Genomic DNA, 144,179 nt, shown 5'->3' with positions numbered 1-144,179 from the left:
TCCGGCCCAGATCCCCCAAGTGAAAGGCGACCGGACCCAGGCTGGTGGCGGCGCAGTGGGGGCGCATGGGGAGACGGCAGTAGCCGGACCGAGGAACTGCAGGAGGGCGACCGCGAGGAGGGGTCGGGGGGGACGACAAGTCCCGGCCTCCGCTCCGCTCGGGCGGCTAGCACCTACCTGATCCCCGGGAACCGGAGTCCGGAGGCGGCAGGTGAGCCGTAGACGCTGCTGTGCATCAGTATCCCGTAAACGAGCAGGGCCAGCCTCGCTCCGCTACACATGGTCATTCTGCGCAGGACGGGAAAGAGATCACGCAGCAGTCCCAACGCCCCTGGCCTTCCACCACCCCCACCCCGGACCCCCTAGAAACTCCTCGAACTGGGGGAGGCCCGGAGCTCCCCTCCGACTCCCAGGGTTGAATCCTGCTTAACAACAAGCCGGCTCGCCCCGCCACTTCCTTCTCGTTATAGTTAGAAAATACGCCTGTATCTATCCAGTGCCCAGTAACTCGCCAGAGCTGGCGCCCAGAAAAGCTAACTCGTACCCCGAAGCCAGCAAAAGAATTAGCAACCAGGTGAGTTGTTTGGTAAGATTTTTTTCCCTCCTTGCCATCCAACTCTTACCGCTGCCAGGAGAGGGTTTGCTGCCAAGTAGGACGGCGGGCAAAGGGCTTCTCCAAGTTTGTGCGCTGCAGTCACAACCCAAGAGTCATCGCCGTTTGGCGTTAGCGTCTGAGCAGGAGCCGCAGGAACGAGCCGGAGCCGCGGGAGGAGCTGGAGGACTTGTTTGCTGAGTCCTGTTATTCTGTTCAAAAGTTTGACGACGCTCGGAACTAGGACGGAGCGTGACACCGAGAGAAGGGGGGCGAGGGGAGAGATGGAGAAGGAAGACGGAGGAGGCGACGAGCTGAGTGTGGGTGGGAGACAAAGTGGCCTGAAGTCCACCGAGAAGAAAGAAGTGATAAGGAAAGAAGCAAAGAGAGAGAGAGAGAAAGAGAGAGGGCCTCAGCGAAGTCGGCGTCTGGGTCAGCCGCCCGGCCAGGCAGCTCGAGCAGGCAGCGCCTTCGCTGCTCAGAAGTCTCTCTGGCTGCGTCTGAAGCTGCGGTTTCTTCTACTGCTGCCGGTGGTTATTACAGAGGTGACCAGCCCTCTGCTCCTATTTATCTGGGCAGTTAGCAGAAATCTATCCGAACGTGGTTTCAAAAGAGACTTTCTTGTCAACATCTGTCTGCCTGTGGCCTTTTAAGTACAGAATATTTTGTTGCACTGTTGCGCTCCGATTTTTATACGTGGAATGACTTCCTTTTTTTTTTTTTTTTTTCAGTCACGTAATGATCGGGTATCAGAAAAAGACGTCAGCATCCTAGTCCCTCAAGGAACATATTAACTATCCTCTGCTGTCCTCCTGGATAAGATCCGGAGTCATCGACTTCTCATAAACACCTTTCACTCATACTGTACAATTTAAAGGAGTTTAATTACCTCGATGGTTTTCAGTTTTACCCACTTCTCAAGGATGGGTAAAGAATTCATAGAATCTTGAGAATGGTAAAAAAAAAAAAAAAAAAAGTTTTTAACTACGTCTCTCTTGTTTTCTTTTTGCTTTTTCATCAAGCCCCAGCAATCAGAGCTCTGGGCTCTGGAATTAAAGCACCATCAAGCTCTCCTATTAATAAATTTAATTTAGATCTCCTAATTTCTTGCCTATGTTCTTTTAGATAGACAATTAAATGTGGAAGTCGTTTTGTTTCTAAAGGGAAGTCTTGGAGGATTTTCAGTAAATCGCTAATGAGTCTGGCTGTGGTTGACAGTCTGGCTCTGAGTGGAATTGATTAGAGTTATAGATTAGAAAGAAAGAGTCCTAAACCCGGCCTGTGGTGCTGTCCAGGCTTGGAGTGCTGAACTATTTGGTTGCAGATGCTGCAAGCGTTGAAAATTGCTACTAGTTTAATTTTTCACCAGAGCCTCTAAATCGGAAGATTTGGTAGTGGCACCCTTACAATGTGGCAATTCATTGTCCAGGTACCCCCACTGTTCAGATATGTCCCTCCCTTGCAGTGTCCATGGATGCCCTTAATGATGACAACTGTCTGACCCCTGCCTTTACTGTGGGAAGAAAGAGCATTCTATGTCTGCCCTTTAGTTCTGGTTTGGGGATCTCTACATGGCCTATTTGGATACCTTCACACATTCTGTGGCTCTTATTAATGTTAACAATGAAATGGCAAAATTGTATTTTACAGAAAAACTGAAATTTTAAGAATTGGGGGGTGAGAGATATGTTTCCCCATTTATTTACAACTTGAGTTCTGTGTGAGGAAAGGCAGACAGACTGGGGAAACATGATAATACCCAGTACAAGTTCACTCCCTGAGGGTTTCCAACAGGAATCCCTTCCATGGGGGTGGCTAAAAATGTTTAACTGAAAATGAGGTGGAAAGAGGAAAGCCCAAAGGGAACACCACATCCACCCAGAGGCTTCCAAGGCCTGGAGTTATTTAAGAAGATCTGTAAATTTCTACTCCAGTAAGAGAACTCAGGTCTATTTCTTTTAAAAGGGAAGCAGAGCCATCAATAACCATTAGTGTGCATTTTAATTATTTGGATCTTAAAAATTAGAGGAAATGGCAATTTCGTGGGAGTGCTTCCTGTTACTATGATTTAGATCTAACATTTAAACAAGCTATATTAGTTCTGCATGCTTCTTCTAAGACAAAATTATAATGCTTCTCATTCTCAATGCCTTTCCTGCTTATTGGAGATTTAATATTTTCTCCAAGATGACAAACTTTAGATTGCTTCGTTCTCGCCACGAATGGCCAGAAACGGTCACTTCTTAGTTTATTCCTGGGAATACTCAGATTGCCCATTTGCAGTAAAGATTAAAACCACATCTACACAGGAATGGATCGCTTTTTCTCCATCGCCTGTGTTCGCTGATCTGGGCTGCAGTGTTTACGTGCGTGTGCTCCGTGTCCACCTCTGCCTCTGGGTAAGCTCGCACACAAGGAGCCGGCGGTGAAGACACGACCGAATAATCCAGCGGAAATAATCCAGCTCTCACTAAAGCGCCCGCAGCTATTACCGACTGTGGCTTTCCTGTCTTCCGCCTCGCTTCACGTCAAAGGTGAACCCGATTAAAATCCTTCCTCTTCCCTCCCACGCGAATTCTGAAATGAGTTCAATCTGTAGAAACATCTGAAAATTTCCAAGACTCCTGGTACTGGTTCGCGACTCAACTTGAGTCAAGGGAGCCCCCGTGTGGGGAGTTTGTTGACTTCACGGCCTATTAAAGGGAGAAAACCACAAATACTATTAACTTCTTGAGGAGGATGGCGGAACCACCCCCCTCCCCCGCCACCGCCCCTCCCCCCCACACACAAGAACCTGACCTGCGCCTCTGGTTCACAAAGCCTGTGCCACCGGACTGTTCTCGGCGTGGACCCAGTGAGCGCAGACCTCGGGATCCCGCGCCCCAGGATTACCAGCTTCCAGGCCCGAACCCGTCCCCTCAAGTGAAAGAGAATTTGAGATTCTGGGTCACTGAATTTCAAAACAACAAAGCTTCCGAGACCCACGCATTGCTCAACACCATCCAAAGACCCGCTCAGCCTCGATCCACAGCTGTCTGGGGCAGTCGAACCCGAGATGACAGGGTCGTCCTGCAGAACTTTCCTCCCACTGAGCATCTCCAATTAGGCGAGTTTGATGTCCCACGGACAAAGATGTTATCGTGTTCTCGAAAGTTCCTGGGCCGCTGGGAGGGGAGATGCTGGGAAGGCTGAAGAAGAGAGGTATCTGGAAGCTTTGGACCCGGCTCCAGAACTTCATGGGTCTGGGGCTGCTCCGCTGCTTCGGCAGACCCTGGGCGCGAGCGCAGGCCCTTCCTGCTCCCTATTCATGGAGAGGAATAGGAGGCGACCGACGTCTCAAAGACCAAAACTACCCCCGGTGCCCGAAAGTGGTCGCTTACTTCGAACCTCGGGAGTGATCTAATTAGAGCATCGATGTTGCTTTCGGCGGGGGTGGGGAGGGGACCTTGTGTCTGGGGGTTTAGGGATGCAGAGAGGAGGAGGCGCGCATCACGCCCGGGATGGAGACACCCAGAGTCACCCCGCGCGAGGTGACAGGGGTTCCCGGCCAGGGCCGCGCAGGAGACCGCGGCGGCAGACATGGGCTCGTTCACTCACTACATAAGCAAAGAAGAGAGAAACCATCAGATTGCCCAGGTGTAATTGACAATGACACAGGGAGAAGGGAAGGGTCCGAAGAGGGGACTCGGGAGTCAGAACTTACTGTTTATAAATAACGCAAAGCAACACCAATCTTCTCTCCAATCGCCCCACCCCTTACCCTCAATGTTCACCAGACCAGGTAGAAGGATTCCAAGGGGGCAAAGTTACTTTCCCAATTGTGGAAACGAAGAATGGCCCGCAACTGGAATCATGTTCGGTTAGAAGAACTGGTGGTACCGCGGAAATCTTCCACCCGAAAAGTCTCACGGAGGTCTCTCCGGAGGATCAGAGGGCAGGCAGTTTCCGGCTAAGCCGGGACCTACTCAGAAGAAACTGTTTGGAAGTATTTGTTGGAATATATGTTGGTGTTTGACCAAAGACCTTGAATTTCAAATCCGTAATGTATCAACTCCTTTGTGTCCCATTCATCCTTAAGATATGGAAGCATTCAAACTTCTGGTCTGAAATAGTGGATGCTAGCTAGCTACAAATCAGACTAACACTTCCCTAACTTGTTTTCCCTGGCCACAGACATATCAGTCTCCTTGAAGTGTCAAGCCTTGAATCCTTAAACAGCTCTCGACTTTAAAGAACCCTTGAGCCCTTGAAAAAGTGTGATTTGTATTCCAATAGGAGGAATATGTCTAGTCTATGACCGAGAGTTTGAATTTGCAGATGGCTTCATAGCATTGGCAAATTCCTGGCGTAAACAAGACTCAGTTTCCTAGGGTAAGACTTCCACTACTTTCCTTCTGGCCTAGCTACTCATCCTGCACAATTACGATGCGTTCGTTTTTCCTTTCTTGGCTGTGTAGCTCTCCCCATTGCTCTGTACCACCACCATCCGCATCCCCTACCCCATGGATTTTTTTTTTTTAACCACATGAAAGGACATGTTTGCACACATTATCTTCATACACTCCTATTATAAATAACATTAAACCAGATTGGGAAAGTCTTATACTTTCATTCCACTCATTTCTATTCAGTACCTAGCTAGAAACCAGGCTACAGTAAGCTTTTTCAGTGAGCAAGCTCCTTGCAAAACTTCCTCTCCTATGAGTGACAAGAGTAAATTTCAACACTGTATTCAATTTCACTGGAAACTTTTTCTCTTCTGACTCTTCAGTAAATGTGATGACTCATGACTCACTTCATACTGATTATACCTGTAGGGAACCCCAAATGTTCTGCAGTGGAACATCATGACCATCATTTACTGGACTGCCTGCATCATGCTCCTCTGAACTCACGATGTAGAAAGGAGCTGATGAGCTTAGCCAGAATGTGTCATGGCTTCTCTGACCTTCAGAACTCAGTGCTTCACCCACTCTGAAAACAGTCAGCCAAGGGAAACCTTTCCAAACCACATGAACAAAAGTATTCCTCTCAATTCAAGAATAGAATTGCATGTTCACAAAGCCAGGAAATTTTGCTAGTTTTTTCTTCTTTCTTTCTTTTTTTTTTTTTATTAAACTTTTTATTTTCTATTGGAGTATAGCCAATTAACTATGGTGTGATAGTTTCAGGCAGACCGCAAGGGGACTCAGTCATACATATATGCCAGTTGTTTTAAGACGAAGCAGATGCTCAAGAAGCAAAAACTGGGCCTGAACCTTTGCTTCAGGTTTGGGTGATTTCAACCACCTCATGTATATGGTTCTTCTAAGGTCTGGTTCTCTGACCATAGTTTACTGGTGATGGGGTTCAGGGCATGCTGCCCCAAATATGCCACTTTGGCATATTGATTATTTTGAATTAAAGCTACTTAAGAAACAACTGGTGCAAGAAAAACACTCTGAGCCTCCTTTGTCACCCTGAAAGCAGGAAATAAATCTGCAATGTGAAAGGTACCCTCCCTGTCCCAAGAAGTAGAAGGGGCATGTTTATCATCAGAGATAGAGAATTGAGGGCCAAGAAGGCTATCTAAGCAAACCTTGTTGCTTCTACGCTAATTTACTACCCAAGTCCAAACTTCTCTGTCTTGTCAATTCCTCACTAATTTATTTATTTTCTTTATCCGGAAGGTATAAAGCTTCCTGCTTTGGTTTTATGTTGCTGTTGTCGTTGAATTACTAACTCCTGTTCGACTCTGTGACCCCCATGGACTGTAGCACATCAACCTTCCCTGTCCTTCACTATCTCCCGGAGTTTGCACAGATTCATATCTATTGAGTCGATGATGCTATCTGAACTCGTAGTCTTGTACTCTTGTAGTACTGTTCTTGTCATCCCATATTTCTATGTGCTTCCATACACATGAATTAAATTTGGATTTTTTTCCTTTTGTTAATGTGTTGTACATCAATTTAATTAGCTCAGCCAAAGAACCTAGAAGGGAAGAAGAGAAGGGCTTTCCTCCCCTGTCCTGGGTACCAAAAATATATACCCCATACTTCACTGTGCAGCATCTTCCAGATTCTCCTGAGATTTCCAGAACATATCCTCTTAAAAACCAAGGAGAAGGAAGTCTTCTCTATACTTCAGCCTGAATATTCTGCTCATATAAGTCTTAAATGCAGGAAGAAAAGCTTGGATAGGATCCAGGAAACCCAATATCTTAAATTAGTTTTTATGACAGCCTCTGAAGAAGTTTGAAGGAAGATCTGTGTGCAAAATAAAACAAGACTTTTTTGCATAAATCAAAAAGGGATATGGCAGTATGAGTTCATAGCATCCCAAACCTCTGTTCTTTAGATTCAAACTCAGCCTTATCTATCTGTGAATATAGGCCTGTTTATAATAATTTTGGAGCTTTTGTTTTTCATTAACCTTATTACTAGCACCTTGTGTTAATAATACTATCTCTGCAAGTACTTTTTAACCAATTCTTCTCTCCACCTAAACATACACAGGGATGATTTAATTTTTTAAAAAACTATCATCTGCTTGAAATACAACTATATTTGCCATGAGTTTACTATTTTAAAGCTTCAATTATTGTTTCTTTAAATTATTTTAAGTCCTTCCTTCCAACAGGGCTGCATGATTTTGCTCCTTCCCAGTCAATATCAGCAATAACAGTACAATAGCAAAAATAATTATCTATTGAACACTTACTATGATAAGTGTTTAATTAGAGTTATTTCCTTTACCCTCAAATAATCTCCTTTCTAGATACTACTATTAATACATTTTACAGATGAGAAACTAAGACTCCAAGTGCTTAAGAAACTTACCCAAAGTCACACAACTACTACATTGTTGTTAGGGAACTTAAAATGGAGGTAGTCCTGTTCAGGAACAGAACAGAGCAGGCCTCTGACCTGCCTGGACACTGCCTGGATTTATGTGCCCAAGAGCTCACTACTGCTACTAGTGAGTCACGCTGTGCTTTTGATAAGAGAGAAAGTGAGGCTTGGAATTTTCTCAACCCCCTGGAGCCCTGGCCAGTCCCCAGGGTCTGGAAAATCTCCTAACTCACAAAATGAAACAAAGAGCATTGTAAAGAAAAAGGTAAAGTAAACCCAGTGCGAACTGATTGATATCAGTTTTCATCCTGGGATTATAATCGAGAGTCCCCGAAAACTCCAATTTGAAGTCTTACCCATGGGATGCATGCACCACCAGAGACCTTCTCCCAGCTGGGACTCCAGATTGCTGTTAACCAGGGTTTTCTCAGCAGTTTTCAAGTCTGGATATTTGTTGGTCAGCCCAGTTTGGTGATGTATGTACTGTTACTTTTGTCTACTGTTTCTATTTCTCTTCTTTTAATGATTGTACATTGACATTAAGTCAAATAATCCTCTACCAAATATTCAAATTGTTTATTGTGTGCAGCAAGTGGTTTCTTTTGTAACAAATCCTTCGAACCTAAAACAAAAGTTAAACTTTGGGCAAAGTAAAGATTCAAAGTCTCAATGACTTCAGATAGTACTAAATGTGAAGTCAAGTGGGCCTTAGAAAACATCACTACGAACAAAGCTAGTGGAGGTGATAGAATTCCAGTGGACCTATTCCAAATCCTGAAGGATGATGCTGTGAAAGTGCTGCACTCAATATGCCAGCAAATTTGGAAAACTCAGCAGTGGCCACAGGACTGGAAAAGGTCAGTTTTCATTCCAATCCCAAAGAAAGGCAATGCCAAAGAATGCTCAAACTACCACACAATTGCACTCTTCTCACACGCTAGTAAAGTAATGCTCAAAATTCTCCAAGCCAGGCTTCAGCAATATGTGAACCGTGAACTTCCAGATGTTCAAGCTGGTTTTAGAAAAGGCAGAAGAACCAGAGACCAAATTGCCAACATCTGCTGGATCATGGAAAAAGCAAGAGAGTTCCAGAAAAACATCTATTTCTGCTTTATTGACTATGCCAAAGCCTTTGACTGTGTGGATCACAAGAAACTGTGGAAAATTCTGAAAGAGATGGGAATACCAGACCACCTGATCTGCCTCTTGAGAAATTTGTATGCAGGTCAGGAAGCAACAGTTAGAACTGGACATGGAACAACAGACTGGTTCCAAATAGGAAAAGGAGTATGTCAAGGCTGTATATTGTCACCCTGCTTATTTAACTTATATGCAGAGTACATCATGAGAAACACTGGACTGGAAGAAACACAAGCTGGAATCAAGATTGCCAGGAGAAATATCAATGACCTCAGATATGCAGATGACACCACCCTTATGGCATAAAGTGAAGAGGAACTCAAAAACCTCTTGATGAAAGTGAAAGTGGAGAGTGAAAAAGTTGGCTTAAAGCTCAACATTCAGAAAACGAAGATCATGGCATCTGGTCCCATCACTTAATGGCAAATAGATGGGGAAACAGTGGAAACAGTGTCAGACTTTATTTTTCTGGGCTCCGAAATCACTGCAGATGGTGACTGCAGCCATGAAATTAAAAGACGCTTGCTCCTTGGAAGGAAAGTTATGACCAACCTAGATAGCATATTAAAAAGCAGAGACATTACTTTGCCAACAAAGGTTCGTCTAGTCAAGGCTATGGTTTTTCCAGTGTCATGTATGGATGTGAGAGTTGTACTGTAAAGAAGGCTGAGTGCCGAAGAATTGATGTTTTTGAACTGTGGTGTTGGAGAAGACTCTTGAGAGTCCCTTGGACTGCAAGGAGATCCAACCAGTCCATTCTGAAGGAGATCAGCCCTGGGTGTTCTTTGGAAGGAATGATGCTAAAGCTGAAACTCCAGTACTTTGGCCACCTCATGTGAAGAGTTGACTCATTGGAAAAGACTCTGAGGCTGGGAGGGATTGGGGACAAGAGGAGAAGGGGACGACAGAGGATGAGATGGCTTGATGGCATCACTGACTCAATGGACGTGAGTCTCAGTGAACTCCGGGAGTTGGTGATGGACAGGGAGGCCTGGGGTGCTGAGATTCATGGGGTTGCAAAGAGTCAGACACAACTGAGCGATTGATCTGATCTGATCTGATACTAATATATATTGACAGTATATATCATACTAGTTTACATGTTCATTTGACTTCAGACAGTAGTATAACATATTAGCTTACATATTTATTTATTCCAGAGTTGTTATACAAATTACTAATTTAATATGAGATGTAACTTGTGATTTGTCTTAACTGAAAATACGTTTCTTTTCTTATTAATTTTTAAATAAAAATTGTGTTTAATAGGAATCAAATGCTACTAACACAACAGAAATTGGTTTTGTTAGACTACAAACATCACATACTTATGAACTTTGCTTTATGGCATAAATATGTTTCTAAAAATATGTGCATTAATGTGCACACATCTTACTTATGTCATCAAATTGTTGAAAGGTTAAAAACATTGCCATCCTGAGTCATTATTTAAAATGATTTCATATCTAAAAGTGTAGCAGAAGTTTCAGTGATGTGTTTAAAAAAAAAAGAATTATTCTATAAGATCACCATTTAATACCCATCATATCATTCATCATCATATCTTATTAAATCATTGTGTAATTTAATACCACAGAAATCATATGATTGCCAGTGAGTCAAGACTTTTGTGAGTCAAATGAGATGATATATATAAAAATGTTTTACAAAGAATAGATCCTAGACCAGCATAAGAGAAGGAAAATTACATTTTCTGGGCTGCTTCTTTAACAGCAGTGACTTGCTCTGTGTTCGCAATGTCCCATTTAATCCTCTGATTGTCCTGGGAGGTAGATTTGGTACTTTTTTTTTTTTTTTTTTTAACCAGTGGATAAACTGAGACTTTTGAAAGTGAGCTAACTTCACCGAAACACACAGCTAATAAATGACAAAGTGAAATTTCCTACTCAGGACTGGCTGTTTCCAAAGTTACTGTGCTTCCTCCTACCATTTGGTCTTCTCATTATTACTATACAATTACCATTATTTTTAATTACTTTATTATTTTAATTGTTATTTATTTATTTATTTGGCCATGTCGCTGGGCATGTGAGGTCTTAGTTTCCAGAACTTAGTTTCCAGACCAGGGATTGACCCCACACCCCTGCACTGGAAGAGCAGAGTCTTAACCCAACCAACAAGGAAGTCCAACCATTATTACAGAGGGGAAAAAGCATCAGCTTTCATAAAAAGCACATGATTATTTAACAAAACATGAGTTTTAAGCCAGTAGTTTGAACAACTCTTCTTGCTTTTTCTGAACATTTTAAATAAATGAAGAGATTATGTGTATGTATCATTTTAAAGACATTTTAAAGAGTATCATTTTTAGTGTCATTTTAAGTATCATTTTAAAGACATTTTAAAAAGTATCATTTTAAAGACATTTTAATGGTTGTACTGACAGGTATTAAAAAATGTGGTAAAGTTGCAATAACTAAAACAATGTTGTGCTGATGAATAATACGTAAGAGGAATAAATATCAAGTATATAAACACAAAGAAATAAACACTGCTGGGACTTCCCTGGTGATCTAGCAGTTAAGAATCTGCCTGCCAATGCAGGGGACATGGGTTCAATCCCTGATCCTGGATGATTCCACATGCCTTGGAGCAATGAAGCCCCTGCACTGCAACTCCTGAGCCTGTGCTCGAGCACCCAGTGCTGCAATTACCGAAGCCACCTCTCCCTTGAGCACGTGCTCCACGACAAGAGGGGCCACTGCAATGAGAAACTTGTACTCCACTAGAGAGTAGCCCCCCTCACCACAACCAGAGAAAGCCTACACACAGCAGTGAAGACCCGCTGCAGCCAAAAAGAAATAATTAAAAACAAAAACAAAAACCACACTTCTATGTAATTTTTAATGGAAAGAATAGAATACTGGGACATGGAGTGTCTGGGACTTCCAGAAGCTGGAAGAGGCAAGGAGAGTTCCTTCCCCAATAGCTTTCACCAAGCAGATGGTCCTGTCAACTTGACTTGGACTTATAACCCCTGGACCTGTGAGACAATGAATTTCTGTGGTTCTGAGCCACCTGGTTTGTGCTACATTGTTACAGCAGCTCCAGGAAACTAATATATATGGTATAATTCCTTCTCCCACAAAAGGCGTAGGTAATTCCCAGAAAGAAAGTGAAAGTCACTCGGTCATGTCTGACTGTTTGCAACCCCATGGACTATACAGTCCATGGAATTCTCCCAGCCAGAGTACTGGAGTAGATAGCTGTTGCCTTCTCCAAGGGATCTTTCCAACCTAGGGATCAAACCGAGGTCCCCTGCATTGCAGGCGGATTCTTTGCCAGCTGAGCTACCAGGAAAGAATCCACTCCAGTATTCTTGCCAAGAGAATCCCCATGGACAGAGGAGCCTGATGGGCTACAATCCATTCCCAGAGGATGCTGGGAAATACTGACAACTACCCTGATGCACCACCATAAAGCAATTCATAGAGAATTGAGGAGCTACTCCTACTTGCAAGACCTACCAGACCTTTTAGAACTAACACACACAAAAGATGTCCTTTCATTATAGGGGACTGGAATGCAAAAGTAGGAAGTCAAGAAACACCTGGAGTAACATGCAAATTTGGCCTTGTAGTACGGAATGAAGCAGGGCAAAGGCTAATAGAGTTTTGCCAGGAGAACACACTGGTCATAGCAAACACCCTCTTCCAACGACACAAGAGAAGACGCTACACATGGATATCACCAGATGGTCAACACAGAAATCAGATTGATTATATTCTTTGCAGCCAAAGATGGAGAAGCTCTATACAATCAGCAAAAACAAGACTGGGAGATGACTTGCCAAGAGAAATATCAATAACCTCAGATATGCAGATGACACCACTTTAATGGCAGAAAGTGAAGAGAATCTAAAAAGCCTCTTGTTGAAAGTGAAAGAGGAGAGTGAAAAAGTTGGCTTAAAACTCAACATTCAGAAAACTAAGATCATGGCATCTGGTCCCATCACTTTATGGGAAATAGATGAGGAAACAGTGGAAACAGTGGCTGATTTAATTTTGGGGGGCTCCAAAATCACTGCAGATGGTGACTGCAGCCATGAAATTAAAAGACACTTACTCCTTGGAGCTGGTTTTAGAAAAGGCAGAGGAACCAGAGATCAAATTGCCAACATCCGCTGGATCATGGAAGAAGCAAGAGAGTTCCAGAAGAGCATCTATTTGTGCTTTATTGACTATGCCAAAGCCTTTGACTGTGTGGATCACAAGAAACTGTGGAAAATTCTGAAAGAGATGGGAATACCAGACCACCTGATCTGCCTCTTGAGAAATTTGTATGCAGGTCAGGAAGCAACAGTTAGAATTGGACATGGAACAACAGACTGGTTCCAAATAGGAAAAGGAGTACGTCAAGCCTGTATATTGTCACCCTATTTATTTAATTTCTATGCAGAGTACATCATGAGAAACGCTGGACTGGAAGAAACACAAGCTGGAATCAAGATTGCCAGGAGAAATATCAATGACCTCAGATATGCAGATGACACCACCCTTATGGCAGAAAGTGAAGAGGAACTCAAAAGCCTCTTGATGAAAGTGAAAGTGGAAAGTGAAAAAGTTGGCTTAAAGCTCAACATTCAGAAAACGAGGATCATGGCATCTGGTCCCATCACTTCATGGGAAATAGATGGGGAAACAGTGGAAACAGTGTCAGACTTTATTTTTCTGGGCTCCAAAATCACTGCAGATGGTGACTGCAGCCATGAAATTAAAAGACACTTACTCCTTGGAAGGAAAGTTATGACCAACCTAGATAGCATATTAAAAAGCAGAGACATTACTTTGCCAACAAAGGTTCGTCTAGTCAAGGCTATGGTTTTTCCTATGGTCATGTATGGATGTGAGAGTTGGACTGTGAAGAAGGCTGAGTGCCGAAGAATTGATGCTTTTGAATTGTGGTGTTGGAGAAGACTCTTGAGAGTCCCTTGGACTGCAAGGAGATCCAACCAGTCCATTCTGAAGGAGATCAGCCCTGGGTGTTCTTTGGAAGGAATGATGCTAAAGCTGAAACTCCAGTACTTTGGCCACCTCATGTGAAGAGTTGACTCATTGGAAAAGACTCTGAGGCTGGGAGGGATTGGGGACAAGAGGAGAAGGGGATGACAGAGGATGAGATGGCTTGATGGCATCACTGACTCGATGGACGGGAGTCTCAGTGAACTCCGGGAGTTGGTGATGGACAGGGAGGCCTGGCGTGATGCGATTCATGGGGTCACAAAGAGTCAGACACGACTGAGCGACTGATCTGATCTGATCTGATCTGATACTCCTTGGAAGGAAAGTTATGACCAAACTAGATAGCATATTCAAAAGCAGAGATATTACTTTGTAAAAAGGTCCATGTAGTCAAGGCTATGGGTTTTCCAGTGGTCACGTATGGATGTGAGAGTTGGACTGTGAAGAAAGCTGAGCACTGAAGAATTGATGATTTTTCTTGAGAGTCCCTTGGACTGCAAGGAGATCCAACCAGTCCATTCTAAAGGGAATCAGTCCTGAATGTTCATTGGAAGGACTGATGCTAAAGCTGAAACTCCAATACTTTGGCTACCTCATACAAAGAGTTGACTCATTGGAAAAGACCCTGATGCTGGGAGGGAGGCAGGAGGATAAGGGAACAACAGATGAGATGGCTGGATGGCATCACCGACTCGATGGACATGAGTTTGGGTAATCTCCAGGAGTTGATGATGGACAGGGAGGCCTGTCGTGCTGCGATTCATGGGGTCACAAAGAGTCAGACATGACTGAGCAACTGAACTGAACTGAACTAAATTCCTGCTTGCAAGCGCAGGCAACATCTCTATCTGTTTTATACATATACCCTCAGCTTCCATTTTGCTATTGCTTTTCATCTTTAAATTGGTATATAAGTCTGGTCGCCCTCAAAGGATTTCTGCATAGAATTAATATCTTGTGGGGAAGCACCTTGAAAAGAAGGGAAGGGACTTTCCTGGAAGTAAAGTGGCTAAGACACTGCACTCCAGCTGCAGGGGGCCTGGCTTCAATCCCTGGTTAGATCCCACATGCCCAACTAAGAGTTCACGTGCGGCAACTAAAAAGATCCAACATGCTGCAACTAAGACCTGGTGTAGACAAATAAATAACTAAAAGACTTTAAAAAATAAAAGGAGGCACATAAATACAATAAAACCAGGTAAAAAAAGTGATAACCTTAGTAAACATGCTGAAAGTAAGTGACTAAAAGGCTATATTTTGTTGTTAAGTTGCTAAGTCCTGTCCAACTCTTGGAGCCCTCCATGGACTGTAGTCTGCCAGGCTCCTCTGTCCCCAGAATTCTCCAGGCAAGAATACTAGAGTGGGCTGCCATTTTCCTCCTCCAGGGGATCTTCCCAACCCAGGGGTCAAACCGGTATCTCCTGCATTGCAATTTAAGGTAATTGTCAGCTAGGTCTAATGCTTTTGAAATGGCTTGCAATCTCATGATGCAACACTAGCGTGTTAGAACAAGGAGCTACTGGGCCAACTCAATGCATGGTGTAGAGAGACCACTCTGGATAAAGCTGTCTGTGTGGTTTACATGCACTAGAGCAATAGGATGTGATGGCCATTCCCTGGAGGGGCACACAACAGCCTTCTTACATAAGGCTGTCACTGGAAGGGAAAGGTGTTGCTAAATTAATACAATCTCAAGACTTCCCTGACCATTCAGTGGTTAAGTCTCTGAGCTTCCAATGCATGGGCTGCAGTTTCAGTCTCTGGTCAGGGAATTAAAATCCCACATGCCACAGGGCACAGCCAAAAAAGAAAAAAAAAAGATAAGAGTGTAGCAGATGAGGCATTGCCACTCGCGATGATAGCTCACTAACCTAAGATAGCAGACTTGAATGTGAGATGTGACTGCTTTGCAAACTGTTTTTTTAAATTGAGTACAGTTTATTTGGGCTTCCCTGGTGGCTCACACAGTAAAGAAGCTGTCTGCATTGCAGGAGACCTGGGTTTGATCCCTGGGTCAGGAAGATACCCTGAAGAAGGGAATGGCAACCCACTCCAGTATTCTTGCTCAGAGAATTTCATGGACAGAGGAGTCTGGTGGGCTACAGTCCATGGGGTTGCAAAGAGTCTGTTTTGACTGAATATTGTTTCAGTTGTACAGCAAAGTAATTCAGTTATACATATACATATTAAACTGCTTTTGAAAATCACTGTGCTTATCATAAAAATTTAAAAAGGGGAGAAGAATGTTGAGAACCATTGGTCTAAGGCATTGATTTCATATCAGTTATTCCTGACAAAGTGCAGAGAAGTCTGTGGGGAGAGTTTAAACTCCGTTTGTTTTCAGTCATGGTATGTGCAGCCTCAATCTCAAAGTCATTGGAATAAAGAGTTGTTTTTAGCTGACGGTTTTGAAGTTCTAGAAATGGGCATATCTGAATGGAAGTTAAGTAGGGTGGACAGCCGTCTAGTCCATCCTGTGGCTGAGAGCCTTAACCCAAGGAGGCCCTACTGTGTGTCCTTTTCACCAGAGGCAATCACTGGGAGTGTCTCCATGTGACCTAAACCAAAGTGGTTTTAAATAGTGTTAGAGTGTTCTTTGAAAATATTGAAGCTGGAGCTTCCTTGGTAGTCCAGTGGTTGAGAATCTGCTTGCCAGTGCAGGGGACGTAGGTTTGATTCCAGGGCTGGGAGGATCCCACATGGGCCTGGGAGCGGCAACTCCTGACGCCCACATGCCCTAGAGCTACAGCAGGAGAACCATCACAAGGAGAAGCCCCTGCTTGCCACAACTAGAGAAAGCCCACAGGCAGCAACGAAGACCCAGGGCAGCCTTAAATAAATAAACAAATACCTTTTCTTTTTAAAAAAATGTTAAAGTTGGACTTTCCCCAGTGACTTAGCATGCACATCAGTGGTTAAGACTCCACACTTCCAATTCAGGGGGGTGTGGGGTTGATCCTGGTTGGGAAATTAAGATCACATGCCACATGGCCCCCCAAAATAAAACAAAATAATCAGATTTTTTTTAATTGGATATGTTAATCACATTTACAAAATACCTTTACAATGAGACTTAGTGTTTGGATAACTAGCTGCCATAGCCTAGCCAAGTTGACATATAAAACTAACCAGCACAATTTCTAATAGTGACTTCTGGCCACCATATCACAAGGAGACATTTCAAGTTTGGTCTAAATTGGATTCTTTGTTCCTGTTTCTTCCAAAATCACAAAGAAACGATCATGTAAATTTAATTTACATTGATAGTATTTATTCACGGTTAAACACTACTTACAGAGTCAACAACTTAATATATAACAGCTCTACCACCATAAAAAAAAAAAATCCCTTAGACATTTGTGGAAAAGGTTTTGAAAACATTTATTTATAGCCAAGAATTGCCAGAAATAACAACCAAATTAATAATTAAATAGCAAGTTTTTATTGCAAAAGAAACAAAGCTAAAATAAATAGGCACCATCTAAAATTTTTCAATATACAAATTCATAGAGCTTTTATTTAACCAAACAGTTATTACAATAATAACTAACAACCTGACATCTTCCACGTTCCCTGGCATGCCTGGTCTCTAAATTCGAGAAAGCTGACAGGGGCAGCCTAGCAATTCATTCTACATGGGAGGAAGTCAGAGAGAAATCAATGAAAAATTATGGGAAAACATGGGGGCAGGTGGGAAACACTCTAATTTGGTTTGTATTATTTAACTTCTATGCAGACACATCATGAGAAACGCTGGGCTGGAAGAAGCACAAGCTGGAATAAGGATTGCTGGGAGAAATATCAATAACCTCAGATATGCAGATGATACCACCCTTATGGCAGAAAGTGAAGAGGAACTAAAGAGCCTCTTGATGAAAGTGAAAGAGGAGAGTGAAAAAGTTGGCTTAAAGCTCAACATTCAGAAAACTAAGATCATGGCACCTGGATCTGTCACTTAATGGCAAATAGATGGGGAAACAGTGGAAACAGTGGCTGACTTTATTTTGGGGGGCTCCAAAATCACTGCAGATGGTGATTGCAGCCATGAAATTAAAAGATGCTTACTCCTTGGAAGGAAAGTTATGACCAACCTAGATAGCATATTGAAAAGCAGAGATATTACTTTGCCAACAAAGATCCGTCTAGTCAAGGCTATGGTTTTTCCAGTGATCATGTATGGATGTGAGAGTTGGATTGTGAAGAAAGCTGAGCGCCTAAGAATTGATGCTTTTGAACTGTGGTGCTGGAGAAGACTCTTGAGAGTCCCTTGGACTGCAAGGAGATCCAACTAGTCCATCCTAAAGGAAATCAGTCCTGAATATTCATTGGAAGGACTGATGCTGAAGCTGAAACTCCAATACTTTGGCCACCTGATGCAAAGAGTTGACTCAATGGAAAAGACCCTGATGCTGGGAGGGATTGGGAGCAGGAGGAGAAGGGGACCACAGAGGATGAGATGGCTGGATGGCATCACTGGACATGGGTTTGGGTAGACTCCGGGATTTGGTGATGGACAGGGAGGCCTGGTGTGCTGTGGTCACGGGGTCGCAAAGAGTTGGACACGACTGAGCAACTGAACTAAACTCACCTAGTCCTAACCTCCCTGGTATATAATGTCATCACACATTGTCAGACACACACACAGCACCAGGGCAGGAGGCAGGGCTCTGGGACCCTTTTCACCAATGGTCAATTCTAGCCTCAGCTATCATTGAAATTCTAGTTTTTCCAGCTCATCCCCTCAGATGGGGCAGTGGTGCATGCATAGACCCTCGCCTCAGTATGCGGGGACTTTTCTCGCTAATCTATTGTTTCTGTAAAAGAAACTTTTAAGGTTATTTTTTACCAAGATTTTTATTTTGGCTGTATTACCCTTTGCCAAAATAACAATGTTCCATTGATATAATGAGTTAAAAGTTTGGGCAGACTTCCCTGGTGGCACAGTGGATAAGAATCCACCTATCAGTGCAGGAGACACGTGTTCTATCCCTGGTTCCAGGAAGATTCCACATGCCCCTGAGCAACTAAGCCCTTGAGCCACAACGATTGGGCCCACCTGGTGCAGCTACTAAAGCCCGAATGCCTAGAGCCAATGCTCCACAAGGAGAGAAGCCACCGCAATGAGAAGCTCACACACCACAACTAGAGAGTCGCCCCTCCGCTCGTCACAGCTAGAGAAAGCCTGTGCGCAGCAATTTCATGGCTGCAGTCACCATCTGCCGTGATTCCGCAGCCCAGGAAAAGAAAATCTGCCACTGTTTTCATTTTTTCTCCATCTATTTGCCATGAAGTGATGGAACTGGATACCATGAACTTAGTTTTTTGAATGTTGAGTTTTAAGCCAACTTTTTCACTCTCCTCTTTCACCTTCATCAAGAGTCTCTTTAGTTTCAGCTTGGAGCCATTTACAAACGTCTAACCACCTCCTCAAAGGAAGCTCTACTTAACGTCCACCGAGACATCCTTGCGCAATGCGGTTTAGAGGATAACTACCCAACTCCCCAGGCTTCCTCTGTGGCTCAAAGTAATAAAGAACCCATTTGCCAATGCAGGAGATGCGGGTTATTCAATCCCTGGGTCGGGAAGATCCCCTGGAGAAGGAAATGGCAACTCACTCCAGTATTCTTGCCTGGGAAATCCCATGAACACAGGAGCCTGGTGAAGTACAGAGGGCAAACCTCCACAGGAACCCCTTCACTTGAAATACAAGATCTGGCATTCCTAGACTTCTGTCCAACTGGCTAAAAATTCAGAATTTCCTGCTCCTCCCTTCTAGTTTGATAATTTAATAAAAAGACTCATAAGACTGAGGAAAGTGCTATATTTATGACTGTGTTTTATTATAAAGGATGAACTCAAGACCAGACAAAAAAAGAAATCTTTAGAGTGAGGTCTAGGAAGTTCATAAATATAAAACTTCCACATCCTCTCCCTGTGCAATTAGGGCACATGACCCTCTTGGCACTGCAGTATGGTCACCAACTGGGAAACTGACCGAACTTGTTGTCTAGAATTCTTACTGTTGTTGTTCAGTCGCTCAGTCGTGTCTGATTCTTTGCAACACCATGGACCGCAGCACCCCAGGCTTCCCTGTCCTTCACCGTCTCCCGGAGTTTGCTCAAACTCATGTCCATCAAGTCGGTGATGCCATCCAACCATTTTATCCTCTGTCACCCCCTTTTCTTCCTGCCTTCAATCTTTCCCATCTTCAAGGTCTTTTCCAGTGAGTTGGCTCTTTCTGTCAGGTGGCCAAAGTATTGGAGCTTCAGCTTCAGACTCAGTCCTTCCAGTGAATATTCAGGGTTGATTTCTTTAGGATTGACTGGTTCTTATTAGGGTTTCATTAAGTAGGTATGATCACTTGAGTCATTGATCATGTGACTGAATTCAGTCTCCAGCTATTCTCCCCTCTGCCAGAGGTCAGGCTGCTATCACTTGGCTCAAAGCTGCACCCCTCTCATCACATGGCTGGTCTTTCCAGAACAGCCAGCCCCAACCCTAAAGCTATTAAAGGGGCCCACTGGACTCATCTCATTAGCATAAATGTGGGTGTGGTTTGAGGGATCCTCCTTGAATAAGAGTCATTTCTCTCCCAGGGGAAATTCCAAGGGCTTAAAAATCTCCACCTCAGGACTTCCCTAGAAGGTCCAGTGATTAAGAATCTGCCTGCCCCTGGGTGGGAGGGGAGTTTGGAGAGAATGGATACATGTATATGTATGGCTGAGTCCCTTCACTGTTCACTCCAAACTATCACAACATTGTTAATGGACTATACCCCAATACAAAATAAAAAGTTAAAAAAAAAAGAATCCAGCTGCCAATGCAGGGGACACAGGTTTAATCCCTGGTCTGGGAAGATTCCACATGCTGCCGGGCAACCTAGCCCATGTGTCATAGCTACTGAAGCCCATGTGCCTAGAACCCATGCTCTGAAACATGAGAAGACGTAGCAATGAGCAGCCCACACACTGCAACTAGAGAGTAGCCTGTGCGCAGCAAGGAAGACCTAGTGCAGCCAAAAATAAAATAAAATAAATACATAAATACAAATTGCCACCCCAGGAGCCTCCAGCAAAGATCAGACAAATTCTTTATTATCCAACACCTTCTTACTGCACTTAAGATAGGTAAGTAGATAAATGGAGACTCCTGAAATAGGTCTTATGAAAGCCTAATAGATGGCTTTGTTTTATTCCCTCTAGGTATCATTTTACCAGTGAAATTACTTCTAATTCACGGTCCCAAGACAAGTATTAACCAGCAATTAGTTATCAAATTACCTCTCATTAAAATTTTAAGAAAAATGTCAAGCAGGCTTTCATTATGTCATTGTGTGATCTTTATTTCTCCTTTGAACTATTCAGGAAACTTTGAATAATTTGAAGATAAAAATCTTCCCTTCGATACCCATATTTCTTCCCTTCTACTCAGAGCCAAAAAGAATTAGATTTTCTGATGTGACCCATATTTTAGATAGAAATAAGGGTATGAGAGACTTTCCTGGTGGTCCAGTGGCTAAGACTCTGAGCTTCTGCTGCAAGGGAGCACGGATTCGATCCCTGGTCAGGAAACTAAGGTCCTGCAGGCCTCGCAGGGCACCCAAAAATGTAAAATGATAATCATAATACTTGGAAACGTTTTCAATGGTTAAAAATACTTACTGCCATTGTTTACTGTTACTATGGCAGGGAATCAGTGAAGAAACAAAGATCTCATGTTTCACTGAAGGGAATATAAATTGATAGAAACTCATGAAAAATGAGAATTTGGCAATATGTATCAAAAGCCCTTAATCTAGCAATTCTATCAGATTTTAATACAGAAATCTATCAGAAGGAAGGGCTTCCCAGGTGGCACTAGTGGTAAAGAACCCACCTGCCAATGCAGGAGATATAAGAGAAGCTGGTTCCATCCCTGGGTGGGGAAGATCCTCTGGAGAAGGAAATGGCAACCCACTCCAATATTCTTGCCTGGAGAATCCCATGGACAGAGGAGCCTGGCAGGCTACAGTCCATGGGGTCACAAAGAGTCAGACACAACTGAAGCAACTGAACACACACACATCAGAAAGAAATTTATAGAAAACAGCACAAAGTTTAACATGCAAGAATGTTCATTTCAGGGATTCCCTGGTGGTCCAGTGGCCCAGGCTCCAAAAGCAGGGGCCCTGGGCTCAATCCTTGCTGAGGGAACTAGACCCTACATGCTGCAGTTAAGAGTTCGAATGCCTCAACTAAAAGAAAGAACATGCTGCAATGCAGATTGAAGATCCCAAGTGCCACAACGAGGACCTGGGGAGACAAATAAATAAATTAAAATTTTTAAAAAAGAATGTTCTTTGCAGCAACATTCATGAGGATGAAGAAATTCCAAACGGTCCCCAACAAAAATAAATAAACTGTAGCTCATCCTTACAATGAACAGGATGCCATGTAGTCGTTGAAATTACTTTGAAGAGCTTTATTAACTGGAACTTAAAATGTTAATGATACATTGCTAAGAGGGAAAAGGACCACAGAAATGTTTAAAGGGCATAATTTGTTTTCACAAAATAATAAGTATATGCACACATTTGCAAGGAAATGTATCTAGAAAGACATCGCCAAAAAAAAAAAAGAGTTTGTTGCACAGACTTTATCATGACAACAGTGAAAGTAAAAATTACAACACTCATTCAAGATTCCACATTTTGTCCAAACAAAGTCATTTCATTCCCCATGTTCACTTTGATTTGTCTCAGAAGCAAATAAAATTTGACAGAGTTAACATAACCAACAACAAAAACTTCCTTAGGAGGCAATTATGTCAGGAAGAGGGAAAAGCCCCTAAGAAAATTAGTAAAAGGATGGAAAGATGGATGGGTGGATGGATGGATGGATGGATGGACAGATAGACATTCACCCATATATAAGCAAGCCAACTTACCATTTTAGGATTATGGTTCATAGTAAGGAGAAGTCACTGTTAATGTCGCGGTTTCCATGGACTTCTACCAAGATTCAGAAGTGTGGGCTGGAAGAGAAAGCAAGTTGTCACTCTCTCAAGCACCGTTTCACAATTGTCTACATTTTTTTTTTTCCAAGAAAAATATGTTGACAGACCTGTTGTTCCAATTATGACAAGAAAATCACCAGAGGAAGCAAGAGCAGGAGGCCCCAGAGAAATTGGTCAAAGGGCAGGATGTTGTCCCTTTGTCCTCCCACCAAGCCATCCGGCCTCACCCCCAGCTGCCCTCCTGGAAGCCAGCACCAGGCCGGCCAAGCCTCTTCAAGGACCATCCCCATGGGAAGAGACTCTGCAACGTTCACGTCAGATGCAGCACAAATGACCCACCCTGTCCTTCACAGCTCGTCAGGGTAATCACACATCTTTTCGTGCAGCTGTCTAAATGGTATCTGTCTCTGCAGCCAAGCCATAAGTAACTTAAGAGTCCACCTCTGTTTGCACACTTTCGAGTCCCCAGCCCAGCACCTGGCACACATCAGCTCTCGATATTTTTAAATGAATGAGTGAAAAGCCAGCTAACATGGATTTGGACTACCATCCCTTACTTTTCTAGTCTTAACCTCTTTGAAAATAAGGATTTTCCAGGAGTTCCCTGGTGGTCCAATGGTTAGGATTCGATGCTTTCACTGCCATGGCTGTGAAAGCTGTTCAGACTCTGGTCGGGGAACTAAGATCCTGTAAGCCCTGTGTGTGTGTGCCTGCTAAGTTGTTTCAGCCCTGTCTGACTCTTTGAGACCCTATTGACTGTAGCCCACCAGGCTCCTCTGTCTGTGGGATTTTCCAGGCAAGAATACTGGAGTGGGTTGCCATGTCCTCCTCCAGGGGGTCTTCCCAACCCAAGGACCGAACGTGAGTCTTATATGCCTCCTGCATAGGCAGACTGGTTCTTTACCGCCAGGGCCACCTGGGAAGCCCCCTGTAAGCCACACACTCTGGCTAAAAGAAAAAAAAAAAAGGATTGTCTGATGACATAAGATTACTATATGGACAAAATTAAGTTATGAGTCCACATCTATCACAGTAGATTCTTTATACAAACAAAGTCTATTCTGGTTTCTCTGCTCTGAGTTCTAGCTGGAGTTCCATAGCCTATCAGATATGTAACTAAACTCCTCAAGATTTAATTTTTCATCTGTAAAATACGGGATTAGATAGATGATCTTTAAAGCCATGGCCCATCCCTAACATTTTTCGGATTCAAGAGGATCACCCTGAAAATTGTCCCTGGGAGAAGACGGTCACAATTCATTCTGGTTTTAAGAACTGGGTGTGACACTTAGAAGGAGGCCAGGGCTTTCCAGGTGGTGCTAGTGATAGAAAATCTGCCTGTCAGTGCTGGAGATGCAGGTTCGACCCCTGGGCCAGGAAGATCCCCTGGAGAAGAAATTGACAACCCACTCCAGTATTCTTGCCTGGAAAATTCCATGGGCAGAGGAGCCTGGCGGGCTACAGTCCATGGGTCCACAAAGAGCCAGACACGACTGAGTGACTAAGCACACACAAGCTGCAGAAATGATACCAAAACTATTAGTATTAAGAAAGAATGAGAGCAAACTTCAAATGTTCTATTTGGGGGAGGTGAAAAGAGGGGTTAGTTGTCAGAATATATGTATCTCAAAGGGTCGTCCTCAGAATCACAGTACTTACCATCAAGGAGTGGCATATTATAAATGTAATATTTCAATTGCATCAAAACCGTCCTTGTAAAAAATACTTTTTTCCTCCTCCATTCAGTTACGAGTGTAGCCTGTAGCATCCAGTGCACCATGACTTTTGTTCATTGAACCATTTTCCTTCTCAAGAGATGGTTTTTCACCCCAACAAAAATAGCTATGAATCACTGTGCTTAGTCACTCAGTCATGTCAGACTCCTTTGCAACCCCATGAACTATAGCCCACCAGGCTCCTCTGTCCATGGGATTCTCCAGGCAAGAATATTGGAATGGGTTGTCATTTCCTTCTCCTATGAGTCACTGGTTCTCTAAATATTTTCTTCCTTGTTTTGTTCAGAGTATAAATGAGAGATTTCAGTGTATTTCTTGAATAAGCAAAAGTTGCCATTAACCTGAAATGATTTAGATTGCAAATACAAACTGTTGCCTTCTAATTTCAAATCCAGGGTAACTATGCAGTTCTAATTAGGAGTTCATAATTCTCCTAAAGGAGGGATATGAATAACAAGAGGAAAAAAGAAGTTTGACAAAGAATAGAAAGCTGACTTATATTTAACGTTTTTGTTTCCCCAGATTCAACTATGTGACTTAAAAACTAAGTGAAAAATATTTCCTTAATATTTAGTATTAGTTAGTATTTAGAATTAGCTTTTCTATGGCATCTATGATCAAAATGGTCAAAGCATTTTCTATGCTTCCAGGCTTCCATAAAGAAAAGAACCACTTAACACAGACACGCAATGCTTTTTACTGTTTCCTCTGTTAAAGGATTTTTTTTCTACAAACATCCCTGAATAATCTAATCTAACATTCAGTTTTTTATAGATAGTAATTTTCAATCTTAAAGTTTTGTTCTCTCAGAAAATCTTGTATTTCCCCACTTAGCTCACTTACCACACATTCTTTGAATTGCTTGCCCAGTTTTCTGTCTGTCCAGAAAAATGTAATTCCCTTGAAAGCAATATCCCAATGTTCATTGGAAGGACTGATACTGAAGCTGAAGCTCCAATACTTTGGCCACCTAGTGTGAAGAGCCGACTTAATGGAAAAGACCCTGATGCTGGGAAAGATTGAAGGCAGGAGGAGAAGCGGGGCACAGAGGATGAGATGGTTGGGTGGCATTACTGACTTAACAGACATGAGTTTGAGGAAACTCCAGGAGTTAGTGAAGGACAGGGAAGCAACAATTTGAAGTCAGAGCCCATTACTGGTTCCCTCAGTAAGTAAACAAATTATTAAAAGAAAATTAATAAGTTCATTTATAGGAAATAGATATGTAAAATATATCATGTCCCTAGACAAGAAATGTATATAATGTATGTAATTCTTTAATGTAAGATATACGATTCAAAAATAATAATGTGATTTGTTTTTTTTTCAGCTTTATTGAGATACTATTGACATATAATGTATGTGAGCTTAAGGTGTACAATGTGATGATTCTGATACATGTACATATTGTGAAATGACCACAATAAGATTAGTTAACAGCTCCACACTCTCACATGTATGTGTAAGATAAGATCTACTCTCTTAACAACTTTCAATAATAAAATACAACATTGTAATTATAGTCACTGGGCTTCCCAGGTGGCACTAGTGGTAAAGAATCCACCTGCCAATGCAGGAGATGCAAGAAACCCAAATTTGATCCCTAGGTCAGGAGGATCCCCTGGAGGAAGACATGGCAACCCACTCCAGTATCCTTGCCTGGAGAATCCCATGGACAGAGGAGCCTGGCGAGCTACAGTCCACGGGGTTGCGAAGAGTCGGATACGACTGAGTGACTGAGCACGCACACAATTGTAGTCACATGCTGCACATCCCAGAACTCATTCATCTTACAGTTGGAATTATGTACGCTTCGACCAGCATCTCCCTGTTTCCCCCACACACCCAGCCCCTGGCAACAATCATTCCAACTCTCCTTCGAGCTTGGCTTTTTTAGATTCCATGTGTGGGTGAAAACACAGTCTTTGTCTTTCTCTGTCTGACTTCTTAATGTAATTTTAAATATAGCAAATAGAAGGCCGGCAGTTTTCAAAACATTTAGAGCAAAGATAAAGCACTCAGATAATACCATTACGGACAATTCCATTAACTGCTCAACTAAAACTTCAAAGTTTTCCTCCATCTTGGAATTCTAGGAAGGATCATCACTTCTGATACTGAACAAGAGTAGTATTCACATAGCTACCATATTACAAACATTCACATGCCTTTACAGTAAACTGGAATAAAATTAAGTGGCTTTTGAGAGCTCTTATACTTTGAAACTGCTGAAAATTAGCTCATCACAGACTGTTAGAACCTGAAGGGACCTTTGGGGTCTCCAGTTCTGATGTCTCCTGCTGCAGCTGAGAACATGTGGACGAGTACCTGCTTCACCACCCAATCGCTCCTCCTTCAGAACCCACGATGTCACTCTCACACCAGCTGGTTACTTCTCCAGTCTCAGGAAAATGTTACTCATCCAATGGAAAACATGAACTAATGTAAAGTGTAGGGGGTAGGGAGACATAAATTAGGAGTTTAGAATTAAAATACACACACTGCTATATATCCTGGAGAAGGGAAAGGCTACCCACTCCAGTATTCTGGCCTGGAGAATTCCGTGGACTATATAGTCCATGGGGTCGGAAAGAGTCAGATTTGACTGAGTGAATTTCACTTCACTGCTATATAAAAATAGGCAAACAAGAAGGACCTCCTGTATGGCATAGGGTATATATGTATATAAGTATGTATACTGAGTATACATACTCCGTATCTTGTAGTAATCTATAAGGAAAAAGAATCTGAAAAAGAATATATATGTGTGTGTGTATAATACATATATGATATATATATATATCAGGGTCTTTTGCTTGATATATATACATATAAATGCTGGGAAAGATTGAAGGCAAAAGGAGAAAGGGGCAGCAATGGATGAGATGGTTAGATAGCATCACTGACTCTAAGGACATGAATTTGAGCAAACTCCAGGAGACAGTGAAGGACAGGGGAGCCTGGCGTGCTGCAGTCCATAGGATCCCAAAGAGTCAGACACAAGTTAGCAACTGAACAACAATAAAAAATATATACATGTGAAGAGGAACTAAAAAGCCTCTTGATGAAAGTCAAAGAGGAGAGTGAAAAAGTTGGCTTAAAGCTCAACATTCAGAAAATGAAGATCATGGCATCTGGCCCCATCACTTCATGGGAAATAGATGGGGAAACAGTGGAAACAGTGTCAGACTATTTTTCTGGGCTCCAAAATCACTGCAGATGGTGATTGCAGCCATGAAATTAAAAGCTTACTCCTTGGAAGGAAAGTTATGACCAACCTGGATAGCATATTCAAAAGCAGAGACATTACTTTGCCAACAAAGGTTCGTCTAGTCAAGGCTATGGTTTTTCCAGTGGTCATGTATGGATGTGAGAGTTGGACTGTGAAGAAAGCTGAGCACCAAAGAATTGATGCTTTTGAACTGTGGTGTTGGAGAAGACTCTTGAGAGTCCCTTGGACTGCAAGGAGATCCAACCAGTCCATTCTAAAGGAGACCAGCCCTGGGTGTTCTTTGGAAGGAATGATGCTAAAGCTGAAACTCCAATACTTTGGCCACTTCATGTGAAGAGTTGACTCATTGGAAAAGACTCTGATGCTGGGAGGGATTGGGGGCAGGAGGAGAAGGGGACGAAAAAGGATGAGATGGCTGGATGGCATCACTGACTCGATGGATGTGAGTCTGAATGAACTCCAGGAGTTGGTGATGGACAGGGAGGCCTGGGGTGCTGCGATTCATGGGGTCGCAAAGAGTCGGACACGACTGAGCGACTAAACTGAACTGAACTGAATAAATATATATAAATATATATCTGAATCACTTTTCTCTACACTTGTAACTAACACAACGTTACAAATTACTTACTTAATTAATCACTATGAAAAATAAATTAAAAATGTAAAATGTTATTTATAATCTTGACAAACTCTGAATTTTGCCTTTATATTTCCTTTCCAATTAAAAAAAAAAACCACCCCAGCCTATAGACTTATATAATAAATCACAGCCTTAACAAAAACTTAACAGAAAATATCTTTCTATAACGACCACCTCTGCTTTGGTTAACTCGATCGCTTTGGTTCACATACATCAGGGATCAGGGTTCTGTCCACAAAGCCTCGCGGCCCTGAAGTCCAGGGGCTTCACCCGGCTAGCACTCACGGCGCAGCACCGCCACCTCGTGGTCATTTTGAGGAACTTGCTCGCTGCCAAAACCACCGCCCTTTCTAGCTTGGCCATTTTTTTAGGAGCATAGGGCCAATGACGGGGTCCTGAAACCAATTCTACATCATTACAGGAAATCCTCTGACTCACAAATCACAATCCATCAAGGAAATAGAAACCATCTATCATAAGGCCAATGGAGACCAGCAGCAATTCAGAGCAGGATCTTCAGTCTTCATATCTTTCAGTTTAAATAAAGATCTCAGTTATTTAAATTGCACTTTTTCCTCCCAACTGCTGCCTGAGTAAAAGCAGGCAAAACTGGACTTGACAGCAGCGATTCCAAGTGCACTATTTCACGGAAACCCTCAATGAGACAGAAAGAAGAATGCAAAAGTGAAACAGAAAAATACAACGTGTTTACTGAAGTTAGTGTCTGAGCCAAGGGAGCTATTATCTAACTATTATCTGTGAATATAGTTAGGAAAAAGAGAAAATATTTTTTTCAGGTCTCCTTGGATGTTAATGGAATCCTAACTTTGAGCTTGAATGTGCTTGTTCTTCTGCTGTGTGTTCACTTGGGCTCAGGTTCTTGGGGTGTAAGGCAAAATAACATGTTTTAAAAGCAAATACCCTTCCCCTTAAGGATCGATTGATTCTTCTTTTCTTTTTCTTTTTAGGACTGATTGATTATTGAGGGATCAAGCCTTCACTGGATGGCCGGTCCCATGGCCACAGCCAACCATCTTTACTTTGGACACCTTATCTTCTGGGTAGTGAAAGTGAGAGTCACTCGGTCGTGTCCAGCTCTTTGCGATCCCATGGACAATACAGTCCACGGAATTCTCCAGGCCAGAATACTGAAGTGTATAGCCTTTCCCTTCTCCAGGGGATCTTCCAAACCCAGGGATAGAGCCCAGGTCTCCCATATTGCAATCGAATTCTTTACCAGCTGAGCCACCATCTGGGTAATACATGCATTCTATTTCATAGAAACAGTTTGCTGTTCTCTAAGGCGGTGGTCCTTAATCTTTTTGGCATCAGGGACCGGTTTTGTGGAAGATAATTTTTCCACAGATGGGGCAGGAGTATGGTTTGGGGACGATTGAGGCACATTATATTTACTGTGAACCTTATATCTATTATTATTACGTCAGCTTCACCTCAGACCATTAGGTACTAGATCCCGGAGGTCTGGGACCCCTACTAAGGGCTGATTGCCCTGAAGAAAGACTGTAAGAGTGAATGTGGTCAATTCAGACAGAAAAATAATAGAACTGCTTGCATTAGTAACTTAGTGAAGTGAAAGTGTTCAGTTAAGTTCAGTTCAGTTGCTCAGTCGTGTCCGACTCTTTGTGACCCCATGAATCGCAGCACGCCAGGCCTCCCTGTCCATCACCAACTCCCAGAGTTCACCCAGACTCATGTCCATCGAGTAGGTGATGCCATCCAGCCATCTCATCCTCTGTCGTCCCCTTTTCCTCCTGCCCCCAATCCCTCCCAGCATCAGGGTCTTTTCCAATGAGTCAACTCTTCACATGAGGTGGCCAAAGTATTGCAGTTTCAGCTTCAGCATCAGTCCTTCCAATGAGCACCCAGGACAGATCTCCTTTAGAATAGACTGGTTGGATCTCCTTGAAGTCCAAGGGACTCTCAAGAGTCTTCTCCAACACCACAGTTCAAAAGCATCAATTCTTTGGTGCTCAGCTTTCTTCACAGTCTAACTCTCACATCCATACATGACCACTGGAAAAACCACAGCCTTGACTAGACTGACCTTCGTTGCTAGTCGTGTCCAACTCTGCGACTCCGTGGGCGATAACTCACCAGGCTCCTCTGTCCATGGAATTCTCCAGGCAAGAATACTGAAGCGGGTTGCCGTGCCCTTTTCCAGGGATCTTCCCCAACCCTGGATTCAAACCCGAGTCACCTGCATTGCAGGCAGATTCTTTACCGTCTGAGCCACCACAGAAGCCCTAGTATCTTAAGGGGGACTCATTAATAAGAAGGAAACCCAGTTAGTCGTGTCTGGGCTTAAATGAAAACAGCACTGCCGGAATCAGAGGGTCTCTTGCTTTCCCAGTGTGTGTGACTCCTCAGATAACTGTCAGCAGTTATTCAATTACGTCCAGATGCCTCATGTTGAAAGCACTTTGGGTTTTCAGAAACTAGAAGGTTATGTGTCAGGGAACGTTTAATTTTAGGATTCCTGTCTGTTGTTTTCTGTTTCTCATGAACCCTCTGTTCCTTATCAGTTCCTGGTAGACAGGAACGAGTGGAGCAGCACGCTGTTCCCAGAACTGAGGTCATGGGATGGAACGCATGCATGGATTTCCTTCAGTAACCTTTTACCCTAAGGTAAAACTGTTTAGTCACGACCCTCTTACTCAAGTTATGGACTGTCTTCTGGCCTTGTGACAATTGTTATTTCTTGTTATTCCCTTGGTAACGGTTGTTATACATCTGGTTTTTTGTTCTTTGCCTAACTTTATTTTTTACCTAAAGCCTCCTTGTATAACAATATATAAGCTCACGCAAACATGAATTAAGCACCCTTGTTCCACTAGAGACTTGGGTCCCCCGTGTCCTTCTTTCCCTCTCTGGCTAGTTCTTTGGAGCGTGGAGGCCTGCCGAGCTCACTTTCCTGCCCTGGCTTTCAAGACCTCCTCAAGAGGACGCCCTGTGCCTTTGTGAGCAGTACAAGCCTTATTCTAGGGCTTTATTGGTTTTCCACGTAACCCAGGGAATATCAATCTCTCTCTCTTTTGCTTTCTTTTCGTCGACTCTGATCCACAAGGTCCTGGTCTGTAAAAAAAAGACCACAACAGTTATGAAACCAGATATGAATTCCACCAGAGGAGACGGTCTGAGAAACTCCTTTGCATAACCCGGGGTAATTCTTTATTCTGCATTTCATGAAGGAACAGTGTCCCCCATGGGCCTGGGGAGCCTTATTCAGAGTGAGATTTCCAAAGCTGCTTGCCCTTATTCCACTTGGAAACACAACACGTTGTCTGAACTATAAATGTCACTTAATGGTCAGACAGCCAAGGAAAGGTGAAAAAAATCTCCAGTTTGGGGGGTGTCAGTGCAGAGGGTTCTCCTATAAGTGTGAACAGCCAATTCTAGGAAATTTTTCCACAGTTAGGCAGGTGTTAAAAAGATGCAGAGACCAAAAATGTCTACCAAAATAGGCAAGCCGAGAAAGGAGGGGTTTTGTTTTTCTCACAATCTCCCTCTCCCACTTTTCTTATTCACAAAAATTTGCAGGTAGCTCTGACCTATTGAAAATTAAGTAGCATCAAAGCTGCCTCTAGTCAGGAAGACCCTTCTTCTTTCATGGCCTCAAACTGGGACATTCCCTTCAGGAGAAAAAGGGAGGGACTTGTAGGGTTTCCAAGGAATACTTTGGCCACCTGATGCGAAAAGCCAACTCACTGGAGCAGACCCTGATGCTGAGAGAGATTGAGGGCAGGAGGAGAAGGGGGTGACAGAGGATGAGATGTTTGCATGGCACCACTGACTTGATGGACATGAGTTTGAGCAAACTTCAGGAGATAGTGGAGGACAGAGGGGCCTCGCGTGCTACAGTCAATGGGGTTGAGAAGAGTCAGACATGAGTTAGCGACTAAACAAAAACAGCAAGGAATTTTAAAGGCAATATACTTTCTGAACATTTTTCCCAACCAAGTTTGAACTGCCATAGAAGCAGGGGAAATCCCTTTGATTGGATAAACCACCAATTTCAGAATAAAATTAGAAAAGCGTCTCCCTGTTATTATTTCTCAAGTGCACCCGAACATGCCTATCTTGGGGGCTCATCATTCCTTTTTCTCACTGTTGTTCTTTTTTCCCCCCACGATGACAATTTGTAAGAATACACTTTTGCTTTCAGGTGGAACTCTATTTTCATTTTGAATTTTTGTAATTAAAAAACCTTTTTTGTATTCCTTCCAGTATTCCGATTTGCACTTGGGGACCAGTCAAGCCCCATTTTGAATTTTTTTAAATGCTCCGTGAACTTTTTAATTTTCCCTTTGTTTTCCCTGGGGTTATAATGAAATGCCAGGCTTCCTTTGTTGGGCAGCTTTGCAAGAAGAGGCTCTGATGAAAGATAGGAAGAGGGGGCTGAGAAGGGGAGGCCACCAGGCACATGGGCACGTGGCCTAAAGCATGTCCCACTTCTTATTCAAATGCTGTGGCCCGGGCGCTTTTGCTATCAGGACTCGCCATCTGGGTGCTTATTATCATTGGGAAGGAAAAGCAAATCCAGGGTCGGGCAGCTGAATCTATAGAAGGATGGTCTGGGGTCTGTTTTATATAACTAGACAATGATCTGGTTGCCAAGGATACCTTTTCACAACACATATGTAAGGCAGAGAGACCTTGACAAAAGGTTAAAGAAGCTGAATAGGATTTTACATCAGGCTGTCTGTTTCTTAATATTTTTCTTACACCTGAATGTGTCTTTTTTTTTAATGGCATAATGTGTGACAAGCCCAATGATACAAAAATAAGTCTAGGAATTTAGAAATCAGTCTTAATAAAAATCAGATTCTTCAGCCTAACCTGCCAAACTAATTATTACGGCTAGGGCTAGAATGTTTTGAATTTGTATACTGTTAAAAGTGAAGTTGAGGGGCTTCCCTGATGAGCCAGTGGCTAAGACTCCACACTCCCAATGCAGGGAGCCCAGGTTTGATCCCTGGCCAGGGAACTAGATCCCACATGCTGCAACTAAGAGATCTAACATGCCACAATTAAGACCCGGCACAGCCAAGTAAATAAGTATTTTCTTAAAAAAAAAAAAAAAAGAATGATAACTTTATTTCTTAAAAAAAAAAGTGAAGTAGAAACTAGAACTGAAGCAACCAGAGTAACTGCCTGAAAAGCTAGAATTCACTAAATATCTGCTCTGTTAGCTTCATTTTCTGCTGCCTACTATGGTCTGGAAAATAAGGCCACACAAAATACAAAGGAAACGAAGAGAGAGAAAATAATCATAATGTGAATTCTCTTTATAAATATGTTAGATGGACTTTGTTTCCTGTACTGTGCACAAAGAAATTAATGGCTGAAAAGCCTAAAATGGCAAAAGTAAAGTGTAATGAGCTTCAGCAGGTTCAGAGGATTCTACTGCTCTGAGAACACCTACATGAAAGATAGTGGGCATAAGAAAAATAAATGAAAAAATGAGTAACTCCTGAGTTTTGTGTATTAAATAAAAGATTTCTCAAGAAACACACTGAACAGGATGTCACTGGTATAAAACAGAAAAGGTGGTTTTTCAGGAGTTTCAGATGAGGATGTTTTGGAGATCTTGTCATTTGATCCTCTTTTCTTTCAGTTGTGTTGAGATATATTTGGCATCGAGCACTATATCCAGGGCTTCCCTGGTGGCTCAGATGATAAAGAATCTGCCTGCAATATGGGAAACCTGGATTTGATCCCCAGGTCGGGTCCCCTGGAGATCCCCTGGAGAAGGAAATGGCAACTGACTACAGTATTCTTGCCTGGAGAGCCCCATGGACAGAGGAGCCTGGCAGGCTACAGTCCATGGGGTCACAAAGAGCTGGACACAACTGAGTGACTAACACTTTCACTTTCACTTCACTGTTTTAAGGCACACAACATAATGATCTGACTTACATACATCATGAAATGATTACTACAATAAGTTTAGTTAACATTCATCATTTCACATAGACTCAAAATTGTTTTTTTTTCCTTGTGATGAGAACTCTTAGGATCTATTAACAACTTGCAGATATATCATAACTACAGTCACTTGGAAGGAAAGTTATGACCAACCTAGATAGCATATTCAAAAGCAGAGATATTACTTTGCCAACAAAGGTCCATCTAGTCAAGGCTATGGTTTTTCCTGTGGTCATGTATGGATGTGAGAGTTGGACTATGAAGAAAGCTGAGCACTGAAGAATTGATGCTTTTGAACTGTGGTGTTGGAGAAGATTCTTGAGAGTCCCTTGGACTGCAAGGAGATCCAACCAGTCCATTCTGAAGGTGATCAGCCCTGGGATTTCTTTAGAAGGAATGATGCTAAAGCTGAAACACCAGTACTTTGGCCACCCCATGTGAAGAGTTGACTCATTGGAAAAGACTCTGATGCTGGGAGGTATTGGGGGCAGGTGGAGAAGGGGAAGACAGAGGATGAGATGGCTGGATGGCATCACTGACTCGATGGACATGAGTTTGGGTGAACTCTGGGAGTTGGCGATGAACAGGGAGGCCTGGCGTGCTGCGATTCATGGGGTCGCAAAGAGTCGGACACGACTGAGTGACTGAACTGAACTGAACTGACAGTCATGTTGTACCTTACAGCCCTGGTCCTTATTTATCTTATAGCTGGAAGTTTGTGTTTTTTGATCACTCTCATCCAATTCCCCCTCTGCCCACCCCCCACCCCCATCTCTGGGAACCACACATCTGCTGATCCCTTCTTATATAAATGGAAGCTGGGGTTCAGAAGATGAAGTGTCTTCTGTAAGGGGCCGGGTGGTTAAGCGTGGCAGCCCAGAATCCATTCTCTTTCTCATCAGTATCAATGCCCCATATGGCTCTCTCATTCCAGTCAGCCATACACAACAGGTTTCTTTTGAGCCAAGAGGTACATTTCATGAAAACTGAGCCAACATTTAAAACTTGATAGAGACACAGAAAAATATATGGACATCAAAGGGGGTGGTGGGAGGAATTGGGAGATTGGGATTGACACATATACACTGTTGACACTATGTATAAAGTAGATAACTAGTGAGAACCTACTGTTTAACACAGGGGAACTCTACTCAGTGCACTGAGGTGTGAATGGGAAGGAAGTTCAAAAGTGGAGGAATACATGTATATGTATGTAGCTGATTCATTTTTGCTGCACGGTAGAAACTAACACAGCTTTGTAACGCAACTATGTGTGTGTCTGTATTTAGCTGCCAAGTCCTATCTGATTCTTCATGACCCCATGGACCATAGTCCACCAGGCTCCTCTGTCCATGTGATTTCCCAGGCAAGGATACTGGAGTGGGATTGCAGTCAGATTCTTTACCACTGAGCCACCTAGAAAGCACTCATACTCCACTAAAAATTAATTTTAAAAAAAATCAAAAGATCTCATACAAAACAGAGCACAGATTTCTTCCTTTATTAAAAATGAGAAGATTTAAGAAGACATACAGATGGCCAAGAGGCACATGAAAAGATGCTCAACATCACTAATCATCAGAGAAATGCAAATCAAACCACAAAGAGATGTTATCTCAGACCTGTTAGAATGGCTATCATCAAGATGACAAGAGATGACAAGTGCTGGGGAGATATGGGGAAAAGAAAACCCTCGTGCCCTGTTGGTAGGAATGTAAATTTTAAAAAACAGTATGGAGACGTCTCTCTTCTCTTCGCGTCTTTTGGGTTGGCCTGCCCTCACACCTAGAGTATGTATTTTCCTTTGCTTACCAAATAAAACTGAGCTGTAACACTGAGGTGTAACACTGGTCCGTGTCCATCGTTTCAAATTTTTGCTGTGACAAGACGGAACCGAGGAAATTGCACACTCCCCTGACATCTATGGTGCCATTTCTCGGATATAACCTGGCTGAAACAACCTCAGCTCTGCCCCCATGAGGCAGAAACCAGGTACAGCAGAAGCCCAACTCAGCAAAAGCTCCCATGGTGGAAGCTGAACGCAGAGAAAACCCAGTGCAGGGGAAGTGACAAGAAGCCCAGCGTGCTGGAAACTGGGACAGCAAAGCCAAACTTAGCAGAGAGCTCATGTGACACAGTCTCAGATTCCAGAAGACCTCCGGATAAGAAACCTTGGGCCACTGGACAAAATCCCAAGAGGGATTGTCAGAAGATCCTCTGACCAATCCTGAGGAAATCTGGTACACTGATGGAAGCAATTTTGTCTTGGATGGAAAAAGAAGAGCCAGATGTGCAGTAGTCTCCAATTTTGAGACCATAGAGGCTAAATCTTTGCCACCAGTAGTCAAGGTACCAGGACACGACTCCTGGATTCACTACTCACAAGTCAAGCCATGAAAGAAAACAGAAGACACTCAATACACCTGTCAGGTTACAACATGCAGTGCCAGTCCAACAAGGATATATAAAACTCCTACTGACCATGAAAAATATCACTCACCCTTAGAGGGACACCACTATAAGCACTCTGAGGCTTGAGACTAGCAACAGGGAGAGACCCAAATAAACCTCGCCATCCCAGTCCAGCAGGAAGTAGCCAGAGAGACCTCAACACCCCTATTCCCAAAGAATTGGGCCTCCCATCTCTTGAGGGGGGAATGTTAGGTAGTTAGAATAGGAAAAAGGAGTTCAGAATAGTGGAGGCTAAAAGACAAAAAAGGAAAAGCCCACAAAAATAGAATAAAGGAAGGTCCGAGGACCATACTGAGAACCTCAGGTAGAACAAACAGCCCTCCTGGATAGCCCAGTTTACACAGGGCAGGCTCAGAAAGAGAAGAAAAAATCATATAAAAACAGGAGCCAAAATTGAGCCATGGGCCTCTCTTCTCTTCATGTCTTTTGGGTCGGCCCACCCTCACGCCTTGAGGAAGTATTTTCTTTTGCTTGCGAAATAAAACTGAGCTGTAACACTGGTCCATCCATTGCTTTGAATTTTTGATAAGACAGAACTGAGGACATTACACACCCCCCTAACATTTCCAGTGAATATTCAGGACTAATTTCCTTTAGGATTGACTAGTTGGATCTCCTTGCAGGCCAAGGGACTCTCAAGTGTCTTCTCCAACACCACAGTTCAAAAGCATCAATTCTTTGGTGCTCAGCTTTCTTCACAGTCCAACTCTCACACCCCTACATGACTACTGGAAAAACCATAGCTTTGACTAGACAGACTAGACAGGCCAAGTAATGTCTCTGCTTTTTAATATGCTGTCTAGATTGGTCATAGCTTTCCTTCCAAGGAGCAAGCATCTTTTAATTTCATGGCTGCAGTCACCATCTGCAGTGATTTTGGAGCCCAAAAAAATATAGTCTCTCACTCTTAAAAAAAAAAAAAAGTATGGAGATGCCTCAGCAAATTAAAAATAGCACTACCATATGATCCAGCAAATCCACTTCTGGGTATTTATCCAAAGGAAACAAAATCACTATCTCAAAAAAAATCTGCACTCCCAAGTTCATTGCAGTGTTGTTTATAGTAGTCAAGAAATGAAAGATATGGCTTCCCTGGTGACTCAGTTAGTAAATAATCTGCCTGCAATATGGGAGACCCAGGTTTGACCCCTGGGTTGGGAAGATCCTCTGGAGAAGTCAATGGCAACCCACTCCAGTATTCTTGCCTGGAAAATCCCATGGACAGAGAAGGCTGGTGGGCTACAGTCCATGGGACCACAATATTTTATATATATACATATATATATATATAAAATACATATATATACATATATATATATATATTATTCAGCCATTAAAAAAGGAAAATCCTGCCATTTGTGACAACATGGATGAAACTTGAGTATCATGGTAAGTGAAATAATTCAGACAGAGGAAGACAAGCACTAAATGATCTCAGGTGTATGTGTCCTCTACCATCTCCCAGAGTTTGCTCAAGCTCACATCCACTGAGTCAGTGATGCTATCTAACCATCTCATCCTCTGCTGTCCCCTTCTCCTTTTGCCTTCAGTCTTTCACAGGATCAGGTCTTTTCCAAAGAGTCAGTTCTTTGCATCAGGTGGCCAAAGTCTTAACAGTACTGTATTGTGTATTTGAAAGTTGCAGATGGGAAGTTGAGTGAAATTAGAAGATCAAGAGGTACAAACTTTCAGTTATGAAATAACTATAGGGCTTAATGTACAGAGTAGGGGATGTTTCAATAGTATTGTAATAACTTTGTGTGTGACAGCTGGTTACTAGACTTCTTTTGGTGATCAGTTCATAATGTGCGTAAATGTACAAACATGATGTTACATAGTTGAAACTAATAATGCATGTCTACTATATTCAGTTAAAAAGAGAAAGTTGCTAAGGGCATCAAAATTACAAGTTCTCATCATGAGAAAAAAAATGTGTAGCTATGTGAGGTGATCTATGTTAACTAAATTATAGTGGCAATAATTTCTCAATATAAACATATATCAAATCCTTTTTTAAAATGAGAAGACTGGGAAACAGCAGCAATCTGACAGAGCAGTGACTACCAAGAGCCAGAGCTACACTAAACTAACTGGAGTTAAGCCAAAACTAACTAGATCCAAACTAAACTAACTAGAACTTAACTAAACTAACTAGAACTAAACTAAAACTAACCTAGTCTTCAAATTTTTTAAGCAAAGTCATTCCACCGGAAATTATCCCACCTGATTAGTGTGTTAAGGTGAAATCTATTCAAATTTCACTTAATTCCCCAGAAATGAATCCTTCATGATTTGCTTTTAGATGGAGTGCTGAAAGGTTGTTGCTGAACAACACAAAGACGCCAGGATTCTTGGCCTCCAGAGGAGAAGAATTCAATCCGGGGCCAGAGGCGAGGTTTGATCGCTCAGAGCTTTTGTGTAATAGTTTTATTAAAGTATAAAGGAGATAGAAAAAGCTTCTGACATAGGCATCAGAAGAGGGCAGAAAGAGTACCCCCTTACTAGTGTTAGCCATGGAGCTATATACTCTCTAATTAGTTATTGCTGCTGCTACTGCTAAGTCACTTCAGTCGTGTCCGACTCTGTGCGACCCCATAGATGACAGCCCACCAAGCTCCTCTGTCCCTGGGATTCTCCAGGCAAGAATACTGGAGTGGGTTGCCATTTCTTTCTCCAATGCATGAAAGTGAAAAGTGAAAATGAAGTCACTCAGTCGTGTCCGACTCTTAGCAACCCCATGGACTCTGCCTACCAGGCTCCTCCATCCATGGGATATTTCCAGGTAAGACTACTGGAGTGGGTTGCCATTAATCAAAAGAATGTCTGAAGGTTGTAAAGACCTCACTAGACCTACTTCCATAATTTACACTTTAAGATAACAGGATTAGCCAGAAGGTTTTTTCCAGAGACTATCCTCAAGCAGGATACATGATTGTTATATAATCCTAAGGAATGTAGAGAGACAAAAAAGTTTGTCCTTTCATCCTCCTTGAGAACTCCAGACCCCTCTCTCCTTGGGGACCCCTGGACTTCTTATCAATCTGCCTAGGAATTGACTCTCTCATTCCCCCTTTTCTAGGAGAATTATGTTGCCAAGGGAAAGGGGCATCGTTTTCGTTCCATAACTACTTCCTGTTCAAGTTTAGGGGCGTGGTCCCTAAATTGTTAAGGCAACATATTCTCCTAACCCTCATATTGAGGGTCTCTGATCCAGGGGCCCCAAGTAATAGTTGGAGGAGGCTATGGCACTCGTAAGAGCTTGGACAACCATTTGTAACTTAAAAGCTTTTAGACAGTTAGAAAACCCCATTATACCATTACAGAAGTAAGGCAAAATAGTCACTAAACCAAGTTAAAATCAAAATGAAAAGTCACATTATGTCCATAGTTACATCAGTCCATCTTAAGGTTGTTAGATGTCATCAATTTAAGAAGAGGCATCACATGCAATTGTTGTTGAAGGTATTTGTAGACTTGGAGAAAGTATTTTTCTTGAAGTGGAGATGTCCACCATGGGAAGCCTTCCACTGATGAGGAGGGGCGCGCTCCACAGAGCCAGCAGTTAGATGATTGTGAAATGCTGCGTAGGAGTGAGCCCAGGACAGGAAGGCATTGTCTTGAGGATCAAACGACAGACTCAGGATTTTAGGAGTCAGCAGAAGTAGGCTCATATAGATTATCAGGCCCATCTGAAAAGTACAAAGTCAGAGCATAGAAAGTAAAGACATAAAATGAAGTCACTTAGTTCTGGTCAGGGTGCCACCTCTTAACTCGACTGTGATGTACTCATGAATCAATTCCTGGCACTTTGACAGCTGTGGGAGAAGAAAGAATAACCTGGTAAGGGCCTTCCCAGAAGGGCTCAAGGGATGGGCCCCCAGACCCCAGTGTTTTTATGAGGACCTCAGTTCCTGGCTCAAATAGGGGCTTGCTTGACTCAGAGGCTGGGTCAGGAGTCATCTCCCGGAGTTCTTTTAATGTCTGTTGAAAAGCTGAGAGCTGAGTTACATAACTAGTTAATTCCAAGGCTTCAGGGTCTATAACAATGTCCGTGTGTAAGAAAGGCCTTCCATAAATACATTCAAAGGGGGACAGTCCTTCCCTTTTGAGGGCAGTTCGAGCACATTAAAGCTATGGGTAGGACTTTAATCCAATTGTCCTGCGTTTCTTGAGTTAATTTGCACAGATGTCTTTTGATTATGTCATTAGCTTTTTCAACCTTTCCTGAGGATTAGGGTCTCCAGGAACAGTGTAAGTGATATTCTATTCCTAGAGCTTTAGACACCCCCTGATTTACAGCAGGTTTAAAGGCGGAGCCATTGTGACTCTGAAGGCTCTGTGGCAGCCCAAACCTGGGGATAATTTCATGGATTAAAATCTTTATAACCTCTTTAGCCTGGTCACTACGACAGGGAAATGCCTCAATCCATCGAGTAAAAGTATCCACCAAACTTCTAAGCAAGAATATCCATTAGCTTTTGGCATATGAGTAAGATAAATTTCCCAGTCCTCTCCAGGATACTTCCCACTTCGTTGTAATCCAGATTTTGCTAGCTTTTCAGTCTTTGGGTTATTTTTCTGACAAACCTCATATCTTTTGATAATGTTCTTTAAAGTTTTCATTACATTTTTCAGTTCAGTTCAGTTCAGTCGCTCAGTCGTGTCCAACTCTTTGTGACCCCATGAATCGCAGCATGCCAGGCCTCCCTGTCCATCACCAACTCCCAGAGTTCACTCAAACTCATGTCCATCGAGTCTGTGATGCCATCCAGCCATCTCATCCTCTGTCGTCCCCTTCTCTACCTGCCCCCAATCCCTCCCAGCATCAGTCTTTTCCAATGAGTCAACTCTTTGCATCAGGTGGCCAAAGTACTGGAGTTTCAGCTTTAGCATCATTCCTTCCAAAGAACACCCAGGGCTGGTCTCCTTTAGAATGGACTGGTTGGATCTCCTTGCAGTCCAAGGGACTCTCAAGAGTCTTCTCCAACACCACAGTTCAAAAGCATCAATTTTTCAGTGCTCAGCTTTCTTCACAGTCCAACTCTCACATCCATACATGACTACTGGAAAAACCATAGCCTTGACTAGACGGACCTTTGTTGGCAAAGTAATGTCTCTGCATTTCAATATGCTATCTAGGTTGGTCATAACTTTCCTTCCAAGGAGTAAGCGTCTTTTAATTTCATGGCTGCAGTCACCATCTGCATTGATTTTGGAGCCCCAAAAATGAAGTCTGACACTGTTTCCACTGTTTCCCCACCTATTTCCCATGAAGTAATGGGACCAGATGCCATGATCTTCATTTTCTGAATGTTGAGCTTTAAGCCAACTTTTTCACTCTCCTCTTTCACTTTCATCAAGAGGTTTTTCAGTTCCTCTTCACTTTCTGCCATAAGGGTGGTGTCATCTGCATATCTGAGGTTATTGAGATTTCTCCCGGCAATCTTGATTCCAGCTTGTGCTTCTTCCAGCCCAGCGTTTCTCATGATGTACTCTGCATAGAAGTTAAATAAGCAGGGTGACAATATACAGGCTTGACATACTCCTTTTCCCATTTGGAACCAGTCTGTTGTTCCCTGTCCAGTTCTAACTGTTGCTTCCTGACCTGCATATAGGTTTCTCAAGAGGCAGGTCAGGTGGTCTGGTATTCCAGTCTCTTTCAGAATTTTCCATTACATTTTTACCTTCAAACAAATGAGAAGCCATCTGGTAAGTACTCTCTGCACCTGAATGAAAACTCTCGTGTAAACTCTTAAGAATTTTCCATTGAGCACTTTCAGGAATTATTAATTGTCCATCCTCAGACTGTAACCATCCTTTATCAGTAATCTTTGCTCCTCTTTTCTCATATCTTTCTAATTCTTCCTCAGTATATTGTGGTTGTTCCTGTTCCACAGGACCTGTCCAGATCAAAGGCGTCTGTAGTGAAGGGGGTTCGTAAAGTGCCACTTTTCTGGCTTGACAGTCAGCCAGCTGATTACCTTCAGCTACTTTACTCCCATCCCTGTTGTGTCCTTTGCAATTCAAAACAGCTACTTCTTTAGGACAATATATAGCAGTTAAAAGTCTCTCAATCTCTCTGAAATGTTTAATAGGTTCTCCTGTTGCTGTTTTAAACTGTCTTTCTTTCCATATTGCAGCATGAGCGTGTAAAGTCAAATAAGCATACTTAGAGTCAGTGTAGATATTTACCTGCTGCCCTTTGCTTCACTCTAGAGCTCAGGTCAGAGCCACAAGCTCCACTAACTAAGCACTGGTTCCCTGGGGGAGAGATTTTGCCTCTAAAACCTGTTCAGCAGTCACCATGGCGTAACCTGCTTTATGCTTTCCATCCCGAACAAAGGAACTGCCATCAGTAAATATTTCCATGTCAGGATTGTCTAATGGGGTATCCACTAGATCTTCCCGAGCTGCATAGTTTAAAGTTAGAAATTGGGAACAATCGTGATCAGGTGTTTCATTTTGCTTCTCGGGAAGGAAAGTGGCAGGATTTAATTCCCACAAACTTTAAGCTTAGTTACTGGTCCTTCTAACAACAATGACTGATATTTAAGAAGCCTACTGTCTGTCATCCAAATATTAACCTTAGAATTTAAGATTCCACTCACATCATGAGAAGTTAGTACAGTAAGGGTTTGTCCATTAATTATTTTTAAAGCTTCAGGTGATAATAAAGCCGCTGCCCCAATTACTCTTAGGCAGTGGGGCCACCCACGTGAAATTACATCTAATTATCTGCTTAGATAAGCAATAGGTTGCTGGTGAGGCCCTCCGAGTTGCGTCAAAACTCCCAAGGCTACACCTTTTCTTTCAGTGACAAACAAATTAAATTCTGACCCTATGGGCAAGCTCAGAGCGGGAGTTTGCGGGAGAGCAGTCTGAAGAACCTTAAAAGCCTTCTGAGTATCTGGAGACCAAACCAGTTTGTCAGTTTGGGCTTGCTGAGTTTCAGCTATAAGTTTATATAAAGGCCGGGCAAGTTCCCCATAACCAGGAATCCAAATGCTGCAATAACCTGTGATTCCCAAAAACCTCTCAATTGTCTTCAGTTCAGTTCAGTTCAGTCGCTCAGTCATGTCCGACTCTCTGCGACCCCATGAATTGCAGCACGCCAGGCCTCCCTGTCCATCACCAACTCCTGGAGTTCACTCAAACTCACGTCCATCGAGTCAGTGATGCCATCCAGCCATCTCATCCTCTGTCGTCCCCTTCTCCTCCTGCCCCCAATCCCTCCCAGCATCAGAGTCTTTTCCAATGAGTCAACTCTTTGCATCAGGTGGCCAAAGTACTGGAGTTTCAGCTTTAGCATCATTCCTTCCAAAGAACACCCAGGGCTGATCTCCTTTAGAATGGACTGGTTGGATCTCCTTGCAGTCCAATGGACTCTCAAGAGTCTTCTCCAACACCACAGTTCAAAAGCATCAATTCTTCGGTGCTCAGCTTTCTTCACAGTCCAACTCTCACATCCATACATGACTACTGGAAAAACCATAGCCTTGACTAGACAGACCTTTGTCGGCAAAATAATGTCTCTGCTTTTGAATATGCTATCTAGGTTGGTCATAACTTTCCTTCCAAGGAGTAAGCGTCTTTTAATTTCATGGCTGCAGTCACCATCTACAGTGATTTTGAGCCCCAAAAAATAAAGTCTGACACTGTTTCCACTGTTTCCCCATCTATTTCCCATGAAGTGATGGGACCAGATGCCATGATCTTCATTTTCTGAATGTTGAGCTTTAAGCCAACTTTTTCACTCTCCTCTTTCACTTTCATCAAGAGGCTTTTCAGTTCCTCTTCACTTTCTGCCATAAGGGTGGTGTCATCTGCATATCTGAGGTTATTGAGATTTCTCCCGGCAATCTTGATTCCAGCTTATGCTTCTTCCAGCCCAGCATTTCTCATGATGTACTCTGCATAGAAGTTAAATAAGCAGGGTGACAATATACAGGCTTGACGTACTCCTTTTCCTATTTGGAACCAGTCTGTTGTTCCCTGTCCAGTTCTAACTGTTGCTTCCTGACCTGCATCCAGGTTTCTCAAGAGGCAGGTCAGGTGGTCTGGTATTCCCATCTCTTTCAGGATTTTCCACAGTTTCTTGTGATCCACCCAGTCAAAGGCTTTGGCATAGTCAATAAAGCAGAAATAGATGTTTTTCTGGAACTCTCTTGCTTTTTCCATGATCCAGCGAATGTTGGCAATTTGATCTCTGGTTCCTCTGCCTTTTCTAAAACCAGCTTGAACATCTGGAAGTTCACGGTTCACATATTGCTGAAGCCTGTCTTGGAGAATTTTGAGCATTACTTTGCTAGGGTGTGAGATAAGTGCAATTGTGCAGTAGTTTGAGCATTCTTTGGCATTGCCTTTCTTTGGGACTGCAATGAAAACTGACCTTTTCCAGTCCTGTGGCCACTGCTGAGTTTTCCAAATTGGCTGGCATATTGAGTGCAGCACTTTCACAGCATCATCTTTCAGGATTTAAAATAGCTCAACTGGAATTCTATCACCTCCACTAGCTTTGTTCGTAGTGATGCTTTCTAAGGCCCACTTGACTTCACATTTCAGGATGTCTGGCTCTAGGTCAGTGATCACACCATCGTGATTATCTTGGTCATGAAGATCTTTTTTGTACAGTTCTTTTGTGTATTCTTGCCACCTCTTCTTAATAACTTCTGCTTCTGTTAGGTCCATACCATTTCTTTCCTTTATTGAGCCCATCTTTGTATGAAATGTTCCCTTGGTATCTCTAATTTTCTTGAAGAGATCTCTAGTCTTTCCCATTCTGTTGTTTTCCTCTATTTCTTTGCATTGATCGCTGAGGAAGGCTTTCTTATCTCTTCTTGCTATTCTTTGGAACTCTGCATTCAGATGCTTATATCTTTCCTTTTATCCTTTGCTTTTCGCTTCTCTTCTTTTCACAGCTATTTGTAAGGCCTCCCCAGACAGCCATTTTGCTTTTCTGCATTTCTTTTCCATGGGGATGGTCTTGATCCCTGTCTCCTCTACAATGTCATGAACCTCCGTTCATAGTTCATCAGGCACTCTATCTATCAGATCTAGTCCCTTAAATGTATTTCTCACTTCCACTGTATAATCATAAGGGATTTGATTTAGGTCATACCTGAATGGTCTAGTGGTTTTCCCTACTTTCTTCAATCTAAGTCTGAATTTGGCAATAAGGAGTTCATGATCTGAGCCACAGTCAGCTCCTGGTCTTGTTTTTGTTGACTGTATAAAGCTTCTCCATCTTTGGCTGCAAAGAATAGAATCAGTCTGATTTCGGTGTTGACCATCTGGTGATGTCCATGTGTAGAGTCTTCTCTTGTGTTGTTGGAAGAGGGTGTTTGCTATGACCAGTGCGTTCTCTTGGCAAAACTCTATTATTGCCCTGCTTCATTCTGTATTCCAAGGCCAAATTTGCCTGTTACTCCAGGTGTTTCTTGACTTCCTACTTTTGCGTTCCAGTCCCCTATAATGAAAAGGACATCTTTTTTGGGTGTGAGTTCTAAAAGGTCTTGTAGGTCTTCATAGAACCATTCAACTTCAGCTTCTTCAGCGTTACTGGTTGGGGCATAGACTTGGATTACTGTGATATTGAATGGTTTGCCTTGGAAACAAACAGAGATCATTCTGTCGTTTTTGAGATTGCATCCAAGTATTGCATTTCGGACTCTTTTGTTGACCATGATGGCTACTCCATTTCTTCTAAGGGATTCCTGCCCGCAGTAGTACATATAATGGTCATCTGAGTTAAATTCACCCATTCCAGTCCATTTTAGTTCGCTGATTCCTAGAATGTCGATGTTCACTCTTACCATCTCCTGTTTGACCACTTCTTATTTGCCTTGATTCATGGACCTGACATTCCAGGTTCCTATGCAATATTGCTCTTTACAGCATCGGACCTTGCTTCTATCACCAGTCACATCCACAGCTGGGTACTGTTTTTGCTTTGGCTCCATCCCTTCATTCTTTCTGGAGTTATTTCTCCACTGATCTCCAGTAGCATATTGGGCACCTACTGACCTGGGGAGTTCCTCTTTCAGTATCCTATCATTTTGCCTTTCATACTGTTCAAAGGGTTCTCAAGGCAAGAATACTGAAGTGGTTTGCCATTCCCTTTTCCAGCGGACCACATTCTGTAAGACCTCTCCACCATGACCCGCCCGTCTTGGGTGGCCCCACAGGGCATGGCTTAGTTTCACTGAGTTAGACAAGGCTGTGGTCCTATTGTGATTAGATTGGCTAGTTTTCTCTGATTATGGTTTCAGTGTGTCTGCCCTCTGATGCCCTCTTGCAACACCTACCATCTTACTTGCGTTTCTCTTACCCTGGACGTGGGGTATCTCTTCACGGCTGCTCCAGCAAAGCACAGCTGCTGCTCCTTACCTTGGATGAGGGGTATCTCCTCGCCACTGTCCCTCCTGACCTTGAACATGGAGTAGCTCCTCTAGGCCCTCCTGCACCCGTGCAGCCTTAAAGTCATAGGTAATTCTCTCAGGGCCTATGGCCCTAGTTCCTTCTGATATGATTAGGCCCAGATATCTAACAGATTGTTGACAAAGCTGAGCCTTGTCTCTTGATGCCTTGTAACCTCAACCTGCCAGGAAGTTTAGGAAATCTGAGGCTTGCGAACAAGCTTCCTCTGTCTCAGCACAGAGCAAAATATCATCTACATATTGTAACACCACTGCTTCGGAGCTATTAAAGTTTTGTAGATCCTGTGACAAACTTTGTCCAAAGAAGTGAGGACTGTCATGAAATCCCTGTGGCAAAACTGTCCAGGTTAACTGAGAAGCTGGCTGTGTAGAGTCCTCAAAGGCAAATAGAAATTGACTTTCCTCTGCCAAAGGCACTGAATAGAAGGCATCTTTCAAATCAATTACTGAGAAATATTTGACTTGTTCAGGAATTTCAGACAATAGAGTATAAGGATTAGGCACCATGGGGTATAAAGGAACTACAGCCTCATTTATTATTTGTAAATCTTGAACTAGTCTCCATTTACCATTTGATTTCTTTATACCCAAAATAGGAGTGTTGCATGGATTGTTACAGGGAATTAATAGTCCCTGCTCCTTTAAATTTTTGATGATGGGTTTTAACCCTTCCTTAACTTCAGGTTTCAGTGGGTACTGCTGCTTATGAGGAAATAAGTGTGGGTCTTTGAGCTTGACAACTACAGGAATAGAATTTTGTGCTCGACCGAAGATTTTCCATCAGCTTATACTCTAGGATTTACATTTTGTTCAATTAAAGGGAGAGAAAGGAAAGGTTCCATATTCATGAAAACAGAGGCATGGACCTTGCTCAGTATATCCCTCCCCAAAAGGGGTGAGGGAGACTCTGGCACAATCAGAAACTCATGTGAACATCAGAAACTCGTGTGAAATAGCACCGAATCCCAGTCACAACTGACAGAAACACTGAAGTAATACGTTTAGGCTCATCCAGACAGTCCCGTTACGGAAGCGGATCGGGAAGAAAGTGGGCCAGGGGCTTCAGTAAGCACGGAGTAAGTTGCCCCAGTATCTAAAAGGAAATCAACGGATTGGCCCCCCCACAATTATTAATACCCGGGGTTCCTCAGGTGTAATTAGGACCGGAGCTTGTGTGGGGACCCCTGGGCACCTTCAGTCCTGATTGTCTTGAGAGTCCGACCCGGGAGACCTACGCCTCTGGGGTCAGTCTCTCTTCCATTGTGGTCCTTTGCAGACGGGACGTGGAGCCGGGGGCGGCTTAGATGCCTGAGGGCAATCCCACTTGAGGCTCCCCTCCTTTCCACAGTAATAGCAAGCCCATCCCTTTTCACCTGGGTCCCTCTGGGCATTTTCTCAGGCTGTTTAAGAACGTTTTTCATAGCCATGGCAAAGGCTTCCGCCTTTTCCTTTGTCTTTTTCTGCCTTCCTTTCTATTCCTCATATTCCCTACCATAATAGACTGTCTGAGACAGTTGTAACAGAGTATCTAAAGATTGATTTGATCCAAACACCCGTTTTAATAGCTTTCGGAGGATATCTGGAGCTGACTGAGTGAGAAATCTATCCTTTAAGATCACTTTTCCCTCTTCATTTTCGGGATCAATCTCAGTGAATCTGTCAAGGGCTTCTCTCAGTCTGTCTAGGAATTTACCAGGAGCTTCCTTCTCCTCCTGTTCTATATCTGCCAATATGCCATAGTTTAAAGGCCTAGCACGCACCTGCCTGAGTCCTTCAAGAATACATCTGACAAAATGACTCTGATCCCATCTTCCTTTAGCTGTGTTATAGTCCCAGCCTAGTTCTGTAGTTGGGACCACCTGATTCCCAGTGGGGAGGGCGGTTAGCTCGTTCTCCCTCTTCCCTACTGATTCATTACCAAACCATTCATCTCCATAAGCCACTGCTTTTCCCAAAACTTGACTTTTTGAGTCGGGAGTCAGCATTTGTCCCAAGATATATATCACATCCTTCCAAGTAAGGTCATAAAGCAGAGTAACATCTTTAAAAGCTCTAATATATTTTTCTGGGTCCTTTAAATAGTCTCCCAAATCTTCCTTGATTTTTTGTATTTCTTTATAAGAAAAAGGCTTATTAACTCTCATAGACTGATTATTTCTCCCGGTGGGTGCTTCATGAAGAGGCAACAGCTTGTGTGTCTGTTCCTCAGTCTCTGTGGCTGCTCTGTGCATATGATCCCAGGGATAGATTGGAGAAATCTGCTTTTCTTTATCTCTTTGTCTCCTGTCCTCCATCTCATCTAGCAAAGTCGGAGGACAGGAGGGAGCTGAAGGAGTCACACCCAAATCTATACCCTTAAGACACAAGTCTGGCATATTTCACAGAGAGATAAAGGGCAGCACATATGCTACTTCTACCCATTTTCATTGTTTTCTACAGAACTGGTCTAATTGTAAAGCAGTATTATACTTAAGAGACCCTTCAACTGGCCACTGTTCACCGTCCTCCAATGCATACCATGGCCACGCAGTATCACATAGGAAGACCAGGTGTGTCTTCTTTAAGCCCTGGGGATCAAATCTATCCCAGTTTTTCAGGATACAGTTCAAAGGAGTGAGGCTGGGATTGTTAGCTCCCATCTGTAAGAGAGAAAAAAAGCGACCAGCGCCCTCTTTCTATTAGAGGCGTCCCTCCCTACTCTAGATGGGGGTGTAGACAGATTTAACACCAAAGCTTTTCTTTCCTGGTTGGACTTAATCTGTCCCTTACCGATGCAGGCGCCATACTCATCCCTCCTGGTTCTACCATCGAGATGGGGTGGGGATGCACCAGGGGTAGACCTGATGGCATCTCTAACTGATGTCCAGCTCTTCACCATTACCTCTGATGCTACCCGGGGTGCAATCAGAGTAACCTTACAGAATGCCTCCCAGGCTAAACCGCTGGGGGAAACACTTGTCACCTGAGTGCCTGTGTACAACCCTGAGTATATTCCTCACCATCATAAGACCAATATGAACATAAAACTGAGATGTTCCTTCCAAGCATCACCCCACCGGTATAAGAGTCTACTCTGGTCCACTAAGAGCCAGCACTACTAAAGGAAAGCACCCCATTGCAGTTCCAATCCAAGTAACCTTTAACCTCAGAGATGCTCTTGTAGCTAGATCTCCATCTAGCTACATCTTCTGAACTTTCGATTCCTAGCAAGGCTAGGCACTTCCTGATTACCAATCCAAGTTTGGGACCTAAGTCATAGTACACAATAACAGCATAGATCACAAGTCCCTTGAAAGTCTATGATGTGACAGATTAGGTTAGTACTTCTAATTTCCAAGGAGTTATGAAATGGTCAAAGAGACTGAAAAGTTTGACCAAGAAAGGAGAGTCCAGTCTACACGCTTTGCCCATTGATGGTCAGTCACTGAAGGAGACATTGGGTGCCTCTTGGCATTGTCAGGTCGGTATAAACCCCCGGTTTATACAGGTTTCTGCCATAAGCCGTATGAGGTCGCCGTGGAACTGCAGAGCAGGGCTCCTCTCTTGCTTTGCGCAGGGCGTTTCATTCATTCATGCAAGCATACCATAGAGTTAGTAAAGTACAGCAGAAAACGTGTTCGCTAGGAGAACAGAGAACTATAGCTCCAAGCATCCTTACCTTGTCCTGAAGTATCCCGGATGAGCCCCCAAGATGAAAGGTTGTTGCTGAACGACCCAAAGACGCTGGGATTCTTGGCCTCCGGAGGAGAAGAATTCAATCTGGGGCCAGAGACGAGGCTTGATCGCTCAAAGCTTTTGTGTAATAGAGTTTTATTAAAGTATAAAGGAGATAGAGAAAGCTTCTGACATAGGCATCAGAAGGCGGCAGAAAGAGTACCCACTTGCTAGTGTTAGCCATGGAGTTATATACTCTCTAATTAGTTATTACAGTGAATCAAAAGAATGTCTTGAGGTTGTAAAGACCTCATGAGACCTACTCCCATAATTTACATCTTAAGATAACAGGATTAGCCAGAAGTTTTTTTCCAGAGACTATCCTCAAGCAGGATACAGGATCATTATATAATCCTAAGGAATGTAGAGAGACAAAAAAGTTTGTCCTTTCCTCCTCCTTGAGAACTCCAGACCCCTCTCTCCTGGACTTCTTATCAATCTGCCTAGGAATTGACTCTCTCAGTGTTGGAAAGTTGCATTTTCAACATACACACTGGGTAATATCACTGTATCTTAGGACACAAGGTTGAGTATGTTTTGTTTCTTCTAAAGCTTATTGATGAATTTTCTTTTTCATAAACACCAGTGACTCACGGCTTTATTGTAAGCTAGGTATGTTATTTAGTTGGTTATATGCTTACAGATACTTAGAATAAAAGATAGAACATAATTTTTTGTTCCTTATATTCCATATGTATCACCAAAACTGGTTTTTAAGTTCTCGATGACACATAGTTCATATTCTTTCAAGCTATATAACTATTAAAAAACTTTTTTTAATTGGAGGATAATTGCTTTACAATACTATTAGTTTTTGCCATACATCAACATGAATCAGCCATAGATATACATATGTTCTCTCCCTCTTGAACACCCTCCCTCCCCTTCTTATCCTTCTAGGTTGTCACAGGGCATGGGGTTTGAGCTCCTTGTGTGGTACAGTAAGTTCCCACTGGCTATCTATTATAACCATTTTTAAAACTTTTTATTTGCTGCTGGCTGTATAGCCAATTAACTATGTTTATTTTCTATTAGAGTATAACCCATTAACAATGTTGTGAAGGTTTCAGGTGGACAGCAAAGGGATTCAGCCATACATATACATGTACCCATTCTCCCCCAAGCTCCCCTCCCATCCAGGCTGCCACATAATACTTAGCAGAGTTCCTTCTGCAATACAGTAGGTCCTTGTTGATAATCTTTTTTTCTTCCCATTTGCACAGTTAGTTCATTTATTCTTAGAAGCATGAAATCAGTTCAGTTCCTAAAAGTTTCCTGAGTTTTTTCCTAAATTGCTACTTTCTGCCAAACACAAGCTGTTTCCTCATGAACAAACCATCCTGATAAGCTCTCTGGACAAATACAGGAAGTGTGACATTTAGTTCAGTCTCTCTATATGACGGATAATGCTCTAAGTTATGAAAATGAAGGTGTACTCACTTAACCCAGAATAAATGTCTGCCTCACCCTTACTACCACTGTGTTACTCACAATAATAAATCTCACTGTGAAACACTGTCTTCATTAAATTAATAAGTGAGAAAATGAATCATCAAAAAATTTTCATCTACTGCATAATTTATGGTATTACAAATAAATTGAATGCTCTCTGTGCCTCAGGTACATGAATCTCAAACACAAAAAATAGCAAATCTTTCTTCTTTTGACTCAGGTTCATATTTGAAGTAATAACCATTGGGATTCTATGAATAACTTTTGCCCAAAAGTGTTTGCCCAAAAATGTTCACCCAAAAGAATATAGAAATTACTTTTCCCATTAAAAGTTCTGTGAAGCATGATTTCATTTCCTTCCTCCAGTCATTATTAAAAATAACTAATTTAAATTTTTATAAAATGACTCTGAAATCTAATTTGCCAAAGACTCTAAAGAGAATGAAGACATATTCAACTGTGAATGAGAAAACCTGATGAGAAGTTATTCATCTGGGCAACCAACCATCGGACACAAGACCTGTCGTTGGCTTCAGCTGTCAGCCCACCCTGAGAAGAAGATGAAAGGACTTCCCTGGTGGTCCAGTGGCTAAGACTCCACACTCCCAATGCAGCAGGCCCTGGTTCAATCCCTGGTCAGGGAACTACATCCTGCAAGCCACTTGGTGCAGCCAAAGAACAGGGGCTGTGGGGGAGAAGTCTTATAGAACTGAGAGCTTAACCTCTGGGTCTACCTACCTAGACGGGTCTACCTCTATCCTCAGGTAGATAGCATCAGAATTAAGTCGTCGGACACCCTGTTAGTGCCACAGTCCCTTAGTGGGGAGGAATCCCCACACCTCTGTTGTTGGAACTGTCATGAGTTTGGAAGTAGTGAGGGAGTAAAAGAGACACAGGAGGAAGAACTGAGCTTCCTGACCCAATTCCTGACCAACAGAAGCTGTAAGATAATAAATCTGTGCTGTTTAAGCTGCTAAGTTTGTGATCGTTTGTTAACCATTGATAGAAAACTGCTACTGCTGCTGCTAAGTCGCTTCAGTCGTGTCCAACTCTGTGCGACCCCATAGACGGCAGCCCACCAGGCTCCCCCATCCCTGGGATTCTCCAGACAAGAACACTGGAGTGGGTTGCCATTTCCTTCTCCAATGCATGAAAGTGAAAAGTGAACGTGAAGTCACTCAGTCGTGTCCGACTCTAGCAACCCCATGGACTGCAGCCTACCAGGCTCCTCTGTCCATGGGCTTTTCTAGGCAAAAGTACTGGAGTGGGGTGCCATTGCCTTCTCCGTGATAGAAAACTAATACACTCTAATCCTTACAATAATCTATGTACTATTAATATTCCTATTTTACAAATAAGAAAAATGAGGCACAGGAAAATTGAATGACTTGCCCAAGTTTTTAATAATCTGCCCAAGTGTTTTGTTTTGTTTTTTAATATGTGTGCTCAGTCGCATCAACTCTTTGCAGCACCATGGACTGCACTCTTCCAGGCTTCTCTGTCAATGGGATTCTCCAGGAAAGAATATTAGAGTGGGTTGTCATTTCCCTCTTTGGGGAATTTTCCCAAACCAGGAATCCTAAACTGAGTCTCCTGCATTGGCAGGTGGATTCTTTACCCTTGAGCCACCTGGGAAGCCCCCTATACAAGTTGTAGTGAGGTTTAAATTTCAACAGTCAAGATCCCAAGATCTTTACCCACCCAGACCCCTCTAGTGGATGTCCTGAGCTCAAATGCTATAAAACAAACTCCCAAAAAGTTATAAATAAAAAGACACACCACAGGGTGGTAGGAGATATCTGTATTTCATGTACCTTACCAATAATTAGTATCAAGAACATATTCAGAAATTTGACAAATCAAAAGCAAAAAAGGGAGAGAGAGAGAAATAACCCACTAGAAAATTGAACAGAAGGAATTCCCTGGTGGTCCAGTGGCTAGGACTCAGCACTTTAACTGCTATGATCCAGGTTCAATCCCTGGTCAGGAACTAAGCTCCCACAAGCTGTGGCTCTGCTAGGAGAGCAACCAGGTCCTTATGTACTATAAAACCCACTCATTATAAGTGGACAATGCAGTGAACTCACAGAGTTGTGCAACCATCACCACAATCCAGTTTTGAAGCATTTTTTCACCCCAAAAATGTCCCTTATGACCTTGTACAGTAAATCATCATTTCTATCCTCAGCCCGCAACAACCACTAACCTACCAACTGTCTCTCTAGATTTGCCTTTCCTGGGCATTTCAGATTGATGGAACCACACAATATGTGATCTTATGCATCTGGCTTCTTTTGCTTCTTGTAACATTTTTGATATAATGTCTTTGATGTTCATCCATGTTATATGTATCAGTAGTTTTTTTTCTTTTTATGCCTGAGTAATATTCCATTGTATGGATCGATCATGTTTTGTTCATCCACTTATCAGTTGATGGACATTTAAATTGCTTCTAGCCTTTGTCTTTCATCAATAATACTGCTATGAATAGTCACATACAAATCCTTTTGTGGATATAGATTTTCTCCTGGGTGGAAGATACCTAGAAGAGGAATTGCTGGGTCATATAGTGAATTTACTTGTAACTGGTTAACTGTTTCTCAAAGTGGCTGCACTATTTTACATGCTTAAAAATAATGACTGTTAATCTGCCTTCTGCACCTCCTCCCATCCTTATGAATGAATTAATTATTTTGACTGAGTTGCACAGCTTGTGGGATCAGCAGTGAAAGTGTGGAGTCCTAACCACTAGACTGCCAGGGAATTCCCTCTTCCATCTCTTTTAATCTAGAATTGACTCTGTCTTCCCAATTATTTTCACGACATTTAGCTTTCTAAGATGCCCAGTCAGTTGTATGGTATAATCTCCCTCATTCTAGATCTATCTTTTTGTGATGCTGTTTAATGTATCCCTTCTACTTCTAGGAACTGGAAATGAGACCCAAAGACTTGATTCAAGTTCACATTATCTGGCAAGTGATAATACATACATCATACTGTATCTCATCAGGAGGCACGTACTGTCTGACTGTCCTACTGTGAGTGGTTGTGAAATTGATCTTTGGATTGGGATGGTAAAAGCCAGATCTCTCCATTGTAGGTATTTTTGTCCTTGGCAGTTAGCAAGTAATCTGTAGGATAATTCTAAGCCTATTGCCAAAAATTAAGAAGGAGAAGGTGTTTTAGATAACTTACAAAATATTAAGACACAAGCTGACAATTAAAAATTTAAATATAATGTTTTAAAGATAATATGTATACTTATCATCTGGAATTAATTAAGCAGTACAGTCAAGTACTCATTTGGCCATGAGTTTTCTGGGAACCAAAAACAATAAAGCAAAGATATTAAGTAAGAACTCTCACTTCCAAATAGAATAAGGCACATATCAGTTCAGTCCAGTTCAGTTTAGTTGCTCAGTCGTGTCCGACTCTTTGAGACCCCATGAATCGCAGCGCGCCAGGCCTCCCTGTCCATCACCAACTCCTGGAGTTCAATATTCCTCCATAAAGGCAAACTAGACTCCAGCAGGAACTTCTCAAAGAATGCTTATATAAATACGTTCAATAAGGTAGTGGATAATTATTCAAATAGTGTGAAAATCTGGACATTTGTATACCTTGACTGAAGAACCAGCCTTCTGTATTTGAAAAGAAAGTCTTCCCCCATCAGACATCCAATTTTGTGAAACAGACCCTAAACTGTAAGATAAGAAAGAACACCCATCATTTCTGCTAGATCAATTATAGCAGCACTAGAAATTAGTCAAATGGCAGAGTAGCCAAAGAGCATTGTTGTTTGCAGCACAGCATCCTCCTATAAGGATATTTTTAAAGGAAGTATGATTATATACAGCTTCCCTGGTGGCTCAGTCAGTAAAGAATCTGCCTGCAATGCTGAAGACCCAGGTTCAATCCCTGGGTTGAGAAGATCCCCTGGAGAAGGAAATGGCAGCCCACTCCAGTATTCTTGCCTGGGAAATGCCATGAACAGAGGAGCCTGGCAGGCTACATCCATGCGGTCACAAGAGTCTGACACGACTTAGTGACACCACCATGATTATCCACACACACACATATGCAAACACACGCACTGAGTCAGAACATTATTCTCTAATCACTTAACATAACACAATCCAATAACTTAGAGACCCTAGAAAAAGAGATGACCATAATAATATCCACAAATCTTTTTTCTTTTCTCTTTCTCTCATCAGATGTCATGAGCAAACTTCTGGCAAGGGCTGAATTGCCATCAATTCGTAGTGACAAATGACTAAAATGCCAGTCTTCTGTGTTGTTGAATGGAGGAAAATACATATGCTTTAGATCCCAGACATGCAGATGGCACATTTGAAAGTGTTGGGAAATTTTAGGAACCTGGTTTATATCCTTGCCAGAGAATCAGAGCAGCCTGCATTCCTAGGGAAGAAACAGTGAATTTTTTTTCCCCAAAATACAACTTTGGATCATAAAGAAAAAAATCTTGCCTGCCATTCCAGTTCTACTGGGATGAAGCCATTAGTCATTGCACTGGCCCACTGACGGTGCACCCTGGGGGGACTAGTATGGAGAAAAACAGGAAGCATGCTGTGCTTTGAATATACTGATCTCTAGATAGTTAAAATACTTATCCAAGGAAAATTTTCAGTGACCCCAGACTCCTGAATCTTCCCTTACATAGAAAAGCACTAAAATCATTAACTTGAGTTGTTTGTTCTTTGGGATTAGCAATAATCTTTTTATGCTTAACTATATGTTTTTCCCAGAAAAAAAAAAAAATCATCTATAACCTGACTCCTCTCTCACCTCTTCAGAGAAATTTCTCAGAGCTATCTGAGAGCCTGTATCCTGAGATACAGTCCTCAGTAAGGTACGTGTGAGCATAAGTTGCTTCAGTTGCGTCTGGCTCTTTGCAACCCTGTGGACCACAGCCTGCCAGGCTCCTCTGTGGATGGGATTCTCCAGGCAAGAATACTGGAGTGGGTTGCCATACCCTCCTCCAGGGGATCTTCCCAACCCAGGAATTGAACCCTAGTCTCTTCTGTCTCCTGCATTGGTAGGCAGGTTCTCTACCCCTGAATAAAACTTAATTCACAGCTTTTACATCATGTGTTTTTATTTCAGCCAACAGAATCTACCCATAAAGTTTTTTTTTAAGTACTTTGTTGATAAATCTGTATCATAAAACATAGAAGAAATTGCTTTGTCTTGTAAACTATTTAATGTCTTCAGACCTTAGAAAACTACCTCAATTCCAATGCTTTTTTTTTTTTTTTTTTTTGGCTGGTCTGCACAGCTTATAGGATCTTAGTTCCCAGACAAGGAATGGAACCTGTGCCCCCTGCAGTGGAAAATGCCAAGTCTTAACCACTGGACCACCAGGAAGGTCCCTTAGTTTCAATTCTTGTATCTAGCAATCAAGTAATCCTGGGCAAGTTACTCATGTATCACAGTTTCTCCTTCCACTTCAGGGACAATACCTATCAGAGTTGTTTTGAGAAAAGAAAATAATGTAAATAAAAGCACTGAGGCACACTGTGGGTGCTTCATAGACATGGCAGCTACTCCTGCAACTGAACGGTAGTCCAAGTGCAGTGTCCCCCAGCCCCCTCCTCCAGCGCCTTTCCGCAGGCTGACTGAAGAGCATGCGCGGTGGGAAGGAACACCAAAGGAAAGACAGAAGCTCTTTGTTAATAGCTAAGCAAAGCCCCTAACATAAATTCTGTTAATAGCAGGCCTGGAGAAGGGCTTAGGCCTAAGGGTAGAGAGTACACTTCCTGCTGCTTTCAAAGGGTGAAGTACACACACACACACACACACACACACACACACACGCTCCTGACCTTCGCCTTTAGTCTGGGACTTGGGCAGGAACTCCTACAGCTGGAAGTCATGGAGGAAGGGGAGCTCAAGCACAGAACCCCACCTGCTAGGAAAACCTGCCTCAGAGGGATGTGAGGCTCATGCTCAGATTGGTCCTCCTCTTCCCAGGGATGTCTGATGCTCCAACACCGGCCAGGGTGGGGACGGGAGGCTAGGTAAGGGGAGAAGAGCTCTATCCTTGTGGTCCCTCTGACCATTTGCACTTCTGATGGCTTCAAAGCCCCCAGGTTCTCAGTATAATCTGTGTCCTAGTGGGTTCATCAGAATGATTCGGCAGCAGGATGTGTTAAGTGTTTGTGAATGGAAATAATCAGTACACTTGTTTCCAAGATTGAGCCTTGTTTTATAAACACAAAAACTGTGGCAGAGGTCTCCCTCCATTCCTCGAGGAGAGTACCAAGAGCATTTGGGGATAGTTGAGGCTCGGTTGTGTGAGATCCCATACTTGGCAGCATTTGGCATCTCTCATCCTAGGACACTAAATACCAGTTGTGCCTCCCATGCTCCATGACCACCATAAATGGCCCCCATGTGGCTCCAAATGTCCCTGGCAGGGAGCCCTACACCTGACTGAGAGTCTCCGGCTGATGGTCAGATGGCTTGCTGGTAACAGTTAATCAATGGTTGTCATTCCTTCTTTCCACCCATAAATTTGAGATTTGCTGTTGTTGTTTAGTCCCTAAGTCCTGTCCAACTCTGGGACCCCATGGACTGTAGCCCGCTAGGCTTCTCTGTCCGTGGGATTGCCCAGGCAAGAATTCTGGAATGGATTGCCACTTCCTCCTCCAGGGGATCTTCCCGACCTAGGGATCAAACTGGTGCCTCCTGCATTGGCAGGCAGGTTCTTTACCACTGAACCACCAGGGAAGCCCCCATAAATTTGTGATGAAACAAGCCAAATGGTTTTATGGTATTGGTCCATGTGTCAGAGAGAATAAATTCATTTACATAATAGTTTCACATATTTAGGTCAAATAAGGCACTTACTGTAGTGCTGAGCAAAGTGTGAGCACTCAACAAATAACTACAATTTTTAGCTTTTTTATTATGATATATTCGTTAAAAGGGAAATCAAAAGAAGCAATATTTTATACCATTTTGAACTTTAATTTCACCTGAGCGTATTTATAGTACCTTTTCCAATTCTTATATTAGCTCTCTGATCTCCTTAAGACTCAATTTCTTTACCTATGAGTATGAATGATAGTATTGATACTATGAGCTTGGTATGAGGCTTAAATGTGGCAGTGTTTGTGAAGTATTGGTGAGTGATAGCAATTAAACAGGGGACTTCCCAGCTGGCTCAGCAGTAAAGAACCTGCCTGCCTAATGCAGGAGATGTGGGTTCGATCCCTGGGTCAGGAAGATCCCCTGGAGGAGGAAATGGCAACCCACTCCAGTATTCTTGCCTATAAAATCCTATGGACAGAGGAGCCAGGCAGGCTACAGTCCATGGGGGTCGAAAAAGAGTCCAACACATCTTAGCAACTAAATAGCAGCAGCAGCAACTAAATTAAAAAAAATTTGTTTTTGGTTATTTTAACAGATTGATGAAGAAAATTGGAGGTGGGGGACAGAGGAGGGAGATCTCAGATATCTTCTCAAATCGCTGTGTAATCTAACTCCAAACATTAATGGGCATACTGGGCTTCCCTGATGCCTCAGTGGGTATAAGAATCTGCTTACAATGCAGGGGATGTGGGTTCAATCCCTGGGTGGGGAAGATTCCCTGGAGGAGGAAATGGAAACCCACTCCAATATTCTTGCCTGGAGAATCCTTTGGATAGAGAAGCCTGGCGGGCTACAGTCCATAGGGTCATGAAGAGTCAGACACGACTGTAGCAACACACACACACACACACACACACACACAGTGTACATACTATTCACCTGGGAGTCTTATTAAAATGCAACAGGTCGGGGCAGGGAGGGGCCCTGAGATTCTGCATCTAAGACGCTCCCAGGAAGAGACTTCAGAATCTGGACCAATCTGGGTTTTCACCCATCATGCAGGAAGCAAGGTACTCTGCTCCTTCAAACTTTAGTGTCTTTATCTGTAAGATAAAACTGCTAACTACTCTGTATTTACTGTGTACGGATTAAATGAGCTGCTGCTGCTGCTAAGTCACTTCAGTCGTGTCCGACTCTGTGCGACCCCATAGACGGCAGCCCACCAGGCTCCCCTGTCCCTGGGATTCTCCAGGCAAGAACACTGGAGTGGATTGCCATTTCCTTCTCCAATGCATAAAAATGAAAAGTGAAAGTGAAGTCACTCAGTCATGTCCGACTCTTAGCGACCCCATGGCCTGCAGCCTACCAGGCTCCTCCATCCACCGGATTTTCCAGGCAAGAGTACTGGAGTGGGGTGCCATTGCCTTCTCCGTAAGTGAGCTATAGCTCATATATGTAGCACATATATGTAGCAGAGCCTGTGTTCTATGCTTAATGTGTGTGTGTATGTGTGTGCTCCATCAGTCATGTCTGACTCTTTGCGACCCCATGACTGTATTCCACCAGGCTCCTCTGTCCGTGAGATTCTCCAGGTAAGAATACTGGAGTGGGTTGCCAGGCCCTTCTGCAGGTGATCTTCCCCACCCAAGGATCAAATCTGCTACTCTTCCATCTCCTGCATTGGCAGACAGGTTCTTTACCACTAGCACCACCTAGGAAGCTTCTGTATGCTTAATAACTGATAGCTATTATTACATCAAGCAACCTAGGCTGTTTCCAGATTGTCTAAAATCTTTTTACTATGCAAAATGGAATCCTCTGCCAGAAACACTTTGGCTGGAAAGTTTATTCATGGGATTGAAAAGATGTCTACTTCTCCTTCGTATTTTTATCACCATTATCTTACTATTTGGGTTAAGGACAGGCAGACACACTTTTGAAAAGCAACAATATTGAGGAACCAAATATACTTATAAAGGAAAATGATCACTTTTAATTTGATCTAAAATACCTACCTCAGGAATTCCCTGGCAGTCCAGTGGTCAGGACTTGGCGCTTTTACTGCTGAGGGCGAGGGTTCAATCCCTAGACGGGGAACAAAGATTCCACAGGCTGTTGGCATAGCCAAAAATATAAAATAAAATATCTGTCTCAAACTGAAATTAATTTTTAAAAAATGGCTTAAGTGGATAAAAGTGCCAATTTTTTCCCCCCAGAAAAACCTTTAAATCTACATGAAAATATACAGTGTGATTAGCTCGTGACAATAAATTCACTTGGCCAGATGGTTTCCATTTGGTGCAGGCAAGCATTCTCTGAGTAATGGGCCCCAGGAAAGCAATCTCCACCCCACGCTTCCTGTGGCTGAGACTTATAGGGGCCAGTGTGCATCCCAGTGCTTGAATTTCCTAACATTATTAAGCAGGCTAATGAGGGCTCAGTGGGTCATCACATTTGTTCCAGATCCGAAGTTCCAAGCACACAGCAGTAAGAGGTGTATATATTCAAGCAGGATTAGCCAGAAACATAGATCAGGAGAACTCACATGTTCTTGAAGGCCATGCTAGTCACGCCAACCAGCACCACTTACTTTTTCTGATGAGTGAACAAGAAAAGGATTGAAAACTGTGGCCCTAGGATTTTGTTTGGCTTGGTTTGGTGTTCTAAAATCGTCCCTTTGTAAACACATCTTATGAAAGCCTCTGAGGGAGTTGAGAGGTTGGGATTTTTCCTTGCTTCCCTTCCTATCCCGTCACAAAAGAGGAAGTTAATCATCAGGCGATTAATTCCCAGGTGGCTCAGTGGTAAAAAAAAAAAAAAATCCGCCTGCCAGCAGGAGACGTGGGTTCAATCCCTCAGTCAGGAGGATCTCCTGGTGGAGGAAATAGCAACCCACTCCAGTACTCCTGCCTGGGAAATCCCATGGACAAAGGAGCCTGGTGGGCTACAGTTCATGGGGTTGAAAAAGAGTTGGACACAACTTAGCAACTAAACAATGACAAAAAGAGATAGATCACCCATTTGAGACATGTAATTAGTACACTGAATGATCTCAGAATATTCAGGAAAGGAAATCACAGGGGAGGATTTGGTTGTTCTGGCATCATTACACACGAGTATGTGAGAGGGGTCAGAAAATCAACTGCTGAATCGGGCCACGGTTATTTTAGCATGACTGAGTTGGAAGTTTCATGACTATCATATAGGGAATTATTCTCCTATGTGGAGGTGCAGAAAGATTAACACACCTGCCCTGTTAGGAGGGTCGACTCAGACCAGGAGTGGAGAATTCTTGCCAACAGTAACTAAAGTGGAGAATAGGATCGAGTTTCCATCTTTCTTTGAAGATGGGAATCACTTACGCATGACTGACTATATGTTCAGAGGAGAAGCTGGATATACACAAGAGGATGATAGTTGATATATAGGTAGGAGGTAGGGTTTCCCCAGTGGCTCAGCAGATTAAGAATCTGCCTGTAATGCAGGAGACACAGGTGACGTGGGTTCGATCCCTGGATGGAGAAGATCTCCCAAAGGAGGAAATGGCAACCCACTCCAGTATTCCTGCCTGGGAAATCCCATGGACAGAGGAGCCTGGTGGGCTGCAGTCCATGGAGTCACAAAGAGTCAGACACAATTGAGCACATGGCACAAAGCAAGCAAGGTAGGAGATAAGAGCTCATAGGATCCAGAACATGAGTGGAGAGTGCACACCTTCTGTTGTGAAACAAGAAGGAAATACGAATGAGTATAAATATCCCAACCTTGTACACACAGGAGTAGAGTGTTTTCATTTCTTTGGGTGTCTATATTTGGCTGGAAAGTTAGATCTGAGACTGTAGGGCGAGGAGCTGAAGGGTAGGATGACAGGATTGACTGGGGGTTTCTTTTGCTTTTTTTTTTTTTTTGTGCTCTGTCGTGTCCAACTCTTTGCAACCCCATGGACTGAAGCCTGCCAGGCTCCTCTGTCCAGGGCAAGAATACTGGAGTGGGTTGCCATTTCCTTCTCCAGGGAGGACTGACCTATAGGATTACAAAAGTGGCTGATTGGTTTAATATCAGCCTATAACAATTTTTGGATACTATGGGGGCAGGGCGGGGGGGTGTTGAGGGAGTTGGGAGTTCTTGGTTTTTTTTTTTTTGGCCACACAGCATTGCTTGCAGAATCTCAGTTCTCTGACCAGGGATTGTACCCGGGCCACTGCGGTGAAAACCCAAAATCCTAACCACTAAGCCACCAGGGAATTCCCAGGATGATATAGCTTGTAATCCACAGATTTCTTCATAGAAGGAATGAAATGACCTTAAATATAATGGAACAGGAGATTTTCTGAGCAATTTTTGAAGCTAGCTCTTCGGAAGGTAAAATTTCAGTCTGAAGTTTTGCTGGGAGGGGGAAAAAAAAATGGGTTTAAACCTAGGGAGAGGGTATATGCAGTCCCAAACCAGAGGCATGGATCTTGTTCCTCCAGGGTTCAAACATTGGTGAAATGACAGAACAACTCCCTCTGACTTCTGGTCTGTTATCTTTTTATTATATTTGTTTCCTGACAGCCTCTGTTGCAAACACCCTCTCTGCCCATGGAAGGAAATTCAGAAGCCAAGGTCATTCCCTGAAGCATTTGTCCCAGTAACCTTTCTGAATCATACACCCGGCTCTCCAGTGTTACTAATCAGACATTTAAAAATCCTTTAGAGACAGAAGAGGCTTTTGGGTCTCCTGGAAGAGTGACCTTGACTTTCAATTCAACAAACGCCAGGACATAAACAGTACACAGAGCAGATTTAACAAGTATACCCAGAAACTCATGAGCTAGGCCTGACTCTGAAGATAGAGTCATTTTCAAGGTCACGGTTTCAACACAGAAAAAAAACGCATTGAATTAAACAGATTCTAAGTTTTAGTGTTATTGGTCCTCACTCTCTGGAACGGGCTGAGCACACTGTAAATTATTCAGGTGTTTTGATGAGTTATTCCCGTTGCCATAATGAGATTCTGCCTACCGTGCCATGTCCAGATCATGCTCCATTTATTCTAATAAGAGGGAACTCCCACCCTGGCTAAGGCCCCCTGTCCCTGGAGAAATTTTTCTGTATGTAGATAAAAATCCGTCTAGAAAACTGGGTCCCTGCGTGTTGTCTCGCCGAGCCTGTTGATGGCATTATCCATTTCTACCACAGGGTGGCGCCCGCGGACCTCGAAAGGCGCTGCGCAGGGGTACTGCTGAATCCCAGCCTCCGCGAACTCGAACGTGGGGTGTCAGAGCGCCCCCGCCCATTTCAGCAAGGAGAAAACTGCTATCCAGAGAAGGTAAGGGACCTGACGCCAATCACACTGCTACTCTGGTGAAGGCAGGATCAAAGTCCATGTTTCCACGCTGTCAATCCCAAATTCATCACAGTGGTTTTCAAACCAAAACAACCTCTCGTCTCTGGATGTTTCTTCTAATCCCTCAGAGGAGACGCAGCCACCAACCCTTGGCTACCTAGCACAAAGCACCCCTGAGCCCTCCAGGTGCGGTACTAAGAGTTACATGTACTAACTCATCCTAACCTTCACAGCAGTCCTACAGAGCAGAAAAGAGTGTTTAGGGACATCCCTGGTGGTCCAGTGGTTTAGATGGCTTTCCAGTACAGGGGGTGAGGGTTTGTTTGATCCCTGCTCAGGTGAACTAAAGTCCCACATGCCGCAGGGTGTGGCCAAAACTTTTTTAAAATAAATAAAAGACAAAAATGGTTAAAATGGTAAATTTTAATGTTATATATATTTTACAATTACAAAAATCAAAAGAGCCATCATGCTCAATACTTAATAACTATAAGGTTTCCTTAAATATATTTCGCAATAATAGATAAAATTTGCAAACTTTCTTAAATAAATGCAATATACGTCTCCAAGATGGGATATCAGTAAAAAGAACAGCTTGGGTAACAGCTTTCCAAATCAAAGTTGGAAAGAAGTTCTTTAAAAATAAAATCACAACTTAAACATCTAAGGAAGAGAGGCAGGAGGAGGAGGGTAGTTCTCACAAAGAATAGGGAAGGAAGGGACGTTTCATTTCACACAAAAATCAATCAGAACAGAAACTAACTTAAAAGCCTGTCCCTTGGACTTCCCTGATAGTCCAGTGGTTAACACATCACCTTCCAATACAGGGGGTGTGGGTTCAATTCCTGATCAGGCAGCTAGTATCCCACATGCCTCCTGGCCAAAAAACCAAAACATTGAAAGTAAACAAAAAACAGAAGCAATAATGTAACAAATTCAATAAAGACTTTTAAAATGGTCCACATCAAAAAAAAAATCTTAAAAAAATCTATCCCTACACTTCTGCTCTTGCACAGGGGGGATATTTGAGTGTCATATTGAAAGATAAAGAATTATGAACATTAAAAAGTGCTATTGTTATTCTCTTTTTGACTGAATGATCTCCTGCTGGAAAACTTCAAAAATATTTCCCAAAATAATTCAGCTGGAATTTCTCATGGGTTCGTTCCCAGGCGCTCCCATAGAAGATTTAGCAGGGGCCGCTGGTGCCCCCCCACGTCTTCCCTGTGTCTCTCCCCGCCCTCCAGGCTGTCTGGTTATTGGACTGGGGACACTTTCTTGCCAATGGAAAGTAGCAGGGTGACACGTTTTCTTTCCAGGCTAGAGTAGATGAGAGCCAGCAGTCCTTCTCCGTGTGTTTCCCTGTCCTGCCGAATCCCCACGTGACAGAGTTCACAAGACTCGGGAAACCTAGATCCCAAGATGCTGCGTGTAGATGGGTGTGAGCAGCCTGTCTGGTACCTTCTGCTAGAAAAAGAAAAAAAAAAGAAAAAACTTTAGTTTTTTTCAGCCACTGAGATTTGTTACCATAACATAGCCACACTTCTATGACTGATAGAGATGATAAGGTGGAAATCCTTATTATTTTTCTTGCTCTTGAAGTCAGTGCACCTCTGAGCACTTTTTAAAACTCCAACATAGCCGTCATGATATACTAACAAACGCTAGAGGGCACAATGGCGTTGCAGGAAACTTGGACCCATACTGTATATGTAGTAAGGTGTGGGATCTTGCAAAATAAATGCAACAGAAAAACAGGTCGTGGAAAATATCACTAGCTTTGATAGTGATAACAAAGAAACAACTGTTTTCTTTGCTGGTTTCTTAGCCACATGTCACGATCTGCAAATCACTTTATTAAAAGAAAAATTTCAACACAAAACTAGTAAATTCCCCAAACACGGGAAGCCTATATACTTTTCCAAATAGGAAAAGCTAACGGGAATGGCCTCAGTGTAAGAGACACATTTGTCTTCCATCTGTGTTTTGTTTTTGCCTTCGGATGTGCCCGTCTGCCAGCACTGTTAGGCCATGGAATCCGGACGTATTGTAAACTGGCAGCTTGAGAAAGCTCAGGTTTCTAAAGTCTCCCTGTTATGAGAGGTGACCAGATGCTGCAAACATCAAGCTGTGACAGGAAGCTCCCCTCCCACCCCAATGTCATCCTGCGTGCTGAGCAGACTTCCTTTTCCCGTTTCCTTTTTCCCCTCTCTCTCCTTTTTTTTTTTTTTCTTCAAAGTCTGCTGCCAAAACTGTCTTCCTCTACTGTTGTTCTGATGACATCACCCCCTCCCCTAACTTGCCCTTAGTCTCCGGGTCCCAGTTTGCCTTCATTTCCTTGAGCGGCCTTTGGGCCGCCTCTACATATAGTAAGTCTCCTACACGCGAACCTTCACGTTTCGAACTTTCAAAGATACGAGTGAGGGTTCCATCAGCGTCAGACAGGAGTGACATTGCAGCTCGCCCTCCGTCTCCTCTTGCTGACGACCCTTCTCTGCCATCTCCCACCTCCTCTCCCTCTTCCAGGCAGTGTGTCTTCTTGCCTGTTCACTCGATGTCAACCTCTGTATGCCAGCTGTAGTATAGTACAACAAGGTACTGTACTGTAAAATTAAAAGTATTCTCTTTATTTTGTGTGTTTGTTTTTTTAAAATGTTATTTGTGTGACAAGTATTACAAACCTATTACAGGGTGGTACTACATACTTGGTCGTGTTGGCTGAGTACCTAGGCTCATTCTGTTAGACTTAAATGAACACGATCTCAGAACAGAACTGGTCTGTACAAAGGGGACTTTACTGCATTTTTGCCCTGCTGTCTGCTGCTTCTCAGCACTGCCGCACGGGACTGTCGTTCTTGATGTCCCAGGGCTGAAGCATCCTTTTTCACTTCTAACAAAGAAAGTATTCCTATGTCTCTTCCAAACCAGCTTCATGTATATATTCATTGCTCAAGCACACATTTAGCCCCGTCCGCACGCATGGCATGGTTATGGATACTGTAAGAGGACATACGGAAGTGAAAGACACAGTCCTCACACTGGAAATGACCAGGTAGCCATTTGTGCTGGGGCTTTGGGAAACCAACTTGAGGGATGAAATAGCAGGAGAAAAGTACACAGTGATACCAAATAACTACACCATCAGAGTTGCAGCCGTGGGGTCATTCTAATTATTTTATCATCTTGTCAAAATTATCATTTCAACAAAAAATGACTTGAGTCTTAAGTTGGTGTTAAGGATATGATCCTTATACCAAATTACAAAAACTATTATCTCCATTGCATATCATGCTCCTTACAAAAAAAAAGAATTAAAAAAAAATTTTCCACCTATCTTGTGGTTATGACTCCCTGTTTCCAATTCAGAGGGCATGGGTTTGAACCCTGGTCAGGGAACTAAGATCCCCCACATGCCTCATGGCCAAAAAACCAAAACATAAAACAAAAGCAACATTGTAACAAATTCAATAAAGACTTTAAAAATGATCCACATTTTTTTAAAAATCCTAAAAGAAAAAAAATCTATTTGCTATGTCTCCATTTGCATGGAAAATTCCATGGACAGAGGAGTCCGGCAGGCTACAGTCCTTGGGATTGCAGAGTTGGACACAACTTGGTGACTAAGCAACAGCAACAAATATGCCCATATATTTGTTTCATTTTTTAAAAGATGCTGCTTGCTATCCACTAAACTGATTTTCCCACTCACCAAGGAATCACAAACCACAGTATGAAAAGCTTTGCTCTAATAAACTCCCTTCAATTTACAATGGAAAAACTGAAGTGTTAAGAACTTGGGAAACTTACGAAAGTAGCTACGAAACGTGATACATCCCATTAATAGAATGAAGCGTAAAAATTATATGATCCTCTCCACAGATGCAGAAAAAGCATTTGACAAAACTCAACACCCTTTCATGATCAAAGCTCTTAAGAAACCGAATGTAGAAGAGACATAGCTCACATAACATAGACTATATCTAAGAAACTCATTGCTATCATCACACTCACTGGTGAGAGTCGGAAAGCTTTTCCTATAAAATCAGGAATGAGACAAAAGTGCCCACTCTCACAACTCCTATTCAGCACAGTACAAAAGTTCTAATCAGAACAAGAAAAAGGCAAGAAAAAGAGAGAAATGCAATCCCAGTGGAAAGAAGAGAATGGTGGCACAACTCACTATCCACTGCGGGGGGGGGGGAGGGGGGGAAGAAAAAGAAAATTGCTACTTCCTGTCCTACAACATCAAACATATTCAAATGGTCTAAATTTTTTTGGACTTTTTATTTCGTATTGAGGTTATCCCGCTAACAATGTTCTGATAATTTCAAGTGAAGAGCGAAGGGGCTCAGCCGTACATATACATGTATCGATTCTCCCCCAAACTCCCCTCCCATCCAGGCTGCCACATAACACTGAGCAGAGTTCCCTGTGCTGTACAGCGGGCAAATGGATGAACTTTTTTAATGCAAAAGAAAATCACAAAAATACTAGGGAAAAGTATATAAATAATTTTAGGGGTCGGAAAGGAGATTTTTAAGACCGGTGATTTAACAGAAGGGATTACCCTGGTGGTACAGTGGAGAAGAACCTGCACGCCAATACAGGGGACATGGATTGGATCCCAGGTCCGGGAAGATCGCACGTGCCTGGGAGCAGCTGAAGCCTGTGCGCCACAACTGCTGAGCACATGTGCTGCAGCCAATGACGCCTGCGCTCTGGAGCCCATGACGCCTGCACTCTGGAGCCCATGCGCCACACGCGAAGCCACCGCAGTGAGAAGCCGGAGCACCGCCCGGAAGAGTAACCCCCGCTCACCGCAGCTAGAGAAAGGAAAGACCATGCAGCAACGAAGACCCAGTGCAGCCAAAGTAAATACATAAATTTTTAATTAAAAAAAAACAAAATGACACCAAGAAGGAAGAGATTGATAAATTGACTAAAATAGTTCTCAGTTTCTCTGTACTAAAAGAAAACCCACAAATAAAGTTAAGCCACACGTGAAAACTTGGGGGAAATGTTGCCATCATTTATGAAAAGTGAAGAATTCAAAATCTCAAAATAGAACACTTCAAAATTCATAAAGACAGTCACACCTAAACGCGAAGTTGCTAAAGGACAGATCACAAAATTAGAAATATGAATGGCCAATAAATTTGCAGAAAATCTTGAAGAAAATTTCCTTTCTCCAAATGGATAGTCGGTTGTCCCAGTATCCTACTCTTTCCATTGGAAATTACATAATAGCTTTTCTTTCCTTACTGCTGCTGCTGCTGCTGTCTCTTCAGTCGTGTTCGACTCTGTGCGACCCCATAGACGGCAGCCCAGCAGGCTCCCCGGTCCTTGGGATTCTCCAGGCAAGAACACTGGAGTGGGTTGCCATTTCCTTCTCCAATGCATGAAAGTGAAAAGTGAAAGTGAAGTCCTAGCATGCATTTTATACTTACTGCTTTGATCTAGTCTATGTAGCATAAATGGTGCTGGATGTGCTAACTTTATCGTGATAATGTTTTACAATGTATGCAGGCATCAAAGTCATCACATTGTACATCTTGAACTTAGACAATTTTTACTGTTGGATATTAGCTGCTCAGTTTTGTCTGATTCTTTGCCACCCAATGGATTGTAACCCGCCAGGCTCCTCTGTCCATGGAGTTCTCCAAGCAAGAATACTGGAGTGGGTAGCCATTCCCTTCTCTAGGGGATCTTTCTGACCCAGGGATCGAACCCAGGTCTCCCCTATTGCACAATGTTATCTGTTATACCTCAGTAAAGCTGGGGGGAAAGGATTAGAGTTCCAAAAGGGCATAAAATTCTGGAACCAGGATTTTCTTTTAATCAAGACATAATTTACATACCATAAAATTCACCCTTTAAAGTGTACAATTCAATGGTTTTTAGTATATTCACAAGGTTGTGCAAACATTACTACTATCACATTCCAGAATATTTTCTTCACCCTTAAAGAAATTCCATACCCACTAGCAATTGGACAAGAATTGATATTTATTCCCAGTCCAAACATCTTTCCACTGTCATAGCTTTCTATGGATTTTCAAACTGATTACCTTAAGGTAAGTAAAGCTTATTAAGTGTTTATACGTACTTCTAAATGACCAAATTTATCAAATCCTTGCTAGGACTTTACATAATTCTGTGCTGTTTATCATCTCAGGGTTTTATATCAATTTCTGTATTCTCTGACTTTTTTGTTTTGTTTTTTAATTTCTACCAGATTCTTGAGGGTATGTAACAAACACTCAGGAACTAACCCTATGTACATGTACACTAAACAGACTCAGGAAATGCTTTGTTCTTTGGATGTATAGCTCATCATCTCAAAGGAAATGAGACTGGTGATTTTTAAAGAGAGTATGTGAGACTTGGAGACTTTTACAAAAGGAGGAATTATTTTTTTTCTGTTTCAAGGTTTTCAAATAAAATCCACAACTCTTAAGGACCTAGACAATAGGTCCTTAAGAGGGCGAAGGAGAATCTAAATATTTTCCTGAACAGAAGTTCAAATAAATTTTAAAAGGGCTTCACTCTAATATAAACAAAATTTCCAGTCTGGTTTTCAAAACATCCATTACTTAGTCTCCAACTCTGCTTCTACTTAAACTTGTTGGTATTCATTTTACATAAAATGAACATGAATGCCAATTTTCTATTTTATGCCAAAATTACCAGGTGTCCGAAAAAAAAAAAAAAATCTCTACTTTGAAGTTAGTCACATTTGGAATTTTTAAATAGCATCCTCTAAAGTATGAATCATTGTACACTGATTCTTCAGTACACGGTTGTTGATTCTTTAGTAAACATGGTTTCAAGTATTCAGAAGCACAGGGGCCCACAGAAACTAATGACCAGAACTCAGTGCTCAAAAATTTGAAATAGCTGTAGATTAGTCCACTGTGTGTGTGTATTCAGTTGTGTCTGACTCTTTGAAGCCCAGTGGATCATAGCCCACCAGGCTCCTCTGTCCGTGGAATTTTCCAGGCAAGAATACTGGAGTGGGGTGACATTTCCTACAGCAGGGGATCTTCCTGATCCAGGGATCGAACCCACATCTCTTGCATATCCTGTGTTGGCAGGTAGATTCTTTACCACTAGTGCCACCTGAGAAGCCCTAGTCCACTATAAAGAAATAAAAATGATGATGACAATAAAGCTAAAAGAAAAAGTTTTTAAATAGTGGCTAGCTCTTCTGAACAAAACAAAATCTCTTTAAAAAATTAAATTAGCTATAAACACTAATTTTATTAGTCTTTAATGAAAATGTCCAAAACTATGTATGTTAACATTAAATTTGGTAGTATAGTAATTCCTTTTTCTCTGAAAAAAAAAATCCACATAACATCTTTGAAAATCTTAATATTTAGGTTTGTTGAATTCCAATACAAAGACAGTATCCTGCCATTGATTTTTCCAGTTCTTCAAGTTAATAAAATCATAAGATGTCTTTTAATACAGCATAAACTGAAATATACAGAATTTGTTAGGAGACATTCTATAAATGTTTTATGAATGAATGAATAAGCTGATTTTTAAAAGATTCAACAACCTTACCTCGTTTGGGTTCTTAGCCATGATTTTTTTTTAATTTATTTATTTTTAATTGGAGGATAATTGCTTTACAATATTGTGTTGGTTTCTGCCATGTATCCACATGAATCAGCCACAGGTATACCTATATCCCTTCCTTCTTGAACGTGTTTTTTTGTTTTTGTTCTGTTTTGCTTTTATCTTTTTCGTGTGGGAGGGGTGGGTTATGACCTATTTACTGACTGTGAGCACTGAGTTAAGTTGACTTGGAAGGTTTAACTACAGTTACTTAACCTTAGCAGATTAAAGTGTAAACCTTAATGTTGATTTAACATACATCCTTTGTATTTGGCAAGGTAAATTATATATGCTGTACATACAGTCACTTTTCAGATATTAGGTTCTTCAGTTGAAGACCATGATTTGAGGGAAATGTCATTGGAAGACTGCCTTGATAGATGCCAAATACTAATCTCCAGAAAGTTATACTTAATTCATATGTTCTTTCTGAATTGAATTCATTCTTTTAAGGCTAATCTCATACATCTTTTTAAGTTTGCCCCCAACTCTTTCTTAGGGATGTAAGATTACCCAATAAAGAATTTCCTATAAATTTGTAGAATCCCACATTTTTTTTATAAGTGGCTTTCATATGACAGCAAAGGTAGGATTAGAAATAGAATGTGAAGATATAAAATGAAGTGAAAGGGTTAGCTGCTCAGTTGTATCCAACTCTTTGAAACTCCATGGACTGTAGCCCACCAGGCTACTCTGTCCATGGAATTCTCCAGGCAAGAATACTGGAGTGAGTTGCCATTGCCTTCTCCAGGGCATCTTCCCGACCCAGGGATTGAACCTGGGTCGCCTGCATTGCAGGCAGATTCTTTACTGTCTGAGCCACCAGGGAAGCACAGAATCCCACATTAAAAAAAAAAAAATTGTTTATTTATTTGGTCATGCTGAGCAGCTTGTGGGATCGTAGTTCCCTAACTAGGTATTGAACCCAGGCCCATGTCAGTGGAAGTGCTGGGTCCTAACCATTGCACCGTCAGGGAAGTCCCAGAATCCCACATTTTTTATTTGCATTTCCTAATTATAAAGGCAGTTTACCAATTTTAATTATTTTAGAATTTGGAGAAATAAATGCAGTTTTACATAGTCATTGAAATAACACTAAAAAAAGAAAAATTCTTTTCTGCAATCACAGTGACTTCTGTTGAACAGGTTTTGGAGCATTTCCTCTTATTAGCTGTGTGTTTTTTAACCTCTCTAAGCTGAAGGGATCCAGTCTTTAAATGGGAATAATACTGCCAACCTCCAGGGTGTTTATGAGGATTCAGTGAAAGATGCAGGTAATCCTTGTATCTGTACTGTTGGTCACAGTAATTCATTCACAGGACATTTCATCAAAACATAGATGTTACGTTAAGTATTTGTTGTGTACCTTATTCCCTTAAGAGGCTTCCCTGGTGGCTCAGATGGCAAAGAATCTGCCTGCAATGCAGGAGACCCTGGTTCAGTCCCTGGGTGGGGAAGATCCCCTGGAGAAGGGAATGGAAACACACTCCAGTATTCTAGCCTGGAGAATTCCATGGGCAGAGGAGCTTATCAGGGTACAGTCCATGGGGTCGCAAGGTGTCAGACACAACTGAGCAACTAACACTTATTCCCTTAGAAGGAAGAGCTATTTCAAGTACTGAAAAGCCCTTTTCATATACAAGTAAAATAAGCATAAATACATTTTGCTAAAGGATTAAAAATACATTATGGTTTACATCACATAATAAGATCTTGTCTGATTTTAATTGCTTACGTATGTAAAAAATAATGATCTCTACCACTGAAAATACAAAAAGAAGGCCTAGCTTAAAGAAATATTAAAATAGGTTTTCAAAAACACAGATTTATTCTAAACATATTTTTAACCAGACCACAAAGTTATCTTCCAAAATATTTAAAAATAAAAAGTTCCCTGATTCCAGTCCTTTATGTTTTATGATCTGATGTCAGTTAATTCAAGAGATAAGAGCCTGACTGACTTGCAGTTTCTTTTCTAAATCTTTGATGTAGGTAAACATTTTAACTTCTTGCCTTCAAGCAAAGTTATGTTCTACTTTCTATAACCCATTTGTAAAAGATTTCCAGGAAGTAGCAATCTGGTAGCAATTTTAGTTGGGGGTTTAAACTCACTGTCAGAGACACTGACTTATTCTGACCACACATTGGCTTAATGTATCAGGCTAACCACTGGATAATGGCTACAGGAATTGCAAATATAGATCCTGGGAGGAAATTACAAGCCTATAAGGCAGAGCTAGCAAATGGGCTTCAACATCTAATGTCAATTTCAGGTGTCTGCTGCCTGAATTGCTGTGTTGAGAAGTCTTTTGAGGATGGAGGTGGTGTTCTAGAATAGGGGTCACCAATCCCTAGGATCTGATGCCTGGTGACCTGAGATGGAGCTAGAGTAATAATAATAGAAATAAAGGGCACAATAAATGTATAACGCACTTGAATCATCCCGAGACCATCCCCTTCCACCCGGGTCCGTGGAAAAATTGTCTTCCACAAAACTGGTCTGGTGCCCAAAGGGCTGGGGACCGCTGCTCTAGTGTATGTATGTGCTTCTGTGCTGCGATCTAAAAGCAGTGACTCCCCTGGGCAGCCAGAGGTGGGGCTTATTAGCCAGCTGTGTTCCCCTCTTGGGGTCTTACATGTGGTTCAAGGCAAGTAGGGTTACCATTGGGGTCCTACAAGCTCTTATCTGCACACAAGCTTCTCACTGTGCATCTGCTTTGTTCTCTCTCTGAAAACCACTGCTCCTGGCTCCTCTGCCCCCACCCCTGGAGACTCACCTACCGCCACTGGACCCTCGACTCCACCACCCCACCAGGAATAACCTGAGTCACCTTTGTGTCACTTCCTCCAAATTCCAAATTTCAAGCTAGAGCCTGACAGTTGGGGTACTCAGACCAAAGGGCTACACACCGGCTGTGGGCAGAGGCGGGGTTCTCAGAGGAGAGGACCTTGGGTTCCAGAGACACCTTCCAAAGGTGTCCACCGCAGTCTGTGTGTCTGCTGTACTCTGTGAGGTGGAGGGCACGTGAGAAGATGCCAGGTGCCATCCAGCTTTGAAACTGCTGTCACAGGACAGAGTAAGGAGCCAAGTTGAGGACAGGAAAGTCTGAAGGTATGGCTAAGGCTAGATTACCTAGGAACCTCAGCCATAACCTCAGACTTCCCAGCTCTCACCCTGGTTCCTTACTCTGTCCTGTGATAGCAGTTTTGAAGCTGGTTGGCTTGAAACTCAAACTTAACATTAGAAAAAGTAAGACCATGGCATCTGATACCATCACTTCATAGGAAATAGAAGGGAAGAAGTGCAAACAGTGGCAGATTTTATTTTCCCGGGCTTCACTGCAGACAGTGACTGCAGCCATGAAACCAAAAGATGCTTGCTCCTTGGAAGAAAAGCTATGACAATCCTAGACAACGTATTAAAAAGCAGAGACATCACTTTGCCAACAAAGGTTTGTATAGTCAAAGCTATGGTTTTTCCAGTAGTCATGTATGGATGTGAGAGTTGGACCATAAAAAAAGCTGAGCCTGGAAGAATTTATGCTTTCGAATTGTGCTGATGGAGAAGACTCTTGAGAGTTTCTTGGACGGTAAGGAGATCAAAAGAGGCAATCCTAAAGAAAATAAACCCTGAATATTCATTGAAAGGACTGATGCTGAAGCTGACGCTCCAACACTTTGGCCACCTGATGCGAAGAGCTGACTCTTCAGCTCCTTGGAAAAGACTCTGATGCTGGGAAGGATGGAAGGCAAAAGGAGAAGGGGGTGACTGAGGATGAAGATGGTTAGATAGCATCACTGACTCAATGGACATGAATTTGAACAAACTCTGGGAGACAATGGAGGACAGAGGGGCCCAACAATCTATAGTTCATGGGGTTGCAAAGAGCCAGACACAACTTAGTGACAGAAAAACAGTATCTAGGAATAGGCAAGGACTTCCCTGGTGGTCCAGTGATTAAGACTCCGCACTTCCCCTGCAGGGGGCACTGGTTCAATCCCTGGTTGGGGAAGTAAAATCTCACATGCCATTTCGTATAGCCAAAGAAAATACCTAGGAATAGGCAAAGTGGTGCAGGGTGGGGGGTGGGGGTAAGTTTGCTGACGCTGGTAGGGACTTGTCTACATGCAACAGGCCTGGGACCAAAATGCAGGAGAACTAGGAAGAACTGAAGTCACAGAAATAAACCAGGATGACCTGAGAATAGATTCCAACAGCAAAGACTAGATTTCCAAAAAACAGTCCTGGAGCTGGGGAGGCAAACCAGGCACAGGATGGAAATCTAAGATCATAGACCAGGTGGTCAAGAAATTAGACACTGGAGAGAGCAACAAAACAGGGCAAAAAGATGGGTTGGATTTGCTGAAGCTCATGTAAGACTGCCATTTTTTATGTCTATTCATTGTCGGAGATGTCCTTACACATCCAATGAATTACCCAGTTGAGCACCAGTCTGTGAAGCAACGAAGGTATCAGAAATGGATGGGTTATAGCACCTCTCCACGGAGCTTGGCATAATGAGCCTAATATTCAAGGATGAATAATTTCCTTTTGCCTGATTTTCCAAATCTTTGCTTAGAGGGCTCCTCATGTTCGCCCTAATTGGCCAGGTGGAGGAGGCAAAGCTGGGATGGTGAAGATAACCTGAGGCGCTGAGTGGACCTAAGGAGCGCCAAGCTTTGGGCAGGTACTTCAAGCCTGGGGGAAGGCATTTTTGGGTAGGGGGTAGTAGTGAGGATAAAGAGCAGAGACCAGTGCATGCACCCTCTGTAGGAATACAAGGCTCTCCAGTTACCAGGAAGAGAAGATTATCATCACAGCCTGAGAGATGGAGGCAGCAGCAGCAGAGGATTGACAGCAGGCAGGAGAGGTTTATTCCAAACACAACCATTTCCTGGCAGAATCAGATGTTCCAGGGTGAGAGGGTGTGGCCCTAGCTAAACTCCAAATGTACTGTAAACTGTATATCAGTCAAGTAATTGTAAGTATTAATAAACAAATTTTGTGTTTCACTTTTGAAAGGACTTAACACATTTCACTCATTTATTTCAAGCTTTCCCCTTTGTCTGACAGATTCACCCAGGGACCCCATGGTTTGGGCTCCTTATGACTCCTGAACCCTTAACCCATAAGGTTAATGCATAGCAGATCTCCCTGCCCTGTGGGAGGCTGTGCTTCTTCATTTGTCCTTTTCACAAACGAACAGAAATCACTTGAAAGCAACTTCTATTAAACCAAACTCAGTGAGACTTGAGGTTCTTTGTCCTGCTTGTTTTTTGTTTTGTGTGTGTGTGTGTGTATTTATTTTTAGCTGCGCTGGGTCTTCATTGCTATGTGCAGGATTTCTCTAGTTGTAGGAAGCAGAAACTAGATTTCTCTAGTTGTAGGAGCTTCCCTTGTGGCTCAGCTGTTAAAGACTCCGCCGGCAATGCAGGAGACCTAGGTTCAATCCTTAGGTCTGATATTCCTCAGTCAAGGAAGATCCCCTGGAGAAGGGAAAGGCTACCCACTCCAGTATTCTGGCCTGGAGAATTCCATGGACTGTATAGTCCATGGGGTCGCAGAGAGTCCACAGAACTGAGCAACTTTCACTTTTAGGGAGCAGGAGCTCCTCTTCCTTACAGGTACAGTCTTCTCTCTGCAGTGGCTTCTTCTAGTGCAGCTTGTGGGCCCGAGGGCTCAGTAGTTGTGATGCTCAGGCTTAGCTGCTTCACAGCATGTGGGGGTTTTCCTGGAGCAGGGACTGAAGCTGGGTCCCCTGCATTGGCAGTTGGATTCTTAACCCCTGGACCACCAAAAAAGTCCTGTCCCATTTGTTTTAAATATGCCTAGAAATAAATGAGCCACTGAGTTTAAGGTTGAAAAGTCTGCAAGAATATTCACAGACTGAAGCTTGATGTTAAGATGAATATTCCAGAAAAAAAAAACAGGGAATGAGGTTTAAAAAAATAAAATAAAAATGATGGTTAAGGGATGAAAACAAGGATGAGTGAATGTAACAAAACATGGAGAGATTTTGACACCCTTGCCCACCTTTAAAACTCCATACAGAATATTTTCAAAGCCACCTCACCCCTTATAGAGTTGACTTTAGTATTTTAGAATTGATTTTAGCATATTTTAACTAGTATTTTAGAATTGATTTTATGAAGCTGAGAGGTGTTTTTTTGGTTTTGAAGATGAGTTTAGGACAAAGATATAATCTCTATTTTATATAGAAGTTTAGAAAAGTAACAGTTCAAGGAATTTATTTTCTAGTTAAAAAAAAGTTAAATGTTAAGTTTCATGACATGTTTATTTATTCATTTATTTATTTTGGCCAAAGAGGCAGGGAGGCTCTTAGATCCTGGATTAGGGATGGAACCTCCTGCCTTCTGCAGTGGAAGTGCAGTCTTAACCAGTGGACCACCATGGTTGGTGAACCAACATGAAATTTTTAATGCCCATGACACTCAAGAGCAAATGAGGGTTTGGTAGCTAAATCTAATATTAAAGCACCTTTTAGTTAATGTAAATGTCTAAGCCTATCTTTGGTTCATCTAGTGAGCTGAAAAAACATTTTTTTCATACCCTTATATAGAGTTTCCTAAATTCCTAGAATACCAGAATACTGACACATATGATTGTATCATTTTGTGTATATCAAGGATGATTCTGAATTTCGCTAAAAACCACAAAGGAAACCAACAGTCCCAACATTAGTAGTTCTAATAACCTCACCAAAGAGGAAATACGAAGAGGAAGTTAATCTAAGAGTCTGACAGGGCAGTGATTTCAGCAGAAGAGACTCCGTGTTCAGCCCTTTCTGACACTGACTGACCCACATTTTAGAATTCCAGGTCCTTCTAGACACTCTCCCCTTTCCGTCTAGCGACCGGCTGCAAAATATAGGAGTCTTAGTTGCTGGGTGCTCTGCCTTCGTTGGCGCGGCAGCCTCAGTTTCCACAGCTGTCAAATGGGACAGTAATACCTGTCGCCCGCTCCGGCGACCCCCGGCCTCGCAGTTCCTCCGCTGGGACATCGCCAGCATCGCCTAAGAATACGCGGTCCCAAGATAAGCCCAAACCACCATTACCGGGAGAGTCGCCAATAGAACTCGGCTTCGGTCCCCTCTCCCGGCAAGGCTGGTTCGACCTACAGTCAACAGGAAGCTCCCGGGGCTGGGACAGGATCCCCGGGTCGGAAGGCGGCCAGACGCGAGCGTTTTTGGACGGCGATCAGGCGGGTGATGAGGTTGTTAGGAACGCCCCCCTGGCTCACGCGGCGCGACTGAGATTTTACTACCCACGATAAAGGGTGCGGAAGCCTAGTATCGAGGAGCCAAGAGCCAGCCCCCCAAACTCCCCGGTCCTCCCCCACGAAAACAAAGCCCTCGGCACTACACAGAGCGGGGCGAAGGGACGCGAGAAAGCGAGGGGGCGGGCAGCCCACCCCATCTCGCGCGGCAGCCGCGGGGTCCCCGAGCGGGGAGGGGGCGCTGTGGGCCTGCTCTCCGCGTGGAGAAAAGCCGCCTCCTCACGCCCCCTCAGCCTGAGCCGCCTCGGGAAGCCGCCCCGGGCCCCGCCGCCATGTTGGGTCGGGATTAGCGACTCGGTCTCGCCGCAGACGGCGACCGCGGGAGGGGCGGCCCGCCCCCCGAGGGGGCGCGCGCGACGGCGGCGGCGGCGCCGGAAGGCGGGGTCGTCGGAGCCGGGCCGGGCGCGGCACGAGTTCCGGTGAGCGGGTGACCGCGCGCGCAGGTAGCCCCCGCCCCCGGGCCGGCATGGGGGGCGGGGCCGGGAGTGAGGGCGGGCCCCACGCGGGGAGAAGGTGGAGCGTGAGGCCGCGGGGTGGGGAGCCCGGGAATTCCCTCCTCCTCAAGTGGAGAGCCGGAGGCCGGCTGTGCCGTCGTCGCTGCCGCCCGGCGCCCGGGACGAGGAGGTGGAGGACGGGAGCGGGCGCCGCGGGCCTGGTCTCCGCCCGCCGCCCCCTCCCCGCCACCCTTCCCTGCTGCTGCGGCGACTCATGCGAGCGCGGCTGGAGCGCAGGTAAGGAGCCTGCGGCGGCCCCGCGGGTGGAGGCGGCCGACCCTGGCCCCGCAGCGCTAGGCCCAGCGCCCGGAGGCGCCGCCGCTCCCGCCCCCGCCGCTCCGAGTCGGGAAGTTCGGGGGAAACTTCTCCCCTCCCCCGGCCCGGCCGGCCCGGCGGGCGTGTCTCCTTCCAGGCGCTACCTGCTCGCCCCCTGCTCGGTCTCCGCCCCGTCCAGTCCTTCCCAGTTCCGCCCAGGTCCGATCTAAGGTCCCCGGAGCGGCGGGAGTCCCGCACCCGCGTCTGTAAGCTTGGAGGGCCTCCCGGCGAGGGGGCGGCGGGGCCCCTTCGGGCCGAAATGGGAGGCGGAGGCAGCGGCCCTTCCCGGCCCGGGGTCGCGGGTCCACGGGTCGGCTGTGCCCACGGCATCTGTGCCGGGAGTGCGGGCGGGGGTGGGGCGGGGGAGCCTCCGGCTGCACTTGGTTTGATTGAAAACCGCAACATGTTAAAGTTTTCCTTTGTTTTGGGTTGGGGGTTGGGAAATATGCCGTTTTCAGCGTGCACTTTTACAGCCGTTCTGCCGCTCCGCCTCCCGCCTTGGTTCGGTTCTCTGTCCGCATGTGTTATAGAAAATCTTGTTTTAATGTGTGTTTTTCTTCTTGGTAATTGCTTCCAGCTTTCGCTCTATTGGGCATGGGGCAGCGTTGTTTTAAGAAGCTCTTCGAAAATCAAGTCCGACCTAGGGACTGATCTTGTTTTGTGGTGGGTGGGACCCGAGGCGGTTCGGATCGCGTAGAATTACTGCTTAATTAATTAAAACGGGCACGGCCTGACACATGGTCTAACGATTTGTAAGTTGTTAGAGAAATGAAAAGTTCAGTCTCCACTGGGATCAAACTTTATGTATATGCCATTTATTATGTGTGTGTGTTCCCACTGGTACGTGCGTGCACGTAGGTGATCTCACGTACACACATATGTGATTGTGGTATGTTCGTGCATTGCAGCTCCAGGAATGCAGTGACAAAGTTATCTTGACAGTTCTAAGTGTGTTTAAGCCATCCTGTTAAATTATCTGTAGTTAAAACTACACGCTAAGGAAAATATTACAAATACATACATGTGACTATAGGCATTTAAGGCAAAGTGGTAAATTTAATTCTTAACTAGCACAATGGTTAGCACACAATGGACAGGAAACACTTTGAATGGACAGGTAATGAAGTGTCCTGTATTACAAGCCGAGGATCTTGTGTGCATTAAGTATGGTTTTTCATCTATTCTGTGAGAAAGTTGTATTTCAATATTTATATTTTATTCTGTTGTACTAATATATTAGACCCCTGCCATAGTTGATCCTTTAAGAAAAGGACATTTAATTGTATTTTAATTTTTGGATATTAGCTAAACTTCAGTGGAGATTTTGAATGTTAGATGACAATTCATTGGGTCCTAAATTTGAAAAAAAAAAAAAAATGACTGCTCTGAATCTAAACACAAGACAGTTCATATCCACGTTTCCAGGATGAAATATAAAAGGGTTCTTAAAATACATACTCTGCTGTAACCACCGTAATGTTATAATAGCTTTAATTTTGCAGTATGTTTTTGCTGACTTCATAAACCACAAAATTGACTCCTTTCTGTTTAACCGAAAGTGAAATTACAGCTTTGACCTATCTTATGGGATAGGTGGAATTTGTCTTATGGCTGAAGTGTAATATTAATACATGGCTCAAGTTGTTTTTTATAAATCAGTAGGTTCTCAAGCTGAAAAATCAATGTGCAAATCTTCATGATATGTTGTGTTAAAATAATAAATATTTTAAAAGAATAGCAGTGAACCAGTGTAAATGAAACATTACTGACACGTGCTCTAAGTCTTGTTTATGTAATAGAGGTCAGTTTTGCATCTCTTTAGGCAGTAAATAATTAATGTAATTTTTCTCTGTATACACATTTAGCTCTTAATCTAGTGAATCTCTTTAACATAGACAAGGCTTATTTGTTAGTTCCTATTAGCATTATAGCTTAAAAAAAAAAAAAAGCAGCAGCCTAGTATCAAAAATGTTTAAAGAGCAGTACAAGGTCTGGTGACTTAGAATGCAAACTGAGGTGATAAAACTATGTATTTTTTTAAAAACCTGCAAGAAAGTGATTTCTAGAGAAGTACCAAGATTAGAGAGGAGGGAGGAAATTGTGATTGGGACCTGGCTCCTGGTAGTGGTTACAAGGGCGTTGCAAGTGTGTGGTTCATTAAGCTGTGATTGCTTTTCTGAATCTGTGTTTTAGTCTGTGTGAAACTTTTTTTTCCCCTCTTTAAAGAAGCCTATGTGTAATGTGCTTTATGAAAGACTTCATGGAAGAACTTAGTATTTGATGACTTTAGAACACTGCTTGGGTTGCCCATTTGCAAACAGGTTAGACCTATTAAATGGTAACTGGCAGATAACCAGCAGGTGTATATAACTACTTCTGCATGTAAATAACACGTTAATTACGTTAATATTTTGAGACAAGACACCAGATTTAACTTTAAATCGTCTTCAGTTTTGCATGTTGTACGTAACAAATAGTAGGTAATCAGAGTATGTTTTTAAACTAGTGGACACTGTTCTGTCATCAGATATAAAATATACCCTATTTTTCAGCAAGTTGTGGTAATTAAGACTCAATTTAACTGTGGTATCAAAGCAATAGATCTTTTCATCCATTTTCAGTTTACTGGAACAGTAATCCTTCAGATCAGTCATTTCAGCCTCCGTTCTGATATTCTTAAGGATATCTTAAAATTATCAGCTTAAAATAAGTTTTAGTTTACTCAGACTTCATGAAGATGTGCCGAACAGCACCTGAAGAGATAGTGTTTTGTTTCAGGGGACACTGTGGTACTGGAGTTTCTGAAATGCTGTGAATCGTGGCCTTGTGCTTTACTTGCTGTATGGAATGGGTTGCTGTAGTTGCCGTGTTCTTTCTTGGCCTTGCTGTAAAGCAGAGTTGAAGAGATCATGTCTGTGCCACGTCTTACATCACAGGAACTTTCAGTTATGTTATAATGGTGATGTTTGTGGCGCTGGCTTTGTTGTGTGAAATACTTACAGGAAGTTTTAGTTGAGGTCTTCCATTGTTCAGAACGCTGCATGGCTTAGGTCACCTTGAGTTCACGTTTAAACAGGTCTATAACACAAATACAAGTTCCTCTAGCGAGGTACAACTGCTTTTCTTTAAAGGAAGTCATCTGTTCCTCTTAAAGTATCTTGGTGTCTGGTTGGTCTTGTGTGTGGCTGCAGTGGGGTATGTCGTCTCTCTTTTCTTCCTCTCAGCTGCTCCAGCGCCACAATTAGGCTGCCTATTGCTCAGCTGCAGCTGCTGGGTGATTATGAACCATCCAGCTCCTGTCTAAACTCAGAGGCAGATTTAGCCAAAGGAGCTGTAGTAACAGCAGAGGGTGAAAGAGAAGAGCCGGGGCCGCTGCCAGTATCATTTTAACACGTCTATGTGCCAAGGAATCGTTGGCTGCAGCAGCACCACTGTTGTCTTGGAACTAGCAGACTTGATAGCAACACCTCCTGGCTTGGGTTTACCTGGTGTTATTCTTTAAGATCTTGAACTTCGCTCCAGGGCAGAGAGGGAATGCTGTAAGTTGAGAGTACAGGGTAATGTACTATGAGGTTACTGATGGACTGAGCCGTGCTTCCTGCGTGCCCCCCCCCCACCATAGCAGTGCCCCTTATTTGAGTATAGATGGGATTTCAGATTCTCTGAAGCTTATATGAACCACATACTCTGCTGCTTTAAACTGTGTCTCTTGGAAGTGCTGCTGCTGTTACTGTTGTTTGGTGGGTGGCAGAGCTGATACACAGGTTCTTTGGACTCTCAGCTTTTCTTCCAGGAAGTGGAAAGACCTTCAAGAGGGATTATTTCTAGAGCTAGCTGCACAGGGCATCTCCCCTGTGACTGCTTGAGTTTTTCAAGTGGGAACCCCAGATTATTTTTCCTGTTGTTCTTCCTTTGTTCTGGGGTATGAGAAGATGGACATCAGCAAATGCATACATGGCATCAGCTGTATATGGCAAGCCCCAGCCTGGAAGATGCTGCAGGCAAATTGTTGCAGGTTCTGAAATGTTTCTCAGTTTATGATTACGCCAAGCAGAGAGCAGCGACATCTGTTCTCTCTTTTACCGTTGTTGTTGTTCAGTCGTGTCCGACTCTTTGCGACCCCATGGACTGTAGACCGCCAGGCTCTTGTGTCCATGGATTTCCCAGGCAGAAATACTAGAGTGGGTTGCCATTTCCTTTTCCAGATCTGCTCCACCCAGGGATCAAACCCTTGTCTCTGGCCACCAAGGAAGCCCCTCTTTACCATACCATTGGAAGATCTAGGTAGTTCCCCTTGCTAGTTCAGGTTTTCAAATTTAGTGGTTCAAGATTTGGTCAGTTTGGGGTAGGGGATAGAGAGTGTTGGGAGAAGTAGCTCTTAAACTTACATAGCCAAAAGGAGGGAAGATGTGCCGAAGACTGCACACTTGACGTTGTTATTGTGGCACATACTCTACAAGACACTGGTGTGTTGACCCCCACTCTGTGTGCTCCCATAGAACCCTGGTATCAAAGCATAGTTCTCCTTCCTTTCTAATTATTTTGTCTCATGACCGTGATATACTTGACCTGTAGTAAGCAATTGTTTCACATGAATCTTTGAGATCAGTCCCTAGGAGAATAAATCCTTAATAAATCTTGAATTGTATACAGGGATGTGGTTCAGTGTATATTTATATGAGTTTATATACACAGACTTTATCCACACATGTTTTTAAGGTATGATGCTGCTAAGTTACTTCAGTCGTGTCCCACTCTGTGCGACCCCATAGACAGCAGCCCACCATGCTCCCCCATCCCTGGGATTCTCCAGGCAAGAACATACCTGTACTAAAATTTTGCAAAAGTAGCTTAATGCTTTTTCAGAAGCTAATGTTAAAACAAGTTGTTTAGATTTTTAACCTTCAAAGTTTTGGCCTAGAAAATCACTTTTATAAAACTTTTTAAAAAGTTTCAACTGTAAATGTGAACTTAAAGATCATTTTGATATTTCTAACATAAACTGGAAACTTTGTTGTTGAAGTTATACTAGTTTCTAGTAAAGTTTATGAATGTTGAAAACCCAAAATCTTAGATTCTAAGAAAATACATGTGGTATCTTATCAGTGACAGTCAGTATTATAATTATGACTTAATAATATTCATATATTCAAGGACAAAACGATGAAGAAATCTTCATCTTCTTGATGTAACTAACATATGAAAGAATGCATAGGTCATAGGATATGTCTGCTGAATTATTGGTGGGGGTGGAGACAGGAAGTACTGGGAGGAAAAGACTGACCACTGAAATTTAAAGACTGTCTGGTTTCAGCCTCTTCCTAACAATGCGTTGATCTAAACTGATTACAGGAGATAGTCACTTCTTGAATTTTTTTAATGTAACTTTCAGTTTCTTAGCATTGAGTAGAAATTTGGATGAGGTGGAGAAAATCAGTGGCTTTTGCTGCATAAGTCAATACTTAAAACCGTTCCATGGCAAGTTTATTGATTTTTTGTGTGTTAGTTGCTCAGTTGTGTCCTTCTCTTTGAGACCCCCACGGACTGTAGCCTGCCAGGTTTCTCTGTCCATGGAATTCTCCAGGCAAGAATACTGAAGTGGGTTGCCATTCCCTTCTCCAGTGGATTTCTTAGATTTACTCTAATGCTATTAGTATTGATATTTTCCACCTTACGGATACTTTTTATTTTTTTCGGATACTTTTTAAATAATAGCAGTCAAGCATTTGAAAAAGAGCAGAGAAGGTAACATAATGTAATAAGGACAGGACTAAAAGGTCAAAGGCCACCTGGATTTTAACTCCACTTCTGACAGGAAAGAGCTGTGTGTGTTGGTATTTAGTCACTCAGTCGTGTCTGACTCTCTTGCAACCCCATGGGCTGCAGCCTGCCAGCCTCCTCAGTTCATGGGATTCTCCAGGCAAGAACACTGGAGTGGGTTGTCATTTCCTTGTCCAGGGGATCTTTCCAACCTAGGGATCGAACCCGCGTCTCCTGCTTTGGCAAGTGGATTCTTAGCCACTAAGCTATGTGGTCTTGGTCAATTCAGTGAACTCCATAGGCCTCAGTCTCACCATTTGAAATGGGGATATAGTTCGGCCACATGTTCTCTAACGCCTTATGTGACTCTACTACAGTTGAAGGTTTTTATGTTGATAAAAATATTAAGGAAATGCTTTGGAGTCTAAAATTTGAGACCTGATTAGATATCATATATCTAGTTAGGGTAAAAGTTAGGGTAAAAAATTGACCAATAGACTTAACACTGGACTTCCTCAAGCAAATGCAGTGTATTCCATTCAATAAGTGGGCACTTATTAAACCTATGATGCAGCAAATACAGTGCCAGTTTTGATGTTATGAAAATGATGGCAGCATGACTACTGCCTTCTAGGAATTCACAGTTGGGTGGAGCTGGCTATAATTAGAAGGCTGTTATGAATTTTTTAGATTGATCTTAGTGTGATAATCCGTTAGAGTACTTCTCTGATTTTTGGTGGTATTAGGGTGTGATACATCTGAAACTTTTCTTTGCACTGCATAGATTTAGATTCTAGTAAACTGATTGAATTTAGGCTTGAGTTGATGTTTTTCTAGATGTTAGTTCTTTACAGGTATTAGTGACTCACATGCACAGGCTCCCCAACACCTACCTAGAAGTTTTACTAGAAGAAAACACATTTGAAAGCAAGGCTTTTAAAATTTTTTTCAGATTTATTTTGCAGTAAAATTAGAAAAGTGAGGACTTACTGATTCATTGAAGCTCATAGTTGTGATGTCAGTTAACAGTCATGACTGGATGGCAGCTGTGCCCCATTGTGTCAGGAAAAGAGCCATTAGTGTTAAAACGAATTTACTTTTTTAATTGACAAAAGGGCAGACTAGTAGTTTTGGATATTTTTCTTTAATATGTGTAATTAATATTTAGAACAAGCCATGGGCATTTGAAAATGGTTAGCTTTTTAAGATTTCCAGAGTATTGAATAGAAAGAAAGAGAAGGACGGGAAAGAAAAGAAGCTACAATTTTAAGGTTGAAAGTAAAAATACTTTTTCCGGAAAAAGTTCTCTTCTGTAGGGTTTGTCTTTTTGGTTAGATTCTGGGCAGCCCATTAGAGTTTACCTGTAAAAGCCTAATATACAGATATAACAGTGTTTCAATGGTAAATATGTTCTGATTGGTTTCAGGTTTGGTTTGGTTTTTTTAATTCACCAGGCTCCGTGAACACAGGAAATACCTGGCCTACCAAATGCTCTGATTATACAGTGGGTGAACCTGTATTTCTGCCAGCCACCCTCTCTCCCCACCTTCCCTGCTTTTCACTATTTAAAAATTACTGCTCTGAGCTCCATATTAGGATGTGAGGACTCTAAGCTTGGTATAAGGACAGGAGATTCCCTAGTTCCTCCCGCCCGCTTGTACTGAAGCTTGCCTCCTGCTCCGACCGTGTAGGACAGTGTGAAAAATGGAAGCAGGTCAAAAGACTGGGAATGAGAAACGAAAACAAGGAAGGCAGAAGGGAAAACTGGGCAGTGGCCGTAATGCGGAGTCTGTGATTTTCTTTTTCACGTCCTTTTATCTGTCTCACACCCTTTCACTCCTCCTCTTAGGCGTTGGGTAAGGAAGGGATAAAACCTGTTTTATGACATATGCTTTGCTATACATTATCATGTTTAACTTAAATCTTTGAAATGCCTTTCCAAAAACACAGAAGAATTATGTGTAAGATAGGCTTTCATTACACACAAAGGAAAATTGAGGAGCAACAAGGATATGTAATTTGCCGAGGTCACGTGACTAGTTGATGTGCCTGAATGACTGACAGTGAGCGTGTTTCTTATGAGATGCCTTCCTTAGGGTTAAGGAGCAGCGATGGAAAGGGGGATTTCTTATCTTTTTCCTTCTTCTTTAAAGTGTGCATTTGCATTGGGGCTGAGAATTTTCAACACCTAGACTTTTCTTTTTAATGGAAGTAGCTTTGTGGTGCATATTTCATAATAGGTGTCAAAGTCAGATACTATATGTGCTGAAAAAGATGGGTTATTACAGTAGACTGTAGCAAGTGCTTTCCTTTTACAAGTTTGGGTTTGTAATGGAAAATTAATGTACTAATTCCAAAGCATTATTTATCTTTTTTATGAAACAGGATGTACAGCCCGATTGCAAAGAGACAGTGTTCACATGCTTTTCCAATCAAGTTTTTTTTCCTATCTAAATTTAATTCATCAAGGAATTCCCTGGCGGTCCAGTGGTTAGAACGGAGAGCCCGGAGTCAATCCCTGGTTAGGGAACTAAGATCTCATAAGCTTCTCACAAGCCATACAGTGTGGATAAAGAAAATAATGACATTAAAATTTTTTTCAATTAAATAATTTTTTTTCGAATTTATCAATAAAAAGAACAAAGAAGTATGCAGAAATGAGTTACTACTCTAACTCAACTGTAGTAAATGCTGTTCTTTTGTAAGCTTGGGTTTATAAAGTGTATATATGGTCTGTATGTATAAAGTCAGCACCCCTCCCCCATATATATGTCTGTAGTTTATGCTCGTATCAGTTTTCCAATTTCAAAGCTGGATCAAGCTGTACAGTATTGCCTTCTTTTCTGCTGAGTACATGATTTATTCCTAGATGAGTTGGTAGAAATAGCTGAAAGCTCTGTCTTATCTACATTGTCCTCATCACGTTTTGGGCTCATGCTGCAGAAGGAGATAAACTTTCTGGTTTGCTCCATGGGGAGGATGGTGGTTTCCTGAACTTGGTGCAGACCCACCAGCCTTCAAAGCTGCACTTCCTTCTAGAGGAAATCCAGTAGGATTCTTCCATACTGGCTTGTTCCTTTAGATCTTATTGTTTGTTCTTTGAATTCCTTGCTCTCTGGATGAAAAGTCTCATCTCAAGCTCTGAATGGAAATTTTGTTTGCTACTCTGTGGCCACTGTGTCCGTTACATTGGCAGTGATTTCCTTTACCACCTTGGCTTCCTTTTATTTCTTTCATTTTCTCATCTAAGAATGTACCCTTTATCTTCACTAATAAGCTGGAGCACTGTTTCCTGTGGGAATACAGCTTGATGTTGTAGCATTATTATCCCACATAGAACATCTACAGTACATCACCACCAGCACTTGTCCATTACTGCCTGTGCGTATTGAGTCTCCACGAGGGTTGGCAGATAGGTTTTACCATGTTGTGCCAGGGACATCCCTGATGATGCAGTGGTTACATGTCTGTGCTCCCACTGCAGGGGGCACAGGTTCTGTCCCTGGTTGGGAGCTGGCCTCCCTGCATGCCAGGCAGCGTAGCCAAACAGCAAAAAACTGTGCCAACTCTAAATGCTTGGAATGGCTGCCACCAGAATGTAAGCTCCACAAGGGCAGGGATCTTGCTTTTGTTTACTGAAGTTATCCCATGTATCTAGAACAATAACACATAGTAGACACATGTTAAATATATATATTTTTTTTAATGTGGGAGAGTGCAGCAGTTTGCTGACAGTGTTTGTCTAGCCTGGGCATGGAAGAAAGCAATGTCAGCAGCCAGCTCCTCACTGAAAACTCACGTGGTAACCTCAGGACTCCTTGCAGTGACAGGCCCAGCGCTAAACAATGGCACTGATGCTCAGGATGAATTCAAATAAACACTACTCGAGTCTGATGGAGAAACTGAGATTTGATTTAGCAGTGACATGTACATGTAAGGAGAGGTGAGAAAAGTACTTTTAGTAAGTGGGTTTTTCTTTATGTCATAGTCCCTAGCTTTTATTTTTCGTGGTTTTTTTTTTTCTTCAGTTGTGTCTGACTCTTTGAGAGTCCATGGTCTGTAGCCCGCTTAGCCCGCCAGGCCCCTCTGTACATGGGATTCTCCAGGCAAGAATACTGGAGTGGGTAGCCATTCCCTTCTCCAGGGGATCTTCCCGACCCAGGGATTGAACCTGGGTCTCCTGCAGGCAGATTCTTTACCATCTGAGCCCCCAGGGAAGTCCCTAGCTATGTCTCTGGCAGCCATGCTCTTAAGAACTCTGGCATTTGTCAGTTTCCCTTCATTGATGGTATCATATGGGGGCGTTTGGTTGAAAGTAGAACTGAGACAAATAGTCCTTGGCAGGGCAGTTACCTTCCAGTAACAACGTTGCACCGTAGAAGGGGAGACGGGCTTTTTAGTGGAAAAGTTGCAGGCCCTGCCTTGGTAGGGGACAGGAAGTAACCTAGTAGTTGCCTGAAGCTGTACAATTTAGTTGGGTAAACATGGTTAGAATATTTATTTGAAAGATGTAGACATAGATGGTATCTTCTTAATTCAGGCAACAATATTTGAGTTCAGTTCAGTCGCTCAGTCGTGTCCGACTCTTTGTGACCCCATGAACCGCAGCATACCAGGCCTCCCTGTCCATCACCAGTTCCCAGAGTCCACTCAAACCCATGTCCATCGAGTCAATGATGCCGTCCAACCATCTCATCCTCTGTTTTCCCCTTCTCCTCCTGCCCTCAATCTTTCCCAGCATCAGGGTCTTCCAGTGAGTCAGCTCTTCGCATTAGGTGGCCGAAGTATTGTCAGTTTCAGCTTTAACATCAGTCCTTCCAATGAACACCCAGGACTGATCTCCTTTAGGATGGACTGGTTGGATCTCCTTGCAGTCCAAGGGACTCGCAAGAGTCTTCTCCAACACTCACAGTTCAAAAGCATCAATTCTTCGGCGCTCAGCTTTCTTTATAGTCCAACTCTCACATCCATACATGACCACTGGAAAAACCATAGCCTTGACTAGACGCACCTTTGTTGGCAAAGTAATGTCTCTGCTTTTCAATATACTGTCTAGGTTGGTCATAATTTTCCTTCCAAGGAGTAAGCGTCTTTTAATTTCATGGCTGCAGTCACCATCTGCAGTGATTTTGGAGCCCAGAAAAAGAAAGTCTGATACTGTCTCCACCGTTTCCCCATCTATTTCCCATGAAGTGATGGGACCAGATGCCATGATCTTCGTTTTCTGAATGTTGAGCTTTAAGCCAACTTTTTCACTCTCCTCTTCCACTTTCATCAAGAGGCTCTTTAGTTCCTCTTCACTTTCTGCCATAAGGGTGGTGTCATCTGTATATCTGAGGTTATTAATATTTCTCCCGGCAATCTTGATTCCAGCTTGTGCTTCTTCCAGCCCAGCGTTTCTCATGATGTACTCTGCATATAAGTTAAATAAGCAGGGTGACAATATACAGGCTTGACGTACTCCTTTTCCTATTTGGAAGCAGTCTGTTGTTCCATGTCCAGTTCTAACTGTTGCTTCCTGACCTGCATCCAGGTTTCTCAAGAGGCAGATCAGGTGGTCTGGTATTCCCGTCTCTTTCAGGATTTTCCACAGTTTCTTGTGATCCACCCAGTCAAAGGCTTTGGCATAGTCAATAAAGCAGAAATAGATGTTTTTCTGGAACTCTCTTGCTTTTTCGATGATCCAGCGGATGTTGGCAATTTGATTTCTGGTTCCTCTGCCTTTTCTAAAACTAGCTTGAACATCTGGAAGTTCACGGTTCACGTATTGCTGAAGCCTGGCTTGGAGAATTTTGAGCGTTACTTTACTAGTGTGTGAGATGAGTGCAATTGTGTGGTAGCTTGAGCATTCTTTGGCATTGCTTTTCTTTGGAATTGAAATGAAAACTGACCTTTTCCAGTCCTGTGGCCACTGCTGAGTTTTCCATATTTGCTGGCATATTGAGTGCAGCACTTTATTTGAGTACAGAAGCAAACTAATAATGATGGTTTAAGACTGTAGTGGGCAGTTTACCACCTAAAGTAATGAAAACTCTAAAAATGCCCTAGACTTTTTTATATGAAAAGTTTAGGAAACACTCTGGGAGGGGAGGGGGTCAGAATAGAACGGGACTTTTATCTGCATTTCTATAGCATTGTTAGTGATTGAGAAAAGACAGTAGCTGTATCAAAGAATTTGGTGGGGGTAGTGGTAGGTGGAAATTACAGTGGAGCTAAAACCTCCCTTTTCCCCAATCTCAAGGCGCACTTTCCTTCCCACCCCTCACCCCCACCCTGCTCCCTTAAGCCACTTCTCCTGGGGCTTAATTTTTGATTTTGAATTTTTTTTTAATGTATCGAACTTAAGTCAGAAGGAGGAGCTTGTAATAAAGGTCAAGTGGAAGAGAGCGTCAAGAACCTCTTAGGATATCATCAGAGGATGAGTAGGAGTTTTAGGATGATTGATGCTTACAAGATGGAAAATCTGACAGCATAGACAACTCTTAGAGATCAATCCACAGCTAGAAGAAAGAAACCACAGATCTGCAGTAGCAGAAAGTTGAAATAATAGGTAGTAAAAAAGAGCTGACATGTCTTCTTTTTAATCTCCTGACTTCTGTAACAAGAGGATATTCTTTCGTGGAAAAGCTAGTAAAAAAGTATAAGAAACTAGTTAGGAGATAATAAGAGGGCATAGCTTTAACTGATGTCAGGCTTTTAGGTCTCAACGAATCCATTGGAAGGTTCTGAAAGACATTTCTGATACTCGCAGGACCCCACCAGTAATAGAAATCATGGAGACAGACATCTCAAAAAAAGAAAGAATTAAATGACATCTTAAAAGGTGAATTTTAATAAATGCAGACACTGAAAGTTGCCTTTGAATCTGGACAGAATTCTGTCAGTTTATTAAACAGTTACCATTTATAAACAATTGGAATGTTATTGATACAAAAAAGTAACCTTTAACAGTTGTCCAGCAGGCTTTATGGAATCCTTTACCCACATTTTGGAGTTTGCAGGAATACTCACTCTGGGTCATCTGTCAATGGTACTTTTCCTGTGTTGGTGAGTGGTCCGACCTGATAAAGCTTCATTTCCTTCTAAAGGCAAGGGCCAGTGATTCCTTTTCCATGTTTTTTTTTCTTTTTCTGTTGTATTTTCCCCTTTCTGCAATTATTAAATCTTCTAATGTCCCTATAAACTTTGCTCTTTCTTTTTGATATTCAGAGTCAGGGATATTAACACGCTTAGAGCTCTTTTTATGTATTTCTGGGTTTTGTTTTTTAAAGAAAAAATAAATTGGAGTATATGAGCATGGGTGTTTGTCCCATAATGTCTGTGAACATTGTTTTATTTTTGTTATATATGTGAACAATTTTTATTTGCTTTTTCAGTTGAAGGCTACTGTGCATTTTTCCAGGTGGTAAACTGGCTGCTCGTAACCTTTGCCAGTTTTACTCTTGAGATGTCTTTTTCTGATAGATGTTTACAGACTGTTCGTATACTATGGATACTAATCTTTAATGTTACAAGCATTTCCCTCATATCTCTGCTTGTCTTTATTTTTTCTAATATTTTTCTTTAATCTTAAAAAGTTATTGCAAATAATTTTCCTTTTGTAACGTCTGGATTTTGTATTCTAAGAATACTTTCCACAACTGACAATCATTTTAAAAATTCTATTTATGGGTTTTTGTTTTGGTTTATATTGCAAATAATCTAGCTTTTTACTCTGAAATTTATCTATGTTGTGAGATAAGACTCCAGTTCTTTTCTTCGTCAGATGATGGAGCACACCAGCTGTTTATTAAATCTCTACCTTTTTCCCGCTGATTCAGAATGCCACCTTTAGCATTTACAGATTCTTACTCTCAGGCTTGTTTGAGGGCACTCTTTATTTTCTGATATTTACGTGTTTAGTCTTTGGCCAGTACCACATAGCTAGGTGAAGGTAATTGTGACCTTGATAACAGCAGCAGGAGCAGCAGCTAATCATTATTTACATGTGTGTCCATCACAACAACAAATACTTTTAACGTATTTTACCTGATTGTTTCTTACAAAACTCTGAGTTGGGTATTCTTTTTTCTTTTGAAAATCTGGCTTAAATGTTCTGACGTGTAGCCGTTTTGTTTAATGAAAGGATTTTCTTACTTTTTTCTTCCCTTGAAATCTCTGAAGCCCTAAGCCCCTCACAAGCCTGCCTGTCCTTGCGTGGGGGCTGTGTCCGTCTTTTCTGTCTGGTTCACGTCTTAGCGTGTGTGCTGCCAGAGAAAGCAACTGAGTTAAGTATTCTCAATGTCTTTATTTTTGCAAGTGAAGAAGTAGGCTTTGAGAAGTTAGGTTTATTCCAATTACAATCTAAGACTGCCACCAGCTTTCCAACTCCAGTCTATTCTTTGAACCATGAGGTTGTGGTTACTAGTGGGACACATTTCCTCATTTTTTTCTCTTTTCAGAAATTTCTCAGCTGTTCTTATGCATCTACTTCTTCATGTGAACATCGTGATTTTGATGTAGATACTGTTAATTATTTAGATTTATTTAGGGAAGAATGGACATCATAATAATGGATCTTACTATCTAAAAATAAGTGGCATGGTTCCATTTATTAAGGTTCTTTATATCCTACAGTGTTTTATTTTTTTAATATAGACTCTGAACATTTTTTTGTTAAGCTTATTCATAGGTATTATTTCATGTGTGGTTTTAGAAAAACTTGTTATTTGGAAATAATTTCAAAGTTACGGAAGAGTTACAAAAATAGTGCAAAGAATTCCTCGAGCTCCCTCACCCAGATGTACCAGTTGCTAACATTTTGCCTCAGTCAGTAAAGAATCCGCCTGCAATGCAGGAGACTGGGGTTCAATCCCTGGGTCAGGAAGATTCCCCTGGAGGTGGGTATCCTCCCCACCCCCACCCCCATCTTGAAAGTTACTTGCAAGTGTCATTCTTGTTACCCTTAAGTACTACAGTGTGTATTCCTTAAAGCAAGGACACTTTCTTATACACCCACACTACCGTCAAATCGAATTCGGGGGTTTTAACATCCCCATAATGCAGTCATCTAATAGACCATTGTCGTAGGTTGAATTGCGTTCTGCTAGAAGTTCTAGGCCCCACCACCTGTGAATGCAGCCTGATTTGGAAGCAGGGTGTCTGCAGATGTGATCTAGTTGAGATGTAGTCATACTGAATTAGGGTGACCCCACTCCGGTACTTTTGCCTGGAAAATCCCACGGATGGAGGAGCCTGGTAGGCTGCAGTCCATGGCCTTGCTAAGAGTTGGACACAACTGAGCGACTTCACTTTCACGCATTGGAGAAGGAAATGGCAACCCACTCCAGTGTTCTTGCCTGGAGAATCCCAGGGACGGGGGAGCCTGGTGGGCTGCCATCTATGGGGTCGCACAGAGTCGGACATGACTGAAGCGACTTAGCAGCAGTAGCAGCAGTGCATTATGACCGGTGTCCTGTTAAGAGGAAAGTGTCATGTGACCAGAGGGACAGAGGTGGAGTGATACAGCTTCAAACCAAGCCCCACGGGCTGCCACCCACAACCAGAAGTTAGGGGCGGGAGAGGTTCTCTCCAGCGTTTTGGAGGGAGCATGGTCCTGCCAACACCTTGATTTTGAACTGCTAGTCTCCCTTACTGTGAGAGAATACTTTCTGTTGTTTTAAGCCTTTTTCTTTTATTCCTTCCTTCTTTTCTAGCAGCCCTAAGATGCTAATGCAGCAGTCCATAATCCACATTTTTCTGATTATCCCAATAATGTCCTTTATAGCAAAAATCCAGAATCCAATGCACTGCATTTAGTTATGTCTCTCTAGTCTCCTTCAATCTGGATAGTTCTTCAGCCTTTATCTTTCGTGATGTTGATATTTTTGAAAAGTCAGAATGCTTGTTTTGTTCAGTGTACCTCGTTGAGATTTCTCTGTGCTTCCTCGTGATTGGATGCAGATTACGGGAGGAATACTGCGTCTGGGTGTTGTGCCCTGCCGTGTAGGGCCCGTCAGGAACAAGGCACCGCTTGTTAGTCTGTCCTGTTATTGGCAGTATTAACTCTGCTTTGGTAATGTGATATCTGTTGGGCTTCTCCACTGTAAAGTTAGCATTTTTTTCTTCTTCATTAATAGTTGATACATGGAAAAATAGTTTTAGTTTCCATGAACGTGAGTCTTTCCTGAATTGGTTATTGAAATGACTGCAGAATAATGCTTTTCTTAATCCTGTAATTCCTTCTACATTTATTAGTTGGGGTTCTCTAAGAAAATCTTCCTTTCACTCTCCTGTGTTATCAGAGTGATTTTTGGATTTTCTCTTTAGCCAACAGGTTATAATCCATTACTGTCGCTATTCCTTTTGTTGCTCAATTTCATCCTACATTTGGCAAGCAAGAGCCTCTTCAGGATGCTTCCTGTACACTACGATATATCCACATCTTGTTTTGATTACTACTTATTTATTTTTTGGTATAAGATGTCCCAGGCTCTGAAACCAAGCAGAGAGCTGGTGTGTCTGCAGTGCAGAAAGGCAAACTCTTGACAGCGGGAGTTGTTAGCAAAAACAGGATTTGATGAAGGGCCCTGCGCAAGGCAGTGGGAGACAAGCCTCGGGTCCACTGCAACTTGGTCTTTCGTGTCCCACTCTTTGCGACACCAGTGGTCTGTAGCCCACCAGGCTTCTCTGTCCATAGGATTCCCAGGCAAGAATACCGGAGTGGGTCTCAGAGTTGGGGATATTCTTAAAGGGGAAGAACAAAGAGGCTGGGATTAACCATGGTCTTGTGACATTTCTGGATCATAGTTTTGGGAGTCAGGATGTTTCTGGTTTATGATTCTCTGCCCAGGTGGTCCATGGCTCAGGAGTCAGTTAGCTGTCTTGCCCTAAAGAAATGACCCAATCTTGTATGTTACTGATGATATCTACAATAGCTATTTGTAGGGATCTGATTCTGGTAGATTAGTGTTCAGTTAGCACAGGATTGCAGTCAGAGGGGACAAAAAAAGGATAAAGTTTTGGATAAAGAGATTAATCCTAAACTTGATAATGGAACTTGGTTTGGGGAGGACTTAGTTTGAGTCCCCGCTACTGTTTTAACTTTCCCCAGATCCTTGAGGGGTTGGAGTGACAGCTGCTCTGGCTACTTCTTGCCGAAACAGGGTGTAGTTCTGCCTCAATTTGGGGGATGGAAATGTTGCATGCCAAGCTTCAAATAGGATCACAGGTCGCTGAGAAATAATACTTGTACTTTTCATTTAATAAAATGACAATAAAAGATTTCAACAGGAAATACAGAAGGTTCTAACAAATTACTTAAAAGGTAAGGAAACTTAGCAGCTCAGTATTTCCTCCCCCAAAAATGTTGTTCTCTTAACAAAGAAAACATACTCAAGTTTTGTACCATATTGCCTTTAATATTAAAATTCATTAACTGAGTGAAATTCATTCTAATCTTAGTCCTGACCACACACAGAATTCCTTTCTAAAGATTTTTTAGTTTTCTCTTGCAAATCTTCTACAACTTTCTGTATCCATATTAAGTTGTCCCCTACTTTCGTTCCCTTAACAAAATGCATTTCCATTCCTTATACTTTTTTTACTTGCATACAAAGATGTTTTCCTTATTAATTTTTAGTTTTAATTACATATATTAATTAAAATTCTCAACTCTTAAAACCTGAATTTCTGATGAAAACTAAGAAGTAATCAATTGTGGACTCTCTATCATACCACCATTTTCTCATTGGCAAACTGACAGATGTATTCCATAACCTCCAGAAACGTTCATTTCCTTACAGCATAATTTGCTGTTCTTTTTGGCCACATGATGCACTGCGTGGCATGCGGAATCTTAGTTCCCCAGACAGGGATTGAATCTGGCCCTGCGGCATTGAGAGCACAGTCTTAACTACTGGACCGTTAGGGAAGTCCTTCTTTTTTTTTTTTACTTGAAGTGTTGATTTACAGTATTATGTTAGTTGGATATTTCTAATGAATCCAAGAATCTTTAGTTTTTCTCTCTAAAAGTAGGGAAACTTAGACTTGTTTAGCAGTTAATGTTTCAGTATTTTATCTTATTTGAAATGATCTGGGTATTCAGTGAATTCCCATCATTTAACCTAATTTGTGTGTGTGTGCACATGCGCATGTGCATGTGCTCACTCAGTGGTATCCAACTCTTTGCGACCCCATGGACTGTAGCCTGCCAGGTTCCTCCATCCATAGGTTTCTCCAGGCAAGAATACTGGAGTGGGTTGCCATTTCCTTCTTCAGTGGATCTTCCTGAACCAGGGATCAAACCCACATCTCCTGCATTGGCAGGTGGCTTCTTTACCACTGAGCTACCTGGGAAGCCCCTAACCTAATTTAGCAGAACTCTATAAACTTTCAAGTACCAAAAATCTGGAGAAACTATTTTTAAATAGACATGCACTGTGCTTAGTCGCTCAGTCATGTCCGACTCTGAGACCCCATGGACAGTAGCCCACCGGGCTCCTCTGTTCGTGGGGATTCCCCAGGCAAGAATACTGGAGTGGGTTGCCAAGCCCTTCTGCAGGGGAACTTCCTGACCCAGGGATTGAACCAGGGTCTCGTACATTGCAGGCAGATTCTTTACCGTCTACCTGGGAACTACATGGTAGCAAAGCATAATTATACCTGAAGAGTTCACCTAAAAATTCTCACCTCATTTATCTCTATTTCATTACCTTCCATTAATATTATCAAGTCTACCTCTTGGGGTTTGATTATTTGCTGGGATGGCTAACAACCCAGGAAAAGTTCATTTACTTGGCTCCTGGTTTATTATAAAAGGATATAGCTTGGAAACGGGCGATAGAAGAGGGGCAAGGGGCGTGGGAAAGGGCTTGGGGCTTCCAGGTGAGCTACCCTCCCAGAACCCCCAGGTCGATTCAGCACCTGGAAGGTCTCTGAACCCCTTCAGTTAGGATTTTTCTGGAGGCTTCTTTACAGAGGCCTCACTTCTTGCAATGCAGGAGACCCATGTTTGATCCCTGGGTTGAGAAGATCCCCTGAAGAAGGGAATGGCAACCCACTCCAATATTCTTGCCTGGAGAATCCCATCAACAGAGGAGCCTGGCAAACTACAGTCCATGGGGTTGCAAAGAGTCGGACACAACTGAAGGACTCACTCAGTGATGAAATCATTGACCTTTGGTGGCTAGTTCAACCTCCAGCTTCTGTTCCTTCCCCCGAGGTGGGAGTGTTTGGTGGGTCTGAGAGTTCCACCACTTCACTGACCTGGTTGGTTCCTCTGGCATCCAGCCTCGCCCCACCATTAAGGGCTTTCTAGGGGTTACCACTGAGAGAAACTCAGGGCCTTGTGGTAAGTAACAGAAGGTGTTCCTTCACTTTTTATTGCTCTTATCAGGAGATTCCTAGGGTTTTAGGAGCTCTGGGCTAGGAATAGGGAAGTGAAGTGAAAGTCGCTCTTTCGTGTCCGACTGTTTGTGACCCCATGGGCTATATTACTATCCACGGAATTCTCCAGGCCAGAATACTGGAGTGGGTAGCCTTTCCCTTCTCCAGGGAATCTTCCCAACCCAGGAATCGAACCCAGGTCTCCCGCATTGCAGGCAGATTCTTTACCAGCTGAGCTACAAGAGAAGCCCTAGGAATAGGAAGGAAAAGCAAATACATGTTTCTTAGTGTTAATTATCATGTGTCAGGTAGCTCCTGGCCACATGGGAAGTTGAACAGCTGAAATGTGGCTGGTCCACATTGAGATGTGAAATATACCCAGATTGTGAAGACTTGATATGATAGAAAGAATGTAAATAATTCAGCTGTTTTTGTTGATGCATGTTGAAATGGTAATATTTTGGGTATGTTAAGCAACATCTGCTGGATCATCGAAAAAGCAAGAGAGTTCCAGAAAAACATCTATTTCTGCTTTATTGACTATGCCAAAGCCTTTGACTGTGTGCGGAAGACTTCCCTGGTGGCTCAGATGGTGAAGTGTCTGCCTACAATGTGGGAGACCGGGTTCAATCCCTGGGTTGGGAAGATCCCCTGGAGAAGGATATGGCAACCCACTCTAGTACTCTTGTGTGGAAAATCCCACAGACGGAGGAGCGTTGTAGGCTACAGTCCATGGGATTGCAAAGAGTCGGACGTGACTGAGCGACTTGACTCACTTTTGACCATGTGGATCACAATAAACTGTGGAAAATTCTGAAAGAGATGGGAATACCAGACCTGCCTCTTGAGAAATCTGTATGCAGGTCAGGAAGCAACAGTTAGAACTGGACATGGAACAACAGACTGGTTCCAAATAGGAAAAGGAGTGTCAAGGCTGTATATTGTCACCCTGCTTATTTAACTTATATGCAGAGTACATCATGAGAAACGCTTGACTGGAAGAAGCACAAGCTGGAATCAAGACTGCCGGAAGAAATGTCAATAACCTCAGATATGCAGATGACACCACCCTTATGGCAGAAAGTGAAGAGGAACTAAAGAGCCTCTTGATGAAAGTGGAAGAGGAGAGTGAAAAAGTTGGCTTAAAGCTCAACATTCAGAAAACGAAGATCATGGCATCTGGTCCCATCACTTCATGGGAAATAGATGGAGAAACAGTGGAGACAGTATCAGACTTTCTTTTTCTGGGCTCCAAAATCACTGCAGATGGTGATTGCAGCCATGAAATTAAAAGACGCTTACTCCTTGGAAGGAAAGTTATGACCAACCTAGATAGCATATTCAAAAGCAGAGACGTTACTTTGCCAACAAAGGTCCGTCTAGTCAAGGCTGTGGTTTTTCCAGTAGTCATGTGTGGATGTGAGAGTTGGACTGTGAAGAAAGCTGAGCGCCGAAGAATTGATGCTTTTGAACTGTGGTGTTGGAGAAGACTCTTGAGAGTCCCTTGGACTGCAAGGAGATCCAACTAGTCCATTCTAAAGGAGACCAGCCCTGGGTGTTCATTGGAAGGACTGATGCTAAAGCTGAAACTCCAGTACTTTGACCACCTGATGCAAAGAGTTGACTCACTGGAAAAGACTCTGATGCTGGGAAGGATTGGGGGCAGGAGGAGAAGGGGACGCCAGAGGATGAGATGGCTGGATGGCATCACCTACTCGATGGATGTGAGTTTGAGTGAACTCCAGAAGTTGGTGATGGACAGGGAGGCCTGGCGTGCTGCGATTCATGGGGTCACAAAGAGTCGGACACGACTGAGTGACTGAACTGAACTGAAAGTGGAAGTGAAGGCGCTCAGTTGTGTCCAACTCTTTGCGATCCCATGGACTGTAGTCTACCAGGCTTCTCTGTCCGTGGGATTTTCCAGGCAAGAGTACTGGAGTGGGTTGCCATTTCCTTCTCCAGGGGATCTTCCTGACCCAGGGATCGAACCCAGGTTTCCGCATTGCAGGCAGACACTTTACCCTCCGAGCCACCAGGGAACTGAACTGAAGTAAGAAGTTATTACAAATAATCTCACCTGCTTGTTTTTCGCTGCCCTTTCCCTAAATCAGGGATCGAACCCCAGGCTTTCAGCCATGAAAGCTCAGAGTCACGACCACTAGACCACCAGGGAATTCCCCTATTTTTTTTCGCCTTTTTAAATGTGGCTGCTAGAAGATTTAAAGTTACGTATGTGACTCACATCATTGTTCTGGAGCCAGGCTGCCTGGGGCTATCTTTGATTTGAGGCAAGTTACATTATCCCTATGCCTCAGTTTTCTCATCCTTAAAGGAAAAGAGAAAGTAGCGTTTAACTCACGGGGTGGTTTTAAAGATGAAGTGGGTTATCGTGTGCCAGAGTACTTCGTGCCTGGCATCCAGTCAATGCCCAGTGCTGTCTGTCACTGTTCCCAGTAAGAGTGCAAGCTGCCTGAGCACTGGCGCTTTGTTTCGTTCTCTGCTGTAACTCCACTTTTAGGCTCTCAAAGTGTTTTTTGAATTCATGAATGAATATGGAGAATTTCTGAGTAACCTAGGTGATGATCTGGAAGGAGGTCTCTTGATTACCCAGTGTTTGTTGAAAAGACATTTAGAACTAAGAAAATTGCATCCCTAAAAAGACAAATGGCCTCACTCTTAGAAAATCTCTATACCAAAAATATTAGAAAAATCAAAAGACAGATATATTTTGAGATTAAGAAGTAGAAAATATACATTTTTATTGTTTGCATTGCATTTGCTAGGCTGGTCTAGACTCTCAATAAAAATTCTAAGTCTGAAAAAAAAAAACCTACAGTAAGTGGTCACATCTGGTGATGCCAAGGAAAGTGCTGCTACTGGTTGTTGATGGCTTTAAGGGCTTTTCAGTGCAGGTGCTTCCTCAGAAAAACTCTTAATTTGCTAGGGACTGATATTTGTTAGCAGCCCTCCCAAGAGAAGATTCTTGAGAGTGGGAAGATTGGCCTGACTCAGAAACTCTTCACTAGATACTTCCCTGTTTCCCTAGCTTGTTCCATAGCAACCCCAAACCAGTGTCAGGTACTGAACGCCAGTAAAAAGGGAACTTCTCAAAGCATCCAGAGATTAAAGAGCATAGTCAGTCACTCGTGTCTGACTCTTCGTGACTCCATGGACTGTAGCCTGCCAGGCTCCTCTGTCCATGGGATTCTCCAGGCAAGAATACTGGACTGGGTTGCCACTTCCTCCTGCAGGGGATCTTCCCAACCCAGGGGTTGAACCAAGGTCTCCCGCATTGCAGGCAGATTCTTTACCATCTAAGCCACCAGGGAAACCGAAAAGAGCATAGAACTAATTTCTTCTTGAGAAGTGTCAAGTAATTTACCTATGACATATTTTAATAATTTTTTAATAGAATTTTTGACAGCTTTTATGCTTATTGATTTATTTAGGTCTCCTTTTAACTGAGTTACTAACTTTTTTCTTTCTTTTTTTTTGTCTTTTTAGCTGAATTGGTTTTATTGATTTCCATTTGCCTAGATAGTCACCTCTTTCATCTAGTTGTTAAAACTTTATTAGAAGAGAGCTGTACAAAGTTCCTGTTTATAGTTTTTTCAGATCCTCTGTTGCTCTAGTATTCTCACACCTAAAACTGTGTACTCTCCCTTTCCATGTTTGGATTAAGATGAAATCTCGTGGTGTATCTATTTCATTGATTTTTATTTGTAAATCGTATTGTAAGTTTTTCCATTATAATAATGAAATAAAGTTAAAAGAAAAATTAATTAGAAATAGCAGGAAAAGAAATCTCAGTATAATTTACAAATAAAAATCCTTTCTTGGGGTTTCTAGTGGCTACTTGAGCTTCCTTGGTGGCTCAGATGGTAAAGAATCTGCCTGCAATGTGGGAGACCTGGCTTTGATCCCTGGGTCAGAAAGTTCCCCTGGAGAAGGAAATGGCAACCCACTCTAGTATTCTTGCCTGGAGAATTCCATGGACAGAGGAGCCTGGAAGGCTAGAGTCCATGGGGTCACAAAGAATCGGACTCAGACACGACTAAGTGGCTTTCACTTTCACTTGGTTTTGTTTTTCCCTAAGTTTTAAGTAGTTTATTTGTAGTAATTCCTTTTTAGTAATAGGTGTGTACGGCTATGAATTTTGCTCTGAATACAGCCTTGGCTGTAGCTCACTAATTTGGTAGGAAGTTGTTATTTTTATTTTATAATTTCAGTTTTTGTTTCTTCCTTGAAGTGGTATTAGATCATGAAAAACTTTATGTGTTCATCTTATTTAGGAAAAGTTGAAAAAATACTTTCTGTGTACCATTTCTTTATGTTTTATAGTGTATAGGATTCTGTTGTCAGTACTTAAAAATGACAACAGGAGAAAATTGTGTCCAGTCAGAAATTCATTAATGCAATGTAACTTGTTTCATGGAATGTTAAATATCCAGGCATAGAAATAAGGGGTTAGTCATATACTTAACAATGGTGGCTCTCATCATTAGTTAAAAATAAGTGCCTGCTCATCACTTGGGACTGTCTGATAAAATGTAGGCTCCTAAGTTCTGCTTCCAGAAATTCTAATTCAGTAAACCTGGATTCAGAGCAAGGAATTGCATTTGTAATAAATACCTCAGACCATATCTTGCAGGTAGTATGGAAAAGTAGAAAATAGAGACACATTTATACAACTTGAAACTTTAAAGATGTTCAGTTTGACCGTGGTAAACCGTGGAGCTCTGGAGTCTTAACTGCCTTACTTGCTGTGTGATCTTGGACAAGTCACTTAACCCTCTGTGTATCAGGTTTTGCATCTGTAAAGGAAAGTAACAGTAATTGTTTTTTTAAGAGTGTTTTGAAAATTAGATGAGATAATCCATTTTTAAGTATAAGCACAGTAGCTATAACATACTGTTCAGTGAATTTTAGCTCTTTTTGAAATTATCATTGTCATCAAATCAGGAGAAACATTTTTACTTGATTATGATTAAATTCATTTATTATTTTACCTATATACTTAATCAGGCAGCTGTTTCAGTGCATTACCTTATGTATATTACTTATTTTACTCATTTATTAAAAAATATGAAATGTAGTAAATGTGTATAGTATTAGATACACAAAAAATTTGAATGTCTTAACTACCTATTCTTCATCTGCTACATTATTGATTTTTGTTTTAGTAATTGATAATTAAATACATAGCTACCAAATTCAATACTTTTCTATTTGGGGCAAAACAATACAATGTAACATCTCATATGAGTTTTAATTCACTCAAAAATGCAAAAGTGGTATAGAAATTGTTGGAGGGTTTTAATACGTTTAAAGATATAATTTTAAAATAGAAAAATAAGCTATACATTTTTAATGTGTTTAATACAATCTAAAATGCTTTAATACTTTAAACATTTTAGATTATATTATTTAAAAGTATATTCTTAGAGGGAAATTTAGCAGTATGTAACAACAGACTGGTTCCAAATAGGAAAAGGAGTTCGTCAAGGCTGTATATTATCACCCTGCTTATTTAACTTATATGCAGAGTACATCATGAGAAACGCTGGGCTGGAGGAAGCACAAGCTGGAATCAGGACTGCCGGGAGAAATATCAATAACCTCAGATATGCAGATGACACCACCCTTATGGCAGAAAGTGAAGAGGAACTAAAAAGCCTCTTGATGAAAGTGAAAGTGGAGAGTGAAAAAGTTGGCTTAAAGCTCAACATTCAGAAAATGAAGATCATGGCATCTGGTCCCATCACTTCATGGGAAATAGATGGGGAAACAGTGTCAGACTTTAGTTTTTTGAGCTCCCAAATCACTGCAGATGGTGATTGCAGCCATGAAATTAAAAGACGCTTACTCCTTGGAAGAAAAATTATGACCAACCTAGATAGCATATTGAAAAGCAGAGACATTACTTTGCCAACAAAGGTCCGTCTAGTCAAGGCTATGGTTTTTCCAGTAGTCATGTATGGATGTGAGAGTTGGACTGTGATGAAAGCTGAGCGCCGAAGAATTGATGCTTTTGAACTGTGGTGTTGGAGAAGACTCTTGAGAGTCCCTTGGACTGCAAGGAGATCCAACCAGTCCATTCTGAAGGAGACCAGCCCTGGGTGTTCTTTGGAAGGACTGATGCTAAAGCTGAAACTCCAGTACTTTGGCCACCTAGTGCAAAGAGTTGACTCATTGGAAAAGACTCTGATGCTGGGAGGGATTGGGGGCAGGAGGAAGAGGGGACGACAGAGGATGAGATGGCTGGATGGCATCACCAACTCAATGGATGTGAGTTTGAGTGAACTCTGGGAGATGGTGATGGACAGGGAGGCCTGGGGTGCTGCGATTCATGGAGTCGCAAAGAGTCGGACACGACTGAGCGACTGAACTGAACTGAATCAGTTTTCAAAAAGTTTAACTTTTGACTCACTTATGAAAATCTTCTCTCAAAATAATTATGTACAGTCATTTCTCATTATTTGCAGTAGTTGTATTCTAGAAAGTCACCTTGAACACTTGTTTAGTGAATACTGAGCCACTGCTCCTAGAGGAAATAAATACAAGGTTGCTGCTGCTGCTGCTAAGTCGCTTCAGTCGTGTCTGACTGTGCGACCCCATAAACGGCAGGCTCCCCCATCCCTGGGATTCACCAGGCAAGAACACTGGAATGGGTTGCCATTTCCTTCTCCAAAGCATGAAAGTGAAAAGTGAAAGTGAAGTTGTTCAGTCGTGTCCCATTCTTCGCGACCCCATGAACTGCAGCCTACCAGGCTCCTCCGTCCATGGGATTTTCCAGGCAAGAGTACTGGAGTGGGGTGCCATTGCCTTCTCCGAATACAAGGTTAGGTTCCTGTAAGCCCCTGGTTATAACGTTTTGTCAACTGATCAACGTATAATCTGTTTTATGTATGCTTCTGTTTAAAGACACACCTTATTTAATGTATATTATTGATTCAGTAACCTTGAACTTACAAATAGCTCTATAAGTTGGTTCTAAATGAAGCTTATCCAGCACATTTTCTCCAAAGGCACACCACACCCTGCTTGTGCTTAGAAACAGTAGACAGCACTTCAGCAGTAGCGCCTGGGATCCTGTTTTAAACAGTGATGGGACTTCCCTGGTGTTCCAGTGGTTGAGACTCCAGGCTTTCAGTGCAGGGGGGCAGGTTCAGTCCCTGGCTAGGGAACTACCATACCCCATGCTGGACAGTATGGCCTTAAAAATAGAAAGTGATATCACCAACAAAAAAACACAAAAATGCAAAAAAAAAAAAAAACCAAAAAAGAAAAGTGGCACTAGATAAGCTATGGAAAGGATACTTGTTTACAGTATGAGAACCTTGTTTGCCCTGAGTTGGGGAGGTATGGATCTGTCAACTCATTTTTCACAGCTCTGCTCATATCTGCAAAAATCTACCAAAGCACCAAAAGTTATCGTTGGTTTGGGAGTTGGCAATAAATCTTAACAAGCAGATTATTTTGCAGATGTGGAATCCATGAAAATGAGGATTTATTAATGATGACATTTTTATAGTAAATGTTTTATTGCCAGTATGGCAATAAGAAATAATAAATAAACCTTTGTAGTCTGTTTTGTATCATTAGCTAGTTATTGAGATCAGAAGTTCAGGAAGTTAGAAATAGAGTTAATTCTTTTTATATATGCTGATATCACAGTTTTTATTCATATAAAATTTAAAATCAAAGAAGTGTAACTTAAAATTTGACTAATTACTAATATACTCTTACTGGAGATAATTCGAGTAAAATAATGCTGTCTAAATGTTAATAGCTTTCACATGATGGAAGCTTAGCATTTTGATTGCTAAGACTCTCATTTTCTAGGACCTTCTCCACCATTTCATGGTTAAGTGGGAACTGCTATTTCAGGTGGTGATCCCACCTCTTGGCTATAGAGACCAACCCAGAGGCAGGTAGCTGACCCATAGTGGCTAGAGTCCTTTAAAAATTTGAAATTGATACTGAGAACCCTCTGGCTCTAAAATGAAGATTGTAGCAGTGGAACTGCTGACATCCATGTTTCAGCGTGTGAAGAGCCCAAAAGCCATCGTGCCACAGGAGAAAAGGATGAGACAGATCAGGCGAAAGAGAGAAACTAGAACAAATACCAGAAGGGGGTGGAACAGAGAGGGGATAAATAGGCAGGGAGGAGAGGGGGAGGTGAGGAAAGAAGTGGGATATTGGGAGGAAGTGAGCAGAGAGAGGAGGACCCAAGAGGAAGAGAGAAAAGGAACAAAGTAACTGTTGATGACTTGGGCTCCTGGTTCTAGTTTTTTTTCTTATGACCTTGGGTTGGATTTCATGAGACACTGCTGTAATCTTTATTTAAAACCCCCATTTTGCTTAATCTGTCTCTAGTTAGTTCTGTCCTTGTAGCCAGAATAATCTTAACTAAAGCGAGCGAGCGTTTGCTTTTGGTAGGGTCCTGGTAGCTGCTCTACATACAGTATCAGCTAATTGTCACAGCCTTGCAAGATAGGTATCATTCCTCTAGAAAAGTGAGTGAACCGGGCTTTAGGAGAGATGAAATAATTTGATCAAGGATCCCAGTAGCTACAAAGAAATAGAACCAGAATTGAAATGTATGTCTAATCCCAAAGTCAATTCTTACTCACTAAAGATATTTATTGGCCATCATTTGTGGGCCAGACACTAGGCCAAGCTACAGCAGAGACCCGCAGGCAGTGGCAATTTAGTACATGCTTTGGGGAAGGAATGAAATGTATTATAAGAGCACGTGAGAGGTCAGGGAAGATGCCTCGAACCTTTAAGAGCCAAAGGCTGAGTAGTCACTGAGCTGACCATAAGGAGAGAAGTAGGTTGTAGCAAGCATTTATGAAAAGAAAATGGTGCATTTGAGGATCTTTAAAAAAAATTCATATGCAGAGAGCAAGGACACGGTTGGAAAGAGATGAGCCAGGAGAGGTAAATAAAGCAAATCCTGCAAGGGCTTCTATTTCACATTAAGGAAGTTAGACTTTATGTTGGAAAGAGTACTGGACAGGGACATTGAAGGCTCCTAATAGATTTTCTCTTCAGAAAACACAAACATCCTTCACATTACACCCAGGAAAGACTGGAGAAACTCTTAACACTGGAGGCAGTGAAGGTCAGCGAAGGAAGCTTTTGCAATAATCCAGACAGTAAATGATTAATAGCCAAGGGAAGTAGTAGTTAGTTGAGGGGAAGGTGGAAGAATGTTGGAGATTACAGGGTATATGGTCAGTTAGTAGTGACTGACTGGATATGTGGGGCCTGGGAGGGGTGTGAGTTAAGAATGACTCTCGGATGTCTGACTGAGGCAGCGGGTACTAGAATAGTGTACTCACCATTCACTGACCTGGTGACAGAGAGAAGGAAGAGTGGCTTTTGGTGGGAAAGACGGCAGGTTCCATTTTGAACTTGATGAATTTGAGATCCCTGGAAGACAGCTGTCCCGGTTAACAAAGCCTCCTGCAGAGAGTGGATATTTTGACTAGTGGATATAAAGACTATAAAACTAGCCTTTCATCTTCACCCTTGTTTCTGGAGGGGAATGCCTGTAGGTATCTAGTGAATTTTGATACTTTAGAGAATCTGAAAGACATTTCCATTAATATAAAAAATAGTAATAATGTCATGTTCACTCCAAGCAAATCACTAGAAAGTCATTGCTTGTCTTTGCCATTCTACTGTGTAATTACCACTATTCTGTAGACTTCTATTTTTAGAAGAAAAAACAGACCTATTTAAAGGCACAATTGGCACTTAACATATCCTTTTACCTAGTAGATGTCTAGAGATTTGTATTAGCTTTTGTTTGCTTCATAATCAATGCCAAGAAAGAGAAAAAATAAACATTTGTTAAGTACCTATTATATGACAAAACTGTAGTTAAAAAAATTATTGCTGACAGGACAGAATTTTCTTCATGGAAGTTAAAATTTTTTTAAATATCTTTTTAACATATTTGACAATTCAGATTTTGAAACAAGTATTTTAAAGCAAAGTAAACTGTTTGCTTCATGGAGTAATATAACATCTTGTTTGAGAAGGGATGTTAGGTAGCAAAATAAGCTAAAAAAGACAGGGTTTTAAAAGAAGGTTATAATTATTCCATACATCTAATATTATTTCAGAATAAGCAGTTGTTTTAAACCTGTGTAATATACACATGCTACAGTTAAATTCTTGGATACCAGTAGAATGTATTTTTTAAAAACCTTTCTTACTACTAGAAATGCTAGCCTGAGTTTGAGAGGCAAGGACACAGCTTCTGCTTATTGCTGATAAAGGACTATGATTTTACAGGGTACAAGACATGCACCAAAGGGTGTCAAAGATCAGAAAGGTTCCAGGTGTCTCGAGGGTGGAAACAGGTTAAACTGACTCACTTCTCGCCTTGCTTCCCTGAACTCTTCCCACGTTCCTCCCCTTGTGACTTATTTTAATTTTTGAAACACACCTGACTATTCCTTGCTGTTACTTCTGTTGCCAAAAGCTCCCTCTCTTCAGATCTGTGTTCATTTCATCTTTACAGTTGTGTATTTTATTTACCAATTAAACTTTGCAGTTTTAAATCTATTGACTAAAACAGGCATTGAAACTCAAAATATTGTCACAGGAGAAGCATAGTGGAAAAAAATTATTACAGGAATTTGGAGAAAGCAAGAGAGTTCTAGGTCAGTTTTATAAACTGATGTTTCTGAAAATGCGTGTATCTTATTTCTTTTCTTGAGTCTTAAAAAGATAAACAAAAGGTATATACATTATTGTAGAAATAGTTGCATGATGTATTTTTAAGGTTTAAAACTACAATGCAAAAAGAATCCATACAATGTCTGAGGGGCATTTAAATTCCATAAGGACTTGAAAGTAGTATCCAACTGTTGACTGTAGTTTCTCGGGCAAAAATCTTGACAAAGAACAGTAGGTAAGGCATGAAAACCTGAGAAGATTTAAAAAAAAAATTTTTTTAAGAGTTGACTGAATTTGTGGAGAGAAGGATGCTTCTAAATACAGGTAATAAATATCTTGGGGTTTCCCATTAATTTGTAATTTGTTATTATATTTCCTAACAATACATTTTAAGTGTTCTTTACATCAGGTCCTTATGGTTGATCCTATGCCAGACTTCATTAAAGAAACCATGGGGAGTAACCCAGAATTTAGAATGAGTTGGCTTTTTCTTTAAGGTCACTTGTTTGCGTATTTAAAGTACAAAAAAGGGGAAAAAAAAAAAAGATGGTAGAAGACTGCTTTCGGTGAGACTGCAAGCTCAGTTTTCCATTGCTCACACTTTCTATTCTCCTTTGACTCTTGGAAAATTAAGTTCTTTGTTTGCTTTTACTAGACAGAGTACACGCCCTTCAGCAGGGTGATGTTTCCTCTTCTCCGTCTGTTTTCTATTCTTTTGTGTCCTGCTTATCTTCTGTACTTATGCTGAAGGGAGGGGATTTAAAAATGAAACTTCGAGAAAAGATCACTGAATGTGTTTTTAATCTGTAGAGCACAGGGACAAATGAGAGCTTTTTATCCCCTTGCTGGATATAGCATATAATATCACAGTTGGTTAACTTGCAAGAGTTAGTTTATAGAAATAATATATGTTTAAAAAATTTTTTTAGTTCAAAAATATAAGTCATCGAGAATGTTTAGTCACTATCACTAGTAATAAAGCAACATTGTTATGGTGGAGAGGGGTGGGTTGCAGTTTTCAGAGTTAGTAGATTTGTGTTGTGGGTGGAGCAGTGAAGCTGACTGCCAATAATGTTATCATGTTTGTAGCATTTTCTGACAGGCAGATATTTAATAACTTGTCAAAGAAAAGAAAATGTTGTGCCCAAGCACCCCCAGAGGCTGTATGGATGTGGGGGAAGAGGACAGCCTTGCATTTAGACCCAGCTCCCTAGCTGTGCTCACTTCTAGCTTCATCTCCTTGGGCAGGTGACTTCCCCCACCCAGCCGTCAGGTTCTTCAAATAAAAGATGTGGAGATTATACCTACTTTCCCCCCTCCGTAACATTAGGATTATTATGGGATCAAATTGAATAATAAAAAAATATTCTTGAAACATGAAACACTGTCAAAGTGTAAAATATCATCAAAACAAAATACCCTAACATAGAGTACAAAGTGAAGTGCTGCTTGCTAATGACTGAGCTGGATGTGTTTTACAGACCATCTCAAATCTGCTCCAGCTCTGCGAAACATGCTGTTACAAAGCGTGTTCTGATACCCTATAGGTAACTCTGCTATATACGTGCCTGATACAAATTTGAAAAACTTCTGACTTACAGAATTGATAAGGAAATGGAAAAACCTACAAGTATTTCTAGAATGCTTGCTATGCTTGGCCCTTTGGAGAGAAACAAATGTTAGGCAAGTTGTTGAAAAGAATATGTCAGAATCAAGTTACGATTCAGTGATTTATTCTTTCAACAAAAGTTAAATGAATACTCATGCATCTAAAGCAGTTTGTGTTAAGGAGAAGGAAGTAGAAGATCCTTGTAGTATAGGCTCTCTTCCATGTTGCTGTCTCTTCTGGCCTCATCTTTCCCCTTCGTACTTTTTCTGGTTATACTTTTTAGCACCAAACTAGGATTTCAAAAGCCCATTTTGTTCTCCCCTGTCTCTGACCTTTTGCACATCCTGTTACCCTGCCTAAAGGACAGTCTCTGCTCTCTGATTCGAATAGTAAAGTCTCATTGGCTTTTTTGCGTCCCCCAATCCCAGATCTAAATTTGGAAGGTTAGCAGGTGGTTGGGAAAGTAAATTGGGGAAGTTAAAGAGTTGGTTCTTATTCTGTAGTTGGTTCTTATTTTCATTGAAAGAGTTGTCCTCGACAAGGTTCTAGACAGAGGTTTCTTTTATAAAAATTATTCACGTTAGAACCTCCTTGGGTTGGATATGGGACCCTTTGTGGCCCCATGGACTGTAGTCCACCAGGCTCCTCTGTCCATGGGGTTTCCCAGGCGAGAATACTGCAGTAGGTAGCCATTCACTTCTCCAGGGGATCTTCCCAACCCAGGGGTTGAACCCCAGTCTCCTGTATTTCAGCTATTAATGGGCTTCCTTAATGGCTCAGGCGGTAGTCCGCCTGCAATGCAGGAGACTCAGGTTCAGTCCCTGGGTGAAGAAGACCCCCTAGAGAAGGGAACAGCAACACATTCCAGTATTCTTGCCTTAGAAATCCCATGGACAGAAGAGCCTGGTGGGCTACAGTCCATGGGGTCACAAAGAGTCAGACAGGACTGACTGACTAACACTTTGACTCTTTTCTCGGTTCTGGGAATACTACAGAGAATGCCTTACAGATCAATAAGAAAAAGAGACAGTCCTGTACAGAAGTGAATAAGTGTTTTGAATAGACATTTCACAAAAGAGAAGTGGCCAATAAACATATGAAAAAGTGCTCACTTCATTAATAATTATGAACATGAAATTTTAAAACACAGTGAGAAACCACTCACTACATACTCACCAGAACAGATATATCTTAAAAGATGGAAAATACCAAGTTTTGGTGAAAACAGGAAGCGCTGACAACTCTCCTATTCTGCTGATGGGATTATAAATTGCTACAGCACTCTGGAAACACTCTGACCCAGCAGTCTACACTCAGGTATATTTCCAGTAGGATGGTTGGTGGTAGTTTAAGTCATGTTTCTTGATCTGGGTGAGAAGTACATTGGTGTTTGGTTTGTGCTCATTCATTGAGCTGTACGTTGGTTATATTTACTTTTCTGCAAATGTGTTATACCTCAGTAAAATTAAAAAAAAAAAAAAAATCCAATCTTATATTCTGGAGGGGAAAGCCAACTTTATCCTTAGAGACATTACCATCATAGCAAACATTAGTGGTTATTATATGCCAGCACTGTTGTAGGCACATTACATATATTAACTCATTTAATCCTCACAGTAACCCTTGAGTCTTGCTTTTATTATTCACATTTTATAGATGAGGAAACTGAGGCATAGAAATGTTAAGTATCTTGCCAAAACTCCCACAGCTGTGAGCAGTGGACTCGGACTTTGAACTCAAACATTCTGTTTCTAAAGTCTGTGTTCCTAAGCGCTGTGCTGTACATCCAGTAAACAAATAATGGAACAGTCTGTGCTCTCAGCCCTTATGTTTTGTATAGTGTCAGTGCTATCAAAAAATAAAGCAGGTTAAAAGGGGAGTAGGCAGTGCTCTGGGGAGTGTTGCATTGCTGCTTTATGTAGGGTGGTCAGAGAAGATGATTGCAGTACAGAGACCTGACGAGGCTGAGGGGCGAGCCAGGCAGTTACGCAGCTGAAGAGCTTTCCAGGCAGAAAGAAGAAGGTGCAGTGGCTCAAGATGGGGGTTGCTTGGCCCATCTGAAGGACAGCAAGGCCGTGGGGCAAGTAAGGGCAGAGTTGTGGGAGATGAGGTAGGAGAAGTGTTGGGAGCTCCATGGTGGGAGCTCGAAAGCCATCGTGAGAACTGTAGCTTTTATTCTGAGTCAATGCAAGGTCTTGGACGGATTGTGGCATAGAGTGATGTGAAATGATTGGTAATTGAAAAGGCTAGCTTGGGCTTCCTTGGTAGTCCAGTGAGTGAGAGTCTGCCTGCCAGTTCAGGGGAACCAGGTTTGATCCGTGGTCCAGGAAGATTCCACATGCCTCAGGGCAACTAAGCCCGTGTACCACAGCTACTGAGCCCGTTAGTCACAGCTTGAGAAAACCCATGTGCAGCAGAAAGACCTAGTGCAGCCGAAAGTAAGTTAATAAAATACTTAGAAAGAAAGAAGGAAAAGGCTAGGTCTGATACGGGGGTGCAACGGCAGGAACAGGGCAACCATCTTGGCAGTTGCAGGAATTCCACATTGTTGTAGATAATTCACCTTTATTGCTGGTGGGGATGCACAATGGTACAGTCACTATGGAAACCGGTTTAGTATCTTCTTATCGTCATGCTTAACTTTATATGATCAGGCAGGTCCAATCCTAGGAATTGATGGAGACGAGGAAGGGGAAGGTCGGGGAGAAGGACACATATCTACCCTCCCAAAGACTTGTGCGGGACTGTTCACAGCCACTTTATTTATAACAGCCCCAAACCAGAACAACCCAAATAGCCATCAGCAAGTGAATGGATAAACAGTTATGGTATATGGTGGGATTCTACTTAGCAGTAAAAATTAATGAACTACCTGTATAGGCAACAATATGGAAATATCTCAGCTACACAGTGCCTAGTAAAGCGTTGGTGGTACAGTGGCGAGCATAGGTGCCTCCACAGTGGCTAGTTAACATGCCAGACACAAAGACGACTATATATAGAATTATTCTATTTATATGGAACTCTAGAGAAGATAATCTATAGTTAGAGAAAACAAATCAGTGGTTGCCTCGGGCTGGGGTTGGGGGTTAGGTTAATTGGGAAAAGGGTACAACAGTATTTTTGGGGATGATTGGAATATTCTATATTGTAATTATAGTATTGACCATACAGTTATAATAGACATTTGCCAAAACTCTACTGAACTATACACTTTAAATGGGTGCATTTTATTGTATGTAAATTATACCTCAAAGTTGATTTAAAAAAATTTTTTTTAAGAAAGACTATCTGATAGGGTCTAAGTGAAGAAATTTCCATAATCTAAATTTTAAATTCATATTTATCAGAAAATCTTAAAGTAACATTCAGATTGAGGTAAAGCCTTCTTTTTCAGCAAATATTTGTGCACCTTATGCTCAAGCAAATACCAGTATGAAATGGTTTGCTTAAAAAAGTTTCTTTATGGAGAAGGAAATGGCAACCCACTCCAGTATTCTTGCCTGGAAAATCTCATGGACAGATGAGCCTGGTGGACTAGTGTCTGGCATCGCAGAGTTGTACACAACTTAGCAACTGAACAACAACAACACACAATCAGGCAGATGGTGATTTGGGGAAATAGTTCTTGATGGAAATGTGACATAAAATGAAGAGTGAAGTGACCTAGCAATATGGAATACAGAGTTTTGTAAGAAATTAACATTTGTGTATAGAATAATAATTGCAGATATTCAAACAATAAAGTCCATGGCTAAAGAAAAAAAAAAGTTTCTTTAATTGTATTTTATGTCTTTGGCTGCTGCACCAGGTCTTAGTTGCAGCTGGCTGGATCTTTAGTTGTGGCGTTCAGACTCTTAGTTGCAACATGTGGGATCCAGTTCTCTGACCAGGGATCAAACCCAACCCCCTTGCATTGTGAACCTGAGATCTTAGCCCCTGGCCACCAGAGAAGTCCTCCCAAAATATAAGTTTACCTTTATAGACTATAAATTTTACAGATTTATGTAAATACTTTGAGGATAGCTCAGACTTTATGTAAATACTTTGAGAAAAGATCAGTTTTTTTCAAAGCTGTTGTACCTGGATATGTTGAAAAGGTATTTAATGCATTAACCATTGTCATGTGATTTGAGTAGTTTATTATTTAAGATCCTTTCAACTGTAACTGAAAACCAAACAAGAAAACTGACTTTTACAATAGCTACTTTATCTCTCATAATAAGATTTTTGGAGCATTTCTTTGGGTTATTTCATTGAGTTATAGGGTTACACAGTTCAATACCTGAGCAGCAGCGTCAAGGACCCAAGTTCCTTTTCTCTTCCTGTCCTCCCTCTCTCAGTATGTTTGTGTCCTCCTCTCACACGGCTGTGTTGTAGTCTGATTTAGGCAAGAACAGTAAAGACATCTAGGGAATGGAAATGGAATATGTCCGTCTTGTATTCCTTTTTACAAGTGAGAAAAACTTCCTGGAAGCCCATGTTTCAAGGCTTACATGGTTAATTGGCAAAGTGATACGACTATATGAGTGGCTTAAATCAGTCATTATTTACTTCCTGAGGCTGGACAAATGAAGGACTTGTCAAGTGGGAGGAAAGTGAACAAAATCAGGGTTCTTTTATCAAAGCAGGAGAATGGCTGTTGAGAACTGAGTGTCTGTTGAAGTAGATTACACTGAGACTCTGAAGGAGAGGATCTGTGGACTAGACAAAGGAATCATAGAAAACATTTTGGTAAAAAGTGTACGTTCTCTGATTTGAGTCAGTTCTAATGAAGTGGATGAACCTAGAGCCTCTTACAGAATGAAGTCAGAAAGAGAAAAACAAATGTCGTATATTAACGCATATCTGTGGAATCTAGAAAGATGGTACTGATGAAGCTATTCGCAGAGCAGCAGTGGAGATGCAGACATAGAGAACAGACTATGGACACGGGTTGGGGGGAGGCAGGAGAGGGTGAGATGGATGGAGAGAGTAGCATGGAAGCATATACGTAACATGCAAATAGATAGCCAGTGGAAATTTGCTGTATGACTCCAGGAACTCAGACTGGGGCTCTGTAATAATCTAGAGCGGGGTGGGAGTTAGGAGGGAAATTCAAGAGGAAGGGGACATATGTATACCTATAGTTAATTTATGTTGATGTATGACAGAAATCAATATTGTAAAGCAATCATCAATCAAAAAATTTTTAAAGTGTACATTCCCAACTTACGAAGATGTTGCATTCCAGAATTTACCATATTTTCATGGGCTAGTTATTAAATTTATTATTTACTGCAATCTGTTCTCTTCATGATGCTAAGAAATGCTCTTGTGAAAGTCATCAGTGAGCTCCTGATTATTAATCAGCTGGCCTTTTAAAATCAGTTTAAATGCCACTTGATTTCATGTTGGTCTTTACCATTATTAGCCATTTTCTTCTTGAAAGTCTTATCTCGCTGTTCCCACTTTACTATTCTACTTGTTAAAAATGTGTTAAATACTTCAGACTAACAAAAAGAATTATATGTCACCCACACTTAGCTCATTACCGTATTTCTTTTAAGGAGAAAAGAAAAGTGCTACAGAGACAGTTGAAACTCTGCCGCTGCTGCTAAGTCGCTTCAGTCCTGTCCGACCCCAGAGATGGCAGCCCACCAGGCTCCCCCGTCCCTGGGATTCTCCAGGCAAGAACACTGGAGTGGGTTGCCATTTCCCTCTGCCCCATCTTGAAATCAATGATAATCCTTTCCGGTTGTGTTTTGAAACTTGTGAAAGCACTCCCGACTCTTAATTGCTCCTAATTTCCTTGCCCGCCTATCCCTTATCTGTAGGTGTCCTGCAGCACTGTATTAATTTTTCACACCCCTCCAAATCTGTACCTTGGGTGAGTTTTATTATCTCCAAACGGTGTGATAACACTGTGAAAATATTTTCATTTACTTTTTCTCTGGTTTCTGCCTCATTGTGAGTTTTAGATTTTATTATCAGTCCCCCACTCGATTTTGCAACATCATTCCCGGCAGGCCCCTAAAACTAACTTCTAAAACTGAACGTGTTGGTCCAGAAAAACCTGTTTCTCTTTTCTCTACCTCCGTTATGGTGTTGCTTTCCGTTCAGTTCAAACTAGAAACTTTGGAGTCATCCAGCCCTTTAGCACACAGTTAGTCACTACTTTTAAAGTGTCTGATAAATTGTAGGGAGTGCATGCTGCTGCTGCTGCTGCTAAGTCGCTTCAATCGTGTCCAACTCTGTGCAGCTCCATACGGCAGCCCATTAGGCTTCCCTGTCCCTGGGGTTCTCCAGGCAGGAACACTGGAGTGGTTTGCCATTTCCTTCTCCAATGTGTGAAAGTGAAGTCGCTCAGTCGTGTCCGACTCTTCATGACCCCATGGACTGCAGCCTACCAGGCTCCTCCACCCATGGGATTTTTCCAGGCAAGAGTACTGGAGTGGGGTGCCATTAAATGACTCCTTTTTCTTCACATCCACCCATAACCAGCCACTCATCTAAACTTGATTATTGTATTTAGTGTTTACCTCTCATCTCCCCCTCACCTTTGGCCCCACAGTATTCCTGCTTTTGTACTTCGTCACATGGATCTTTGCAGTTTTATGACTTGACTAACTGCCATCATTATTTCTTTCCAGGCTATAACTCGTACTTCCACCATAGTTATTCTCAAACACATATTTTCTGCTCTTCAGCTTTTTAAGGATCTCAACTTTCCAGTGCTCCCTGGATAAATCTAAAAGTTACTTATTAGCAAATAACCCTCTGTGTATGTAAATTCTCCTCTAACTAGCTGCCTGTCCCACCATTCTCAAAAACACCCCCTTATATTTCTGCCACAGTTTTCTGTTCCCTGATACACCTTGCTTTTCCAAACATTGGAGCCATTCTTCACTCTTCATTCCTTCTAGAATATTCTTTCCTAAATCTCCAGCCCTTCAAAACCTAGCTCGGTGCCACCATCTGCAGAATTTTCTTTCCCAAGCTCTCAAAGCAGAGCTGATAACTTCAGTGGTATTCCCGACATGTTCGTATATACCTCTGCTCTGGCATTTTTTGTTTTCACTCTTGCAGTTTTCACATTGTGCATACATACATGTGTGCTAATTCGCTTCAGTCGTGTCCAACTCTTTGCAACCCTATGGACTATAGCCTGCCAGGCTCCTCTGTCCATGGGCTTCTCCAGGCAAGAATACTGGAGTGGATTGCCATGCCTTCCTCCAGGGTTTTCACATTGTACAATACTATGATTTTTCTTACACTTACTTGCGACCTTTTTAAAGAAAAAGAACCATTTCTTGCCATCTTTGGCTCCCTTTAGAGTGTCTAATAAATATATGTTATTAATAAATAATATATCTGTAAGCTAGTAGCTTGGAACCTGAAAGAGGCTTTCACTTATAAGTATTTTAAATCATGTTATGTTTCTAAGAGAATCCATTAAAATCTTAAATACATTTTACACCTGAAGATTACTTAAAAATAGAAGTCACATTCCACATTTGTAATTATGTTTCCAAAAGAGGTAGGCAGCAGTGATGGCTCCTGTGTATTTGTGACTAGTTGGATCAAAGATTCTGGATTAAGAAAAAGAAACTGGAGGACAGGTTAAGAGAAGTAATGGAAAACTGGAAGGGTGAGGGGGAAAAAGATAGAACTTACGGAGGAAGAGTTAAGTTAGGTGTGATGTCTTATGGGAAGAAAAGACCTTAACAGGAATCCTGAGTGAAGAAAAAGGTGAAAATGAGGAACTAAGAAAGCTGGAAATGGAAATGAGGGTGGGTGAGGGGTACAGTAACTTTTATGAAATGATATATTTCAATTGGTTTGTTATCCAATTTAAAGTAAGTTAGCACCCATAATTTTTTTTCCATCATACAACTGTTTTTTCAAAGTCTGTGTCATTATTAAAATATTTTCTTAATATTTAGACTTCAGATATTGGTAATATTGAAAATCCTCTGTACAGATTTTAAAATATTTTTTGCAACTTAATGTATTTTGTGGGTATATATTTGTCACGTGAGTGTATGTTCTTCGGTTCTTTGTCTCGTCACAACAAAGATCGGGAGTGACGGACATGAAAGCCCTCGGTGTGTCACAGCTCTTGGGTCTTGGACAAACCGTGCTACAAGCTCTTAGGCAAATCAGTGTTACAGCTCTATTTTATTTAGAAGATAGCAGGAGAGTGAGTGAGTGAGAGAGAGAGAGGGAGAAAAGAGCGCACGCACGCAGGAGAGACAGTTCAAGAGAAAGCGCTTTGGCTCCTCCTTTTATGTTTTTTCCTCCACCTGGGCCTGCCCTATGCAAATTGGGCTTAGCCAGGAGTGCTGTTTGTTCTGCCTGAAGTCTTCACTCTGGTCCTCAGACCTTCCTTGTCTTTTAGCCACCACCATTTTGGACTCCTTTTCCCTATTCTACCTACCTAACATATTGATGATTAAAATTCATGCCTTAGCCTTGAGTATTGAGTCAAAATTTGCCAATCTGATAAGCAAAAAGGATACCTTTAGAGATTTGCATTTATTTGAAGACTGGGGTGATTGGACATGTCTTCATACGCTAATTGGCCTTTCATGTTTCATTTGTGAATTGCTTCCTGATAGGCATTCAGATTTTTCTGAGGGGCTATGTATATTTTCTCATGTGTAAGAGTTGTCTGTATTGTGTGAATGTGTGAAAGTCGCTCAGTCATGTCCGATTCTTTGCAACCCCTGGACTGACTATATATGTAGTCCATGGAATTCTTCAGGCCAGAATACTGGAGTGGGTAGCCGTTTCCTTCTCCAGGAGATTTTCCCAACCCAGGGATCAAACCCAGGTCTCCCACATTGCAGGCGGATTCTTTACCAGCTGAGCCACATGGGAAGCCCTTGTCTATATTAAGAACCTCAACTAATTTTTATATGGTACATTCCTGTGTTGAGAGAGCAAGTAAGAGCATGAGCAAGTACAGAGACATTTTCCCTACTTCTCATGTCTTTAGTTTCACTTAAAAGTTTCTATGCCCATACCGGCCCCCCACCCCCAAGTTAATCATATATCTCTTCGTCTTTTCCTTCAGGGTTTCTAGAATCTTTCACATGCTTCAAAGGCTTTTCTTTTCCAACTACCGTGTTATGAACCAACCTACCTTATATTCCTTCTAACACTTTCAGAAGCAACTGCTTTTCATACATTTAGCTTGTCATTCTCTCATAGTGTTTTCAGTAGATACTTAAGCTTCCAGTCCCAGTCATGTTCCTATACTGTGCTTTACTGTCACGTCTTCTGAATATACCGGTTTTAAGATAGTGATCTAAAGACATTCCAACTCTGAGATCTGAGACTGTTTCTCTTTTATGCATAAGATAAGTGAGGAAATGATAGATAAAGTGGGAAAGATAGACTGGAATCAGATTTGGCAAGCTTTGAGGGTGTGTCCATCACTAGGGAGAAGATATAGCACTGCATTGTCCAGTGGAGTAGCCACTAGCCACATACAGCTGTTGAGCACTTGAGATGTGCTTGGTCCAAATTGAGGTGTACTGTGAGTTTAAAATACACATCAGATTTCTACGATTTAGTACAAAAGAGTATAAAAATCTCATTAACATTTTTCATACTGATGACATATTGAAATACATATTACTAAAATTAATTTGACCTGTTTTTATTTTTTAAATGTGTTTACTGGAAAATCTAAAATTATAGATACGAAAAAATAAATAAAGTTATAGATACAGCTCAGATTCTGTTTCTGTTACACAGCACTAGTATAGATAGAAGGAAAACTGCCAGAATTCGCTAGTACCTGCTGTGTCTCAGAGATAGTCTAGAAGTTGTGGTAAATAAACTTACTTCTCATGGAAAACCTTATGAAGTAGGTGATATTGTTCTCCTTTTTCAAGGAACTGAGGTTGCAGCGAAGTTAAGCAACGTACCTGAAATGACTCCACTAGAAAGTAGGAAGCCAGGATTCAACCTTCGGCTTCTGACTTCAGAGCCCACGGTTTTCCCAGGACACTGTGGCATGTTGTCGTTGAGCCATTAACGGTGATTGAGCTGGAGAATGACATGATTAGAATGATATGTTAGCAGAACTACAATAAAAATAAATGAGGAGAGACTATTTTTAGCTGCCTAGGATTTTTTGGTTTATTTGTTATTGTTACTTTTTTGCAGGAGAGAAATGCCTGGTTTAAAGGCAACTGTTAAAGTACACCTCTTTTGAAGTATCCTTTATGTTAACTGCTTCTCACACTTTGCCTTAATACCTTTGTAGGCTTGATAATGGGCTGCATTAAAAGTAAAGAGAACAAAAGTCCATCCATTAAATATAGACCAGAAAACACGCCAGAGCCAGTCAGCACAGGAGTAGGCCATTATGGAGGAGAACACGCTGTGGTGGCACCAACATCCTCCACGAAGAGCACATCTGCCAATTTCAGCAGCCTCTCCATGACGCCATTCGGAGGGTCCTCGGCGGTGACACCTTTTGGAGGAGCATCTTCCTCGTTTTCAGTGGTGCCAAGTTCATATCCTGCTGGTTTAACAGGTGAGCTTTAGATGGACAGTCTATTTGAGAATGTGACCCTGGGCAATAGATACATCAAGTTGGTCTTCTGTAAGAGAAATGAGTTACGAGGGGCTAGGGATGGGGTGTTTAAGTTTATGTGAAAGTTAAAAATCTCCAACATACAAAGTAAACTCTACTTGGATATTATTCTCAGAAATTTGGCAGTAATCTGATGGTGATTATGTACTGGTTTATACCATTAATTGGGCTTCCCTGGTGGCTCAGATGGTAATGAATCTACCTGCAATGTGGGAGACCCAGGTTCAATCCTTTGGTCAGGAAGATCCTTTGGAGAAGGGAATGGCAGCCCACTCCAGTGTTCTTGCCTGGAGAATTCCATGGACAGAGGAGCCGGATGGGCTACAGTCCATGGGAGCCCAAGGAGTTGGACACGACTGAGTGACTCAAACACACACACAAACCATAGTATGAAGTTTGGGTCCTATTCAAAGTCAGAAGGAAGCTATTGAAGAGATCAGTACAGGATTTGCACAATTGAATTCCACATAACTCTGAATTCCCCATACTCCCTCTGGCTAGCTGTGTGGAGAATGGATATAGGGAAAGCAGATAGAGAGTGAGTTGGGCTGCTACACTCCCAGTGAGAAATAACAGAAATAACATCCTTGAATTAGGATGGAAGCACTGAAATGGACAAGGAAGTGGATAAGGTACTTAAGGGGTAGAACTGGCAATGCTGTTAATGGGATTGGCTTTGAGTACCTGATTGGCTGGTAGTGTTTGCTGAAATAGTGAAGACTTCAGCAATACAGGTTGGAGGAGAAAAATCAACACCTTTATTTTGTACCTAATAAATTGTAAATGCTTGATAGACATTGAAATGCCAAATGGGTAGTTAATGCATGGCTGGGCCTCAGGAGCAAAGCCAGATAAATGAGATTCTGTTCTTCCCCTTGCAGATAATAATTTGATTATTTAAATTGCTAATCTCTTAAGCATCCACCTACAGTGATTTATATGACATGATTATTTTTTTAATTTATAATCCTTATCAGGCATACCATTTACTTTCTAAGAAAAACATGCTGTTTTTTAATCTCTGTTAAATATAATAAATAATATTAATTAAAAACCTAGTTATTACTGTTAATCATTAGTCTTTTTTAATTAATTTTTATTGGAGTATAGTTGATTTACAAGGTTGTGTTAGTTTCTGCTGTACAGCAAAGTGAATCAGTTATATATACTCTTTTTACTTTCTATTCCCACATAGTAGAGTTCCTTGTGCTACACAGTAAGTATTAAGGATGGAAATGTTCACCTGTTGTTTTTAAGAATTTGAGGTGATCCATGCCAGTAGTTTATAATACTTGTTAATGCTTTTTCTGCCAAAAAAAACTGATTTGAACTTGGGCTTCCCTGATGGCTCAGCAGTAAATATCTGCCTGCAATGCAGGAACCTCAAGTTCAATCCCTGGGTAGGGAAGATCCCCTTGAGAAGGAAATGGCAACCCACTCCAGTATTCTTCCCTGGGAAACCCCTGGACAGAGGAACCTGGTGGGCAGCTACAGTCTGTGGGGTTGCAAGAGTCAACTTAGTGACTGAATCATCGATCACCACATCACTTCTCAAGCTAGAGATGTTGCAAATATGAATCATGATTAAAAAGGTTTCTCTGGCTCTGTAGAATTTTAGAATCTGTACAGTATAGTAGTCTCATGGAAGACCTTAAGACATCATCTTATTAACTTGAAAACTTCAGTGGCCCAAATCTCTAACTTTTAAAAATTGATTCTGGACACTAGGCAGAGAACTATGCTTAAGCTTTCTTTATCATCATTGGCAATGTTTTTACTGATAAATTTCTATGTTGTTAATTTGTCTGTATAATTTACCTTGGTCTTTCTTTCCCCCAATAGGTGGTGTTACTATATTTGTGGCCTTATATGATTATGAAGCTAGAACTACAGAAGACCTTTCATTTAAGAAAGGTGAAAGATTTCAAATAATTAACAACACGTAAGTGTTACAAGTTTTTTACAAGGGAGAAATACCAGTGGCAGCCTACTTTACACCAAAACCACTGACCTAGTTGATTCAGAGACGAGAGTGGTGGGGCATGGGTCTCTGCCCACTGGGTTGGATGATACATTGGTTCTTTTAGACACGTGGCAGAAGACTACTGCTCAAGCCAAAAGTTACAACTTCTACAAATTGTATTGCTGTGGTTCTGCTATAAACAGTTTTAAGAATGAGGATTGAGGGAATATATGAAAGTAAGTACATTACTTAAAAAAAAAAAAACCCTTTATAAAGAGATTTCTATGATCCCTTTTCTCTAAGTACCAGGTGGTGTAAAGATCTTATCTCTTTCTCAAAAAAACAAGAAAAAGGCTGAGGAGCCCCTGCAGTCCCAAACTGTCTCTTCCTTATGTGACTCTCAGACTTTTGGTCATTTAGTGATCCACCTTAGAAAATTCAATGCTTGTTATGAAAAACAGATCCCATAATTTCATTAGCAGGCACAGCAGCCACTTTGCAACTTCTCAAAATAGATATTTATGGTCTCTCTGCATCCAGGCATGTTTTCTTCCCTCCTTATTCCCACTTGCTACCAGTTATTGTTCGAGAGCATGAAATACAATCCTGTCTTTCTTCTTTAAAGTCCTTCAGTAACTGCTCACTGCTGTGAAGATGAAACAGCAATAAGAGCGGGCATCGTTCATCAAGCCTCTCCCCCTTCCCCACTCCACTGCCCTCCCAGACTCAGTTACTTGTGGCTCTGGATACACCAGGGTTCTCCCCTTCTCTGTGCCTTTACGCATGTGATTTCTTCTTTCTGAAATGTGACTTCTTGTCTCCATTTTTCTTCCTTTATCTAGCCAACCCTATCTGTCGTTCAAAGTGTATTTTCCTGTGTCCTTTCTCAAGGATACCTTCCTTGATTTTCTTTCTACCTTCCCTGCCTGGCCCAGTCCCCACCTCCTGCTGGATTGGGTGTCTCTCTTAAATGTTCACGTAGTAGCCTGTGCCAAGCTCAGTTACAGCTGCCACCACAGTTTTGAATTGTAGTTTATCACTTGCCTATCATTCTTTTGGCTCTTCCCTGGTGGCTCATACGGTAAAAGCCTCTGCCTACAATGCGGGAGACCCGGGTTCGATCCCTGGGTCGGGAAGATCCCCTGGAGAAGGCAATGGCACCCCACTCCAGTACTCTTGCCTGGAAAATCCCATGGACGGAGAAGCCTGATAGGCTATAGTCCATGGGGTTGCAAAGAGTCAGACATGACTGAGTGACTTCACTTCACTGTCATTCTTTTACATCAGTGGTTCTCAGCCAGAGGCCGAATCACCCAGGGCCCATTTGGTAATGTCTGGAAGCATTTTTGGTTGTTACAGCCAGGGTGCTGCAATTGTCGTCTGGTAGACAGAGGCCAGGGCTGTTAGTCAACATCAGACAGTGCACAGGCCAGTCCCACACAGCAAAGAGTTAGCCAGCCCAGAGTGTCAGTCATGCTGAGGTTGACAGATCCTGCCCTCCACAGAGTTACCTGAAGTTAAGGACTTTTCCCCTGTTTCTGGTACACCCTATTGTAAGGTCTGTCACAAAGATAGTGAAAGTCTGAATGAATCGTTGAACGGTTATCAGGGTCAGAGTTTTCAGTTTGTGTGTCTGAATGTACTTAATATATACCAGGAAGCTACAAGGCAAATGCTTGAGTTTGTAAACATTTGAAAATCCAAAGGATTTTCCATTTCATTTTTTGGAGAGCAAATTCACTTCAGGCATTTATAAAATTGCAGTGTAGACAGTGTTCTCAGTACCTTTCCTCTGGTGAAGCCAAACATGCATTTAATCTTTAGCAGCAGAATCCATGTGTCTTCCTCATTGTAGATTGATAATATAACTCCTTTCTTTTAATTCGGGGAAAGTTCAAGGCTTACATGTTAAAAATTACATGTACATCTCATGTTCTGAATTAATTTTAGTCTTATTTGGATATTCATGGATAACATTCTTATAAATATGTACTGTTCCAGGAGTTAAATTTTTTATTATCGCTCATTGCTAAATATTTTGGCTATAAGAGTTCTAGGGCATCTGAACTTTCCCCCCCTAATACGACTAAAAAGGAACATTACTTTTTTGTACTGTTAAAAAGAAGATCATTTAGCAATTAAAAAAAAAACCTCATAAATGCTGAAAAAATTATGCTTAGTAAACGAAGCCAGTCAAAAAGACCCACATATTATGTGGTTCCATTTACATGAAATGTCCCCACAATGGGCATGTCCATAGAAACAGAAAGCACATTAGTGGTTGGAAATGATGGGGAAGGGTCGGGATGGGGTGTGGCTCTTAATGGGTACACAGTTTCTTTTGGTGGGCAGTGAAAATGTTCTGAAATTGATAGTGGTGATGGTTGCAAAACTCAAAAAATCTTAGGGGAATCTTATGGTATACAAATTATATCTCAGTAAAGCTTTTAAAGGAGAAAACATTTACTCGAAACTGAGTAATCTGAAAGATTTACTTGCCACATTGTTTTATTCAGTATAGTTTATTGTCTTAGGTTGAAAGAGTTATGTAAAAAAAGAGATTTTGTAAGTAAAATTAAGGTGGGTTTTGGTTTTTTAAGGGGGTTTGTTTTTCAGGGTTTTTGTTTTGTTTTTTGATTCAGAGCAAAAATACGCATTTGTGATTTTGCTTAGCCTTATTTCCTTAATTCATGTAACCTATTTTTTAAATACTATTCTTTGAGTTTAATTCTTGATCAAACGAATGCATAAATTAAAACTGGAAGTACCTCTCTTGTCCATTTCAGATATAAGACGGCGCTGCGGCAGACTGTGTCCTGGGCTGCGGTCCGCTTTGTGGTCACTGTTGTTCTGTGTGTTGCAGGGAAGGAGACTGGTGGGAGGCGAGATCAATCGCTACAGGAAAGAACGGCTACATCCCAAGCAATTACGTAGCCCCGGCGGATTCCATTCAGGCTGAAGAGTACGGCTCCACTTCATATTTTATTAATTATTTTGATTTTTAAAATGTCTAATGTACATTTTGCTTAGCCACAATTTTACACACACACAATTACATGCCAGTCTTAATACAGCTAATGTTTCGTATTAATAGATGTTACTTGAGAATTAATAATTAATGCCATAGTGTTTGCTTACAGTAGGATCATAAATGAAGCTGCATTTATAATACTGCATTATGCCTAGTCCCTATTCTTTTTTTTTTTTTTCCCCACTTTAAAAACATCGCATTAGCCCTTTGTATATTCCACAGACTCTTTCACTTCAGAAACTTGTCCTCAGTTGGTGTTACTGTGTCATAGTGTTCACTCCTGGACTTAGGCGCTTCCTCCACGGTGGTGTGGGAGAGTCTTTGTCTCTTAGGAGGTGCACACTGGGGTGTTCAGGGGCAGTGGTTCAGCATGTTTGCGACTGTCATTCAGTTCAGAAGAAAACACACACAGCCACACACACACACACGTCACAGGGAAAGAGAATATGACAAAGCAGTGTTAACAGGAAACCTCGGTGGAGGGTCAGTGGGAGTTCTACAACCATTCTTACAACTTTTAAAACGTTAAAGTTCACCTTCAGTGACATTACAAGCATATTTGGAAATATTGTGGATTTGGTTCTAGACAACCACAATAAAGTAAATATTACAGTAAAGTGAGTTGGTTTCCCAGTGCATATAAAAGTTATAGTTACACTATACTGTAGTCTGTTAAGTGTGCAATAGCTTGTGTCTAAAGAAAACAGTACATACCTTCTTTAAAAATACTTACTGCTGAAATATGCTCACCATCATCTAAGCTTTCAGCAAACCATAATCCCTTTGCTCATGGAGGGTCCTGCTTCCATGTCGATGGCTCTGACGGTCTGGGTGGTAGTTGCGGAAGGTTGGGGTGGCTGTGGCAGTTTCTTAAAAGAACAGTGAAATTTGCTGCATTGATCGACTGTTCCTTCACTCAGAGAAAGGAACACTTCGAGATCATTGTAAGCCTGATTTCAGTCTTGCGTGTCTCAGAGAGTCGGGGGCATGCAGAGAGGAGATGGAGAGTTGATAGAGCAGTCAGATCACACACAACATTTGTCAATTAAATTCGCTGTCTTAAGTGGAAAAAAATGTTTGGAATATTGCAAGACAGCAAAATGTGACACAGTGACACAAAGTTAGCACATGCTTTTGGAAAAATGACTTTGATAGATCTGCTCAAAGCAGGGTTGCCACAAACTTTCAGTTTTTAAAAAGACAGCATCTGCAAAGTGCAGTAGAGCAAAACGCAGTTGAGACATGCCTGTACCTTTATGTCAAAGCAGGTTTGCCTGGGATCCATAAATACTTCATATCACAGCAGTTAACACAGCACCCTGCACATAGTAGGTGCTCGATCGATGTTTGTTTGCTTATATTTGTGATGTATAATGTGTCCATAACTCTCTGTTATGCTTTGGCACTTGTTACTTTCGATTTTGTCCTTTTGACTTCTCCACTATTCTATTTTGTCCTTTTATCTTCTCCACTATTCTGTGGCTCCTCTACAGCAAAATTGCATTTTTGTTCACAAAATCAAACCCACACTAGGATCCCTAATAATTTAGGTATGATTCACTTGCATCTTACTGAGTACAAGCTGGAATCAAGATTGCCAGGGGAAATATCAATAACCTCATATATGCAGATGACATCACCCTTACGGCAGAAAGTGAAGAACTAAAGAGCCTCTTGATGAAAGCAGAAGAGGAGAGTGAAAAAGTTGGCTTAAAGCTCAACATTCGGAAAACTAAGATTGTGGCATCCGGTCCCATCACTTCACAGCAAATAGATGGGGAAACAGTGGCAGACTTTATTTTCTTGGGCAGCAAAATCACTGTAGATGGTGATTGCAGCCATGAAATTAAAAGATGCTTTCCCCCTTTAAGAAAAGCTATGACCAACCTAGACAGCATATTAAAAAGCAGAGACATTACTTTGCCGACAAAGGTTCATTTAGTCAAAGCTATGGTTTTTTCAGTAGTCATGTATGGATGTGAGAGTAGGATCGTAAAGAAGGCTGAGTGCCAAAGGATTGATGCTTTTGAACTGTGATGTTGAAGAAGACTCCTGAGAGTCCGTTGGACAGCAAGGAGATCCAACCAGTCCATCCTAGAGGATATCAACCCTGAATATTCATTGGAAGGACTGATGTTGAAGCTCCAATACTTTGGCCACCTGATGTGAAGAGCCAACTCATTAGACAAGGCCCTGATACTGGGAAAGATTGAAGTCAGGAGGAGGAGACGACAGAGGGTGAGGTGGTTGGATGGCATCACAGACTCAATGGACATGAATTTGAGCAAGCTCTGGGAGGTAGTGAAGGACAGGGCAGCCTGGCGTGCTGCAGTCCATGGGGTCGTAAAGAGCTGGACACGACTGAGCGATTGAACAACAAAACAGAATGCAAATGATCACTCCTGCCAGAGAACCACTTTTACTCTTTCTGTATGTGTGCTAGTTGTTCAGTCGTGTCCGACTTTTTGCAACACCTAGCCCACCAGGCTTCTCTGTTCATGGGATTCTGGAGGAAAGAATACTGGAGTGGGTTGCCATTCCCTTCTTCACGGGGTTTTTCCAACCTGGGGATTGAATCTGGGGGATCATATCAAATCTCCAGGGATCAAATCTAGGTCTCCTGCATTAGCAGTCAGAGTCTCTCCCATCTAAGACACCAGGAAAGCCCTTTCCCTCTTCCTGTTGTAATGTGAATGTTTCCATCTGTCATTGTCTAAAAGGCAGTCTCACTCTTGCCTTTCCTGCTGTATTTACTGTTCCTCTGACTGCCACGTGGAGTTTAAGAAACCTGTTGAATAGTTAGTATATGAAAAAACTATGACAGAATATATTCAGACAGTAATACTTGTAATATTCTTATTAAAGAAAGACCTTCCATTTTGTTCTGCTATATTTTAAAGCTGTGTTTTATTCTTTGTCATCCTCCCTACCCCACTCCATTCTTACTAATATCTGTGCTTAATTTTTCTGATGCTTACACTCTTCTCACTCAGAACACTATTCTTTCTTTCCCCCAGATGGTATTTTGGCAAAATGGGGAGAAAAGATGCGGAAAGATTACTTCTGAATCCTGGGAATCAGCGAGGTATTTTCTTAGTAAGAGAGAGTGAAACTACTAAAGGTATGAATATTGTTAATCCAAGTATAAAATTTTCCTCAGGCAGTATTTTAAGGAAGACACAGTAAGAGTGTCCATTTCCCCTCTAGGTGCTTACTCCCTCTCTATTCGGGACTGGGATGAGGTGAGGGGTGACAATGTGAAGCACTACAAAATTAGGAAACTTGACAATGGTGGATACTACATCACAACCAGAGCACAGTTTGACACTCTGCAGAAACTGGTAAAACACTACACAGGTATGTGCATTTCACAGGTGAAAGTTACTTCCTTGTGTTTAATTTCATGAGGACAGATCCATGTCTTCATGCCTCTGAAGGTTTAGTGTGCTGCTTCTCACACAGAATGTGCCCAGTGTATTTTAGTTTTAAAATGAAGAACAGAAATACTTACCACCTGAGTTGGGCTCCGGTATGATGTGCCAAATAGATGTGACAATGAAAAAGCAAAATTTTATTTTGGGATATTTACTAAGTAGGTAAAACTAAACATATTAGTAAAAAGCTGTTATCATGTGTCCTGTTGGGTTGCCTTCCTCAGCATAAGCTGGACTACATAAGACTTGGTGAAGTGTGACTCTAATGAAATGTGATCTGAAGGTGCATTTTGTTTTCATGGAAAATTAAGCTGTAGCAAGTATAGACATTTATCAGTCCTTCACCGATCTTTGAACAGTAGTCAGTATTAGAGTCTTCCGTCTCAAAATGTTTAATCTCCAATTTGATACATAAATGCATCCGCAAGTCTTTAAATGATTAATACTAGGGGAGGGGATGGAGAAGGCAATGGTGACGGGTTTCCGTGACAGTTTCTTCTTCAGTGACAGCTAGCTGCAAATTGAGTCTATCAAGTCAATCATCAGTCTTGACATTGACTCAGCACATTACCAAGCAGTAGCATCAGTTGTAATTGCACTTGTTAGAATGTGGATGTGTGTGGTTACTTGTTAAGAGTGGAACAGAATGTGTGTAAACAGGATTCGCAAGTCAAACCATTGTAAATTTGGAGTTTCCTGTTTTTGTGTCTCCCTTTATTTGAAAATCAGTCCTTTAAAGAAGTTTTTCCTTGATTTTATTGTGCTTAACACTTGTGGATTCTAGAAATAGCTGTTAATGGTAACATTCTCTTTGGGGAAGAAATAAAGTACAGTGATCACAAGCAGAACTTTGGAGGCAGTCTGATCTAGGGTTTAAAACCCATCTCCATCACATATTTACTGGGTGGCCTTGAGAAAGTTGCTTAAGTTTTCTAAGATTCCTTTATATGAATTTGTGAAGTGCTGAATTGGCACAATAGTTGGGACATAAGTATTCAATAAATAATAACTTAAAATGTATTTAATGAAATGTTTCACTTCTTGTATGTTTTCTTTTATGCAATTTCATTTTTGTGTTTGTGCCTTTGTAATAAAACTGATAGAACATCATGTTTTTATTTCCTGTGATTTAAACTTTTAAAAACACTGGTACAAGTATGTATACCTCAGTTTTTGTAAATTATTCATTTACAGTATAGTTTATTCATTTATCTAGAACATGCCGATGGTTTATGCCATAAGTTAACAACTGTGTGTCCAACTGTGAAACCCCAGACTCAAGGTCTAGCAAAAGATGCTTGGGAAATCCCGCGAGAATCTTTGCGACTAGAGGTTAAACTAGGACAAGGATGTTTTGGTGAAGTTTGGATGGGTAAGGAGCCTGAACTTTTGTTTTCTTTCATTGTTTGGCCATAGATTAAAAGGCCATCATTTATGATATGTTGAAATATGTAAGCTTACTGCTGCTCATTGAAGTTTGTTGTAAATCTCTTAAAATATAGGTTAAAATAGTGAAATGTGGGTTGTTTCTGTAGGAACGTGGAATGGAACCACAAAAGTAGCGATCAAAACACTGAAGCCAGGTACAATGATGCCAGAAGCTTTTCTTCAAGAGGCTCAGATAATGAAAAAACTAAGACATGATAAACTTGTTCCACTATATGCTGTTGTTTCTGAAGAGCCGATTTACATTGTCACTGAGTTTATGTCAAAAGGTATGTGTACGTGAGTATCTCTGGGATATTCGTGTTAATAAATTTTGTCATTTCTATCTTTATGCATACAGATTTTTATTGTGTTTTCTAATTGGAGATTTTTATGTAGACATATGAAAAGAGAAAATCTGATATGTTAACAGAATACTTAGTAATTAGTCCCAGTTATTCTGAAGGATAGTACAGAGTTGAAAAAGAAAATAAGGCACTGAATTTATTTTGAAAGTAAAGTCCTTCATTCCGTTTGACCAGAGGCAGTAGAATAGGAAAAAAAAGTATTTGCACTAGTTGATTTAAAACAACGCAGTCAGAACGGTATTTGTGTCTTCAGTGCTAAATGAAGAAATCAGGTAAAGTTAAGAAAATTAGTTTTATCGAGTTTTAATATACTCTGAGGACTCCTAGAAACTTCTTTTTTCCAATGCTGTCAGCTGAAGGGTGTCTTTCTCCAAACCCCAGACCCCAAGGTGTGGGATCTTCAGTAACAGGGTGGATTAGGGCAGGGAAAGGAGAAGGAAAGGTTGTTTCTCTTCCCTCTTTCCCCTTTGCTGATGATGCATTGGAAGAGGGACCAGTAAGTCACCAAGAATGCTTGCTGACAGGCCTGCTTTTTACCCTCTTGAATTTTATCTCCTCTTTTCAGTATTAATGAGTCACTAATCACAGTGAAAGCCTCTGATGGCGTCATCGCTCTCCAGATGTCCATCTTGGTCAGTGAGGTGCCTCCACCTAGTGGTGACAGCAGCAACTACAAGCTGCCCATTGACGGGAAAATACTTCCCCCCAAAAGCAACAGAAAAACTAGAAGTTAAGAACTGACATTCTTAAGAGAGTTCCAAAGAATAGCGCGGAGAGATAAGAGCGCCTTCCTCAGCGATCAATGCAAAGAAATAGAGGAAAACAACAGAATGGGAAAGACTAGAGATCTCTTCGAGAATATTAGAGATACCAAGGTAACATTTCATGCAAAGATGGGCACAGTAAACAACAGACATGGTATGGACATAACAGAAGCAGAAGATATTAAGAAGAGGTGGCAAGAAACACAGAAGAACTGTACAAAAAAGGTGTTCATGACCCAGATAAACACAATGGTGTGATCACTCACCTAGAGCCAGACATCCTGTAATGCAAAGTCAAGTGAACTTTAGGAAGCATCACTACGAACAAAGCTAGTAGAGGTTATGGAATTCCAGTTGAGCTATTTCATGTCCTAAAAGATGATGCTGTGAAAGTGCTGCACTCAATATGCCAGTAAATTTGGAAAATTCAGCAGTAGCCTCAGGACTGGAAAAGGTCAGTTTTCATTCCAGTCCCAAAGAAAGGCAATGCCAAAGAATGTTCAGACTACCATACAATTGTACTCATCTCACATGCTAGCAAAGTAATGCTCAAAATTCTCCAAGCGAGGCTCCAACAGTATGTGAACTGTGAACTTCCAAATGTTCAAGCTGGTTTTATAAAGGCACAGGAACCGGAGATCAAATGGACAACATCTGTTGGATCATCGGAAAAAATGAGAGTTCCAGAAAAACATCTACTTCTGCTTTATTGACTACCCCAAAGCCTTTGACTGTGTGGATCATAACAAACTGTGGAAAATTCTTCAAGAGATGGGAATACCAGACCACCTGACCTGCCTCCCTAGAAATCTGTATGCAGGTCAAGAAGCAGCAGTTAGAACTGGACATGGAACAACAGACTGGTTCCAAATAGGAAAAGGAGTACGTCAACGCTGTATACTGTCACCCTGCTTGTTTAACTTATATATACTGTCACCCTGCTTGTTTAACTTATATGCAGAGCACATCATGCGAAATGCCAGGCTGGATGAAGCACAAGCTGGAATCAAGATTGCTGGAAGAAATACCAATAACGTCAGATATGCAGATGACATCACCCTTATGGCAGAAAGTGAAGAACTAAAGAGCCTCTTGATGAAAGTGAAAGAGGAGAATGAAAAAGTTGGCTTAAAGCTCAACATTCAGAAAACGAAGATCATGGCATCCGGTCCCATCACTTCATGGGAAATAGATGGGGAACCAGTGGAAACAGTGAGAAGACTTTTTTGGGGGGCTCCAAAATCACTGCACATGGTGACTCCAGCCATGAAATTAAAAGATGCTTGTTCCTTGGAAGAAAAACTATGACCAACCTAGATAGCATATTCAAAAGCAGAGACATTACTTTGCCAACAAAGGTCCATCTAGTCAAAGCTTTGGTTTTTCCAATATTCATGTACAGATGTGAGAGTTGGACTATAAAGAAAGCTGAGCACTGAAGAACTGATGCTTTTGAACTGTGGTGTTGGAGAAGACTATTGAGAGTTCCTTGGACAGCAAGGAAATCCAATCAGTCCATCCTAAAGGAAATGAGTCCTGAATATTCATTGGCAGGGCTGATGCTGAAGCCGAAACTCCAATACTTTGGCCCCCTGATGTAAAGAACTGGCTCATTTGAAAAGACCCTGATGCTGGGAAAGATTGAAGGCAAGAGGAGAAGGGGGCGACAGAATGAGATGGTTGAATGGCGTCACCGACTCGATGGACATAAGTTTGAATAAACTCTGGGAGTTGGTGATGGACAGGGAAGCCTGGCATGCTGCAGTCCACAGGGTTGCAAAGAGTCAGACATGACAGCAACTGAACTAACTCGTGGCTAAAACATTACCTAAAGCTCCCAAAGCACATGACTTTTTTTTTTTTTTGCATTTTTAAATGTTTTATTTATTTTTAAATTGAAGGATAATTGCTTTACAGAATTTTGTTTTTTCTATTAAACGTCAACATGAATCAGAGCACATGGCATTTTTAACAAGGAATCTCTGCCCAGAAAAACTGCCAGGTATCCTACGTCAGAGTATATTAGGGTAAACTAAAAAGCAGGAAAGGGACCAGGAGGAAGTTTAAATCAGGATATTGAGAGTATAAGAGTGTTGTGGAGATAAAGCTAATGGGCCATTTAGCTTGTGTATTGATATCAAGAAGTATTTAATTGGAAAATGTGGTAGAGGTCTGTGTTGTCAGATTGACAGATTAGGATTATATCTAGATGGGATATTTAGAATGCAGGATCACAAATGCCCCTTCCATTTCTAAACTCGGTAGTCCCCCATTTTGCTCTTCACGCACTTAGAATCGGGCCTCTGTAACCCAACTGAACTCATTGCTGCTTGTGTTCTCTCGATTGTCGGGATACTCGGAAACTGGGACTGAAGTCGCTCGGTCATATCCAACTCTTTGCTACCCCACGGACTGTAGCCTACCAGGCTTCTCCAGCCATGGGATTTCCCAGACAAGAGTACGGGAGTGGTTTGCCATTTCCTTCTCCAGGGGATCTTCCAGATCCAGGGATTGAACCCGGGTCTCCTGCATCGCAGGCAGATGCTTTACCATCTGAGCCACCAGGGAAGCAGGATACTCTAGAAATTATTAATAATTGAAATATATTGAATGCTTCTAATATAAAAAGTCTGCTAGTATTATAAGGCATCAAAGAAATAAAGCCATCTAACTAACTTACATTGAATTTGGAAAGAAGACCTAACCCAATGACTTAATTTTTCAGTATAAAACTAAATAACAGCTTGCTATGAACAAATAAGTTCAAGCAAAAGCATAATGAATTTCTAGGTGTTTGACACATTCAGTGAATAACATAGAAATTGAGGAAGAGATTACCTAGGTTGGAATAAAAATAAGAAAAATCAGTAGAAAAGACAAGTCTTGTACCGTCCTTTAAGATGATGAGGGATGTGGATGGGTAAACACAAGGGTTACTGGTATTTCTGCAGAGCTGTAAGGAAATGGGAAACGAAACCATGGGTAGTGGAAAGTGCAGAAGGTAGCTGGTTGGAAATAAGGCTAGAGACATGCATGGGGCAAACTGAAGGACTGCTCTGAATTGGTCTCACAGTTACTTATCAAGTACCTGCTCTCTGCCATGAATGAGCTTCAGAGGGTCCAGAAAACTTCCTGTGACATTCTCCATCAGTTTTTTCATACTCATGTGTATTTTTCTAGACAAAGAGTCAGTAGTTTTCATCAGATTTTCAAAATAACCCATGACCAAAAAAAAGTTAAAGGCCCACTGGTACATCTAGAACGCTCCGATGAATGGATATAAGGAACACTTAAGGGAGGGGGGATTTGTTGTAACTGGTTAAAGAGCAAAGAAAAACAGTGGTCTAAATGACACATTCCAATCCCCGATTCCTGCTGTTTCTGGGCTCTGCAGCTTTTGTACTGTTTTAGCAATTATCATTATACTGAATGATGTTCTGTTTAGTGGATTGATTGTGACACTTTATCTAGATTCTGAGCCCAGAAACAAAGAACTGCAGCTTTTGCTTCTGTCTGTATTTCTCCACTGTCGTGCAGAGTACTTATGTAACATCAGTCTGTCTTGCAGGCTAAAAAGAAGTGTCACTTCCTCTATTTAAGGACAGTTCTTATACTACGTTCTTCATCTTTTCATTTAAACAGAAAACCCTCCTGTGGTCCCAGCATCCGCTTTTCGCCAACTTCTCTCTGGCTCTTGCTTCCCTTCACAGTCAAGATTTTTTTTTTTTTTTTTTTTGAGAACAGACAGTATTACATCTTTATATCCTAATTAGTTCATTTTACTCTTGTTAAATTTGTTTATTGTTCATGAATGTCTTTCTGTCTGTTACAGGGAGCTTATTGGATTTCCTGAAGGAGGGAGATGGAAAGTATCTGAAGCTCCCACAGCTGGTTGACATGGCTGCTCAGGTACTTGTGTGTTCATCTGTGTGTCCATTTGAACTGCAAGTGCACATTAAAAATGTAAACTAATCTTGTGTGTGTGTGCGCGCGTGCACGTGCTAAGTCTCTTCAGTCTTATCCAACTCTTTGTGAGCCTATGGACTGCAGCCCGGCAGGCTCCTCAGAATACTATTGTTTATATGGTGAAATCATGGAGTTTTAGAGCTGGGAGGAACATTACGGATAATCCAGTCTAATCTCTGAATATTACAGATACTGTAGTATCTGAGGAGCCAGGTGTCTAAGATTTGAACAACTTAGAAGTATTAGAGTCAGTGATCCCAGTACCATGCTGCCCTGTATCGTGTGGCCTTTCAGAAACATTTGCATCCACAAATACAAACTCTGTACGTATTTATACTTCAGCAGACACATGTTAAGACAGTGAATGATTGCTGTTCCAAAGAAAATATTAGAAATCTGAAGTATATGCTGCAGAAGACCTGAACAAAGCTGGGAGTGGGCTGTGGTAGATCAGCAGATACTAAGCAACACAGGGTCACACTGATCCTACTAGGGTAGAAGGTGGAAAGGTAATATACCTAAGTGAAAGGGTTAGTCGCTCAGTCATGTCCGACTCTTTGGGACCCCGTGGAATGTAGCCGTCCAGGCTCCTCTGTCCATGGAATTTTCCAGGCAAGAATACTGGAATGGGTAGCCATTCCCTTCTCCAAGGGATCTTCCCAACCCAGGGATCAAACTCAGGTCTTCTAGAACATTGCAGGCAGATTCATTACCTTCTGAGCCACCAGGGAAGGCCCAATATACCATAAGTAATTAATCATATTGGTCTTTAAATAAAGAAAAATAAAGTATATGCTGAGTTTCTTTTTTTAATATAGTCCCAAACGAGAATTTAGATGGCAGGTATACAGTTTAAGATGTGGTAGTTTTACTCTTCTGAGTTTTTGTTTTTAAATGTAATTGAGAACTATTAAGTTTTATTCAGATGTGTGGTAGGTATTCAAGGGGCCTGTTATTGCTTTGGTTGACACATTGAATCTAAGGCTCCTCTCATTATAATGAGTGTCCAGATGTCCACAGGATCTGGCAATTCAGAGAAACTTTATACCAAGAAAACTGTGCCTGTGCGACCTTAGCATATGTCAAGCCTCGTCCATACGCCTGAGCTCCAGGCTCTGAGCCCCTTTATGGTGGAGGCGGGCAGACTGTTCATCTGTGAAGGGCCAGCTGAATGCTTCAGGCTTTGTGGGCCACATGCCATCTTTTTTCTCCCCCTTCCCCACTTCTCTTCTCTCCTCCTCTCGACCCCTCTCTTCCTCCTCATCCTTCTCTCCCTGCTCCATTAAAAGGTTTTCTGTTTTTCCTACCATCTACTAGACTCTGCCCCATTACCATCATCTCTTTTCCAGAGGCATGTCTTCAGTGATGTGGTTTAACATTAACCAGAATTGCCCTCTCCATCCTTCCCTTCATACCATATATGTTTGTTTTTCTTCCCAAGATTGCTGATGGTATGGCCTATATTGAAAGAATGAACTATATTCATCGAGATCTTCGGGCTGCTAATATTCTCGTAGGCGAAAACCTTGTGTGCAAAATAGCAGATTTTGGCTTAGCAAGGTTAATTGAAGACAATGAATATACGGCAAGACAAGGTAAAATGACTGTTTAATAAATAAACTGGTAACCTCATTTTCAATGAATGGATTTTCTTACCGTTCTTTTGAACATACAGGGTTGTACAGAATTAAGCAAACAGCTCTAGGCCTGCTCAAAAGAGTCAGAGAAACATTGATTTTTGATCATAAAATTATAAATAATGCATAATACTGTGGCTTTCTGATAGCTCTTTCCCCTAGAGAAGCACCTGACTGTGGGTGTTGTTTGCATTATGAATATGGCGAGCAGTATTCTCCTCTTCACACTTCCCTTGGCATGCCAACAAATAAGAAACATTTTAAAATAACGTTTCTAACAAACCTCAGAACCATCCAGGTTTTACTGCATGAAGCACTAGAAGCTCAGCGCTTTCTTTTCCATTTCCATACCTGTGTGCTGTCCCCTCCAGCTAGAGTATCTTCCTGTTCTTCTTCAGCCTTTACCTGTGGAAATTCTAACCACTCTTTAAGGCTAAACTTCGCTACCACTTTTTGAATGAAACCTTTTATGATTGTGCTAATGAAAATTGATCTTCTGTTTGTCAGAACATCTAAAGAACTATATTTTACAACATTATATATCTACATAAGTAACTTTAAGTATTTAAGACACCTATAATCTTATTTTCACTATAAGTATATAAACATCACAAAGGCTGTGTTTTTGTGCCTCTGCTAACAATTAGCATAATGTGCATAAAAAAGTGCTAAGACACCAAATATTTGAGTAAATTAGTACAGGCTTTTCAAAATGATAGTACAGTAAAATTTTCTAGAGAGAGATCATATATAGAAAGGAGATTATGGTCAAAAACCAGTAGACATTAGAACCAACGGAATATGCTCTTGGCAGCCAGCAGTGGTAACTACTAGGAACTCAGTTCAGTTCAGTTGCTCAGTCGTGTCCGACTCTCTGCGACCCCACAGACTACAGCACGCAGGCAGCTGGACTGACTGAAAAAGTTATAGATCCTATAATGCATGTTTTTGGTTGCTGCTTACTAGCATTTTTACCTCTGTTCCTTCTTGGATGGTTTTCTGTCCCCACCAGCCATGCACTTTTTTATGTCATTGAATATCTTATCGGGAAGAAGTGTGTTTTCTACTAACGGGAATTTTAAATAGTATTAAAGCAGATCTTGTACTTTTGAAGAATTTGACACTGATCACAGGTACAGTAGGGATACTAACAAAAAACGAGCCCTGCTGTTGCCATATGTGCACAGAAAGAAACCAGTTACTGAAGCAAGCTGGTCAATACTGTTTTAGGTGCAAAATTTCCAATCAAGTGGACAGCTCCTGAGGCTGCACTGTATGGTCGATTTACAATCAAGTCTGATGTATGGTCATTTGGAATTCTACAGACAGAACTGGTAACAAAGGGCAGAGTGCCATATCCAGGTGAGCTTGCATTCATGTACCTGGAGTTTATGGGGGAGAGGCCTTTTTTTTCCTCTTTGTTTATCTGTTTTCTTTCTTCCTTCCCTCCCTCCCTCTCTTTTTTGGCATTAGATGGTGAGCAGTCTGTGAGAGCCACAGTCCTTGAGATGGGGCTCTGTATGCATAGCTTTCTCCCTTTTCTAAAAGGGTCTTTTTGCTCTACTGTTTTCTCAGATGATGAGCATAAATATATCTCCGTCATCTCCTTCCCTTCCTCCCACAAGTAACTGAGGGTATGCTTAGCCTGTGATAACACAGGGTGAGCTGCTGATGAAATAGTTGGGGATTACATAGGAATACAAGAAAGGAGGTGTGTAATAAATTTAAGCAAAGTCAAACAGGTGACATTAGATAAAGAAACTGTTTCAAGGAAGTAACTTGATATAAAGTAACATAATCAGTATATTTGGCAAAACCAGAACTAGAACTCATTCTTCTGAATTCCTTTCAGACACTGTCTTGCCTCTGTTCCTCATTAGCCCAAGTTTGGGGTTGGCTTTGAAAAGCATGAGTACTAAAAACCAGATTTTAGGTGGAATGAAGAAAGATATGTTGAAACAGATTAGCATTTTTCTAAGCTTTTGCTGATGTCCTTTGACATTTAACATTTATTTCTCTGTCAGGATCGTTTCAGTAAAGAGACTCACTTGAATATATGTCGAATTAGCGGTGGGGGTCAGTTCTGTTTGGCTCGCGGTGTGTAGGGGCACCGTTTCTCACTGTTTCTCGCTGTTTGGCGCCCGTGTGTCAGGTATGGTGAACCGCGAGGTGCTGGAGCAGGTGGAGCGAGGGTACAGGATGCCATGCCCGCAGGGCTGCCCGGAGTCCCTCCACGAATTGATGAATCTGTGTTGGAAGAAGGACCCTGATGAGAGACCAACATTTGAGTATATCCAGTCCTTCCTGGAAGACTATTTCACTGCTACAGAGCCACAGTACCAGCCAGGAGAAAATTTATAATCCACGAAGCCTATTTTATATGCACCGATCTGCCAAAATTGTAAAGAACTTGTGTAGACTTCCTCACTTACGTACAGGAATCAAAAGAAGAAAATCTTCTTCACCCTGCATGTTTTTGATGGTAAACTGGAATTCCAGACATGGTTGCACAAAACCACTTTTTTTTTTCCAAGTGTTAAACTCTAAAGTACCAATGATGAATTTTTCCAGCTGATTTCAGGGTCCAAAGAAAGTATAGTTAAGATGTGGATGACCGTGTGAATGATGGCATGACAGTGAAGAGCAGCAAGGTACTGCTTATGAATCACTCCCTTTCTTTTATTCCCCAAACTTATAATTTAAGAGAAATCTATCAATCAGTATAGGCAAAACTTGGGAGATTAAAATCAGTTATACCATAATAAAATCTAGAATTATGGAATTTTCACGGGACCAAACAATTCCATTCCAGTTTTTTAATATATCTTGCATTTATTCTTCTTAGAAGTTTTTTCTAAGTTGAACAGTTAATATGCAACCTTTATATATGCCTCTGTTTGCATGGAAGTGGGCCAGGTTTTTAGAAGCAGAAAGGAAACGGCATCTAAAACTTGATTAAATGTTAGATGACAGCAGTGGAATTTGAAAGTATAATGCACTGTGTTAATACTCAATATACTCATGAAACTGGAAAGTAGAAGACATTTTTCATTTTAATCATTTCTTAATAGCTCAGTTTGAAATAATGAAGGTAATTAGAAAGTGAGCTAATGTTTTGTAAGGTTGCATTGATTTTTTTTAAAGGCAATATATAATTGAAATCATACAATCCAAGGGGAAATATTTTAATCTTTAGATAGCATGAAAAAAATAAACTCAGCGTTTTTTAACAGTCATCTTTGAAAAGTAGACTGGTACTGTGAGATTGCTAATATGTAGTTAACGGTGGGTGCCACAAATGGAAAGTATCACTAGATCAGGGACTTGAATGCACTTTTGCTCATACTGAATATAGACTAACAGAGAGGAAAATGTATTTAAAAGAAATATGAGAAAAGAAAATGTGAAAGTTTTACAGATAGAGAGATGGGATGTTGTGTTTAACGTTGATGTTATGGAGTGACAAAATGGCTTTGCTGGCACTCAAAGCTCCTCACTTAATCTGTTTTCTGAGATTTTAAGAGCTATAGGTAGGACTATAAAACTAATCTTTCTTAACACAAACACTAAATGAGTGCTGTAGCCTCAAATAGCTAAGTTAAGGCTTCCCACTAATTCCAGTGATACAGCTTCTATGCAGAACGTTTTTAGAACTCCAGTTTTCAAGTCCATGTTGAAATCTGCATTCCCTTTTTAAGTATACTTAATGATGATCATTTTTCCCCTTTTAGAATTTAGTTGATTTGAGGAGAAAGTACTCAGTATACTTGGTGAAAAGAGGGGGATAGTTGTTGCATATTTAAAGTACGCCAGTGAAACGTACAGAATAATACTGATTTTTATGACCAACTCAAAAAGAAAATTAAAATCCCAAAATATGAATTTGAATGGCAGCGTCATGGGTGTAAGTGTCTAGCAAAGGAACTGAGTCTGACAAAAGTCTGGTATTTACGTTTTAAAACACTCTCTTTTGTAGTTATATTTTAAACATAGCAACACATCCGGTCCCAGCATTTTAGGAATATCATTACTAACTATCGTCACTTACCTGATTTGGTCATTAAATAAACAGTTCTGTGCTGTGGTATCTGTGTTGAGATCCAGACCATTTTAAAATGTGACAGATGAACTCCATGCAGGTTGGCAGTAGTTCTGGTACTAAAACTTGCAGTGGCTTCTTATGTTTACGTAACTTGCATACTATTGAATCCTTCCACAAGGATTTTCCCAAGAAGACTGCTGTCATCATTTACCTTTTACATCCTCAACCTGTGACTTCAGATTTTTAAAGGGCTTTGTGTGAACTATGATATTTCAATTTTTCTAAGCATTTTAAAAAGGATAAAATTATGTTTATGTACTAATAATTCCCTTCCGAAAAATAAGCCAGAAAAAGTTGATGGCATTCATTAGATTTTAATTGAATGGAGCAGTTCCTTATAATATCAATTGTATAGTTAGGAAATAAAACACTAACTTAATGTGTATTCAGTTTAAATGGTTTATGTATTTTTAAATTGCTGAGAAAAATAAACAAGTTTGTACATTTGAAGATTTTTTCCAACAGCTTTTCTTCAGCCTCTTAATTTGTTTTCCTTACCAAGAAAGGAAGTTGGTAAAAACAGCCTTCTAGCACAAACTTTTTTTTTTAATGAATAATGGTAGCCTAAAACTTAATATTTTTATAAAGTATTATTATATTGTTTTGTGGATAATTGAAATAAAAATTCTCATTGAATGTACCCATTTATCTTTTTAGCCACTATTCATATGTTCTATCAGTTTTTTAAAAAATGGCATTTAAAGCAAAGTATATTCTGAGTTTCTTCTTCCATTGGGGGGAAAAAAAGTATTGAGTTATGACTCTTGAGCAGAGTTAAATCAATTCTTTTTAAATTCAGAACATTATTAAACTTATTCTGTGTGATTAATTTTCCATGTCAGGTGAGTGACATTGTTTTTACAAGGTTTTTTTTGTTTGTTTTTTTTTAATATCAGCAAGTACAGTTTTAATGTACTGACAAACCTAAGAGATTTAAGTGAAGTTATTCTTAGAAGAAGATTCTATGTGAAGAATATAAAATAAAATAACCACTTTTGATCATAAGGGATTTAATTTTCTAAAAATGAAAAATATGCAAGCCTTATTTCTATGTGTTTTACACTTGTATTATAGGTATAATGAAAATAAGATTATGCTAAATTATGAATGGCCAATCAAAAGCATTTGTTATTTCCAATAAGGTAATAGTATTAATTGCTTTCTAGTGTTATTTTATCTAAAATTATTAGCTTTGTTTTTCCCTAATGATTCCAGAAAAGTAACATTTAATGAACAAACACATCATTTAATAAACATTTATTAAATATTTTTATACAGTAGAGAAATAAGTTCTCAACTTAAGAATGTTTTCCTAGTTTGCCGTTTGCCTTTTAATTTTGCATGTATTTTTTTTGACGTTTAAGTTGTACATTTGTATGTTGTCAAATCTTTTTTATTC

General features: G+C 41.6%; 2 protein-coding genes across 6 annotated transcripts in view; one reads left to right on the top strand and one right to left on the bottom strand.

Annotated features, from left to right (window-relative positions):
• Positions 1–1,238, bottom strand: part of ADCYAP1 (adenylate cyclase activating polypeptide 1) — a 7,724-nt gene extending 6,486 nt beyond the window's left edge. For both annotated transcript variants that reach the window (XR_011462422.1, XM_005896312.2), the window contains exons 1-2: positions 624–1,238; positions 178–288 (exon numbers count right to left, since the gene is read on the bottom strand). Coding sequence is in view for 1 of the 2 variants with exons in the window: in XM_005896312.2 (XP_005896374.1) it covers positions 178–287 (110 nt within the window). In the remaining variant the exon portion in view is untranslated. The remainder of the gene's footprint in view (positions 1–177; positions 289–623) is intronic.
• A 78,124-nt stretch (positions 1,239–79,362) lies between these two features.
• Positions 79,363–143,242, top strand: YES1 (YES proto-oncogene 1, Src family tyrosine kinase). Of its 4 annotated transcripts, none has more exons than XM_070361503.1 (12): positions 79,363–79,677; positions 121,758–122,030; positions 123,933–124,032; positions 126,917–127,015; positions 130,102–130,205; positions 130,292–130,441; positions 131,735–131,890; positions 132,054–132,233; positions 136,908–136,984; positions 138,483–138,636; positions 139,909–140,040; positions 140,831–143,242. In XM_070361503.1, the coding sequence occupies exons 2-12, from the start codon at positions 121,766–121,768 to the stop codon at positions 141,037–141,039; spliced, it is 1,626 nt and encodes a 541-aa protein (XP_070217604.1). In that variant the 5' UTR covers positions 79,363–79,677; positions 121,758–121,765; the 3' UTR covers positions 141,040–143,242. The 4 variants fall into 4 exon arrangements, with proteins under 4 accessions (XP_070217604.1, XP_070217603.1, XP_070217602.1 ...); XM_070361502.1 differs by having other exon boundaries at positions 79,363–79,701; XM_070361501.1 differs by lacking the exon at positions 79,363–79,677 and adding an exon at positions 79,803–79,989.
• The last annotated feature ends 937 nt before the right edge of the window (positions 143,243–144,179 follow it).

This window comes from Bos mutus, chromosome 24, assembly GCF_027580195.1.
Source record: "Bos mutus isolate GX-2022 chromosome 24, NWIPB_WYAK_1.1, whole genome shotgun sequence".
NCBI lineage: Eukaryota > Metazoa > Chordata > Mammalia > Artiodactyla > Bovidae > Bos > Bos mutus.
This window is presented reverse-complemented; position numbering and strand designations above follow the sequence as displayed.

Bases quoted from the DNA above. Each gene is read 5' to 3' on its own strand.
- YES1 (XM_070361503.1), top strand. From the start codon at position 121,766: ATGGGCTGCATTAAAAGTAAAGAGAACAAAAGTCCATCCATTAAATAT. The intron at 130,442-131,734 runs GTATGTGCATTT...TCATTTATCTAG, and splicing joins ACTGGTAAAACACTACACAG to AACATGCCGATGGTTTATGC. The intron at 136,985-138,482 runs GTACTTGTGTGT...TTTCTTCCCAAG, and splicing joins TGGTTGACATGGCTGCTCAG to ATTGCTGATGGTATGGCCTA.